Raw genomic sequence first — 144,179 nt, 5'->3', positions numbered from 1 at the left:
AAGTGTTTTGTTTTTTCATTCATACATACAAGATAAAAATCTGTTATATGATGGGAACATATAAGCATGAATTGTTTTATGCTTTTTTTTTAAATTATTTTGCCTTTGAGACATTAAATAGGGTTTATCTTTGAACCATCAGCTTACAACATGGAAGAAGGGAAAAGACAATTAGGCCTTCTGCAGTCTGTCTGGCATCTGCGTGGCATTTAAAAGACACCAGACACATGTCTGTTTTAGACAAAGATAATGGCGATCAGACCACCATGGCTGATGCACTCTGAGTGCTGATATGGTTGATGTCAGTCAGTCAGTCAGGATCTGTCCAGTTGTAAAACAGTCCCTCCCCATCACATTCAGACAGACTGAGCTTGTGGGACCTTATATCTAATGAAAGGTTCATGGCAATGGAATCCGGGTTAAATTCTCATCAACTTGAAGACAAATTAGTTCAAACATTTTGTGAAATACACTTGGAATTTTCATTTTGAATATTTAGGGAGAGTTATTGTAGCCCATTTTTCTACCGCTGTATAAGCCTACTATTTCACTTGAGACAACCTATCACATTTATGATGACTTTGGCTCTAATTAATCCTGCAGCCACCAAGTGTGGTAGTATTAGTGGTTGAAATATGACCTATTTTTTGCCTCCGAGTCCAGCCTCTAACTAAGACATTCTTTAGATAAATAGCTTTTCAAAGAGAGTCCCCCTTTTTGCGGTAGATGTAGCAGCTCCTTTTTCCCCTCCTCTCTGCGACAACTTTGATGGTCAATTATATTTAATAAACAGTTAGGGCACAGAAATAAATCAATTTCAGGAGGACCTAATCCTCCTTCTAAAGAAGACTGTGAAGCCACAAGTCCTGAAGAAATGTTTGAAAATGAACTGTAATGAAAGACATATGTTAGAGGTCCATGGGAGTCCCATACTGCTCACTGCCTACTCCTTCAGCAAACAGCTCACACGTGTGACATGCAAAACAAAACGCTTTTCTGCATTTGTTTGGTATTTTTTTCTAGAAGATTTGTGCACTATATTTTGAACCAATGTCATGTGTTCATCAGGGCCCTTTGAATTCACCCAGGGGCTTAGCACATGATAGGGCCTACTTCAGCAGCCGATGCCCAGCTCCACACATGTGGTTGGGATAGTTTACAAACTCTTGGGCCGGAGGTTTGGTGCTTTTACCAGTCTGGTTAACCCTGGGCACTGTACATCTGAGAGACACTGCACAAACTGCTGCTGAAGCTCAACCCAGTAGTCAGAAAAAAACAAAAAACATTGGTATTGTACGTTTTTGCAAACCCCAGAAACGTTGAATCCCAATGTTTCATAAGTTTCTGAACAACTGTAACCCATTCCTATTCCCTATTTGTCACATACCAACACTTCAAGATGTAGATAACTTGAACTCTGATAACAAAGAACAATTACATAGGTTTAGGCATCAGATGAATAAACCATTGTTAGATTTAAAAAGACATTATAGTTTGGGTTAAAATAAGTACTGTATGTCTGTTACGAAATTAAGTTCCACTTTCACTTTCAGTTCCAAAACCACAATGAGTTTCAGGCTTGTTATACTGTGTCAACTGGCTTGCTAGAGGGTGACTAAAACATTACATATCAATGTTTTTGTGAGTTGCGGATACTTTCAATGCCAACATCTTTTTTTTCTGGCTACCAGGCTGTGAAGCTACACATACACAAACAAGTAATTACTAAAAATACAAACACATTCACATACCTTAACACCATATAGGTAATTTGCCAATGACTCCTACATAAACGGTTTCACTTAATGTTATTAAACTGCCACACAGGGATTGTTAGGAAGGTTTTATTTAACATTGTGAAACCATTTTTAAACATGTGGTTAAGGTTGTGAAACATACCTACTTACTTTTTGGTTAAGGCAACAAAAATACTAAGATCATGGATTGGCTTAAAATGAGTTACAGACGCAACTACATCACATGCTTACATCCGTAACAAAGTTGGTTAACTTATAAAGAAGGCTTGTGGTCCCACACAGGACACAAACACCAGTCATCTGGGTGAAAGTTCTGTGTTTGCTCGACCCATCCACCACCAAGACTTTCCTCCCTATGTGGACTTTTGGTGCTATTATACTACATCATCTTACTTCCTCCTGGATAATTACTACGGTCAGTAGAGGTAACCACCTAAAATGGAAACGTAAATATGGGTCGTAATGAGCTGTTTGCACTATTAACCTAAACAGCCGCTTTTTAATGAGGATGGTCTAAATAGTCTATTGGCAAAATCACTGTTTAGAATCGGAATAGCCTCACACACTGCTCTTGCACTCAAAGTTACACTTTTATTCTTTCATTAGCTCTTTAACCAGCCCCTTCAAAACCCTTTCTTCTCCATCTCAGATGTAGGACCAACTATTGATTTGTGCGTCTATTTTGTCCATCACTAAGCAACAGTGGACAGTTGAGGTGGCGTACAGTTGCTATTGGTGCCATTCTCGAAGGTTAACGATGAGGCTTTGACCGCGGGGACTCAACGTATTTCCTCCACATCCTCTGCGGTTCAATGCTGAAGTGGTTTCACTGTGAACAAGCAGATTAAAGAAAGAACTGGGGGAAAAAGACATTGAATCATGCAGCTGCCAAATCTTAAACACTAATTGCAGGGCAGCATCTATGTTGAAAAAAAGTACACTTTTTCTCTTCTCCTCACTGCTCGCTTCAAGAATTGATGCATGACTGAAGAACTGTACAGTTAATTGACTGATTTTGTGGGTTTTATTGACATATTGACATGTCTTTGACATTGGCCTCGATATTTAAAATGATTGGGATAATTGAAAGTAACTGATTTGAGTGAAGCAGCCAGTTTTCTTATAATAAGCTGTGTTTTGGTTTAATAAAGTATGATTTTTTTTTCTAATTTGCATCTTTTTTTGTGTTCCACAAAACACAATAATTGACTATTAATAAAACCTTACATGTCCCTGTATATGTGTAATTATTCTTAATGACCTAATTAGGATTCCACAAAATCCTCTGTGTTGTGAGAAAACACTGATTTGCATCCAGCAGGTAAATTAGACCTGCTGCATATACCTAGAGATAGATGTCTTTAAGTCAAGCTTACATGAACTAATATCATATAATGAAACCCGTAAATAGAGTTTGTGAATGCTATATTTTTTTGTTAGTGACCTGAGCCAAGCTGAACTCTCCCTGCAGTGAATCACTAGAAAATTATAATCTGTTTGTTCTGGCATCAATAAGTCAAACATGAATGAATTAATACTTTTTTTGCTCACACATCTGCTCTATCATATGCAGATGTGTCTTCTCTAGATTGTTGATCAGCTCAGTGGGTTAATATAAAGAAAACATTCTTACTTAAAACAATTGAATGGTGTGTTTTTTAGCATCAAAGAGGCCAATATGTTTATCTGAATAACATCAACAGTTGAGAAAGTGTGGTGGAATAGTCATACCCGCAGTATGTAATGGGTAATATTAGATTTGCATTGAAGGGTTTATAATTTTCTGCGTGTGCTTGATTTAGTCAGATCAACTTCTGTGTAACATGAGGTTTTTAACTTTTTAACCTCAAAAGGTAGTAGGCATTTTCAAAAACACATGCTGCTAACTTGTATTAGGCTATGTATTTATCATTTGTACAATATTAACTTTATATCCAAGGTAATAGCTAAGGTGTGTCTTTGTTGTGACCGGTGTCTCTTAAAAACACTGTATCCACATGTAAACATGTGCAGAACACCTTTTCAAAAGTAATAATTTAATTAGAATTTACTGAAACAAAGATTTGCTATAATTAGAAAAAATGATTATCATGGTGTTTCCCACACATGTTAGAAAAACTGTAAAGTTCAATTGAACACACACACCTGTGAGAAAGCTTTCAGAAACTGTCTTTATTTCAGAAAACTTTCATGGCAGTATCTCTATATCGACAGCAAAGCTAATGCTAACTCCTGGTTGCTTTTTAGTTGGGCTAGCAAGCTAGTAATGTGTAGTTTGTCTACATTTAAAGTTATAATCTGTAAGAGTTCCATCTAATTGACCCACTAAGGAAAGCACTTCTACTTGCCAGTCTATGTTTTCCACTGCCTTATACTCTAAACCTATTTTAGACCTGGTGCAAAAAAACATGCTAGTCTGTATGTTTAGGTCATATCTCAATGACAACACTGAAGGGTTAAAGTTTATGAATAATTAGGGACGCAGCCTCTTGAGTGACAGCTAGCCACTGACCCTCACTTCTCCTCGGAGGTATACATCAGCCAGAAAGACGTATGTCCCCAACGTCACATCAATGCCCTTTTTTGGTAAGAGGAAATAAGGCAGAGTCAAAGTCTGACAAGATGGCGACTCCGGTAGGCGAGTTTGATTGCATCAAGTTGAGAGAACGGACCCTGGCGGGTATGCCGGTAGTCTATGCTTGTCCCCCTTAGAAAAGCCATTGGATTTAGCTCTGTGCATGTGTTGCCACACTGCCAGTTTGTAACTGTCTTCTATATATTTGTAGTCTTCAAACTAAGACTATCGTAGACATATCTAGGACAGCATTGGGGTAATCCAGCAACATTATAAAACTGTCTTGACAGGGTAAGTAATACATCCGATGCTCAGTAAACTGATTATGCTGTGTAAAATCAGTGGAATCCTTAGCTTTAATCTTATGTTAACTATATAATTTTGCATTACCAACTTACATGAATTCATGTAGGCCTTGTTACCCCATTTTACATGTTACTATCAACCAATACCCTTCCCAATCATGGTGACTTAATAGTAAGAATTTGCTTCATATTATGTAGGCCACAAATGTTAAATTAACTACAGATGTTATGATTTTCGACCATGGCAAGTGGTTTTCTGCTACAATATTCAAAGAACAAAGTCAATAAATTGAAGCAGATTTGCAGGAAGGAATTTGGGGCTGTTCCACTATGTAAAAACTTGTTTTATGTCAAAGCCATACCTTTCTTGTGGTTTCTCTGTGTTCTCATGAGCAAAGATAGTGATATAGCTTTATGCAACAAAAGTGCTTGTCTGGCCACAAAACTGAGAGCCATGACATCATGGGCTAATCTTAAAGCTATGCTGGAGAGCGTCCAGATAAAAGTGGCAGGATATGCAAGCCATTTAAGTCCCATCTGGAGTGAGGACTGTGTATGCAGAATCTGAGCTTTATTATATATGGCATGAAAGGATTACAACACAACAGTTTATTTAGTCTTCCTTGAAGATCGCTGATTTGGACCTGCTGCAGAGTCAACATTTGACCTTGAGAGCATCAGGGCAGCCAGATGGACAGCTCAAACACTGCAGTAAACACTACTGGATGGTTTTGTATGAGACTGAGAATTCTATTCAACAACAATCAGAATCTCTGAGATACAGAGCATCAAAGACTTGCTGCATCATTTCATAGTATAGATTAAAAGCATCACAAGATCATGAATATGAATGTGTTAATGACAAAACTTAGATGACATCAATAAGAAGTCATTTGGAACTTTAATTTCAAGCGCACAAAATGCCAAATAAAAGAAGTACTGAGATTCCTTAAGAGTAGATTGCTTCATGATCGATCATTATCAAGCTCATTACATGCTCATAATTTTCTGTTGGAAAACAAATCACTGAAGTGTGTCCAAAAGGTGTCATATATATATAATAAAGTGTGATGAATAGCGTGTTATTTATTCAGTGCTGCACACATCAGTAAAAAAAAAACAAAGGATCCCAGTACTCCAGCTGCCATTCTCAGAGTAACTAATGATGTCCTGATAAACTCGTCATTCTGAGAGCAGTGATAGTTCTGCTTAAACTGAGCGTTTAACCTGATTTTGAAAGGATAGCATCGACCCCCTTCAACTTATTCTTTCCCATCAAACACAAACTTGTATTAACGGTAAGAACAGTAATTTTTTCTCTGTTCTTTGTTTGCTCTTAAAGGGTTGGTTCACCCAAATTACAAAAGAAATATCTAGAAAATGATAGGTTACAACATTGATATATTCCTTTTTTTTAAATTCAAAAACATCTCTTTTCAGAAACAGTGTCACCGCAGGAAAGTCATGTTTGAGCTTTTAAAATGCAGTAGAAAAGTTCTACTTACCCCCATTGTGTTGATGGAAAAGTTGGATATTTAACTGAACCAATAAAAGTAGAACTAAATGTTAGGAGTAAGATGCAAACAACGAACTACGATTTCTATTTTTTTTTTGCAGTGCAGTGAATTGACCCATAACTGTGTACACAAAGATGCTTGAAAACACTTAAAGGCTAGGTCTGTGTCATGTTAAAGAGTAACTTCAACATGTATACTTGTGTGCCAATAATGTAGGAGAACTACGATGGTTGACGCAAAAAAAGGCAAATAGCCCTATCTAGAGCCAGTTTGTCCGTTCATGGCTACTATCGAGACATGGCAGTACAACTTTCCGTGGAAGAGGACTCGCTCAAGATGTAGAAATAATTGGCTAATTTTAAGGTCATGCAAACTTAACAACTACCATTGTAAGTTTTATACACTAAAGAAAACATATTATATACATACAACTTAAATTTCATTTCTGCCAATAGATCACTCTAAATACAGACAACAACACAGTTGACCACATGAGCAGTGTTTTGATTCCCTCTGTGGTTGAAAAGCCCATGTCCTAAAGTACAGATGTACTTCGCTTCACTTTAGAAAAGTAAAATCAATGAGGTCAGCAAAAACACGATTTTAAGATGATGTTAAGTTACACTTTAAACTGAACTTTCAGTGTGCTGCTCCAAAATGACATATATATGCAGTATGTTCATGTTAAAGTGCAAGCACCCTCTAGCGATTGTGGTAAAAAACTAAGACTACGTTACTATAAAGTATTATATATATTAAAAATATATATTGTAACCACAATGACAAAGGGAGCCTAATGTCAATCTTGGAACCCATCGATTATCTGTCTGATGACTCTTTGGTCTCTGGGGGCAACGGATAATATTCCTGTCTTTCCAGTGTGGCCAGTGGATGTCTGGGCCAAGACTTCTTCTTCCAGGTGGTAATTTTAGCTAAGTACCTATCTAACCCAAACTATGATCCTCCCCTACACCTAAGCAAGTCATTTTTGTGCCTACACCTGACCAAACCTCAAAGAAGGTTCAATCACATCCTAAAAAACAATCAGATCAGAGCTTCTCTGTCGTTCTCAAGAGCATAGACAAATTACATATTGTATTGTTTAATTTGGAGGACTTGTTCGTTCAAAGTATTTAATGTGTTGATGTACTTGCCTAACCTTCGAAGACTTGAAGGGCCATACTACACATTTTTAACACATGGTATGCAATTTTATATTTTCAGGTCTATTTTTCCACAGTGAACCTCAAGTCTACATTTATTTATATCTTTATTGGTAAATATTAGAAACACATCCATCATTTGCAAGCCATGCTCGCATTTGTTGAGCCAGAGAGGCTGTAGGTCACTTTACATTACTATCTTGCTAGTTTAATGTAAGTTACTTTATTTTATTAGCTTGAGAGTTTGATTTATTTTGTGTAAGTGAATGCTAATGTGAATGAATGAAGCTAATGCTAACATTTTAACATGTGCATGGCCGATAGCACACTCTTTTTAGTTTGCAGTGTTTGGTAAATGCCAACAATTTGTGCCTATGGCTTGGCTTTTCATTACCAATACAAAATATATCACCTTATGTTTGCTTACAGTTATGAGCAGTGAAACAATGGAAAACTTGTAGAGACAAGTTTTGACATCAATATTGAGTTAATTAATGTTTTACATTTAAATAGTCTTTAACATATTTCCACAAATAGTGGCCTGGGAACTAATTTATCTCACTTGCAGAAGTGGATCCTTTTTTAAGCAAGCATGTATTAAAAGCAGCTTTTTTAAATTCTAATTAGTGCATTTTTAATATGAAGCTTCATTTTGATCTTCTACCAGTTGTCTTGGTTTTCAAGGTAATACTAGTTGGATATAATCTTTTGCATTTGGCTACTTTTGATGACTTAAACATTTCCCTAGCTACTATTTAAAGGTATAGACCACCCAAAAATCAAACATTGTAAACTATCTTACGTGAAAGAAGTCTAATCCTTATACTATAGGATCTTTTTCATTTATGTTTCACTTGTGGATAAATAATTTAAAAAAAAAGATAAGAGTCCCTCTAAGGCTTTTGAATGTATAACCTGGGTTTATCCATCCATTTTAGTATTGGGTCCATTGTATGTAGAATCTACAGTATAGCATTTTGATCTGTTTTTCATCAGACTATACTCAACAGACCTAGATACAAGATGTTGGTAATGCATCTGTCTTTCCATTTTGCATGTTGATAGTTGTTGCGTGTTACATGCTTTGTGAGCTGGTGTAATGGATTTTGGTTCAAGTCAAAACTGCATAAATTATATAAACCATCCTCATTTTCTTACATTTAATCAGTCCCAGTTTTATCTTTCCTTAACTTTGCTTTCCCATCCAGGTGTAGACTTTTTTATTTTTCTTGCTTTTATTGATCATTTCATTGTTTTTAAAGTACTTTGCTTATCACACATTTACTCTACATTATGTCATTACAGCAGCCAAAGGCGTCACACAATGTGTTCAGGGACACAAACCAGGACAGCCTCAAGGCTAATAATTTAATATTCTTTTACAAAAGTTATTCAAGGCTTGCTCATTTGTGTGTAACAAGTAGGTCAGAAACTGGAATGCCAAATAGGATACTCATGTTTTGTACAAAGAATTAACATATCATTGTACCCAATGTTTTTTAAACCAAAGCTACTGCATGTTATTTTGGGTCCGGCCCACACACTGTTCCCTTTGTGAGATTTATCTCACACCGTGATCCACAGCAGAACAACCAGCATCTAAAATAGCAAAATAAAAGAGAGTGGGTTTTTTTTTTTGTCCTTTTGGGTATAGTGTTTACAGGAAGGTTGTCTTCAGCTATGGAGTGGATGTGTGTTTGTTTTCACACTGCTCCAAAGAATATAAGCACAAACGCTATCTCCATTCCCATCTGATCTGGCCAGATAGAGCAGCACCAGCCCTGGCAAGCAAAGACTCCTTTGGACCAAGTTGAGTCGAGGTATTTGCCTCCCAGGCATCTGAAGTAGGACAGTGAGAGTAGAATAATCAGACCTGCAATGGTGGTTCCTGTGAAGTCTTTTCTTTGCTAATACAACAGATTCAATTAAAATATTCCAAAATATTTACATATACTGCAGCTGTCTGGTAAATCTTTGCAAATAAGCAACATGCTTTGTCAATAAGAAGGAAAATAATAACTGTGTAGACTATCAATATCAACAGTGAAAATCAGCATGACTAACAGACAGCTACAAAATTAAAGTGACTTCAAACTTGTTTTCCGATTTTAAGTGCACCATTATGCTAATTTAAGGTTCATACTTGTATTTTAAAATTCTACTAGAACATGGTAACATGCTTTCATTTTTTAAAAACACTTTTTTTCCTCATGTTGCCCATGACTGCTGCAGCTGTATTCACCCTTTGTCTAAAATGCTCTGAGACTCTGCAAATGCTCTGAGACTCTGCACTCGAGATTACAGGTTTCTCTGACATCAGCATGTAACTACGTGAAGCAATGGAATGACTGTAACAGAGTAATGTTCAACGTTTATATGTTGCCTGTGTCGCACCCAAAAAATTGGACTATAAGATACTGCTCTAACATACTCTAACATCCGTTCTGCACCTGTGTGAGAGGGAATAACTCATCATTAAAAAAGGGACACCGGGCTTCTGGTTTGGCTGAGATGAAGTAGATGAATGTTGAGTCTTGCTCCCGCAACTTTTGATGATTTCACGTTTCAGGATCCCGAAACACAGCAAATAGTAATATGTGTCTCATTTGACATATACACACCCGAAATATGCCGACGTATGCAACCAGACAGACTGTAAAAGACCAGGGTGCAAAGGTTAGCACCGCACACGAGGCAGGCGGCGGCAATAGTTAGCCTTCTGGAAGAGCACCACAAATACCTCCCCACTGATTTCAAAGTCTGATCCTACGACATTTGTCATTAGTTTTTCACAGGATACAATTCAACGTTTACCATGGAGGATCCGCTCACACTTACTGTTGGTGTTATGCTCCTGTCTAGGGGAATTTTAAGGACATAACATTTGTAGGATGAAAAAACTGTCCGACTCCCAAAAAGACTTAGTGTATAAATATAAATGACATACATATGTATTTATACCAAAAACAACAAGAGAAACATAAATACTGCAGGGTGAGATATCAAAACAACAAACCAAAAAAAACCATTTTTCAAACAAAAGACGCTGACTACTATATGCCAGGAACACCTAACAAATTAAAATATAAATACTTCCAGCTGGCCGTCCACGACCCGTTTGAGAGAGTTGGGCTTTTGTAAAGCGTGTTTGCACATGTAGGAGCACGAGCGTGCACACGTGTACGAGCACGAGCACGAGGTCTACGCCGACTCTGACGTCATTTTATGTGCGCCTGTTCGGACATAGAAAAAAAAAAGAGGGACCATGCGCGGACATTTAAAACAATGGCGGCAAAAGGTTCACGTTGGTGTGATGCAGAGGTGGAGTGTTTACTGCAGATTTGGTCAGATGAAAATATTTAAAAACAGTCGGATAAGACGCACAAAAACTCAGAGGTCTATGGAAAGATGTGTAAACAAAGCGACGCATCGCGTGTGACGTGTTACGGCGTGATGACGTATGGACAGGCAAGAAGCATTTGCGCGAGGCCCAGGCAGTGTGAATACAAACGGGCTGGCCAGCGGGGGGAGAAGGGGGGGGCAAGTACCCTAAGGGCCTGCTCACACTGTCCTCCCGGACCGAGACCCGGACTTTAGGGTACTTGTCCCCCCTCCCTTTCCCCCCCGCGCCCCAGCCCCGTTTGTACTCACACTACCTGGGCCTCGGCCAATGCTTCTTGCTGTCCATACGCCATCACGCCGTAACACGTCACACGCATTGATCGCGTGTGTGTGGCTTTGTTTACAAATCTTTCCATAGACCTCGGAGTTTTTGTGCGTCTTGTCGACTGTTTTTGAATATTTTCATCCGACCAAATGTGCAGTAAACACTCCACCTCCGCATCACACCAACGTGAACCTTTCACCACCATTGTTGTTGTTGTTAAATGTCCGCGCATGGTCCGTCCTTCTATTTACATGTCCGAACAGGCGGACATAACGCTACTGCCGTAGGGCTCGTGCTCGTGCTCGCACACGTGCGCACGCTCGTGCTCGTACATGTGCAAACGGCTCCGCTAAAGCCCACCTCTTTCAAGCGGGCCGTGGACGGTCCGCTGGCCGCAGTTGAGCACGGAGCGGGTGCACTCACATGGCTTAAAGGTACTAGGCTTTAGCTGAAAAAACGGTTTGGGCCGCGGCCAAAAGGACAGTGTGATCACGACCTAAAGCCTGGGGCACGGTACGGGCGGACAGTGTGAGTGCGCCCTTAATGACAAGCGTAGTAGAGAGATATCTGTGACAATCACAACAAAGCTTTTTTAAGCAGGGAGATAAGGCAGGGAGACTTGGCATAGCAGGCCCGCGCAGCTAGTGCCTGCTATAGCTAAAATTCAACTACCGTATGGAAGCCACACTTCTGATCCAGTGATTATCTTTCTGATTTCTATTATGTACTATATACTTCTGAATGCAACCCAATTACTGCAGCAACCCCTAATCCTTTAGACTGTTTAACATATCCTCAGATTGATATAAATATTGCCAGGGAACTTGGTAGACCCATCTCTCTGTTGGAGGTGCACGAAGTGATCAAGTCTATGCAAAACGGGAAATCTCTTGGTCCCAATGGTTTAACAATCGAGTTCTTTAAGGCATACTTGATGCCCCATCCTTGTGAGAATACCCCATCCTTGTGAGAATGTTCAATGACTCCTTTACTGAAGGCAGACTGCTAGCAACCTTGTATGAGGTATCTATTTCATTGCTCCTAAAGAAAGACAGGGATCCTAACTCATGTGGCATCTAAAGACCGGTCTCACTTTGAAACATAGATTGTGAGATCCTGGAGAATGTCCTCACCCTCCGCCTCTAAAGTGTGATGTCTCACCTGGATCAGACACTCCTGAGGTCATAGTGGCGCTAGATGCAGAGAAAGCCTTTGATCAGGTGGAGTGGGGCTTTCTGTTTTTTATTTTTGAGAAATTTGGCTTTGACTCTAATTTTATTTCTTGGGTTAAGCTTCTGTATGTAACTCCCTCTGCCCTTGTGAACACTAACGGTGTGCATTCAGCAAAATTCGCTCTTAAACGTGGGACCCGGCAGGGCTGTCCCCTATCGCCCTTTTTGTTCAACCTAGCCATCGAGCCATTTGCCATCTGGCTTAGAAACCAGAATGAGTTTGATGGCATCACTTGTTTTGGTCTAGTCCACAAACTCTCTTTATATGCGGACGACCTCCTCTTATTCATTTCCTCTCTTTAAAACAACTGACAAGTGGTTCAAATTATTGGGGGTGTTTATCACCAGCCCCTTCAGGGACCTTTTTCAAAAGAACTTTCAGCCGCTATAAGTAAATGCAAGTCAGACTTGTCTATATGGGCAGCCCTCCCTCTGTCCCTTGCAGGCCAGGTTAATCTTATTAAGATGGTCATTCTACTAAAGTTTCTGTATCTTTTTCAACACCTCACAATCTGTCTTAATAAATCGTTTTTTTTTGCTAATCTAGACCAACAACTGAAGGGGGACTACCAATCCCAAATTTCTGCCACTACTTCTGCCGAGCCGAGCTGTTTAGAAATATAAAAGAATCATGTGTCCCCACCTGGCCACCACGTTTAAAAGCGATTGCTTGGCATCACAAATCACCTGTACATTTATCGAGTGGTAGTTTTTACGATTGATGAATGCGTAATCATTCATGGATGGTGCTTTCAGACGCACATGAGTACAATCAATTGCTCCAACCACAATTTAAATTTTTTTTATTCGTTTTAAGAATCCGTTTTGATCTGTTCTTAATATGTGACTGCTTATGCTTAATGACAGCTGAGGTTTGTTAATCATTTTCAGTCAGATTTTGCTGTGCTGCACCGCAAATCCACAGGCTCAAATGTTCGTACACAATCTCAGACCTGACGTGAAATCTGATCGTAGCTCCCACTCACGTCCAAAGTGATAAATGCCGAAGTTTGTGTGGAAATAGTCGTACGCACGTTTTTCTGCCGTACGTTCGTTTGATAAATGAGGGCCAATGTGGGTTTGATAAGGAATGCTAAACCTGTTGCAATCATCACTAAATCCTCCTACAGGCCTTGTCAATGGCAGTACCCGCTGAGGAAGGAGGCCATGGAGGGCAGGAGGCCTCAAAGCAGGCATCACCGTCCCCTGCGAGAACTCGCCCGTCCGCACGCCTATATGCCCGATGGGCCGGCAACATTAAATAATTTTTATATTGGCTCTGCGGTGAAGTTGCAGATGTCTGCCCACCCTGGGCTCATACTGAGATAACATCTGCTCCCTGCACTCTATGATTTTCTCACAGCTCTCCATAACTGCCCTATGGTCTCACCTAATCCTGTCGTCACCAATACCCTTAAAATCTGGATCCAGTTCAGGAAGCAGCGTGGCTTGCACAGGGCTTCGACCCTTTCCTCAGTTTTGTATAATTATGCGTTTCTCCCTTCCTGCAACGATCCTATGTCTCGCATATGGTCAGATAGGGGCCTCAAAACGCTTAATGACCTGTATGATGAAGGAAGGTGTTTTTGCGTCCTTCTCATCTTTGTCAAACAAGTACAGCCTGCCTAATAGCCACTTTTTTGAGACACTTTATCCAAAAACAATTCCCACATTTTCCCAATGGAAACATGTTTCTCTACCGACTCACAACAATACAATGTCTATGGTTATAGAAGTTAAGGTTTTCACAGAAGGGATTTTTGAAAGCATTCCACAAAACTTGCTTTTATTAGTAATAGTCTTACTGTGACTCTTGATGATGCTGAGGACGCTTCCCAATAATTGGAAGGAGAGACCCCCCTTCCCTTTTTTAATCTTTCTATAATTACTTTATTCACTTTTACTATTATTTAAATTTACTCTATTTTGTCTCATTGTACCTTAATTAATTACCTTATGCTATATGTTAGGTGATTACCTAATTATTTACTATGACTACGTCTGACATGGGTTGATGGGAGGGATAGTGGGATTCATGTAGGGTTTTTTTGTTTTTCTCTTTCACTCTAAAGCAGACGCTCCGACTCAGTATGCAACTGCTGTACTTTTATTTGCCTGTCTGCAAAAAATCAATTAAGAAATTTGGAGGGAAAAAAAGGGACACCGGAAGACGGAAGGACAGATTCAAGATGCTAGATAGCAGGAAACTGGAAACATAAGCAAACAACCATTGTAACAGGAATTTTGGACACTTGTAATTCATAAATCACAACCTTTCTTAGGCCAACCATGAATCCTTCATTCTTTGTGGGAAACTGTTTAAGCACAGCCTGCTGACTGTTACCTCATCCCACATCCCTGAAATGATCATCCTGTTTGCACATTGCTGAGTAGGACTGCGATAATAAGTCTGACTACAGCATGACATGAGATAACTCCAATAGAGACAGAGGCATTGTGTGGCCCATGCATCCTGTTCTGTATAGATAGGAGATGACAAATCATTATTGCTTGCATGTGTGTTGGTGGAGAATGATGAGTCTGAAAAGTTCCCTGTTCCTCTCTGAAAACATCATCCAGCTGAGCCTTGTGTTTTTCACCTTATCTGTGTTTCGTCTCCTCCTTAAAAGAAGTATCACTAAAAGGGTTTTGGGCCCCTGATTCGGATTCTTAGCCTTGTGCATGAAGCGGCTGGCGTGAACATTTTTCTGCAGGGAAATACTTTGACAATAAACCATGGAGAAAAGCTGATCCTGTTTGTTTAATCTTTATTGACCATATTCCTCCACAACAATTGGGCACCCCAGATGGGACTCGAGGAGTGAGAGCGCATCTTTTCAATATACTCTGCTGAGTTTGTCTCTTTTATGGTAGCCTGCAAGGAAGATAGGGGTTCCCATCTTCCTTTGCAAGTGGTTCGAGTCCACTTGTTTTTTGACATATAGCGAGGGTCTGTGCAAGGGCCGGCCAGCAGATTTGAGCCACTGCTCTCTCAGTTTTAATCTGTAGAGTAGTAATTTTGTGAAACGCCCAGAGAATGCAACGACAGAGAATGCAGCAACAACTGTTATATCTGTAGGAGGCCTGGACACTGACAAAACAAATGCCCAGAACGCGGACAATGGCATGGCGGCCGCCAGGGACGGCGAAACAGGGGTGATTAACTAGCAGGAGAGCCGAGGAGAGTGACGGGCAAATCTGGATTGGACACGGACCCCAACCCCTATTGATGGGGCACGTGAGCACACCAGCACTCAAACACACCACCCACATAACAACCTCAACTCCATACTACAAGCCATTGATCACCTAGAACCGACACAAACATCAGAGGGTAGCAAACTTGAAGGGATGTACACCTCACTAAATTATGTAGCATACAAAAACTTGCCCACACTAACACTCACTGTCACAGACCCTTCACCTTTTTGGTAGATTCAGGAGCAACAGAGTCTGTTATACGACATACAGAGCTAAAAACAACAGCTAAAATCAGCAGTAGATGTGTAAAAACTATCGGGGCCTCAGGCACCGCTGTGACAGAACAATACCCTGTTCCACTGAGATGTGTGAACGAGTTAAAGGACAGTTTTAAACACTTTTTTTCTTCTGTCAAAACTGTGCCCGATAAACCTCTTGGATCGAGATCTTATGTGTGTTTTAGGCATGAACATAAATTCAGGGCCATAGGGCCTGACCATTCTCAGAAAAAACCTCACTGCTATAAAAACACACTCGCATACCTAGCTGCGCTCTCACACTCTGACATAATACACCACACAGATCTGTATTGCCCTGTACATCTCTCTTTGGGGAAAGAAAAACACTATGAACAGACAGAACAGCTTATGTGATAAACTACAACTGCATTATCTGGATTGGGACAACACACGATGTGTGATCTCTGTGTTCCTGTCTGACATTTCATTCCAAGGGTCGCAGTTCCCGCATGTTTCCTTGATCAAAGGGGGAAAAACATAAACCTTGAAAGCTTGGTTGAAAGAGTGCATTGCTGCAACTGATTGGAGACAAACGGACAACCCTAGTGCTGAGTATCACGAAGGTTTAAAGGTGCACTGAGTAAAAATTCAAACAAAAATCACTGCTCTAAGAACCGTTAAACTTAAACCTCAAAACCCAAAGGTATCTCACACACCACACCACACTCGACCACATGAAAAAATAATGGTTTGTGATGTCAATGAAATCCCAGAGCTAAAACTGATCGCACCACAGGTGTGGGCACAACACAAACACAATGGCCCTCATTTATCGATCTGAGCGCAGAATTGGTAGTAGGACAGGACACACATGTATTTTATGAAACATTCGTATCTGACCAATCTCAGCGTACGAATGAGCGGGCCTTGATAGATGCTGCAGCTGAATTCGATCATCATTAACATGTTACGCCCTTAAATATTCCTGGTTCGGAGGCCTCGCCCACTGAGGTCAAACATGGAGAGACAAAACACTGGTAAGAAAAGAAACTTTTCCGACACAGAGATCAGCATACTGACATCCGAGCTGGAGCAAATTAAAGAAGTGCTATTTGGCAGTCTTAAGAGTGGAATATAAGGGGCCCATAAAAACGCTGTATGGAAAAGAATAACGAGGGCAGTCAACCCGAAGCAGTGCTCCACTGTGACCCGTGTGCGTGTGTGCGCACTGTTGAACCTGCGCTCCTGCTCTGTAGCGGGGTTTGCCAGCGGGGTTATTAGGTATTCTGTTAGAGGATAACCTTTGTCACCTAGAAGAACCATACCAAAATGTTAATCATCTGATACCTTGTTTGATTTAATGCAATTTATCGAGGGTAGCCACTTACCGAGGAGATGACTTTGGCTCTGCAGTGCGCCTTCCTGCAGCCGCGCGCCAGCACATTCATTCATTCATTCATCTTCAACCGCTTGTCCCTGTCAGGGTCGCGGGGGGCTGGAGCCGAGCTGTTTAGAAATATAAAAGAATCTTAATCTTATTAAGATGGTCATTCTACTAAAGTTTCTGTATCTTTTTCAACACCTCACAATCTGTCTTAATAAATCGTTTTTTTTTGCTAATCTAGACCAACAACTGAAGGGGGACTACCAATCCCAAATTTCTGCCACTACTTCTGCCGAGCCGAGCTGTTTAGAAATATAAAAGAATCATGTGTCCCCACCTGGCCACCACGTTTAAAAGCGATTGCTTGGCATCACAAATCACCTGTACATTTATCGAGTGGTAGTTTTTACGATTGATGAATGCGTAATCATTCATGGATGGTGCCTTCAGACGCACATGAGTACAATCAATTGCTCCAACCACAATTTAAATTTTTTTTATTCGTTTTAAGAATCCGTTTTGATCTGTTCTTAATATGTGACTGCTTATGCTTAATGACAGCTGAGGTTTGTTAATCATTTTCAGTCAGATTTTGCTGTGCTGCACCGCAAATCCACAGGCTCAAATGTGCGTACACAATCTCAGACCTGACGTGAAATCTGATCGTAGCTCCCACTCACGTCCAAAGTGATAAATGCCGAAGTTTGTGTGGAAATAGTCGTACGCACGTTTTTCTGCCGTACGTTCGTTTGATAAATGAGGGCCAATGTGGGTTTGATAAGGAATGCTAAACCTGTTGCAATCATCACTAAATCCTCCTACAGGCCTTGTCAACGGCAGTACCCGCTGAGGAAGGAGGCCATGGAGGGCAGGAGGCCTCAAAGCAGGCATCACCGTCCCCTGCGAGAACTCGCCCGTCCGCACGCCTATATGCCCGATGAAAAAGATTCAGCCTTCAGGGATGCCGGATGAATGGAGGTTTGTCCAGGATCTACAGGCGGTAAATGCAGCAATCCAAGCGTGCGTTGCTACGGTAACAAACCCCCACACAAACCTCTCACAGGTCCCACCCAAAAGTAAGTGGTTTTCACTTGTTGATTTGGCTAATGCTTTCTTCAGCATCCCCATACACCCAGAACGCCAGTACTGGTTTGCCTTCACATTTGAAGGTTCATTAACAAGACCACACCATTGTACGATATTGGATAAGTTTACTGGAATAGCTGGGGAATGCAAGAAGGTGGGGTGAGGGTGCGTTTAGGTGGGATGAAGAGAGGGGTCGAGGGAATGATGAGAGTGTCGATCGCCAGGGATGAAGACTGTGGTTCGATCATCGGGGATGAAGGACGTGGGTCGATCGTTGGGATGAATGGTGCGAAGCAGCTTGAGGTGTGTATGGATGTCACACCTGCCTGGGGAGCGTGGCTCAGAGTGGAGTTACGCCTTGATGTGTGCTGCTTCATCAACCCCCAAAAACTTAATTGGATGAGACGAGAATGGATTGTTCAGATATTGCTTGGATGGCTGTGCATGGCTTAGGTAGTTTGGGATGACCAGAGGGTATTTGGGAAATAGATAGAGTGTTGTTGAGGCTTGCATGTAGCGATGGGATGTAGGTGGTAAATGCTGGAAATTCTCCCATAAGCGGCAACCTAGTGCACACGGTGGCAACAAAAACCTTCCACTATACGGGCAGGAACGTCGAACAAACCCGGCTCTATGGAGGACAGCCATCTGTCTTGACCGGTTGGGGAGGAAGAAAAGGAGAAAGAAAGAGAGAAGAGACAGACAGTTGGACAGAGAGACAAAGACAGACATCCATGGAGGTAGAGACAACTAGAAACGTTACGATTCGGAATAACCAAGGTATTCGGGAAGGATGGGGTGAGGGATGATAGGAGTTGAAGGGGAGGGATGAGGGATGGAAAATAGTAGAAGGGGAGGGATGAGGGATGGAAAGGAGTAGAAGGGGAGGGGTCGGTCATTGCGGGATGAGGAGTTCGAAGGGGAGGGACGAAGGATGAAAAGGGGGGGTCAAAGGGGAGGGATCGTTTTTGCGGGATGAGAGATGAAAGGGGGTCAAAGGGGAGGGATGAAGGATGGAAAAGGGGGGTCAAAAGGGGAGGGATTGGTTGTTGCGGGATGAGGGATGAAAAAGGGGAGGAGGGGAGGGATGGAAAGGAGCGGAAGGGGGGACTAGTCGTTGCGGTAGGAGGGATGAACGGGGGATAAAGGAGGGATGAGGAGAGAGGTCGGTTGTTGCGGGAAAAACGGGGATCAAAGGGGAGGGATGAGGGGAGAGGTCAGTTGATGAGGGATGAACGGGGTCAAAGGGGAGGGATGAGGGGAGGGGTCGGTCGTTCCGGGACGAGGGATGAACGGGGGTTGAAGGGGAGGGATCAGTCATTGTGCAACGAGGAACGGTAAAAGGGAAGGGATGAGGTGAGGTCGGCCGTCAGGAGATGAATGGATGAACTGGGTTGAAGGGGAGGGATGAGGTCGGTCGATGAGGGATGAACGGGGTCGAAAGGGAGGGGGACGGTCGTAGCGGGATGAAAGGGGGGCATAGGGGAGGGAGAGGGTCATGCGGGATGAAAGGGGGGCAAAGGGGAGGGAGAGGGATCGGTCGTTGCGGGACAAACAGTGGTCAAAGGGGACGGATGTGGGGAGGGGTCGGTCATTCCGGGACGAGGATTGAAAAGTAGTTGAAGGGGACGACGGATCAGTCGTTGCGCAACGAGGGGCGGAAAAGGGGTAAAAGGGAAGGGATGAGGTGAGTGGTCAGCCGTCGCGAGATGAATGGATGAACTGGGGTGAAGGGGAGGGATGAGGTCGGTCGATGAGGGGTGAACGGGGTCGAAAGGGAGGGGTTGGTCGTAGCGGAATGAAAGGTGGGCAAAGGGGAGGGCTCGGTTGTGCGGGATGAAAGGGGGGCAAAGGAGAGGGAGAGGGAGAGGGATCGGTCGTTGAGGGACTAACTGCGGTCGAAGGGGAGGGATGAGGAGAGGGGCCGGCCGTTCTGGGAAGAGGGGTGGATAGGAGTTGAAGGGGAGGGATCGGTCGTTGAGGGCCGAAAAGGGGTCAAAGGGGCGGGACGAGGAGAGGGGTTGGTCGCTGCGGGATGAACAAGGGTCAAAGGGGAGGAATGAAAGGAGCAGTCGGCTGTTGCGGGATGAATGGATGAACTACGTTGTAGTTTGTATGAGTGTTGGGAACCATCAATGTATGGGGTGAGAATTAACTGGTTGGATGTCGCTTAGATGGCTGTGGCTGTAACTTTGGAAGGCTCGGGATGACCATGTCATGATCTGTGTCTGTCAATGCTCTCCTCTCTTCCGTTCTGTGTGAGTTTGTCTCCCTCTGTCTGTGTTTCCCTGCATGTGTCTCTCTCTTGTCTGTGTGTAGGTCCGGGAGGCTTTTCCCTCAAGCTGCAGCCTGTTATGCTGATTACTCCACCACCATAAATACCTGAAGCTGACAGTCATCAACCCTGTATTGGTAAAACTATTCCCCCCCGGACTGGCATCCCCTTTCTCGTTGTGGTTTTCACGCTCCCTGAAGTAAGTTGATTAATCGTGTTTGTTTTCTGTTTTTCTCCGTAGTTTCCCGTGTTCCCGGTTCCCGTCCGTCTCCCTGATCTTCCGTCGTCTTCCTGTTCCTGTTATTCCCGTGTTCGTTTAGTTAGTCTTTGTATTTATATTCTCTGTAGTGTTTTGCGTTTGTCCGTCTATTATATTAAACGTTTCTTTTGTAACTTTACCTTTTGTCCGTGTCTGCATTGGGTCCACCTTTTGTGCTATCCCCCTACCGTTCCTGACAGAACGGTCCGGCCATACGAGGACCCCGCAGACACGGAAACCGAACCCCCGGGTTTTTCCGTGCGTCACGCGGTCACTTCGCAAGGAGTACTCCTCGGTAAGCACTCACAGACGCTGGAAGGAATTCTGACAAGTCTCAGTCAGTTGACTGCCTGCGTTGTTTGTCTGGAATCAAGACAGGTGGGACCTCTCCTTGCCGCTCCTGTGAATGTTGAGTCACCCGCTGTTACCGTGAGTACACTCCTTCCTCGTGAGCCCTATGTTCCGGCACCAGAGCATTATTGTGGAACGCTGGGTGAATGCCAGATTTTTCTTTTCCAGTGCTCTCTGGTGTTCGGTCAACAGCCCCTCACAAACGTTAACGACAGCACCAAGATAGCCTATGTGCTGGGCTTGTTGTCAGGTAGGGCTCGAGTCTGGGGAGCTGCGTTTTGGAACAATCCCCTGACTCGGCAGGCAACGTTCCAACAGTTCACCAGTGAGATCTTGTCTGTGCTCGATCATCCCGTCGCTAATAGCGTTTCGGGATTTACGCCAGGGTTCCGCTTGTGCAGCGGATTATTCTGTGGAGTTTCGCACGTTAGTGGCAGAATTAGGATGGGATGATCGGGCTCTTCAGAGCATTTTCTGTAAGGGGCTTAATGAGGAGGTTAAGGACAGTCTAGTGGGCAGATCTGAGACTGCTATCCTCCAGGAGCTCATTAACCTAGTGATCAAGATTGACAACCGTCTGCGTGAGAGACGCCGTGAGAGACGCCGCAAGAGACGGTCAGTGTTCTGGTGAGTCGTTCAGTGGTCCCAAATAATCCCCGTCAGCGCATAAATGTGGAGGTTATTCTGACTTGTGAGGGCCGGGAATATTCCCTTCAGGCACTGATTGACTCAGGTGCCGACACTAATATAATCGACTGTGATTTTGTTGCCGCTAACGCTATTCCCGTGAACCAGCTGGAGACTCCCTTAAGTGTTGACAGTCTGAGTGGAAGCAAACTCGCTCAGATCTCCGCTGAGACCTTGACCTTAAATATGTCTCTGGCTGGTAATCACTCTGAGTCTATAGCTTTTCATGTTATGCCTTCCACTAATACCCCAGTAGTTCTTGGACTTCCTTGGCTCATCACTCACAACCCGGTCATTGACTGGATAACGGGTCGGATTGTGGGTTGCAGTAGCCATTGTCACTCTTCCTGTCTCCGTTCAGCTCCTCCTAGCTGTCCCTGATCCGCCTGATTTGTCTTCCGTACCGCCCGTGTATCATGATCTCGCAGAGGTTTTCAGCAAGACTAAGGCTTTATCTTTGCCTCCTCACCGTCCTTACGACTGCCTCATTGAGCTTTTGCCCGGATCAACTTACCCCACTAGTCGTCTTTACAATCTGTCAGGTCCCGAATGAGAGTCGATGGAGACCTACATTAACGACTCCCTTAAGTCAGGCATTATTCGCCCTTCGTCGTCCCCACTGGGAGCGGGGTTTTTCTTCGTAGCCAAGAAGGATAAATCCCTGCGTCCCTGCATTGATTACCGGGGACTTAATAACATCACCATCAAAAATAAGTACCCGTTCCGCATTCGAGCCGGCGCAACCGTCTTCTCGAAACTCAACCTCCGCAACTCGATCACCTCGTGAGGGTGAGGGGGGGGGGGGGGGGGGGGGCGAGTGGAAGACAGCCTTTAATACGCCACTCGGGCACTTCGAGTACCTGGTCATGCCTTTCGGGTTAACCAATGCTCCGGCTGTGTTTCAGGCTCTACTTAATGACGTGCTTCGGGATCTGCTCAACCGTTCCGTATTTGTGTACCTAGAGGACATCCTGGTATTCTCTAAGGACTTGAACGAACACGTGGTGCGCGTTCGTCAGGTTCTTCAGCCTCTCCAGGAGAATCGTTATTTGTGAAAGCCGAGAAATGCAAGTTTCATGTATCGTCGGTAGCCTTCTTGGGTTATATTGTTGAGAGCGGACAGGTGAGGGCTGACCCTGCGAAAGTCACGGCTGTGACTGAGTGGCCCACACCTACATCTCGCAAACAACTTCAGAGGTTTTTGGGTTTCGCCAATTTCTACCGACGATTTATCCGTAACTACAGTCAGGTAGTTTCTCCAATAACCAGGTTGACCTCTCCCGCTACTCCATTCGACTGGTCCCTTGCCGCCAACAGCGCCTTTTTGACTTTGAAGAAGCATTTTTCATCCGCTGCTGTGCTAGTGCAGCCTGACTCTGGTCTTCAGTTCATCGTTGAGGTGGACGCTTCGGATCTGGGAGTGGGGGCGGTTTTGTCCCAGCGAGCCAAGTCCGACAATATGGCGTGTACATGGTCAGTTCGATCTTTGACGTGCAACGTCGTGGCCGGGGGTTCCAGTACCTGGTGGATTGGGAGGGTTACTGTCCCGAGGAGAGGAGTTGGGTTTCCTGAGCCCTTATCCTAGATCCGTCCGAGGAGTTGTTTTCTGTTTTTCTCTGTAGTTTCCCGTGTTCCCGTTTCCCGTCCGTCTCCCTGATCTTCCGTCGTCTTTCTGTTCCTGTTATTCCCGTGTTCGTTTAGCTAGTCTTTGTATTTATATTCTCTGTAGTGTTTTGCGTTTGTCCGTCTATTATATTAAACGTTTCTTTTGTAACTTTACCTTTTGTCCGTGTCTGCATTGGGTCCACCTTTTGTGCTATCCCCTTACCGTTCCTGACAGACCAGCTGACAGATGTGCTCAGAGTACCATTCACACAGGAGAAAATGAAGGGCCGGCAGGTAGAGCTCCATAGCTGGCAGGGGCTGCGGGTACCCAAACAGCTGCCCAGTGGCTCGAGGTAACAGAAGGCGGGGGCGGAGCTCCCGGGGCGGAGCTCCCGGGGCGGAGCTCCGGATGCGAGCTGACTAAAAGATGCCAGGCAGACTCTAGCAGAAAGCAGGGGAGAAGAAAGGATGCCGGGATGGAGGGGTGCATGTGCGGGGGTTGGAAGTGTAGCCTGCGGACACAGGGATGAAAAAAAGAAGATAAAACATGGGACCAATCAGATACAGGGGGAGCAGGCCCAGCAGGACATACAACCTGGCTAGGGAAGAAATATTGCCTTGTCATGGTTGTCATGTTTTCAAAATATGTTCAGGCCTTTCCTCCTTCCAAACAGGATGTTAGACAAAAGCCCTCCCGATGGTATTGATGTACATAAGGGGGAGGATCAGATCCAGGAATAACCTCGGCCCATTTGAGATCCTGTTAGGCCGACTATTACAGACCAGGATAGGGCCCGGCACAAGACAGCTCCCTGAGGATGAAATGTTGAGATATTGTGCGCATTTGACCTCTGTTCTCTCTGATATTCAGAAACAGGTGAATCCGCACTGCAGACACCCACCACACAAAAGCTCTTGGTCCGAGATCTGAAAAGGAAATCTTGGCGAAGGTGGAACGGGATAGATTAAGTGCTCCTCACCACAGAAACCGCAGTAAAGATCGCAGAGAGAGGCACCTGGGTCCACGCCAGCCACTGCAATAGGGTCCCAGAGCCAACAGCCGACACCCCTGCAGAGGCTGACCCGAGGGAACCAGATGGCATCAGATCTCAGCAACCTGACTCTTCAGAGCAGGAGGAGGCGTCATCTACTCCTGCCGACCACGCATCTCCTCCCACTTGTCCTGCTGCTGATTGAGCCCTCCCTCTGCCTCACTCACCGAACCGGACGAGAAAAAGTGAACCCTTGGCAGACTGAGGACAACCCTGTGATGACCATGCCCTCTAGCAATGGGTTTGGTGCACTTAGACAAAATGTGTGGGTTTGTGGAAAACATGTCAGTCGTTGAGACTGGGTTGGTGCGGATCCTGCTATCTTAACAGACATTTACCCTCTGTTGTAATTGTGCCAAGCCTGGAGTATTTCCACACTCACTACTACAAACCTCCCAGATCCAGACACACGACTACACGCGTCTAAGAGCTGGAAAAGGGCTTCTCAGGAGCCTTCCCTTGGTGGAGGACAGTCAACAATGCCCATAAGATTGATGAGATATCCTTGGAGCTTGAAAAACTCACAGCACTCTCAATGGTTGGGAAATTAAATGTGGCCCTGCAGAACAGGGTTGCTCTCGACTTGACCCTAGCCTCACAATGAGGGGTCTGCCACATCATAGGGACAAGCTGCTGTACCGTGGTACCCAGCAATAAAAGACAACACTCACGTCATCGCCCACCTGAACGAACTATTGCACAGAGTAAAAAGAAAGGATTGTGAGACTCTTGGTGGTTGTCCTGGCTCAATGGGGGGGGGGGGGACTGCTGTCAGATTCCTACTACCTGTATTGATCACTGTGTTTGTAATGCTCCTGGTCATTTGTTGTGTACTGCCCTGCCCTGCTGTCGAGCTCTTGTTGTCTCTACCATAAGCTCTGTCACGGGACAGTACCCAAGAATCACCATGGTTTCAACCAAAGACCTGTGGGTGCTGCCCTTTTCTGACTCAGACATCGAATCAATCTGACATGCAAACTCACACAAAGATGTTAGACAAATATATATTTGATGACAACGATAGTAACCCTCATTTTCTTTGTGATCCTTGAAACGCAACTGTGTGCAAATTGTCCCACTCAGGGAACGCCTGTCTACCTGCCCTTCCTTTACCTTCTTTAGCCTTGCCTGTCCGCTACAAAGGGGGAGGACCATTACAAGCTCTTCGTCTCAACCCGGTGAAGAATGGCAAATTACTTGTGTCAATGCAGATCTTAGAAAGCAGCCGAACGATGCCGGTAGGTCACGGGGCCTTGAATAGGAAATTTCTCAAAATACATGTGTGTTATATCCTCATTTCACCTCCAATTTGCAATTTTCAATTTGCAATTTTTTTTTGATTTATCCTTCTATTTTTATTTTTACCTTATTGTACACTTGCCATTATCTCAATTTGTTGTACAACTCCGCTTTTTCAAAAACACAAAAACGCTTTTCCTCCATACTCGTACATGCTTCTTTGAGCTATAGAAAAAAAAAGTATTATAAATTACCTTTTGAGGGGACTGTCACAGGAATTTTGGATACTTTTACTTTATAAATCATAACCTTTGTTAGGCCAACCATGAATCCTGCATTCTCTATGTGAAACTGTTTAAACACAACCTGCAGACTGTTACCTCATCCCACAAACTGAAATGAACGTCCTGTTTGCACATCGCTGAGTAGGCCTGTGATAATGAGTCTGACTACAGCATGACATGAGCTAACTCCAGAAGACACAAAGGGCATGGTTTGGCCCATGCATCCTGTTCTGTATAGATAGGAGATGACAAACCATTATTGCTTGCATGTGTGTTGGTGGAGAATGATTAGTCTGAAAAGTGCTCTGTTCCTGTCTGAAAACATCATCTAGCTGAGCCTTGTGTTTTTCACCGTATCTGTGTTCTGTCTCCTCCTTAAAAGGAGTATCACTGTAAGGGTTCGGGGTCCCTCCTTCTGATTCATAGCCTTGTGAGAGCCTCATCACATTTTGCCACCTGATTGGTGCATGAAAGTACGTGACATTACCTTTTCCCTACTGAGCCTGATGTTGGCAGAAGATTGTACATTCATGTAGGACTAAAGTTGAAATTTAAAGTTTATTATTTATTGTCACATACATGTGTGAACAATGGAGTGAGAATCAGACTCGGAATTTTTTCATAGTATGATGCTGATTGAGAGAATGGGTTTTCAGTGCCTTTAAACATCATCATCAAACTCCAATTTCATCAAAATGAATTGAAGCACAACTAAATCAAAATACAATGGTTAACATCAAATCCCTCTTTAATTTGCATCCATTCACATGAAAATTAATACAATCAGAGAAAGCAATCACTTGATTACAAGGGTGCCTGTTCAGATGAAGGCTGCATTTGAAACTCAGACTCTAAATATACTGAATTTCTGCAACCATTCAAATAGAGTCAAACCCAGACCAGCGTTCCGCATAAGGGAAAGCAATAACTATGACCTCAGTCTGTTATTTTGGTAATGGGTAATTAGAAGGGGCTTGTTTCCGATTAGCTCCTAATGTTACTTACACAGGCCATTGGCTTGTTTCTGTGTATATTGAGTTATCCCTCAGTGAACCCCTCTCGCCATGGTGTGCTGCTGGAATAACTGGTTTGACTGTTCCAATCAAGCTGTTTGTTTTTGTCCTTGATCACATACACAATAATGACACAATCTCCATTATTCTTGCTTTTTAAACACAGTATTCATCACCTAATGCATGTTCCTGATTTGAGCCATCACTCCACTGAAACCTCCTGGGAAACTCCCAAGAGACAGTACTGATATTTCGTAGGAATGGGTTTAATTATTCTGTGAGGAAGTGACTGTGGTCATGCTTGCTTATTTATAGATAGTGTAACCCCTCTGCTTTCTTCTGTACACTTGATAATTGATTATATAAGGAACAATATACTAATATTGAAATATAAGGTCCTTAAAAAGCCCCCACAATTAACAAAAACATGTAATTTGTCTTGCCTTTCAAAATAACATACAGTATGAGCGTTTTATGATTTTGTACCATGATGGTTGCCAGTATAACATTGATACAAATTATTGATTTGAAAACAATAAATGAATAGATTAAAATATTCATAAGGGTGTCTGCTGATGATATGGTTAAGTTCTGGTTGAGTTTTAGCAATTAAATACACTCAGGGAACAACTGTCATATAGTCATACGCTATGTCCACTTAAACATCTATCCGACTCTTCCTCCTAAATCACGGCAAAGCCAATCTTCACTTCATTTAGTTTGTATAAATTTGACCAATTAAGTGCTTTTCCTGAACATATTTATTCCCAGCCTATTCTCATTCCCAGGGTGTCCCACGGTCTTTTGTGTTTGATACCATTGTTTGATACAAGGTATGCTTTAGCATCTGTATGAAACAACTGTAAACCTGCCAATGTGAGACGCTCAGAGCAAGTGCTCCAAAAGTAAAAACAAAAAAGTAATTGTCCTTAGAAGGGTAGGGTGGTAAATGGATCAAACAAACACAGGACTTTCACCCAGGAGACTGCAGTTTGTGTCCCATGTGTCACATGTGTCTTATTACAAACACATCTAATTTAACCCCATCCTCAGTTAACCACGTGTTCCCTGTGTTTAAAACAGTGACTATAGTGGAGCATTACAGTTTAATGCGTAGGGTAACCCAACGGCTCGACTCACTTTTGGAGTCAGATAGTACCCCCTCAGTGTAGCTGGGATTCTCAGCTGGTCAGGAGAGCGTGTGAAAATCTCTGTGAAAACTTCTGTGACATCATCTTCAGTGTGACACTCACTGAATCCTTTCAGTTAATTAAAAAATGGGGATCACTATTAATGGCCCGACCCAACATTAACCCAAACATTTCTGTCCAAGCCAAACCCGAGCCCAAACAACAGCAGCAGTTTTGGAACCAGGCCGGACTGAAAACTCAAATTTTGTTTTTATGTGTAATTAAGGGAGGAGTCAACCAGACCATGGAGCCGACCAGTGTTCTTGACTGTCAAATCTCTTAAACTAAATCTGTTTGAGATGATCACAATCAGATAAACTTGTTTTCTAACAACTTGGACCGCATCAGTGCGATGTTACAGTTGACAAGACAACCTGTGAGAGAAGAAAATAATACACTCGATCATTTAAAAAACTTCACAGTTGTTGCTGTTGTGATGCTCAGGAACTATTTTGTTTTCTTTTCCAAATTTTCCATCCTTTGCAGAATTAAATAAAAACTTCTGAAAGAGAATAAAGAATGTTCAGTTCAGCAACAATAGGGACAATATGAACTGTGTACATTATATTGACACACAATCGTCTCACTTTTTCTGAACAGAACAGGTTATATTTAGAGAGAAAGTATGCTGTATTTTTGATAAAGCCCCCCCAAAAAAGAATGAATTCCACCTACTGCCACTGGAAATAACACCAGACCTAGGCTGAGCTAAGCGTTGAGTCAGGCCTAATCGGCAGAGAATCAAAGCTCTATTGATAGCGTGGCTATTTAAAAATAGCAGTTTTTTTGAAGGATGTGACGATTCTAGTGATGAGTCTCTGACCAATCGGTGGTCTGCAGTGTTTTAACTCCATTTATTTGTGACTTTGACTCAGCTTTCTTGGAAGCTCAACTGAAGCGGTATTGAAAAAAGTAGAAGATTCCAGGTAACATCCACAAGTTTTGCTAATGAAAAACCCAAGAAAAATGCTTTCAAGCCAGTCAAGTTGATTTGGGCTGTGCCGTACCATGCAGTCCAAACTAACTCACCCCTGCAAAAAAGATGCTGCAATAACTCAGTTAGCAAGCAAACTAAATCATTCATTTAAAACAAAAATTTCACCCTTTGTCACTGTATCCTCATAAGAAAAAACAATCCTTGAAACCCATGGTAAAATACCAGCAAGCTTGAAATATCATTGTTATTGTTGTTATTTTTTCTTTTTAGCTCAGTGAAAAAAACACTCCACATTAGATTAATGAGTTCCAAATAATAATCTTAAACTGACCTACTTTGAACATTATTGCATTGTACACCTGAGAGATAGGAATAATATGAAGTGAAAATATTTTTGCAGCTGATATATCATATTTAAGATATCACAGCAGCATGCAGTCAGTGTTTATATTCAGCATCAGTTTTATTATATTAGCCTACGTGTTACCATTCAAACATATTTTAAATATAAGTGATTTAATGAACTGCCTGCAGACTTGTATAATAAAAGTAAAGAATTGCTGACAGTGTTGGTAACAATATTCAGAATTACAATGTTTGTTTAGGATGCACTCAAATGCCATGCCAGAGCTAAAACATAAAAGCATCTGCATGTCTTATGCCATCAATTGCTATACAGACGGGATCTGCTGTCATGTTCATCGGTGCTTGGCTACATACGATGTGACACAAATGGTGGCAGAGAGACCACTGCACAGCTAGCTGGGCGTCTGTGGTGAGCGAGTGGCACAGAAATAGGATTTCCTCTTGCACCAGATCTTTTGTTTCGGTTGAGTTGAAATCTGGCTTTACTTTTTGCAGGGGGTCATGAAACCCTTACTGGGTCCGATGGGTCCTTAGTGCCCACTCTTCACTCTCAGTTTGAGCCCACTTGTGTGACCCTTTGTTTTTAGACTTTTGAAAAAGTTTGTGATCAATAACCCAAAGTTAACTGTCACCTTAATTGGTTTAAACATTTCTATAGTTTAACTGTCAAATTTTGGGGGTTGGCGTTAAAGTTTAAAAACAGTGGTTCAATCCTCAAAAGTAGAAGGAACCAGGCTCATGCTCAACAACCATGCATGAGAAAGTGTGAACTATGCTGGCTGGATGACCTGTCAACACTATAGTCACAGCTTTCTGGCTCATGAACGCTGTTCTCATTATCAACAAGCTTTCAGCATAGCAGCTTTTATCTGCAGCTTCAGTCATGCTTTCACCCTGCTTCAGGTGTTAGAACAGCTTATCCAAAACCTTAGATTGTTCACTGAACAGTGAATGCAATACAGCATCAGAGAATACATGCATTTATTCATTTATTTAGACATCTAAGTGGATTGGGTTGATAATTCTCTGTAGGTTCATCCCTACAAGCAACCTGTTTCCCATTGTCTTATTGATTTCACATTGTCATTGATACATTTTTGATGTTGAAAAATATTAGTTATAGACACTTCAATGAATATTGCATTTAATGGTATATATTTATTTATTTGAGAAGTTTACTTGATTTAAAGGAGCTGAATTTAAAATACTGAATATCTGAATATCCGGGAAAAGGGAGTTTGGGGTCTTTGGTGCCCCCGCGACCCGATCCCGGATAAGCGGTTGAAGAGGAGTGATGAGCAAATATCAAGTACAGCCCCTTAAACCCTGTTGATCTGTCATTAAAATTAAGTCAGCATTCACAAAACGGAGCTAGAAATGTAATTTTTGTTCTAAAGGTAGATGTATACGTGGCCAACAGAAAGTGAACATGCACGCTGCTCTGATCATAATACACTGTCATGGATATCTCCAAGATGGCGCCCATTCATTGCAAAGAAAATTTCCTGCCCAGCACAAACACATTTTCTCCACTTCCTGGATTGTTTCTGCATTGTGTGGCCCACTGCACAGGTGCATTAACGGCTGACGTTTTTTATAGGAATTCTGTGGGTCAGAGTATTTTGGGCAGTGTGTGGACTTAATCTGGGTTTAAGACAAAAGGCCACAGAGCATATATGTACTCAGTAGTTGTATCCTACCATTAGATTATAAAAAATATATCTTCTGAGCAGCATGAATGTACTCTACATCCTAACAATTAGAATATGACATTTCATTTCACTCAAATAAAGTTCAGGGGGTCACCACAAACAGTAGGCCACAGTTAATACTCACAGTATTCACATTACTCAGTTTTTGTTTTTGAGATGGGAATGTTGAAATGTTAACCTGATGGTGGTGCTAAAGGGAAGATAAGGACCAAAATTGTTAAACAGGCATTGCGCTCCTTAGGCCCTGAATAGTTCAGATAAATAGTAATAAAAAAGTCTAAATGGTAAAATCTGTTGAACGTTAAATGTGCTTTATATGGATATTAAATCATATCCATTAAACTGCTGTTTATGTCTTAACTTCTTTCTTTACATTTTCTTTCTTCAATAAGCTAAGATAAGATACACCAAGTACACTTTGAATGTTATTTATGGACCCAGTGGGAACAGAAATTCCAGAAAATCAGCAGTGCTTCACAGGCTTCAGAAAGGAACTTTTCTTTGGTAGATTCTCAAATGCCTCCCCCCGCAGAGGGACTCATCTGTTCCTGATGTTACACACTTGTGCTTTGGAAACCTCTGTAACTAATGCATTACGCTAGTCTATCTGAAAAAATGCTGAGGGCTTCATACAATATCTATAGTAGATCACACTCTGCTGATAGTTTCAAGTAGATATTTACCAAGAAAACACATGATAACACATGATTATTATTACTGGAGAATATAATATGTTCTGCTGTACAGTATATCAAGGTTAGCACTGAGGTTCAACCATGTCTCATTGTTTTCAGCATTATTCATTGGTGTGCAAATATGTTACATGCAAGGTGTAAATCATGCTTATATATTTTGATTTGCTTTTTTATTTGATTGCTCACCTGTTTCTTTTTCACATTAGTAAGTTTGGACTAACCCTCAAATCCGGAGGTTGCCGCTTGAATAGTTATTCGTTATCCATACAGCAACAGTGACCAGCTTTGTTTATGGTTTGGTGCACATGCCTCTCTTCATGTAGGGGCAGGATTAGCTGATGTTGCAAGGTCATATTTATTGGGATTGACATGATCCTTATATCAACATTGTAATCTACAGTAGATTTATGAAATGTGAAATGTCTGATATATTACGAAATTAAAACCACAACAGGTGTCCAAATCGTTGTGTTTCAGGACGGATCACTGCAGCATATCCAAAATACTACTACTGTATATACTAAATACATATATCCAACTTTAAGAAATGTGCAGAGTGGTAAAAAGCTGTTGCACTTGAAAAATGGTTTTCTTGAACAGCTCTCTTTGCCTCTGTCTGTTAATGTAGTTTTATTCATATACAGTGGGCATCAATACTTAAATAAATAAAGATACCAATACCAAACATATATACACATCATAAAGAAAGCAAGTTGTTCCTGGGGAGTTATGTTCTGGTTCTCAGTTACATCACTTTGCAAATACAAATTGTAAGTATTGAACAGTCATAATTTAGTCTCAGGCAGACATGCAAATCAACCATATCAAACCATAAGTATTAGCTCAATAGCAATAAAGGACTTACATGTTCATTCATGCACAGACCAAGAAGGAAAGGTGTATAGGGCGGACTTTCCCACAATCATTATTTTAATAATAGCAGAAGTAGTGGTGACAGCACCAATATACTTTTTTTTTTATTTGTCTTTAGTCCAGAAGGGCAGTTCAGCCAAAGAGGCCAAATGCACAGTGTCTGTATCTGTCTGCATATCTTTGCCATGAAGATTTAATTAGCTACTGTGTGTGACTACAGATTTAGGTCAGATTTTTTTCTGAGACTTTGACTTAGTTCAAATAAAATGGGGATTTTCTCCACTTGTGCAGTTTTGCTGTTGGGTAAATCTGGGTTCCATAGACCCACATCCTGTTTCTAGCCTCCCTGTGAGAATTTAGAGCTGTGAGAAACAAAACAAAAAATGTATTGTCTTTTCTGCATATACACATGGCAGTTTATGATAAAGATCTCTTTAGCAACAGCAAATATTTTTGCACATCACTATCTCTACTGTGGATCTACTTTTGTTTATCTGCATTTGATTAAAAAATTGCACTTACTGAAATGTTGTGTGTGTGGCACATGTTAACAATCTGTTAGGAGTGTCATACTTGTTGGAGTGTATCTCACAACACTGCTGGTGATGTGTTGTGCAATCAATTACTATCGCATTTTCAAGTTTATGCCTTTGAGAATGTTGTGACGGTTGAGCTGCTGTTCTCTGTCATAACAGATAGGGCCAGAGTGGTTATTTGGTTCCCACCAACTGTCAAAGGCATGCTAGCAAAGGCCAGTGTTGCCTTGTTTCCCATCCACAAGCCCAATCTGTTCATAAGGTCACCCTGAGATCTTTTCAAACAGCCTTTAAAGTTACTCATTCACTCAAGCCGCTGAAGCCACAAAACTCATATTCCCCTTGTGAAAGGCACAATAAGTCACTGATGTTTGCAAGAAAAACAAACCATACTATTGCCGTATAAATCATTTGGGGGCTAGACTCCGTTTTGACACTATTACCGACTCCCAAAGGAGTTGAAGGTGCACGGGAAACCACAGTGAGATGGATAGTGTATTCCTTTTGTAAGCACATCATGTTTCAGTGCAACATGAAAAGACATCCCAAAGAGCAATAACTCATCTTAACAGTTTCCCACATGGCCCGTATGTCTTTGACATATCTAAAGAAGAGTGGTGATGATTACTAAATGGCCCAACTCCAAAGCCATATACAAAACACCCTCATCACACATGATAAAAACTCGATCTCTCTGTTGCCTTACAACAAAGGCTCCAAGTAAGAGGGTCCAACAACGAAACCTAGAACAACTCACTCCATGTCACTCAAAGCATGCATTGCTGTGCACACGTTTTCTGCATCTGTTATGACATAGATCATTAGTTTGAAAAGGAAACAAAGTTTTTGCGGATATTCAGTTAAATAAATAGTTAGATAAAAATGGGAAATAGGCGTAATTGCTGATTTTTTAATAGATGAAAAGATTAATGCCACTTTCATGTTATTCTTTGCCTAACCTACACAATCTTACTCCTTATTTCTAAACCTTACCAACCCAACCAACAAAGGCAACGAGTACTAGCCAATCAGAGGCAGAGAGAGGGTCATGCCATCATCAATGTAGGAAGGTCCAATAATGCTATTCTGTACAATAATTAGCCATGTGCTTCTGTTTGGGAGAATGTGTAGCTGTTTTCACCCATTCAGGCCAACCGGGTCATCGGACAGCAATGGGCAGTCCCCAAAATGGCCTGGTTCTGTCTGTAGGTAACAAAATACCAGCTCCTCTACATCTCACTCATTAACACATTAGATCTTATTTGTTAATCTGTACAAAGAAATAGACCAGCCCATAACATTTCACAAAAATGCGAATAAGCATTTTTCCAAAATCATCAACTCTTATCTTCACTGGGACACTGCCTGTCTTTTGGGCTGGACCTAACACGGACTTGTCTAAGCCCCCTCTGTTGCCACTTCACCTAGCCTCATGGAAAACATTCCTAAAAAGACCAGACCACTAGATAGCATATCAGATAATTTAACATAATGTACCATGAAAATCCAGAAGCTTCACTCTCCTATAGCTTTGTGTTGTTTTTTTTATTCTCACTCCATTTTGAGAACACCCATTTCTCAGACTGAGGCGCTCTCAGGGTAAACAGCTATACACAGACCGGCAGGTTGTTTGTTTCTAGACTGATATAATAAATCACATATGGCCGGTTGGCCTGGTTGGCCTGGTGGGCTGCTAGTTTAATTCTGGGAGCTGAACACAGTATTCCAGGATAACACTTCCAAGGTATCCTCGACAAAAGTGTTAGATTTTGTATCAAGCTTAAGTTCTGAACTGTGAAATAATATATAGCTATGTACAGCTGATGTGCATCAGCATGACATAACTCCAATTGCTTTGTAAAAAATGGGGAAAAAATCAAGTAAAAGGATGTAATCACCCAGTGAGAATGAAAAAGACTAAATATACACAGTACAAGGACCTTTGACGTGACTGCACAGGGAGTTTTTCTTCGACTCCATCTAAGACATCCCATAACATCAGTGTAGGATTACCTGGAAGCTCAGACTCTCTCTGTCACACTTTGTCCACAAAGTCTTTGATAAGCCCTTGTTTTTAGTTCTGGATAATGCACATATGGAAAGGTTTTATTGAGCATGGCATTGCATAAAACTGGATTTCCGAAAGAGGAGCCAACCAGTAGGAATGGGTATCTAATCAGGCAGGGTCAGAACCAACAGAGGCTGACTGAGGCTATTCTTTTCCATCACTGAGCACATCCAGTGTGCCCTCCGCAGTTTCATTTACAATTCAAATACATTCAGAACCATATGGTCTCCTGCTGGGATTGAAAATGCTCTCAATTGTCAAAGTGATAAAACTGTGTAATGCCTTGCTTTCCTAACATAAGGAGTGTAATGAGGGTTGTGTTCAAACAAGAATCCCACGGTGGTGTCTCAAATATTCATACCACACATTGTGATCCAGATTAATTTCCCAAACTTTCACTTGAACTCCTGCTCACACAGTGTGTTGTAACTTGAAAGTCTCACCTGTGGTTGTACTTGTAGAGTCCTTCCAAAGTTGCTTGTTTTCACAAGTGTTGTGCATGCCTCAATGCTCACCCACCTACCATGTAAATATGTAACTGTCATGCCACTTTGTCTATCATTTATGTGGTAGAATTTGGCATTTTATCACTTAGAAATATTCAAGTGACTATAGATAAAGGACTCCATGTTAGACTCATCTGCATTGTCAACCTATATTGTTATCACTATGTATGAAAACAGATAAGTGCCTTCTACAGTACAGTACCTCTCCAAATAGAAAGTTTTAATCTGCCCATACTGAATTAAAAAATTACATCATGGTGTGTTAAGTGTTACAAATAGATGGATAAAATAAGCTACCTCTATTCTTTGTGAAACTATTACAGTTTGACAGCAAAAATGTTTTTATGCCAAAGTCTCAACCTCATATGCGCAGTTAATAGAGTAGTTACAATAGAGAATAAGTTTGCCCCCTTGAAATGCTGCCTTCACTGACTGTCCGAACCATTGCATTTGCTGACTTAGATCAAGTGAAGAGCACGATGAGATATTTTAAATGTGATATTGTTATGATAAAGACCATGTCTCTGATGTCATAAATAGGAAATACATCTTTGGCATATCGCATAATAGACTCATAGTGCAGCTTTATATTTATACTTAAAAGGTCTAACTTTTAGGTCATAGGTTTTTGCGACAATCAACTAATGCTCTCGTTTTCATTTTGCAGTTCCGCAGCAATGTTGTTTCTCCTTGAAAAGTAAACTAAAGCATTTATATTAGGGTTATATTTTGTATATTATTACTTACAAACATTTCTAAACTTTAAAGTATGCCATTACGAGGCGAACCTGAAGGCACCAAAAGTCTCGGTCAATTAGTGGAGTTTAGACAGTGAGGAGAACTTGTGGTCGGTCTATGAGCACTCAACCAATGACCAGCTAAAAACGCCCCACTGCTCCGACTCAGATCTGCGGGGGTGGGGAGTCAAGAAGTTTGGATTTGGACTTTGAAAACCATGGGATTCGAGCTGGACCGCTTCAAGGGGACCGTGGACCCGGATTTCAAATGCAACTTGTGCAATAAAGTCCTAGAAGACCCGCTTACGACTCCGTGCGGTCACGTTTTCTGCTCCGGCTGCGTGCTGCCCTGGGTCGTTCAACAGAGCAGCTGCCCCGTCAAATGTCAGCGGATCTCCACCAAAGAGCTGAACCACGTACTGCCTCTGAAAAACCTCATCCTGAAGCTGGAGATCAAATGTGACAACCACGCGAGGGGCTGCGATGCGGTGGTGAAGCTGCAGCATCTGGCCGAGCACGCCGAGATGTGCGACTACTCCCAGGCGAAGTGCAGGAATAAAGGATGCAACGAGGTGCTCAACCTTGGGGACATGGATGCTCATATGCGGGAGACGTGCGACTACAGACCCGTGGGGATATGCGAGAGCGGCTGCGGATTGATGGTCTCTCATAAAGACCAGAAATTAAACAGCCACTGCTGCGTGCGAGCCCTGAAGGCGCACAACAGCGCGCTGCACTGCAAAATAATCAGCCTGGATAGAGAGTTCAAGAAGCAGACCATTAAAGCCAACAAGAGGGAGAAGTCACTCCTGGCACAACTTTCCGCCGTGCACAGCGAGCTGCAGATGACAGCTTTGAAATATCAGAAGAAATTCACCGAGTACAGCGAGAGGATCGACTCCCTCACCAAGACCGTGGTTTTCTCCTTCAAGGTAAGCACTGTTTCAAGCAACTCTCCCCCCTCTCATCCACACAGTTACTTCCCCATGTCACTGAGGGGAAATCTGCATTCTAGTCGTATAAAATGCATCGAAATATGTTTCTGGATTATTCATAAAAGCCCAATCCTTAAATGTAATGCAACATTTATATTTGACCCATCCTAACTGACATCCTGCTGTACAACTGTTTCAGGGCCAACTTCATATCCCTCTCAACATGTTTGCTTGCTCAGTTTGCTGCACCTCCAGGGTGTTGTTTGGCTATTTTTTTAAAACTACACCCTTGGAGAAAATTCAACTTTTTTTTAGTTTTAGTTTTAGTTCACAGGAGTCCTACAGTAAAGCTAAGAAGTTTGTTTTTTCACTGTCTGTTTTGAGACATGGATGTCAGCTGTGCCTCTGGCCAGCTGGCAGTCAATGGGGGAGGGCCAAATATTTACTGCAGTTCTGTACACATCAAGAGCCAGGTTGCACTTATATTGCCTCCTCTCAGCATGCTTGTTTGAGGCATTCTGTCATCGGGTGTTCGCCCTTTACCCGAGTAAATCATAACAAATTGGATGTAGTAGAGTTTACTGGCACCAGAGTTGCATGAGTTTGGTTGCAGACTTTTGAGGGTCTAGAAGTCCAAGTAAAAGATATAGAACTGTCTGATCACTGGTTAATATTGTATCTAATTAACAGGCTCCTATTGAGCAGAACGTTCAAGAACCCTGGTGTAGCTAAGGGTGCTTTATGGTTGAAATTTAAAAAACCTAATGCTTCCTGTAAAGACCATTTATGAACATCATAAAGGATGCTGGGGTTCACAAGTCAGTTAATGAATTGAATTAGTGTATGGTGGTTGCACTGCTGCTGTGATCAGCAGAGGGGAGTGGTCCCACTGTAATCAGGCTTAAGGCCTTAGTTATAAAATTTGAAGGAGGAGCTTTTGATTGGGCACATACTGCTGACAGGGTTACATAAAGTGATGTGGATGAATAGGAACCTTAATGGATGTTGTCCTTTAATTTTACACCTCTTAACTCCTTATTTTTTTCTCACATATGACCGCACATTTTGTTTAAGTGACATCTGTCAAAGACTTATTTTTTGGTCTTTTTTGCTGGGTAGTTTCATTTCTTTATTATGGGCTCAGTTCCTGGCAGAATGTTTTCCGGTAGACTGGTAAATTGTGCATCAAAAGCAATGATGCAGAGAAATGGTGAAATCGCTCATGCTGGTATACAGAAGCTAGTTTGGCCTGTAGCACAGCTGGTTATAATAGTTCATTTGACGGTGAAATTTCAGTCTTAGCACTATGATATATGTTCAGTGTATTAGCTCTACCAATGTTAACAGAAAAAAGACATGGGTTTTGTTCTGGAAAGAGAAGAAAAAACATTTTGTGGCTAATGTGTTTTTTAATTATATTTTTTTAAAGGCTCATTCATTGGGTCCAGTCAAGCAAAGAGGCAGGTTTGTTTAGTGGGAGAACTTCAATACACACATGGCAATATGAAACAGAGCATCACAAGTGGGATTAGCTGTCGGAGACGGGCGACTTTCAGACGGCCACTGAAACCCTCTCAGAGCCTTACTTTCTATTTGTGATTTCATTGATCAGTTGTTATCGGTTCTGGTGACATTCATTGCCTATTAAGCTCTCATAAGTGATATTTTTACTTTTCAAAGTAGGAAAAGTGACTTTCATGATGGCTCTGTTCCTTTGAAGCCATGCTCTGAGGCAGCTTTCACAATGCCATGAACTCAGGACAACTAAATGGAGTGCATCCGTTACTAGCCATGTTTCACAAATTCATACTTCTATGGTGAGAAGTGTCTGATGCAGATTTGTTGTGACATATTTCTTCCCCGAATCACTGTCAAAGAAGCAATATAGGCCCATGATTATGGGTAACCTACTTAAGTTTGTTTTTGTGTCTCCGTCGCTCCCTTGGCTTAGTCTTTCAGAGCCAGATGGATGAATTTAATGTCTTCTTTTAATACCCAGACAGAGACTGTGAGGGAGATCAGGATGACCTGGCTATGTGGAATAACTGACTTGAGTTTCCAATAATAGTCCTTAATACTTCAAACTTTCTTCCGTGAGCCAGCCAGAGCAATAAAACAAAGTAAAAACAAAAAGCTCAGATCTTTTGCTGGTTTACTTCAGTCCTGCTAGAATTGCTGTCACACTTTCCATTCAGCCCCAAATGTCTATTTTGAACCAAGCTCCTCTTCCGCTTCTGTGAATGAAAGTGTCTGTGCTACTTGATGCGATAAAGAGTGTGTATCAAAATCACAAGACATCAAATAGATTGATCCTCCATTGAATTAGATTTAGGTAATCATGGGCTCAATAGGATGAGGCTAATTGTGGTCTAACTTTAAAGCATGAATCAGTGAGATAATTTTACAGAATAATGTAGCCCATTAGTTATCTCAAAGACATGGGTGCCAATTGAATATGACAGAGATCACATTAATAAAAAGCTATCCAGAAGTTATTGAAAGCATGAGTTTGGGCTATTCTATTTTGAAGTAACCCTTCAAAGAAAGACATTGATTAAGCTGCTGCTCCCTTTGTATTCCTACATTAGTTTTACTGATAATCATCTAATTAATTTGAAATCTACCATTTAACAACCTACACAATCCGAAATTCCCATAACAAGGTGACACAAGGTCCCTTCTTAAAAGGGATAGTTTTTAGTTTTTAGTTGCTAAGGATGGGCACGCCCCCTGTTTGGAGAAGCACAGAGGATGCTAAAAATTGCAATACTGCTGTAGTATTTTAGGCACCTTAAAAGGCCCACTTAAAAATATCTATATCTGATTAAGTGTACGCTCTATGTAGAATATTTTCACCATTTTATTTTGCCGTCAGACAGCCCAGTTTAAGTTTATGCAGAGGGAGGAAAGCCTTTATCAATGCTCTCGAAATAGGCACCAGACTACACTGACAAAAACAGTCACTGTTAAAGGTTGTGTTTTGTAGCAAAGCTTTTGCTTCAGATGCCTTCTCTGTCCACAGCAGCTTCCTTTTCGGGACTCCTGTCTGCTTCTCCAAACTGGGGGCATCTAATTTAGATTACACTGTCTATGAATAAGTACCTCATACAACCCCACTTCCAAAAATCAGAACTATCCCTTTAATGACAGGCCAATAGTTCATGAATCAATATTTTTCTTTTTAATTCTGCAGTACAGTGCCTACACTATAATTAGATATACTATTCAAGAGGCACACAGACGAAGCAGTTTGATGCAGGACAGACTTGGAAAGTGTGACTAGTGCTGAGGTGAAGGCTTGCTGTAAGTGTGCCAAGTTACCACCAGTTTCACTGCCAGTTTGCTCTCTTTCCTCTGTAACAAACTGCCCCATTCTTCTTTCCCCCATTAACGTCAATGTTAAACGTTTGTTTACTTGACATAGCTTCCATGTGTTTCCCCTTAAGTGATGTCAGTGTGATCACGTTTTGCATTTAAGGATGTTAATAATGAAGGTTATCATTTATCACCTAGGCATACCTTTTTGTTTTAGTAAATGCACAACTTCCTGAAGAGAGTCACTTAATTCTTTGGGATTAGAGCTTTCTGTTGTAGAGTGTTCACAGATGTGGAAGAAACACTCCTTAATTACTCTCAGTTCATTTTAATGGCTCTTGCAGACAAAATGTAAAAACACCTTTAAAATACATCCAATTTGTATTGAGGCTGTGGCAGATTCAGTATAACTTTAGTGGGTGACATAGCCGGTTATTTTTTTCTTTTTTTGGTCAACTCAGTTTTCACTCAATGCCCAACTGTCTTCTTGTTGACAGTAACGGCTGTAGTCACTTTAATGTGAAAGCATGTGTCGCTAATGCTGCCGTGACACACTGCAGGAGCGCACATTCCTGAATGGCCTGACATGCACATGATGGTCTTCTTAGAATATATGGCGGTCAGGACACTGTACATGCCAAGCTTTATATTTAGTCTCTCTATGTCACAGCATACTGGAGTGGCAGCTGAAATTATGTTACCTCATAACTCCCTTCTAAGTCCTCCTTGAAAAAAACAGATTAAGCGCTGACTCCGCAAATTTCCCAGAGGTTTTCATGTCATGTTGCCACTAAGTAAGAGGTCCTTTGGTGTATTAATTTACATAGGACAACAGTTTGTGAGAGGAAAGGGCTGTTGGATCTGTAGACTGGTCACTGCTGGGTTTTGGGCTGGCTAATCCTCGGAGAATGGTGAAGGTTAGGGCTGAACAATTTGAGGAAAATATTCAATTGTAGATTTTCTTTTTTACCCATTCAATTTTAGACCTACAGTTTAAAAAAAAAAAAAAGATCATTTGAACCAAGCGTAATCAGAAACCTGCGTATCTTTTTTCTAGATTAATTGGACCAGATGAAATAACACAGTATCCTATTGTTGAGGTCCTGTGAGAGATCTTTCTTTCATTCTTCCGCAGACAACCCTATGTTCCCAGGGGTCCTTGTTGTAAGAGATTGGTAAGGACTAACTTGCCACTGTGGAGATAAAGTATCAGTGACAAAATCAATCAAAGGCAAGAAAACGGTCTTGCCAGGCAATTTGAGAGTTTAGGTTTCAAGGATTCAGTCAGCTATAAACTGTAGGTAAGGGATTTCAACATAGTGACCCAGGGAAACGTGCATTGAACATTTGATCTATGGAAAAAAAAGATTGATGAAACATAAAATGCTTTGAAAGATCTCTTTAAAATTTCATATTAAGAGTATATTGAGTGGGGGAACATACCGTAGGATCCTTGGAACATAGATAAGCTCCCCTTAAAGTTAGAGAAAAGTCAAATTTTAAATTTTGCTAGTTTTATACAGAAAAACTGAACAATTTAGCCCATTCGTTAAGATATTACATGGTAAACATGACATCACTCATTAACATTCAGATATTTTTATTAATAGCAGTGGCGTTCCATTTATTAACTACAATATCCGAATAACAACGCCTGATGATACTTGACAGCTCAGTACTGTAGCTGCTTAAGCTAGCGTTAGCTTCACACAGAACCCGAGCCCCGCAGGCTAAGATTCAGAGCTTTTTGAGTGATTCACTTTAAATATTTATATATATAATAGATTAACCATGAGATTCCAACAGCTCTGTCCACTAGCTCTCTGTAATTTACACTCAATAACTACAGAGCTAATGTTATCTGTTGGCTACCTGTCTGTCTGAGTTAGCTGGCTAGCTAGAATGTTTCACTCTTTTGGTCTTTTTGTGTGCCGAGTGATGCTATCTTTCGCCAAAATAGTCTTTGGCTTAATGTTAATAATGCAGACATAGACACACAGAGAGCTTACTAACTAGAGAACAGTTACATAAGTTCAGTCTCTTTTTGTGTGACTTACTCACAGAAGTAACAACAATTAGCTAAACGTGTGTAGAAAATGCCAGCTGTGTGTTTAAAATTTAATTTTCCTACTCCTTGCAAGAAACTGTAAACTAATATAATTTAGCTCTTGCGATTTGGAAGTCACAGTGTTTCAAACTGTGATTGTGATATGAAACCAATTAACTATTTAGCCCTAGGAAGGATATGAATAGAGAGATTCTATCGAGACAGAGGTTTATCTGTTAGACTGATAGTGTGAAGGATGGTATTAACTTTCTTTTAGCCATACACCTTGTTCTGTTTGAAATTATATGTAGCCTATTTGAATAGGCTCTTTAAGTACCCAGTTGAATAATTGTGTCACTAACCTGGAGTTAATATTGGATTATTATGTTATAACCTACTGCCATCTCTTTGTACACGTGTCTCCTCTTTGTCTGTCTTTCTGTAGGAAGGTGAGACTAAAAGCATGACGGTTGTCCTTCTTCGTGAGGGCGGATCTCTGGGTTTTAACATCATAGGAGGAAGGCCATGCGCGGTAGGTTGAAAGTCGAGTGTCTCGGAGGTTTCATCTCCCCTGGTGAACAGCCAAGTGTCATATGGCAACCCAGGAATGAATAGCACATACTTGAAGCACCACAGGCTTTCTCTGTACTGACTGACACAGCTTAGACAATCATACATGTGTTTTCTAGTCTGCGGATAGATGAACCGCATCTATCAAGTTTTATTGTGTTTATATATTGGTCTGGTTTAGCAGATTTGGCCTTACAGATTAAAAAAACTATAATTACTTTTATGAGAGTTAAATCTGGGATTATGGCTTAGGCCGCAGTTGTTTTGTCTCTAATTGAGGGGATTTTGGTGGTGAGGTAAACACAGAGGAGAGAAAAGGGTCTTTCATCCAGGCTTGAACCTTTCACAGCCACTATGTTTTCTGCCTCTGGGCTCTAAAGTGAAAGTCATTAATGATGCCACACGCTCCACTGAGTGAAGGGTTGAAAATATCTCAACACTGGTTACAACTCTATCTTCCCTACAAGGAGCTTCTTTCTGCAGTGGAGGTGCTATTGAAATGACATTCCCTGTGTCTGTTTCATCAGGACTGTAGTCGACTGTTACAGGGCTGTTTTTCCACTGCCACAGTGACGCATTTTTCTGCAGCGACATAGATTATCATAGTAAAACTTTTATAGTGGGAAACTATTAAAAAGATCTACACATAAAAAGCAGTATTTCTTACTGGAGTTTACAGTCTCAGTAGATTTGCAGCCTTTCTCGCTGCTGTGACAGAACCATGTATCAAACCCAACCATAAGAGAGCAGAGATAATACTTGGCTTTCGCTTTCCCTCAAATCAGCAGTCTGTGTAAGAAGCTATTCATTAAAATAGAAATAGCTAATATCCCTTTAGCCTTCGACACATGTGCTTCATGTGGCGGTTATTCTGGCTTGACTTGGTAAGAGCAATCAGCTGCCAGAATTTGTGGTCTCTAGAAGGGCTAGTTTGTCTACAGCTCTGGGGTAAGGCAGTGAGCTTGTCAAAAAATTAGTAACAAAGCATTGCTGTGTTATCACTGCACACGATGCCCCTGGTATAGGAAGCAGACCAGAAATAATTAATTAGAGTTAATGCTTTGATGTCTGAGGTTTCGTCACGTTTCCCATTAAATTGTAGTTGTGTTGCTGAGCAGAGCCGAGTGTAGAACACATTTTGTGTGATTTTAAAGAGAGTACTAAGAGAGATGCTAGCACTCTTAGCTCTAACTCTGGGATCATGGCCACTGTGTTAGACGTAGTCTACCTCATGTCCAACCAACACCACATTTAGAATCTTTTGCGGCCAGAATTGTCCCTTTGAGCTGGGGGAGCATCTGAAGTTAAAGCTAACCCTTAAGTCCACACACAGAGTTAAAGAGTTGGTAAACCCAAATTACTGCCAATGAAATGTCTTGCTTCCTATATGAAAACTGCCGGTGAAATCTTTGGATGAGTAATTGGTTCAGTTATTTGAGCAGCACAAACCAAATTAATTTCATCTCCATTTTATCAGGGTGGCAGCAGAAGTCTATACAGCTCAGATGATAAATTCTGTTTTTCTTATTTGGGTGAACTGACCCTCTAACTTTGGAGCCTCGCAAAACATATTTGGTTGGTGTGGACAGAGTTCACAGTGTTTCCATGGTCAAAGCAGTGTACTACATTTTATTGAGAGATTTATTGAACACTTACTTTGTTTAGATGTCGGAACTAAATGTTGTTGTGAATTTTATCAGAAATGAGTTTGCCACAATTTTCCTTAACAATGCACTGATTGTTTTTTTATTGTCCAGGCATTAACTGCAATCTATTCTATAGGACGACAATGACAGCACTTCGAATGAAGGGATCTTTGTGTCTAAGATCATCGAGGAAGGTCCTGCGGACAAGGAAGAAGGCCTTCAAATCCACGACAGAATAATAGAGGTATGTGGCCTACACTGTAGTGGAGATGGGGAAGTTGGATTATGTGACAGCTGTTGTCTGCCCTATAAAGATGACGACAGCAAGGAAGCATGAACCCACTCAATATTTATGTTTCTGTGACCTATGAAAATGAAACTAAAAGCTTTTATTTTGGGCTTTTTTTTTCAGCTCAAGAAAGTAAATCTTGCAGACAGTAAATGTTTCAACATATACTTATACAGATCAACACTCAGTCAAGGGTTTGTTAAGTGGGGTATTGCTGTAGATATAGCGATTAAACCTGAGGCAAGGCTGTCCGTCTTTGGTTTTACTTAGTGAAAAAGAGTCCTGTGTTGTCTTCCCAGCTGACAAATGTCTTATGACAGAGCTTCCGCATAGCATCCTCCTCTCTCTCCTTTAAACAGAATCTTGTGTGGAAAGGCCAGCTAACCCGGAGGTCAGCTTGAGGGATGCGTTGAAAAACTCCGCATCACAAAGGTTGCTTTTACAACACACTTGTCAGGCAGAATCTTACACAATGGCTGCATTGAACGAAGATGTTTGTATGATTTACAAGTGTATGTTACAGCGCGCCGCAAAATGACAAATATGGTTTGTCACAGGCTTTATTGTCAAACCTCAGTGAAATTGCCCAGAGCATTTTGACTGGCACATTGCTCACAAAGATGTTTGTGGAAAGTGTTTACAAGAAAAGACGACATCTGGACTGCGTTGATCGCTCTATCCTGTCATTCATGCAGTCGATATAAAAATGCCACAAGTCCTCCGGCACAAGCTTCATGAGCTACGGTTTTGAATATGTGGTTGTAAGTACGGTAACAATATAACTAATATGTGACATGTTAGTTTTCAGTTATAATCTCTCCCAGTAACACAATTAAGTGTATCAAAGCTCTCTGCAACTTGACAACAAAGGGCAGGTTGTATCAGCGATCCAGAGACTCCAAGTGGGCCACAAGCTGATGAGCAAAGAGAGATTAGCTCATATGTCACATGAAATGTCCGACTGGAACTAAAATTTGTATCTTTTCATGTATCTGCAGTGTCTGTTTTTATGGTCTTGCGTGCATCTGTTTGCCTGGGCGTCTCTGAAGGTTGAGGAATCATGTTAGTGGGCCACATGCTGCTGTTTTTGATTACTTGAGGAGATACCTTGTGTAGGAGTTAGTGTGAAGATTCATTCTTTATTGGCTTCAAGAAGAAGAGATTTTGTTTTAGGATGATGCTGAACCACTTGTATACATCTTGTTTTTGAGCTATTGTGTCTGAAGTCACAAAATCTCTCCAATAAGGAGAACACATGAGCAGAGAGCATGTGAAGAGCCCAAGGAGGTAGCAAAGCACCCTATTAAGTGACCTTTTCTTTTCAAAAAGGTAGGGATTAGTAGACAAAAAAGCAACAAATGAATCATTCAGCCATTGAAATAGGAATGTAAAGACAGTTCAGGGTTGTTGTTCCACATTGGTGCTTTTCATCACATGGGAAACCTGATAGGGAAGAAGGTTCATATTTCCAAGAGTCCCTCTTTGTTAGCTGGTAAAAGCAAAAAGTTCCATGTCATGGTTTTTTAGACCACAATAAGAAATGCAACGTCATCACGACATCTGTGCAATTGTTTGGGATGCATCTTTGACCTTGGGTGATTGGGTCTGTGAATGCTGGTTTACAGTACAGCAGTGAATCAAAGGAATATAATCCCAGGCGCCCAAAGGCAGTTTCATGTTCATGTTTTGAATTTGTGGGTTGAAACCAACAGCTCGTAACTCCGACCTATTTAGCATCCTGTGTGGGACGTTAGAAAAGCTGAAGCCTTTAAATCCGGTTTCTCATCACACCTCTCAGGATGTTTTTTTTGTTTCTTCAGGCAAATACTGTATGAGATCATTGGCTTTCTAACATCTGTACAAATAGTTTTAGAACAGGGTACGTCATCATCATCATCATCATCATCATCATTATATATAAGTATATCAAATGTGATAGAGAAACCATAAGTGCTTATACAGTGGCAAAAAAATTAAACAGGATTGTTTTTTGTTGTTTGACCGTTGTAACTAAAAATTACTTTTATCATCAGTCATCCAGTTTTCAGATTCATCTTTTAATCTTCCACTCTGCCAGAAGGTTCCCACAACCCAAGGTGATGTCTTCGTATTGGCTTTTTGTCAGAAAAACAATCCAGAACTCAATTGACAGTATACAATGATGAGATGCTGGAACAACAATCGTATGTGATGTTTGCTTTATAGCTGGCTTAAATGGTAAATTGATTACCAAAACCTTTTTGAAGCAATTAATCAAGTAATCTTTTCAGCAGTTGTGATAGTAAAAGTCAGAAAGCTTGATGTGCATAGTAAAACGTTTAGCTTAAATCTGCCTTTGTCAGTTGAAGCTGAAATGTGTCAGAGGGTTTTTGCTCCTTCATTCCTTAAAATTCTATCAACTACCTTATTCTCAGCCATATTGTTTTCTTTATCTTAAAGCAGTCGTATAGACATTTGTTTTGAACACTAGGGTTTCAGGCCATGTGAATTCAAGTTAGGTATTAACTTTCCTTTTAGCTCTCTTTTGGTTGCTTAGCTTGCTAGATGTGCCACTATATTTACTAATTGGTAGTTTTGTGTGTTGATTGGTGCTGGGCAGAAAGTGTGCAGTGGGTTTATCAGACTTTTTTTTTTGCTGAAACAAGGTTGATTATAACAGAGATGTGGCCAGAAAACCAAAACAATGAGCTAAAAGAGGCCAAAATGCTCAGTAGAGCTAAGGTTGATTACTCTCAGGGGTTTCATCACTACCAGTGACTTAATTAACATTAGTCACACAGTCATTGGATCCATATTTTAATGTAAAAATATTGATTTGTGCAGCTTTCAAGATGAAATTCAGAAACTGCTCATGAGGGTTGCTGGTTCGAATCCGGGCTGTGGCCCTTCTGTGTGGATTTTTCATGTTCTCCCCTTGTCTGTGTGGGTTTTCTCCAGGTTCTCCGGCTTCCTCCCACAGTCCAAAGACATGCATGTGTTAGCTTAATTGATTACTCTAAATTGCCCGTAGGTGTGAATGTGAGTGTGAAGTGAATGGTTGTCTGTCTCTGTTTGTCTCTGTGTGCCCTGTGATAGACTGACATCCTGTCCAGGGTGTACCCTGCCTCACGCCCAATGTCAGCTGGGATCAGCTCCAGCCCCCCCACGACCCTGATAGGGACAAGCGGTTGAAGTTGGATGGATGGATGGATGGACCACCCTTATTTTGTGTTACAGTTGAAATTAAATGTTTTTCTCTAACACATGGAATCTTGCTTAAAGAGTCTACTGAAGCAATAATGTATACCTCCATTCACAAGGCTGTGGGTATCAACTGCTCTGTCAAAGAACAGTCATATTACATCGAGCAGTGAAAAGGCTGTTCACCTGTAGAGGCAGGAAAAAAACAGCAGCGGAGCTGTTTTCTCTTTATGTAGTAGAGGTCTTAGATCCAGTAAGTCTATATGGATATGACATGTACATGAAGATCCATGGCTCGTCCTTCTATAACAGGCTCTTAGCGGGGGAGTGTGATAGCAGATGGCTGTCCTCTACATGAGCTACAGGCTGGTATGAATCAGCAAATGAATGCCTCCTTGTTCAGCTGGACATTTTTCTCATAAAAACTTGGAGCTGTGTTTGCTTTCTCTAGCCCCTCCACAAGCTGAAAATATCTTAGCACTCTGGTCAGGATCTGTTAGTGATGCCACCGGGATTTCATGAATAAGTTCTGATTCAGAGTAACGTGGGGATTGGACTGGGATGAGGGGCTCCAGATAGCTGATTGAGTGTGTACTTACATGTAATGAAGAAAATGTCAACATGTTTACCATATAAATGTAATCCCAGCATTTTTTTCCCCTTCAATACTACTTCACATTGAGCAGTGCTGCATCTCTGGTAATGGTTTGTTACTGTGTTTTTGTCTTACAAAAAATGACCCTCCACTTTCTTCAAGCCTCTTTGCTTGTGCAATACGAGTTGTCTAAGCCAATGTCCCAATCCCAGCCTGAGCTCTCAGAGTGGATGGAATGTTTTCTGATTTGGGCTTCCTGAGTGTGAAAATAGGAAGAGAATAGAGACGCCCGGGCTGCTGTTGTAAATATCGCCTTGTAAATCCTTAGCAAACATTCTTAGGTCGCAGAGGGCGAACAGCAACAACTACTTTAAAATAAACTGACATTGGGAGAAGTCAGTTAGAATATGGAGGACAAGGCTGCATGTGTTTTTGGATGGAGGGTGGGCAGGAATGCTGCAAACAATGTTTATATACATATATACACTAGATGCCATTTGAATTGAAAAGTGGAGATTACAAGGCTTAAAACTCAACAGCATAACCTTTTCATTCAGTGTCAACTTCTAGATACAACAAGGTGTCGTAAAACATGGAACAAAAATAGCAGGCATGTGTTTGACAGCACAGTTTTGTAACAGATGATGCAAGTATGATTAGCTGGCAATCCCTCATTAACCTGTTTAAGATGCATACTGCATTTTTGCATGATTAGCTCAAGGAAAGTCAGGAGGAATTTTGTGGAGAAATGCCAGGAGTCACAATTAAGGGTGTCTGTAATGCAAAATAGGCCGCTCTAAATACAGCATTGTATTTCTGGCAAAGGATATAACATCGAACCTTCATCCTGAGACTTCGTAACTCACTACATTCCGATCAGCTTTACTGAGTTTGACACAACCTGTTCCCATGACCATATTGAAACAGCTTACACTAATTATCAAAGAACCAATGGGCTTTTGGACTTGTTGCTAAAGTAAACTCCATTGTCAGTGCTTAAAACTTGAGGGAAGAATGAGTTCATCTCATTAGTACTGGAAAGTTATGTCTTTCTCTTAAACTGCCAAATAAATTTCTTGTCACTCCTTTAAGAGGAACTACACCTTATTTTAAGTAAGTGCTAAAACTCAAATTTGTGATTTCATCAAGTATAAAGTGTGGCGCTGCTTGATAAACAATTAATTAAGGGACTTCGGGTTTGGCTGAGATGGAGTAGACACGGGTCGAGCATTGCTCCCTTAACTTTTGATCATTTCACATTTCAGAACTCCGAAAGTCACTACAAATAGTAATATTTGTTTCGTTTGACTGATACACCCCCAAAATATGTCGACGTATGCGACCAGATGGACTGTAAAAGACCAGGCGAAGCTTAGCCCCCCAGACGAGGCAGGTGGAGAGATACCATTGCGGTTATTGCTAACCTCTGGTTGATTGAATTTAATTTACATGGCTGTCACTGTCTGTTTTGAATCATCATTGTTATTCTTTTTTCTTTTACTATTATTATTATTGTTTTTCTCATGTGACTTAAGGAGCCAATCAGAAATACTGTTTGTCATGGGAGGAGACCCCGGAAGCTCAGTTTAATTGTAAGTTGTGAGCTGGAGAGCTCAGATGGGTTTTTTTTCAATGGGAAAAAGCCCTCAGCTTGGTCACAATGTTATTGTTTTGTTTCCTTTATGTTGTTTTGTTATGTTTTATGTGTTTGGCTTTTTTTTGTTCTGTTTTACCCTTCCTTCCACTCTCTTCGTCCACTATTACAGAATATTTTGGGTCATGCAGTACCATTCTATTATTATTATAAATTATATTATATATTATTATTGTTCCTATGGCTTATGCTGTAAAGACAGGTACTGGTGGGAATGAACAAAGCGATCAAAATCAGTAAGGTCCTGACACAGTTACAGCACCTAAAGGGTGCGTATTAAGAGTGCGAGGATGAGCCTCTTATTTCACACAGAATTTACAGATAGAGTTAGAGGGGCAGCTATCATCATTAATAAAAGGGTCCTGTTTGAGCCGACGAATGTAATCCTAGATACTGACATTGGCACACTTCAGAACGAGCCAGCGGTCTTAGTTTCGGTTTATGTGCCCACCTGGGATGATGAACAGTTTTTTACAAGGCTATTTGCTAAAATCACAAACGCTGACACCGCGCATTCTCTAAAATTGATTTCTTTCAACTCAATAACAATCTCCTTGACTGTGTGAATGCATGTGAATACCACCCAATAGTCACTTCTGACCATGCTTCTACCACAGTTGACATCAGTTTTCCACGGGATGCAACTCCACGTTCACCATGGAGGATCAGTTCACACTTACTGTCAGATAGTAAGTTTAAAGATTTTGTTGTGACCCAAATCCGCGCTGACATAGAGTAATATCCTATATTTCTCAAATGAATAGGGCTGAACGGGCTAGGCTGGTGGAAATTGTGGAGGAATTGTTAACCCCCCCCCCCCCCCCCCCCCCGCCCCATATAAGAAACGGCTACTACTGCATATAGAACAAGGCCTCTTAATGACAGGCGTAGTGGAGAGACAGCTGTGACAATCCAAACAAAGCTTTTTTTAGCAGGGAGATAAGGCAGGACTCCTGGCGCAGCAGGCTCGTGCAGCTAGTGCTTCCTCACTGATCTCTAAAATACAACTACTGGGAGTTAGCCACACTTCTGATCCAGTGATTAGCAGAAATATACTTCTGAATGCAGCCCAATTACTGCAGCGACCCCTAATCCCTTAGACCGTTTGATGTACCCTCAAATTGATATGAATATTGCTCGGGAACTCTGTAGTCCCATCTCTGTGTTGGAGGTAAATGAAGCAATCAAGTCTATGCAAAACAGGAAATCTGCTGGTCCTGATGGTTTTACAGTTGATTTCTTTAAGGCATACTTGATGCTATTAGCCCCCATCCTTATGAGAATGTTTAATGACTTCTTTACTGAAGGCAGACTGCCAGTAACCTTGTATGAGGCATCTATTTCAATGCTCCTGAAGAAAGACAGGGATCCTACCTCATGTGGCAGCTATAGACAGGTCTCACTTTTAAATGTAGATTGCAAGATACTTGTTAAGGTCCTCAACCTCTGCCTCCAAAGTGTGATGTCATCGATAATTTCACTTGACCAGACAGGCTTCACATTAGGGAGACACCCATTCTTCAATACCAGAAGGCTGCTCAACATCCTATTTTCACCTGGGTCGTAGTGGCGCTAGATGCAGAGAAAGCCTTCGACCGGATAGTGTCACTATCTATATTTCATTTTGGAGAAATTTGGCTTTAAGTCTAATTTTATTTCTTGGGTTAAGCTTCTATATGTAACCTCCTCTGCATCTGTAAACAGTAACGCTGGTCCGTTCAGCACATTTCCCTCTCATACATGGGACCCGGCAGGGCTGTCTGCTCTCAGCCTCTTTTTTTAACATAGCCATCGAGCCATTAGCCATCTGGCTTAGGAACCAAAATGAGTTTGAGTTTTCGGTCCACAAACTTTCCTTATATGCCAATGACCTTCTCTTATTTATTTTAAACCCTGGAAACTGGATCAGTTTGGGCACACATCACATCAGTGTATAAGTTGAATATTCAGAAAAGTGTGCTATTTTTTTCAACAACTTGATCACTCCCACAATCCATATTCCCCTTTAAAACAGGGTATCAAGTATTTGGGGGTGTTTATCACCAGCTCTTTCAGGAACCTTTTTTAAAAGAACTTCCAGTCGCTATTGAATAAATGTAAGTCAGACTACAAGGGCGGGCCTCCCCCTGTCCCTTGTAGGCCGGGTCAATCTTATTAAGATGGTTATTCTACCAAAGTTTCTGTATCTTTTTCAACATATCCGAATTTGTCTTAACAAATCGCTTTTTACTAATCTAGACCAACAACTGAACGCCGTAATTTGGCAGAATAAACCAGCCGTATCAAAAAACATATTCTTCAACTCCCTAAACCTTAAGGGGGGTTAGCACTCCCTAATTTCCGCCACTACATAAACATTTATAATGACTCTGTGGCGGAGTTGCAGAAGTCTGCTCACCCTGGGCTCATACTGAGATAACATCTTCCTCCTGTTTCTTTGCATTCTAAGATTTGCTCACAGCTCCCCATAACTGCCCACAAGGTCTCACCTAATCATGTTGTTGTCAATACCATTAAGATTCAGATTCAGTTCTGGAAGCAGTACAGCTTGCAAAGGGCTTCGATCCTTCCCCCGGTTTTGAATAACTATGCATTTCTCCCTTCCTGCACCGACCCTGCATACCGCATATGGTCAGATAAGGGCCTCAAAACTCTTGATGACCTGTATGACGAAGGGGTCTTTGCATGTTTTGCATTTATATCGGACAAATACAGCCTGTCTAATAGCCAGTCACAGGGTTCCTACACATTTTCCATTTCTAAATTACAGCCTTTTTCAGACTCAAATTTCCAGATTTCTCTGTGGTTTTTTTCGGTCAATATTAAACATCAGAATACCAATTGTTAGATGTTTATTATGTAAATAAACAGTTTTAAAATCCAACTTTTAACGGCGTATGTTAAATTCTGACTATGTATGCCATTATGTTGCCAAGTAATTACAAGACATTTATACCTACGTATTGTAGCTCATATTAGTTAATGAACTCCGAACAGAGACATGTTCAATGCAGAGCAATTTATTCAAACTAAATGCTTGCTTCTTTTTTTTTTAGAAAGTGGAAACAGTACAAACTTTTTTTCCAAACTCTTTTCCCATTTTCCATTCTTATCCAGACCTGTATATTACTCAAATTAAATTCAATACTTTTTCATACTGCGTAGGAACCTGACAGACGGACAAAGAAAGAAAAATATAGCTGCCTATAATGCGTTTAAATTAATCTTCAAGGGCCGCTTAGTCTGCCCGGGCAACACTGGTGGAGAACGGTACCATGCCGCTCCGGGTATTGCCGAGCGAGATAGGCATCTCGGGCCACGATGTGACGGTGGGATGTGTTTTTGCGTGTTGTCTTTCAACCTGCTCATTTTAAGCGGTGCTGTCTGACCATAGGAGCAATACATAACTTGCTTACTCCTGCTGCTCCCACTCGGTGTTTTAGCTGTACGTTTTAGCTTTCACTTTTGTCGTTGGCGCGTTTTGGGACAGTGTTGTTGGGTCCTTGTTAACTTCATTTACATTATTGTCTGTGTCTGCGGTGCCTGGGCTCTCTTTAGTTCATTTTGTGTACTTAACACGGACAGGTTGGAAAAATCTCAAGTTGACTCGTGGGAGTAACGTTAGCAACTGTATGCCAACCCTGCCTTACGGGACAGAGCGTGAGTAAAAGCTGCGACTGTGAGGAATTGTGGTATTTGGCATTCAATATACAAGACATAACATTAATCATTGACCACAGTTGATTACAAATACCAGGAAGGATAGTCATATTCCAAACAAGATTTGTTTTGTGGCAAAATCTGCCCATAGCACCCAATGCTACATGGCAGATTAATTCACAGGCTGTTTTGATGTAGCGTGCGCGACATATTGTATATGTCGCATTGTACAGCCCTGTAGAGCCCATTTCACCAATGCTAAATTGGCTAAGATATACCCTAGGCACAATGATGCTTGTAACCATTATAAGCAGTCCCCAGTCAACCACACACACATGTTCTAGATGTGAAGCTTGCTGATTTTTGGTCTGATGTTTCTCCACCAACGCATAATAGTTGAATGCGTGAAATTTTACAATGTCTAAGGTTAGAGAAGGTTGTCACAGAGGGGATCTTTGACAGCATTCCACAAAACTTGGGACCCACTGCTGGTTCTTATTAGTCCTGATGATGCTGAGGACACTTCCTAGTGCCTGGAGAGAACTAGTTAGTTATTTACTTTTGTTGTTTTTCTCTTTCTTGAATTACCTTATTTTTGCTATTGGTTAAAGTTTTTTGTTTGGGTGTCCAGCTCCTCCCCCACTACATCACCGGCTCTCCTGATCAGTTTGACCAGTCTGTTGGTGTCTGCGACCTTCAGCCCACTGCCCCAGCATGTGACAGTGAAGAAGATCCCTCTGGCCACAACAGACTCATAAAACATCCTCAGCATCGTCCGGCAGATGTTAAAGGACCTCAGCCTCCTCAGGAAGAAGAGTTGACTTTGGCCCTCAGCCTCAGCGTTTCTAGACCAGTTCGTAAATCATAAATAAGTCATAGAGTGTGGTCTATACAGTACCTACTCTGTAAAGAGTCCTGAGATAATTTTTGTTATGATTTGGCACTATAACTAAAATTGATTCGAATAGAATTGAATTATATATTATGAGACATGCTTCTCTGGTTTTTGGCTTTGAGAGAGAATAGCTTATGTTCACAAATATTGATTACAGTGTTTCCCACAGACCAGGTAGCAATGTGTGGTGTACGCAGTGAGGTGCGCATCTCACTCTCTCTTTCTCTCTCTCTCTCTCGTGTTTTAAAACAAACCCGTAATCAACCTGTGGCGCTTGGTGTTGATTTTGTGGCGCAACGCCACACATTGGTCTATGTATGGGAAACACTGTATTGAACTGTTTTAGGCTGTTGAAATAAATTATTGGAATTCTAACTTTACATGGTGTTCCCCTTTAAGGCAACACATCTGTAGTTTCTTACTTGTCACCAGCTGTGTGAGTTGCAAGGTTACCCATAGTGAGCCACTAAACACCTCAAATCTTCCCGTAGTTACTTAAGTGTCAAGTGACCAGGCGCATGGTCCGTTTTTTTTTTTTCTATGTCCGAACAGGCGCACATAAAATGACGTCAAAGCTGCCATAGGACTCGTGCTCGTACACGTGCGCACGCTCGTGCTCGTACATGTGCAAACGTGCTTTACAAAAGCCCACCTCTCCCAAACGGTCCGTGGCCAGCAAGGGGGCCGCAGCTAGGCGCGGTATGGTTGCACTCACACTGGTCAAACGAACTAGACTTTACCCGGCCGCAGCTAGGCGCGGTATGGTTGCACTCACACTGGTCAAACGAACTAGACTTTACCCGTAAAACCTGTTTGGGCACGGTAGGGATGGACAGTGTGAGTGGGCCCTTAGTAAGCATTGACTCACAGACATAAAGTAAGCTGTGTTGGAGTTGGGTCTTTCAGGGCGTGATCACACTGTCCTCCCGGACCACGACCCGGACTTTAGGGTACTTGTCCCCCCTCCCTCTCCCCCCCGCGCCCCAGCCCCGTTTGTACTCACACTGCCTGGGCCTCGGCCAATGCTTCCAGCTGTCCATACGCCATCACGCCGTAACACGTCACACGCATTGATCGCGTGTGTGTGGCTTTGTTTACAAATCTTTCCGTAGACCTCAGAGTTTTTGTGCGTCTTGTCGACTGTTTTTGAATATTTTCATCCGACCAAATCTGCAGTAAACACTCCACCTCCGCACCACACCAACGTGAACCTTTCACCACCATTGTTGTTGTTGTTAAATGTCCGCGCATGGTCTGTCCTTCTATTTACATGTCCGAACAGGCGGACATAACGATACTGCCGTAGGGCTCGTGTTCGTACACGTGCGCACGCTCGTGCTCGTACATGTGCAAACGGCTCCGCTAAAGCCCACCTCTTTCAAGCGGGCGGTGGACGGTCCGCTGGCCGCAGTTGAGCGCAGAGCGGGTGCACTCACATGGCTTAAAGGTACTAGGCTTTAGCTGAAAAACCGGTTTTGGCCGCGGCCAAAAGGACAGTGTGATCACGCCCTCAATGAGCAATGAGCCTTTATTCCTTTTTGGTGTCAAGGCCTTCATGCAGAAATGCTGCCTTTTGCTGCAAATTAGCTGCTCTATCACTTTTTCCTTTAGACATTCCAGATATTATTGTGGTCCCTGGAAAGCCGTGATGACAAAAAGCTTAGTTTTATTATAGCTGTAATGTTCTCTATGTATTTTATGACCTGGTGTAAAACTCTGATCTCAACGGCAATTTTACACTTTCAGTGTGTGATTTCTGAATGACTAAAAATTGTAGGCTTTACTTTTTGATGAGTCCACTGATTGTTTTTGATTATTGCTCTTGAGCAAATGTAATGCTTTTTTTGATGTCTGAAGGTCTATTTAACATGCCACCAGTCCTCCTGGAGAAAAATGGTCAGATAACTTGAATTGTGGGATTAGCTCGACCCCACGGTCACTTGTAAGTTGTCACAGCACATGGCATCCTCACAGGACATGTGCTAAAAGTCCCTCAGGCGTTATTTCTGACCCGGAGGGCTATGAGGAACAGACATAGAAGTTATTTCCCTAAGGGAGATCACATGTTGTTTGGCATTCTTAGGCAAGAAGCAGGCCTTTGTCAGGCCCTTTATTGGATTTTGGCCCCTGTTCAGGCACCGCGTTTTTTTCCCAGATGGGCAAGCTGAATGTGGCACTGCTCTGTTTCTCCTGTCTGGCCCTTAGACAGGATGAATCCACCCCAGGCTAAGCAGGCCAATCCTAGCAGTGAACCACATTCCTGTGCCCCGTGGTCCAGCTAAGGCAGGAGCAGGACATTAAATCAAATCTAACTTTAAAGAGTTCATAATCAGCTTCTGGTGGTAGCAGCTGCCCTATGCAGAGCTGGTTTTAAGAAGCGAGGACAAGTACACCGTTGTTTTCCACTGCTCTATATGGGGGGGGGGGGGGGGGGGGGGTTAAGATGTGGTGTCGTCTCAGTATAGAGATGGTGTGTGAGGTGAGCTTATGCCTCACTGCAGCCAGAAGGCTACTTTTGTCTCTGCCTCTCAACACACACAGAATATTGTACTTTCCACTCAGTTTAAACAGCTTGTGTCCTCAAAGGCAGACCGGCACTTGATGATTTTTGTGGAGACATAGAGTCTGGGTCTACTGTAAATTTGTTTGCTCTGCTCCAACACAGTTTGCCTGGCTCCTTGTTCATTGGAGCTAGAATTTATGACTCCTAAAAGGTTTAAAGGGGGCGGAAATAGACAGGTGTAATTAAGGCTAATTTTCCTGCCAATCAATCACTGGTCTTGTGTAAATGGATCAGTAACAATCGTCTCAGGTTGCTCTGCCAGCTGCTTCTCGTGTCAACCTGGCCCCCAAGCACAGACTGCCCACCGACTCCTAATTAACTACCCTCAATTAAACCCTAATAGGCAGATTAACAGACCTTTAGTTGTTCTGTAATGGCCCGTCGTTTCCTCCAAGTGCCCCTCTGAAATGCATCCCCACTGCAGCATGGTAATCACTGCCCACTCTCTCTCTCTCTCTCTCTTCCTACCAATGTCTCTGTCTCTCTCTCTGGCAGGGCAGAGACTGGCTTAGCACACTTGACACAAGTGTGTTTCCATCTGATTGAATTCTTGAGAGAAAAATTTTGAAGCAATTTATAGTAGATTAATAGATTGACAGACAGATAATCACAGTAAAGTCTTCGTTTCCTCATGTATGATACAGTAAATCTAAGAGTTACATATCATTTCCTCACAAAATCATGATATGGGTCTTGGGATTTGAATGAAACTAGTAAGGCGAACAGTGAAATTGCTTTGTCAGTAGTTGTAAAGTCAAAATCACTACAATTACAAATAACCAGTAACCCAGTAAGGCCACAGATTATTGTTGCTACTGTCAGTAGCGAGCACAATTTTATCATTCACTCAATCCAGATTTTTTGTAAATGCCAGTGTCAGTGTAGCTTTCTCAATATTTGAAATGATCACATTAGGAATTTAAAAAGGGAACAATACAGAAATAGAAAACAGTGGCACGGTTCTAAAACCACCAACCTAATGAAAGTGTTGACACTTTTCACCAGATGTAACCTCCCCAGTTTAAAACTATGTGCCCTTGCATTTAAGAAGTTGTAAATCTTTCTACTGGGTGCCTGCTGCAGAGGAAGCCAGGAATCTTGAAGGCCTCTCTTACTCATCTCGTCTGAGCTTTAGGGACAGTCAGCAGTAACAACTGTAGAAAGTAAAATACGGCACCATGGTGGTTTTGTCAAATAACCTAAGCGTGCTTAACATTGGGACTCTATAGAGGTAGTTTATTTCACTTAGAGCTGATAGATAAGAACAATATAGCAAACATAAAAACTAAATGGGGAACTGGTGACTGAGGGAATGCTCCATGCAGGGAAATCAATTAAGGGAAGAAACAGGCTGCCAAGCCTCAGCAGTAGATTTGAGAATAAATCACAAGATGTTGACATGCATGCAGCTTTGTTTGTACATTTTTTTAAATTGTAACATTTCATAGGAAACTATTTTTTTTAATAGAAAGCCAGTTAAACAATGCCTACAGTCATGTCTTTTTGACACAACAACAGGATTCTCGTGAGTCTGTTTTATGACCGGTGCCACATTATGATGATACATGGAGGGGCTTTCCTGTTTTATTACACAGATTCCATCTCTCACTAGTTGGCGGCAGACACGTGTATTTGTTTCTTTGGAAATGGCTATAGGCTGGCAGCGATTTAAACATGGGTTTGTGAGGTATTGTGTGATCCAACATTGGTCCCTCAGCAGATTATAGGCTGTATATTTCCCTCATCAATCAAAATGCCAGAGTATGCTTGTCTTCATCTCATATAAAAAAACGTTGCAGAAGTTGCTCCAGTGAGATGATGAAGTGGACTTCATTTATTTTCCCACAGCTCTGTGTGACTTTAGTCTGAACTTGCTGTTAATCATGTACAGTAGGTTTGGCTCTTTTTTTGCATAGTGACATCAGCGGTGCAACAATAAAAAAGGTATTTTTATGCTTCCTTAACTCCCTTAAGGTCTCAGTATATACCACTTTGAAACCCTTTGTCTGACCTGAACTCCTAAAATCATGAGGCTTAATTGTTCCTCAGAGCCTAAGGAGGTGCAAGACTGACTATCAACAGGCCAACAGTGTAATAATGATCTTCATCAAGACAATGATCTTAGCATTAATGTATATACTAGTATTATGGTACTTTACATAATTGGTGAAGCTACACTTCAGGTTGCTGCCTTCACTGGAGACCAGGAGAGGATAGCCACCTACCACATGATGAGTGTAGCATGGTGAGCTATCCATTCAGCAGTCTAGTACACTCAATCCTAACCTAATGCAAATTAATGTGACCATCTCAGTGAGTTTGGGTTACAAGTGGAGCTGGACAATATAGCCTTCTATCCTGATATAGGTCATTTCATATCTCAATAGCAATATACACCATGATATAGCATGTTTTCTGGTAATTCAATAACAAAACTTAAATCTTTACTTTCTATGTGCCACAAATCTCTCGTCAGTGTTTAATCTGCATTTGTTTAGTTTATATGAAATAATCACATGGTAAAGCCTATTTTTATTTATTCAAATTTTTATCAAGAAGACAACAAGCGATGTCCAAACGATGTAAATATCAGCGAAGTGCAGCTTGGCCTCTGGCTTTTCAATATTGCGATCAAAGATACATAGATTTTTTTTTTTTCAAGAGTTTTGACGTCAATTTGACCATACAGTATACATCATCATATCAGCAAGCCCTGCTCACGGGTCAACATTTCAGATGAAATTTAGGTGGACTCTGTTGGTGGGATTGTGTAGCCTGTGATGTTTTTGCTATAAGAACCATCAAATTTAGTCAGATCCTATCCTCCATTGGCAGCATTGTATGCGTAATGTTATGTTCAATATGTTTCCTGATCTAATGCTAATTCTCATTTGTAGTTTTAAAAAAAGTTATCAGTCATCAATCAATGGATCAATCCTTCACATCTGAAGTGCCAATTTGACCTTCAGTATAAGTCTGTAACTGTTCTGAAGCAAGCCTTATCAGCCTGTATACACTTTAGTACTGCAGCCATGGCTAATTCTGCTGCTAACAGATGTTAGGTTTTATTCTATAAGCCTCCATTAGGACTTAACAGATGCAAAACACACAGGACATAATTGTCCCTCCTGTACATGACAGATGTTCAGAAATATTTGAGCTAATTGAAATACATAGACACACATTTCCTTGAGAGAACAGTTGCACATGTGCCTTAACTTCACATTTTATGTACAGTAGTCCTGTAGTGCAAAATTGATACGCACACCTGCTCCTATTCAACTTATGAATGTTGTTGAAAGCTTGTATTGTTTGGTACCGCGGCCCATATGGTTCGACTGTCAGTGATGGACCACAGCTAAGAAGCAGACCCCGTTGTCCCTCATCAAAATGTTTTATTCACACTACCGACATCCCACTTTAGATGTGCTTCCAATTCTTCCCAGCCTCTTTGGAGGAGGTTTTAGAGCTCCCCTCCATTCATTAGCCAACTAGTGGAACTGTTGGTCGTTGCTCTGCCTTTTCGCATGAAATAAAATGCAAAGTGCAAATAGAAAACATTGCTCATCAGTGTTGTTCGCCCTCTCTGTTACGCCTCTTTGCCCTGGCCTTTCTCTTGTTCCCCTGAGAGAGATGTTCTCTTTCAAGTGTTACCTCTCTTTCTCATTCAAGACTTCCGCTTTGCTTTTGACAAACAGCCTAGAGGAATGGCCAATGCTGGCTCATTGAGCAAGCTATTCAGCTATCAGACATAGGGAGAAAAAGAGAGCAAGATGTTCTGCAGGCGCCTCTCTCAGACACCCCCGCTAATGTCTTATTTTTTCCCCTACCTTCAGAGGATGAGTTATTCTATAGTGGTAAGTAATACTCCCTTTCCTTTAAGTATATACAGGTGCACTCCCTTCAAGTCCATCTGCATAAAGATGATGATATATGCAACATGTCCTGTATTATAACAGAAAAAAATCATAGCTTATAGCATTACTGAATACTGGTGGACATAGCTTTAAAGAACCTTCTTTAATTTTGAATCACATGGTTCAAAGCCCACCTGTGAATAGCTGATTTTCTGTATTTCAGCATGAGCCTGCAGTTATATTAAAACTGTTTTGTCACAAGCATATGTTTAATAAATTTTCTCTTGCGCATTTTGTCCTCTCCTCAAAAATGGTACACCTTGTACCTGGGGATTAATAGGTTGTGTCTACGAATTTGTGTAGATAATGACATACGATAGTGCTTTGGCAGAGAAAATAACTGGCAGGCTCAGGAGAAGCCCAGGACCACCGGCTGAGAGCACAGAGCCCTGTGCCAAGGTCAACGCCAAGGTGTCAATAAAGATAGATTTACTCCCTGCTAACAGAGAGGTGCTTTGATAAGAACCTCAGCAAGGGTATATAGTATTTAATCAGAGAGGTATGTCAGTGGACATACAGTGGCAGCCATTTTGCCTGCATTTTGGAGTGAAATTCAAAAAGATTTCCCCCTTCTTCCCTCCGTATTTCAGTGGAATGCTTGGCTAAATGTGTGATTGATATGTGCAGGTGGTAAAGGATATCCCCCAGAGTAAGAGTTCTCAGCTAACTTGAAAGAGAATATTTTCCCCTCCTTGCCACCTTATGAAAACAGTAGTCTCAAAGCAGAAAGTCACAGCATGCCAGGGGAAAAAAAGTGTAATTTAAAGTCTTATGTCTTTAGCGTCATGCCTATCATGGCTGGACAATAGGCCTTTGTAAGTCCATTGTAGGCTCTTTTTAACACCATAAGCCCAGCTGCCTTGGGCTTACTTTTAACACAAGGAAATTTAGCTTTTTGTCACTACAGTTTCCGCACTCCCCTCTCCTGTGACAGTTAACCCTGACAATAAATGGAAGGAGGCTGCGAGGGCCAAGAGGGAAGATGGAAAATTATTGCAGGGTAAAGCAGGGTGCCTTTTCTCCTGCAGAGTGCTGACATATTTCAGTTTATGCTTGCTCCGGTGAATGTCAGGCTGAAAAGAGTTTTGTCAGATTCAGCTGGGATGCAATCATGTACCTAGAACAAATATGAGGGTTTAAGCTGTGGTTGTGGTCCAAAAGGAGGCTGGATTTGGTTATGTCCATTTGCTCAGTCATTTCTTATGCAGAGGACTTCTTTTTCTCTTTGAATGTTAGCGTCAGGGTTAGAGTTAACCCACCTGACCCTCATTCTCCTCCTTCTAGCTTTGCCAATCATAAGATCACCACCATCTCTCAGATACGACATAGATTCACACCAGATATCTTTCTCTTTTGTTTTCATATCGTATGGCATCATCTAGCCTTATTCTGCCAGGACATGCACTCTTGGCGGTAGCAGAACAAGAACACAACACGGAAACTACGAGAGCTCAGGAATCCAGCTACCTGAAGCAGAATTGATAAAGCAGAATTTGGCCTCAAATAAGATAAAGCTGCTTTGTTCTGTTTGGCTTTGACATCCCAGAATTTCCATCGTCTTTTGAGAGAGAGAGAGAGAGAGAGAGAGAGAGAGAGAGAATGAACAAACAAGGATGGTTATAACACTGTGGCCTCTCATGCTCCAAGTCATGCTATATCAGGCCAGCAGCTGCTGTCTCTCAGCAAAGGCATGCTGACTGCCAGGGCTTGGCTTCCACATACAGCAGATATTACACAAGGCCCTTTATTTTTGGGCTTATGACTTAGAAAAAAAACCCAGCTTTCAGCTCTAAACTGTGTTTATTAGTAGAATAAATAAGAAACATTTATTCAGTTCTGACAGGAAATCTGCAGTGTCTGCATAAGATCTAGTGTTTGCTGTATAGCTCCTTTCTTACCCTGGAGTTGAAGATTCAAACAAGGTATCTCAGGTAAAGTGTGTGCGTTGTACTCTACAACTCAAATTCCTTGAATCGGAGCCAAAGAAATGTAAGCCCACTCCCAGCTGTCCCTTGGCACATCAAGACAAGACCCCTTATCTGATTTTTGGAGAGTTTTAGTTGGTGCTGTTTGAACAGTACTGCTGCAGCTCTGTCTGTTCAGACATAAACAACATGGGGCCAATGTTGCTGGGACCGCCACCCACGACAAACTCCTCCACATGTGTTGGAACAAATTTTGATTTGTGTGTGTGTGTGTGTGTATGGCACAACTTTTAAAAGCTACTAGATTTGGAGGTTGCAATGATATTTTTGAAAATTATCATGCGTGTTAAACTTGAAAGTGAAAATTAGAACCCCATATCTGGCCTTTTTCTGTACATAAAGGTGTAGGTTAGGGAAAATGAAAGCTTCTCTGTCTCATCTGGACCTCCTCCCAGTCCCTTACCTCCAAGTAGCCAACTCGCTCCTGCAGACAAACCACAGCCGCAACACATAATACTGACATACTCTCCTACCTAGAGAAAAGCATTTTTGCCTCCTGCAAGAAACATTTACACTTCCAGAAGTCACATAATTCAAACAATAATAAGGAAATGTTCATGGCACTGACTAGCCCCTAAGTTCACGTTTCAGGTAGGGGTTAGAAAGAGAAGTGGTTCCAGACTGTTAATGTCTGTCACAGCAGAGTCAGAGGCCTGTGATTATCTTGGTGCAAAGGTCCAAATAAACCCTGTGTGGGTCATGACCTTACTGAACTAAACCAAATGTGCTGCGCTTTACAACCTTTGTTGAAAGACTCACCGCACGGAGTGGCTAAATGTGAGCGACAATAGATGTTTTTTTTCCCACTAAAGCTGTCCACCTTAGCTCTTCTCTGCCATAACATTCCAACAGTGCACACAGGGCTGCTCACAGGCTCTACTTTATCCACTCAGTTTGTGTACATAACATCATTTGTCAGGGAGTCATCATGCAGGTTTTTAGACAAATACACAAATCCTTACTTGAGCCAACCTTTTGAAGGCTCCTTCCAAATGTGTCTAGACAAATGCCTTTCTCATCCATCACTTTCCATTTGCAAGTGTTAAATGAGCGGACTCATGTCGCCTGCAGCTGCATTACACTTTAAACATCAGTATGTATGTTACACATCCATTCAAGTGAGAAAACACAGTTCATTATCATAGGATTTCTTTGAAGTGTGAGTGATTCATCAAGTGGCAAAAGTCAACACTTTCAAACACGTTCAAAGCCTGAAGGACTCCTTCAAGCACACTGTAGCTATCTCCCTGGTTTTCTACCACTGAACAATTTACATCACCCTCCTATTCCAGTCAATATTTATGTAAGCGTGTACATTAGGGGCAGGCCAGATGAAACGTTTCTTTCATCTATGACCTTCCTCTGATAGGACTCACAGAAGCCTCTTACCAGGCTTGGGGTAATCAGATGTCAGGTTGGGTGTTCGCCAGGGACTTGAGCACAGCTTTATACATGTGGGCCAAGACTTTTGCCAATTTATGTAACTATAACATATCTAAGAATAGCTTAAGCATGGCTCTGCAGGATTAAAAAAACAAATCTTTAACTTTTTTTGTGTTGAGAACAGCACGCCGACACTATGAGGTCAAGGGCTATAAAACGGCCACCACTGGTGGCAAGAGCTAACTATACCATTTTATAGAATGCTTATATTCGAGCGCTTCATCTTTACAGGCAAGAGAAGGGATTACTTTTCCCGTTAGAATCACTGGGAATGTTTTCTCATATGTTTTTGCGCTTATTTATCTTGCAGTAAAAACACAAAATCACCGTCATTTATAAATGGCTGCTTTGGTTAAGTGTCTTTGTCCTGTGTGAGCCTCGCTTGGCTGTGTTTTGAGGCCCACGAATTAAATTACATGATGCAGAAACTCTAGGGGGCCAGACTGGAGACTCCACTCACTCAGGAGTGAGGGGTGGTGAAATAACTCTCCTTGCTTTGACTTTTCCAAAAGGATTCTGTGTCATCGCTCCGCTCCTGAGTAGCCACTCCTGAGTTTGAAAGCGTCACACTCACTCTCTCTCTCAGCCTCTCAGTGTCTCTCTGTTTTCTCAGATGGTTCTCTCCTCATCGTGCGCACACATTTTTTCTCTCTTCCCCCAACATCTGATTAATCAAGTATGACTCTGTGAGGAAAAAATGCAACTTGGTGGTTTTGATGCTTTGCTTCTTGTTGATGTGTCCAGATGCTGAAGGTTTGGAGCTAAATATTAGATCTGGACATCAGGTAAAACTGAGTATCATCCTGTGTCCATCATGAATATTTTCATTGTAATCTTTCATCCCACTTTAAAGGATTACAAATTAAAACCAAAGTAAAAAAAAAAATAGAAATAGAATGAGTAGAAGCATTAGAAACATTTAAGTGTTTTCTGTTGTCATTTCTGTAACCAGTGCTGCGTTGGGAAAAGAAAAGCAGCAAGCTGGCTGGCTGGCTAGTTGCTAACTTCGCAATACCCCTGCGCCGCACCAGTAGCAGAAAACGTGGCAAAAGTTGTCAACTCATGGGGCGGCCGGTGGCACAGGGGTTAGAGCATTCGCCCCATGTAAAGAGGCTGAAAGTCCACGAGGCAGCCTATTATAAAGGCCTGAAAAAACTGCCAAAAAAAAATCTTTAAAAAAGGTTGTCAACTCATCTGGCAATTGCAATGTACTTTCCTATTCTGGGACAAGAGTGTGTGGCTGCATTTGTCTAATTTAGAGTCTGGCTTGATCATAACTTTGGTAGTCCACTTCTCAGTCAGAGATCACCTCCCTGACTTGCGGCAAGACGGTAATAGAAGTTTACACGTCGTTTCTACTCGTTCTGTCTATATGGTAAAATCCAAACCAAGACCGTGAAGTATAACTTGCATTAAAGACATATGCAAGTTTAAAAGTAAACCTTGGTTATAAAGTGCAGTGTAGTGTGATTTTCCTAGCATGTGTCTGTGGACTAGCACTCTCAATAAACTTCCTTTAGAAAGGTTCAGGTGCTGAAGAGAAAGTTAATTTGGGGAGAAACACGGTTCAGCTGCATATAATTTACATTGCTTCAATAGAGATTACAATAATCTTCAACTTGCATCACCGGGTTGTTATGTCACCGTGCTCCCCTTGTTGTTGTGTCTCCTGTGGAAACCGTTACATGGGCTTTCACAGCTGACTGAGCTGTTTGTCCACCTCCTACACAGAGAGGAAAAGTCAACTCAGAGAGGAAAACTGCACTCCACTCATCACAAGAACAAGAATCATCCAGCTGGAACCAGAGGAGGAATGCTCGCCCACAAACACATGATTCATTTTAGTCAATTAGTCTGTTCGTTCAACAAAGCTTTTTATACCTCCTCAGAAATATCTTGCCTTTGTGCTGTTCATTCCAGATCTTAATCTGTAAATTGTAAACAAGCATGTCTTAAAGGAGAAGCCCAGGGCCCTGGCAGAAGAATGAGGGAGGGGACATGTCAGGAGAAAGTGATCAACCAAAGCTCAAGAGGACTGAACTCGCAGCTAAGAGCCAAAAAATGATAAGAACACAAACCTTTCTCTTTCTCTTGAAGGCATACCATTTCTAACCTGAACCATTTACCCATAAATCAAATGTGATAAAATCAAGTTTTTACTTTGGTGCCAAGTCTTGGTGCCAAAATCTTGGCATGTAAAGCTTAGCCTTAGCCAGGCATGCTCAAGGAATGCATCCTTTTGATATTTCGGTTTTTGAAACTATAAAGAAGCCAGTATGCTTGGATCAGGTTTGTAGGATTTGTTAGTATAGAGCAAGAACAGCATGCTCAGTATGGGAGATTTGACACCGTTTTAGTGAAATTAGTCTTTGATCAAATGGCACTTCAGACCCTCTCATGTTACTGGCTCACTTTTGTCCACTTAGAATATCTTTACTTTTGGCATATATTTTTAATGATGTGAAAAATGCTCTCTGCTAACATGTTTAAATAATCCTGATGTTTTTGAAGTGTGGGGGGCTGGCTCAAGACCTTGGCTGTTTTTTAGGAAGAACAGGAACAGATTTTCTGAGGTGCAACATTTCCACCGTGAACTATTGTACTAAATGGCCAAGTTGTAAACTGATTAGCAAGTATGACATCACTAGTCTATAAAAAGATTGTGTCGATGTACTGAAAGGAGCTTTGTATGTTGTAAAACAAGAAGGGACAAAAGAGGGAATGGGGTATGTCTGGTCAGTGTAGAGAAGGCTTGAGAAAACATTCCTGTGTAGCTTCCCTTCTGGAGAACAGTAAAAAGGATACAAAAACGAATTCGCAAAAGGAAATATGAAGGACACAGAGAGGGGTGCGGAATTAAAACAGGATCTCCCTACTCCCGCTGGTTAATTCAAAAGCTTTGGTGCCTCGGGGCTGCCTGCTGACTCTCTGTCTGCTGTATTGCCCTAAGGGCCAGATCCCTCCAGTTCTGCTTATCTAAGCACATCCAGTCTGGTCCAGTTTTTGACCCACTGCTCACTTTCCCAATGTGTTTACCTTTGAGCTGGATGTGTGGTCCATTGTGGGTGTGGTAAAAAGTTGGACGCACAGGGACCACCGAGGCCCATTGGCCTCTATCAATAGCGGAGATCAGTCAGGCTTGCATCAGAATGCACCATCCAAATATCAAGATGTTAAAATCCATCCATCCATCCATCTATCATCCACTTTGAAAATTGGATTCTCATTAGTATCAGTTATTTCTTTAATATCTAAAGGTACCAAGTGGAGTTTTCTTGCAGTCTTTTTCTTCCCTGTTATATGTTGTCTGGGATCAGACTACATAATATTTTTGCTTGTCAGGATGGTCACTGTGTCAGATCGGGTGATTGTACGGTCATAAATTATTGTCTGAGACATGGCAGATGACATGTTGGATCCGACATGGGGGGAGGGGGGGTCAGCTGGAGGCTTGCATGTCACAAACACATAATTAATGTGTGTGTGTGACTGTGTGAGTGTGTGTGTGTGTTTGTGTGTGTGTGTGTGTGTGTGTGTGTGTGTGTGTGTGTGTGTGTGCGTGTGTGCGTGCGTGCGTGCGTGCGTGCGTGCGTGTGCCAATAGAGATCTCAGTTACCATTAAGACCATATCCTTGATGTGTATAGCGTTGGATCTCTTTATCATTTTGATTAACCAGCCTAATGGATGTTGTCGGGGAAAAATCCTGTTCTGTTGCCTATTCAAACACCAGTTTTCAAACTAGATAAGTGCTCATATTTCATCAGTTGGATGTCAGTATTCTCAAAATGCCTTGGCATGAAGTGAAAGGAATTACATTTTTACAAGATCCTTTAAAGAGATCTGTTTTCAGAACTGCGACCCATTTTTCACTCTAATCTTATTTATTAGTTTGCCTCTCGCTGTTTTTCGGAGAATTTTAGCACCATAGCAACTGCTTTGGTTACATAAACAACTGCACACCAGACAAAGCTTTGGAATTATTTCTGTTTTGGATTTATGGTTTGCCAGTGTGGTAATTTCATCTCAAATTTAGTCTCATCTCACCTAATTTTTTAGAATTGTTCACATAATAAAAGACAGAAATCAAAGAAAATTGGGGTTGTTACTAGCTGCTGACTGTGCGTGTCACCCTCCAAGCTCTGCCAAATCAAGTCATCAGTCCGCGGCGGAATGACGGCAGCGATGACAAAGGCCCATATGACACCATACCAGCCCCTGATATGCTTTTTATCCACAGAACAAGCGAGTGTTATTCCACACATTCCTGAGCAGAGCCTCTGTTCTCTCAGGATGACCTTCAACTTATCTCTCCATCAAAGCATGTCTGGGAGGGAAAGAAGTGGTGGGACAAGAGAGTGTGGTAGGGGTGAGGGGTACACTCACACACACACACACACACACACACACACACACACACACACACACACACACACACACACACACACACACAGACACTCAATGAAAGAACTGGTCTAGCTTGTCGGCGAGTCAAGAAAACCCACAGGACTGGCTCTGTATTATTCTCTGTTTGTGTTCGAGTCTTTAACTTCAAGGAATTAAATCTTCTGTGTGTGTTCTTGGGTTTTCATCTTTATGAGAGCTAGTTTGAGCTTTAGACCTTTGGAGTTTGAAAGTTTTGTGAAGGGAAGTCATATTGGCTGGTTCTGCAAGGCTCTATTTTCAGACTCAGCCTTGGGTTTAGGGCTTTATTTAGGTTTAGCATGGAATAGGGCATTGATTTGACCATCAACCCAGGAAAATAATCTCTCACATTATGATCTGATATATAGGTTTTATATTGGTTGAGATGGCTCGTGTGGATGACTATCTCAACTTTCACTTCCTTGAGCTCTCTCGTTGCTCCAGGCTTCTAACACGGGAAGCTGACTTGGGAACTTGGTAGTGGTTGGGAAAGTTGCTCCCCTCCAGTAAAAGAGGGTCCTGACAGTTACTGCGTGAACTGCTGTAGATCAGGGCGTGGTGGTTTCAGTGACTTTGCACACTTGCAGAGTCCAACTGGATAGGAAACAGTCCTAGCATCGCTGCCCCAACCTCTTGACTTCAGGCTTCCACTTTTGTACTCAAAATGTCAGCTTCACTTTATTAAGTAATTTCAGCCCTATACAATCCAAGAACACCACTAAATCTGTCACACGATGCTATGCGGGCCAAGAAAGCATTGAGCTCTTTTGCTAGAATATTACCTCTTGTCACGGTAATGGAGCCATTCTGAGGGATGAATAAAGGTAGGGAGAGCTTTGTGGGGTTTGACTCTCCCATCTGTTCAGTTGTCTGTTTTTCTGCTAGCTACTACTGCTATCACATACACTGGAAATCAAAATTTGAGAACAAAGTATTAATTCTTGATTTATTCTGAAAAAAAAATGTATTGTCAAGAATTTGATAAAATATGAGCTGTGGCTATACCACTGCTGCGCTAGGATGTTGTTGTTGTTTAAATAACCAAGGCACTTCAACAAAAACCTTTATTTTGTGAAAAATACAGTGAGCAAAATTAAAGAACACCTTCAGATACCTCGAAATTATTGGTGTTAATCTGACACCTGGTGACAATTTACTTAATTGTTGGACATACCCTATTTATTTGGCAGCTCTCTTGGTTACTTTGCAAGAAGTCAAGCAGCTCTAAGGGGACTGAAGCCCTGCGATAGCAGGTTTTCCAGATGAAGGCCAAAGGGATGACCCTTTTAGCCATCATAGAGAGGTTGGGCTTTCAAAGTCTGTCATTTCAAGAAAATTGAAACTTAACAAGGACACAGATCAATGCACAAGAGGACAGGATTATGCAAACAGTTCAGTTCTGAACGGGGCAAGAATCTGTCTAGGCACACAGTGTCTCGTCATTTACTAAACTGAAACTCTGCAGTGACCAAACCTCTCACAAGCAGAAGGAATAAAAAGGCTAGACCTGCCTTTGGTGAGGAGCATGTTTTGTGGACAGAGGAGAACTGGTCCAGAGTGCACTTTTAAAGTACATTCAATTTATTTGTGTCTGATGGGAAACATTATGTTTGGCGTTGGACTGGCAAAATACTGAACCCAAAGTGTTTAAAAAAGTCAGTTCAATTTGAAGGAGGAAGTGTCATGGTTTGGGGGAGGTTTTTTGCAGCAGGAGTTGGGCCTCTTGTACAGCTACATGGCTGGGTGAATGCAAATGTTTATGTGAACCTCCTCCGGCAACATGCAATACCTCCACTGCAATTGTCTTCCAATGATTGTGCGGTAGTAGCTCAGTCGGTTCGAGTCCCTGTGTGGACCAGTTCATCTCCTGGGCACTGCCGAGGTACTGTTGAGCAAGGCACCAAACCCCCAACTGCTCGGGTTGCCGGTCACTGGCAGCCTCCTTGCTCTAACATCTCTCCATTAATTGCACGTATATAGGTCCTGTTTGTGCATGTGTGTGTATTTCGGGCCTGAGTGTGTGTATCATGATTAATAATATAGTGAAAAAATCGAATTTCCCGTTGCGGGATTGATAAAGCAATTCTTCTTCTAAAGCCCACAATTTTGACAGACAAGATAAGACAATGCCCGCTGCCACAATGCAAGTTCCCCTATAGCCCTAAGAAAACATTGTTTAAATCTTTTCTTCTGACACAATTGTTACTGTTCAATACAGCAGTGGTATAGCCACATCTGATATTCTATCAAATTCTGAATAATAACAATAACAATATTTCAGAATAAATCAAGTATTAATCAATTGTTCTCTAAATTGGATCTTCAGTGTATGCTTTCTGCTATATGCTTGACCAGATATCACAACAAGATTTACTAGTTTACTATTATCTCTACTTAACCAGAACAAAAGAGCCAAATATTTTGTGAAACGTGAATGTGTATCAGAAAAACATTCTTTTACCATTGCGTAAATGTCCAATATTTAAAAAAAGTGAGATCTCCTTGTCTTTTTTATCATAAAGCAGGTTAAGGTGCTATATAAATACTGTGAAAGTATAAAAACACTCTAGTCCACAGGGAAATGAACACAGCCTGTATTCAGAAACTGCGCCTTTAAACGAGCCGTCAGGACTTCTGTACGATTGTGATGTCACAACTATACTATATATAGGTAGAACGTGCCATTACAGTCATTCCCTGGCTGCAATAACAGTGCAGAGACACAAAGAGCACAGAAACACTGACCAATCAGAGCAGACAGGGCTTTTTCGGGAGGGAGAGACGGAAGCTAAAACTGAGCGTTTCAAGCAGAGGGTGAATATAGGTATATTCCGACAGACAGCACTAGAAATATAACATTAAAGCATGTAAACATGTTCTAGTAGAAACCCAAAACGCAAATATGAACCTGAAAATTTGCACATCAGATTTTAAAATTGCAAGCACACTAGCCACGTGGCTGTAATATGGAAGACATATATATCCTTGATAAACTTATACTACAGAAGTTGTTACATTTTAATTGTGCTTACATCTCGTTTAGGGCCACTAGGATAGTGAAGTAGAGAAGCAGTGGTATCAGGTGGGGCTTAGACCTATGTTCTTGTTGTTTCACACAACTCCACCTGACACATTGAATTATTTCACATTCCCCGCAAAAGTTTGCCTGCAAAAACAATGTTAACCAAAAACAGTTTTGCTGTTATGACTTCATATTTAGTTTATATAGGGGATAACGGCAGTTCAGTGGGGAGTTGTGAAACTTGTAATGAACAAAAGAGCACATTATGTTGTACACATCATTAAGCTGTCTAGATGTGGAGTTCATAATGAAGTTAAACTAGAGCAGCTGCTCAGATGCATTCCTTGTCAAAATAAATAACTTAATATATGAATGCTTCCATGCATGACTTTTGTGTGTGCAACTATGTCTGCTTATGTAGATGTGTGTGTGCCACTGTGTGTGGGGGTCTAACTTAAGCCCTGTAGACCTTTTACATAAGTCCCTCTTATGGCCCTGTAAAGCCTGATAGCCAAACGCCACAGGGCTAATTGGAGAATGTGTGTCTATGTACTTGGCTACAGCTGAGGTCGCAGGGTGTCATAACCCAGCTAATCAACATCAACTGCTTGCAAATTACCAACATATGCTGCCTAGTTAGGGTAGGATGTGGGCCTTAGTCTGGTGCAAGAGGTGGGGACAGACTGGTAAGGGTGCAGGAGTGCGTGAGATGCAATCAATATATTTTAGTTTGATTGTGTAGCTTTCTTTTTTGCAATGCTGTTGTTAAAAAAACATACTGAAGAGTAAATGATTGACAGATGTGTTCCCTCAGAAAATTGGTAGATGTAAAAGACTCTTTTTTTTTCAATTCTGCAGGATGTGCTGCAGTGCAGATGAAAACAGTCTTCTACTTTTCTCAGTGAAAAACATGGCTGAGAGAAGGCCCATTGCCTTTTAATATTATGCAGGGATGAGTCCCTGAGCACATTACACATTTGTCCAAACCATGAACAGCTAGTAGCTCTGAGCCCTCTGGGTCTGCCTACTGAAAGCTGCCCAGATAGCTACTTTACAACCACCAGAAAATCAGAATTGGAGGTGACTCAGCACTCAAGTTCCAAACAGAACCCAGCATGGATTTTAGCACTTTAAACTGCCGCTCGCTGCCATGAAAGGTAAAGAGAGACTTTTTATTTGTAGCAAAATGCTCATTGGTGGTGGACCTACTGAAAACCACACTGTCCCCATACTGCTGCTCTCCTAATTAGCTCCTCGTGGTTTGAGCCATGATTTAGGTCTGGACCCCCCCGCCCCCTCGTTCCCCCACCAGACACCATAAATCTGTTTAAAGCTGACCCAGTCAGAACGTAGGCAACTGGCCGAGCTCCGTGTACTGTAGCGGTTTTCACATCCAAACAGATTCTAATTCCATTAACAGAATAAGTATACAGGCTCTTTCTCCCCCTCCACAAATGTGCCTAGAAACAACATGCAAGTGAAATATTGCATCTTCTCAGGAGTGTTGCTGATTTAGAGCAGTTCTGGTTTAGGTACTGTAGCAGGCAGCCATGTTAAACTTGGCAGTGCAGTCTGTGCTGAGCTTTTCTGGGCCGGGGGAGTGGCTGCCTGACTTAAAGCTTGCCTCAGCATCCAGCTGGAGCTGAGCTCATCTCCCTCGTCTGACTCAGGCCTGAGTGAAGAAGCAGATGATGTGTGTTTGTGTGTGGGATTGGACAAGGGAGCGATGCATTTACAGACATCATTAATATATTTCGGCTCTATGTGGTCACATTGTTGGAGTTAGACATCATCAGTCAGATCAGAGAGAGCAAGGTTTAGTTCCTCTAGTAATGGCCTTAATCTCTTTTTGGGCGCACTCACACTGTCCATCCGTACAGTGCCCCGTGCTTTAGGGTACTTGTCTCCCCTCCCTCTCCCCCCGAAGGCCAGGCCCGTTTGTACTCACACTGGCCGGGCCTCGGCGTGAATGCGTCTTGCCTGCTTATACGTCATCACGCCGTAACACGCATTGATTGACGTCATCGCAATGCGTGGCTTTGTTAACAAATCTTTCCATAGACCTCAGAGTTTTTGTGCGTCTTGTCGACTGTTTTTGAATATTTTCATTGACCAAATCTGCAGTAAACCATCCACCTCCGCATCACACCAACGTGAACCTTTTGCCGCCATTGTTTTAAATGTCCGCGCATGGTCCGTCCTTCTTTTTCAGAACCACCGAAGGCCACGTGCTCATGCTTGTACACATGCGCACGCTCTTGTGCATGTGCAAACGTGCTTTACAAAAGCCCACCTCTCCAAAACGGGCCGTGGCCGGCAAGCATACAGTTGCACTCACACTGGTTTATGCTCAATTTTTAAGGGGTGCAGACCAGACCACCTGGATAGACCTACAACCAATCAGAGCAACAAAACATGAGAGACACATGCAAGTTGAAATTGCTGTTTCTCATATTTCCTGCCGGAGAACAGATGAAGCAGGGAAAAAATGTCTGCCAGGTCACAAATTTTTGAAATTAAAGCTGGAAAGTACACTAAAATGAGAAATATGAGAAACAGGCAATACACTTACAGAATCTTGATTCATATTTGACCAGCCACTGTTTGACATTTTGATGATTCTGAGTTTCATTCGCCTGGACGGACCTACAGGACAATGACGATCCTCTGTCAAGTCATCGTCTCAAATCCAGCCCATAAACAGTTGTGATTGGTCAGCACAGGGCCCGGTCGAAATCTATCTGAACGGGAGGGGGGCCAGACATATCTGCCAGAACAAACGAAACATGAGCTTACAGATTTGTTTGGTTCCCAGGCTACATTTGACTTATTGTTAACATAAAAACATAAATTAGGGATGTCTGCTCCAGTTGGTCCTAAAGTGTCCTACAAATCAAAGACTGGATTTACTGAATCTTTTAAAGAGAGCCTTTGTAACCCCTGCTGAGCAAAGGCCCCAAAATGACAATTGCAGTAACACAGTGTAAAACAAGCACACTAGAGAAGAGTTAGTAAACTGACTTAGAAATGACAATCAGCAACATCTACCCAAATGTTTGAAATCTTGGCTAACATCAGCCACTGTGGCTACTGGTCATACCAGACCAAATAGGGCTGTAGCAACAAAACTCTTGAGTATATTAAACTGCACCAGGGTGAGTTTTATTACTAATGATGTCAACATTTTATTCGTAATTGGAAGTTGCCTGTTCTGTTTCTAAGGTTTCTCTTCTTGTAAAAGTTACATAACACTGTCTTTTTTTAAAACCTGACACTAACATTTACGCATCTCATTTACGTGACGTTTTTGTACTTTTCTGTTTTTGGTCCAGGCCATGGCGAAACAACTCACAGCTTTTGCCCAACCACTAACAGGTTTCACTCTGTCACTATTATCAGTATACACTGCTCCTTCATGATCAGTCTTGCATCTTACATCAAAGCACTCGATCAGTCCCTGGGTGTGTTTTTGTCATTTTCAGACGTCAGTTATCTTTGTCGGATCCTGAAAGTCTGCAGCTGATTCACACGCTCTTAGCCTGGCATTGATACCTCGCCTTGAAAGAGGAGCTGTATATCAGCCTTTAATTTGGCATGAGCGAAACCAATCTGTTTTATCGCCACACTTGGACGGCATGAGGTGTCAAAGCAATCAACATTGGTGGAAACTAATAGCATTGATGAGCACATTGCCATGTAATTTCATCTCCAGCCTGCACATGCCTTCATGTGAATGTACACTGATAACCACCTGCATAAACTAGTGCTGAGTGCATAAAAAACACACATATATCCAAGAGGCAGTGCAACGGCTCATAAACAGTCTTTATTAATAGCTGGTCCTTGCAGATGTCGGTATTCCATTTGCATGGAGGTATTCTGGGTAGTTTGCCTCCTAAAACACTGGCATGCTGTTCACTCCATAGCACAGCGATATAAACCTTCTCCTCTACTGCCCAGCTATATGTTGAAACTGGATTAGGTCATTTGTATCCCTACACCTTGGAGGCCTGCTTTTAGTAGGTTGAAAGTGAGAGAGAGCCCTGTCTAAACGTTTGAAGTATTTTCTGAGTGGCATGCTGCTCACATCCAAACATCTTGCATGTGACATGGGGTTTTGATTATGAAAAGTCGTAGCTGCCTTTTTTATGTGTACACTGTTTTCCAACTGTGCCTCTCTGCCTACCTTCATGCTGCTGCTGTGTGTGTGTTTGTGTGTGTGTATGTGTGTGTGTGTGTGTGTGTGTGTGTGTGTGTGTGTGTGTGTGTGTGTGTGTGTGTGTGTGTGTGTGTGTGTGTGTGTGTGTGTGTGTGTGTGTGTGGTTTACTCTTAAAGGTCCACATTCATACAGTGAGGCCCAGTGGTGGCCAGGAGCTCGCCAAGCGTACAACAGAGCGCCTGTTGTGTGATTGGTCTGAAGCTGCGTCAGCTCCTTTGGGAGAGAAGTTAAAAAAACAAAAAACCTTGGACAAGAATTAAATTTCTGTATGCAACATTTAGTCCACCCTAAGCTTGGATTCTGTTGGTACTGAGTGAGGCATGAGCAATTTGAATGATGTTTGCGTCAACAGGACAAAAGGTTTGAAGAAAACAGTGGTGCATAATGATATGCTTAGTCATAAAGGAGCTTTAATTGTTTTAAAAACCAGTTTTACCACTCACACCTGCCACCAGTCCTCAGGAAAAGAAGAAGCACATTATCTTAACTGATTAAATCTGCATGACCACAGGGCTATCATTACTGTGATTAGTTTAGCTGGCATCTTGTTTAAAATATTTGCATGATTTGAAGTAGCTACAAAATCCTGCCGTTCATATTTCAAAATGCCCTCTCCAAAAAATGTAATTTCATCTATGCTTTTAATAATTATAACAAGTTATTACAGCAGAGATGGTGGTTTTCACCACTTATATAATCTGAATAAACACTGATAATGACCATACTTAGATTAAAGCACAGACATGACAATCACTGTAATTGCCTTGAAGATGCAGTACATAATTACTCTCTATTTTTTGGAAACTGGAACCAATGTTTGCACCGTTCAGTCTGTAATACATGTTATATGGCTGGAAAGTAAGTCATTTTAACCTGCACCATTCAACTTCCTTTTTTTAAGAGGGTTGGGGGACAGGGGATGTGTGTCATAAATCTGTAATAAACATTGTGTGGTGTTGTTATACGCCTATTTAAATGTTGAAGTAGAGTGTATAAGGGCTTAGTACCAGGGCTTTGAATTAACTTTTTCCATCCAATATGACTAGTAGATTTTCAAAGTTACAAGCCTATCAGATTTTTCAGTAGCCAAAATTTTTCGCCCGGAAATCAAACTAGATTATGAGTGCTGCTGAACATATTTAAATGTCCATGTTTCTTAAAATTGATTTTAGTTTTGTTGTTGGCAGATAGACATTAAAATGATCATGTTATAATAATACCAAAACCTAATGCTAACTGCATTAAATTCAATTCAATTGTATTTATAGTGCCAAATCATAACAGGAGTTATCTCAAGACACTTTACATATAGAGTAGGTCAAAACCACACTCTGACTGATTCATTATTTATCAAGAACTTCGGACATTTGTAGATTTCTGTAAGTATTGTATTCTTCTGCAAATTGGAAGGGTGAGCACGTATGTTGTGTAAACTGCTCAGAAACCCTTATTGTTAGTATACCTAATAAAGCTATCCATCCTCTGATGCCCAAGGTCTCTAGTTTGTGGTTGTAAAGTTTCATGAGGCTGTTATTATCCTAGAGGTCACAACAGCTCATTTTATATAGTGAGATCCAAGTACACTGGCGACTAACATCTTCACAGATGAATACAGTTGGGCTCATTGAATCCACAAGAGGATCAGCTTTCCAGTTATGCAATTCAAGAGTGTGTAAGGACCCCAGTATGCAGAAATATTCAAATACACCATTTTGGAATAGGTGTAAATTACACATTTGTTATGCATGAGAAAAACTATCTTCGATTGTTATGACATGGGCATTTTGTAAAGGGTAGACTTGTGGCTAGCCATAGTACCCATTTTTATTCAGATATTTTGAGGCCAGACGTCATGGGGCCCCTTTGAAAATGGCCATGACAGTGTTTCCCTCACCAAAATTTAGCCTCACTTTAGAGCATTATTTAGTCCCCTTACCAACAAGCTAGCACAACATGACATGGTTTGTACCAGTGGATTCCTTAGGTCTAGTGCCTAGTTTCCAAGCAACATCTTCTCTTTTTTATTCTCTTTAAAACTGAGCCCACTAAAGTCTCTGAAAGACAACACGTCGGCTGGGCCAGTGGAACTTTAAGAGGTCAAAGTTGAGAGAGAGTCAGTCAACAGTATCAAGTAGATTAAATTTTGGACATAACATGGCTGCCACAAATAAAGTAATTTAGGACATCATGATTTATTTCTGTTTTGAGTTTTACTCAGGAAACATCACATCACTTTATATAAAATGGTTAGCAACATGCTGCTGTATCTTGATTTGGTTAGATTGTTCATGAAATGGCTGAACTCCGAGGCGGGGATAGGGGAAGCCGTCAGGGAGACTGATGGACAAAGGCAAGAGGAAAATAAACAAAGGAGGAAAAGTAAGCAAGCCTGTGCTACTTTCCATTTTTAAGGGCAGAGGAAGATGTGCACACACTGGGAAGAAAAAAATCTGACATCACTTTGGCTTGTACTGAGTTGCTAAATCCTATTTCTTTCATAAAACAAGTGAGGAAATCTGCCTGGAGAAGTCTCCCCAATGCAAACTTATTTTAAGAACGTCTTTGAGTTGAGTGACATTTTGTTAATATGAAGTTATCTGGCTTCTTCTGCCTTGTGTCAAGCTCCCTTGGTGCTAGAAAATCCCTGAATTATGTGGCACTGCTTTGGGCATAAGAGAATAAAATGACCCCTTGCACAGAATTTTTCAAAGTAAAATTCTGTGAAAAGGCAATGAATATAAAAATCATAATTCTGTAAGATAGTGTCGCAGTGCAGCATTTTTTCCACGACTGTATGCATTATTCAGAGAAAAGTTGCTTCAAACATTAATCACATTAAGATCAAATGATCCGAATGCATGCAACACGATTGCCTCCAAAATTGTGGCTCCTCCAGTTTTCCGTCATTGTTGCTGTTTTTACAATAGCAGTTTTTCTCATTCTTCTTCCCCCAGGTCCCTCGAGGTTAGATCCGTATTATATCTACCAAATCCGCAGCTCACTGCGATGGCATAACTCTTCATGATGGCTGGATTTGGGCTAAAGCTGCTGTCAGAACAGGATATCTTGCTAATGTGTTGAGCAGGCCCTATCCCGGCACAAGAGAGGAGAAACTGAGAGAGTGGATGGAAGAGAAAAGAGTGAATTAGAAATAGAGAATTTAGAAATACAGCGACAAAGTCTTTATTGGGTTTAAAATGATGTATCTGTCGGAGAAGTCTCTGATTTGATCTAAATAGATTATTTAAGGACAGTATGGATCTTTCTTATCCCCTCCCTATCTCTTTTTTCTGCCGCTACACCCCCTCATCCCACCCCAGAGCGAGCGAGTGAGCGAGCTGCCTGACAACCATGCACAGCTGCACACACAGCTGTGCGTCGCCCCACAGCAGACCCTGCTCTTTATCAGCTTGATTGGTCACATGTGGTGTCATTACTTCCACCTCAGCGTTGTCCAGTGTGGAGGAGTGATGATGTTGGAGGAGGGGCAGGGTATAGGTTGGGTTAAGAGTGGGTTCCCGGGGGCAGTGGTACCTGATGTAAGACATTAGCTAAAAGCAACATGACTGTGTTTGTGTTTACTGGCTGGACCCCCGGTGTTTGTTTTTAGCTTTTTGTGCCCTTGAGGTCTTCCAGCACACTGGGCCTAAAAATTGTATTCAGTTCAACACTGTTTCTTACCTCAGAGGTTTCTTTTCTTATGGTCTGATCTTGTTAATTGATCAGGATGCTGACACTAATATTATCGCTGTGTTTGGTACATATCCAGTGCTCCATGCTAACAAGTTGTGTATCAAACCCCCATACATACTGAATGAACCATGCCCATAGCTCAGTATCAAATACTGTCTTGTACCAAACATGAATGGCATGATTGCTTGGATTAGATTTAGGAAATTGTCAGAAGGGTTTCTGGTTTAGTTTTGCAATGAGAACACCAAAACTAGAATTGTGTTTGCCTCCAGTGATCATTGCTAACTTGTTGAGATGAATGATTTATAGTTGCCTGTGTTTGACAGCATTTAACGTTTGAGAAGCGTCGCTTCTTTTGTGAAGTGAAAAATAGATTTCAGAAAACATGATAAGCCCTAGTTAGTGCTTAGAACACATCTTTGGTAGACAGTTGGCTTCATTTCTCCATGCTAACACTTGACTTGTTTATTTTTTAAATAGGATTGGTAGATAGATTTCTCAGACTGGGAACCAGCTGAGCTCATTTTTTATCTGGTCAGGCAAATAAGTGTGGCCCCCATCACTTTCAGACAGATTTCAAGCTGACCAGAACCTTGATGGGCTGTCACAGTGAATATGTAATGATTTAGCTGATTTTAGACTGTGGGTTTATATTCTGACTCATCTGGATTTTGAAGGCTTCATTGACTTAGCTTTAATGTATTTTCTCAGGTCCAAATATTCAGCTGCTTGTGTTGAGACAACATTTAGCATTTGAGAAGTTTGGCTTTTTGTGTTAAAAGGCCAAAAGGAAATTGCTCATATTTTTCAAGGTAAGGTATTAAGAAAGAATTGTTTTTGTGTCGACCATTTGACATTTGTAAGCATACACTTTCTAAATGTGTCCCAGTTCATTTCCTATTGCAGTATATGTGAATGACACCAGCTGAAGAAGTCAGAGTTCTGGCTGTTGCCTAGCAAGGGAATTTCACTGAAAAGGTCCATAGGTAATGAAACTAAGGTATGTCATTGGAACTAGCATCAAAACATTTCTAACAATTCCCATAATTACGAAGCAACTCTCTAAACTCTGGTGAAATTTAGATCATATGGTTCAAGAACAACAAAAGCAAGATACTTCATGCTTAGTTTATGTGAGACATGTCTCTGTCACAGGCATCTCTCATCCTCCCTCACACAAAGTCTCTTCATTTTCTTTACCCTGCACCCTTTGAGACACAAAACCTTTATATTCCGTCATCTCCACTTCCGTTTTTTCTCCTTCTTGTACCACTTGTAGTTGAACTCGCCCCCCTGTAGCTTGCTGCTACCACAGAGCACGCTGGAAGTCTTTGCAAAGCTGCCTAGAAGCAGTTAAAACAAAACCAGTGACAAATAAGCTCAAGACCATTGTACACATGCAGAGTAGTGTGTTACATGGAGGCTGAGTAACAAAGGGTTTTAAAGCCTCCGAACGCTGCGTAGCCCGTGCTAATTCTCTGCACATGTGCTGAGTGGTACCCCTCCGGCTCTCCAGCAGTGGAGTTGTGTTCCAGATGCAGATACAAGGCTCTGAACTGAGCTGACCTCTCGGGGGCACAAGGATCTGCATCGACTCGTGCCCGACTCTGTGATCACTGTGAAAGTTTATCTGGCAGGAGCGGCGGTGGTGACGCGCTGTTGTTAGAATCCACCACCGACACAAATTGTGACTGTACTGTACATTAGCCATCATAGGTAGATGGGTGGTGAGTGAAGAGGACTGCTGTTCTGTCTTTAAATGTCTCTCTTTTCTCCAGGAGGACATGAAGTGTAGCAACTCCTTGATGCACACCCCCACCCCCCCCCCCCACCACCCTGAGGAACCAGTTTCCTGCCATGCCTCCATGCTGAAATCAGATCCCAGCGTCTCTCAGACCTTGTTTTTCTTGGCAAGGGCCGCACACAGACACTCACACAGAACTGAGGCTCCCAACCTTTTCCACCCACCGTCGCTACCTCTCTTTACCCCCCCCCCCCCCCCCCCCCCCGGTTCCTTCTCCCCACCTCTTCTCTCGTCTTTCACATTTTACATTAACAAGAAAACAAGGCATTTATCTGCTTTCCCCACAAAACCAGTTTTCACACTAGTGGAGTATTAATGAAAAAGCTGAATGCGATGACTCGCGGTGGGAGGGCGTTCAGTGTTGAAAAAGTTGTAATGAGGATAGATGCTAGTCTTGCATGTTTCTCCAGACGTTTTGGAGCTGTAATTCGAGCCCGACCCGTTCAGCCTGCACATATTTTAATGACATTTAAACATCTCCAGATGTAATTTGAAAAAGGTCCAAACAAATGCCTCATGAGGCATTTAAGATGATATTTTTTCTCCCTGTAGCAGACCGATGCATCTTGTTTTTGAGATAAGTTTAACAGTAAAGTTGCTGTATTTTCTGAAGAAAAAAAACAGAACTCCTCAAAGACTTGTCTTTGTCAAGCAAGGCGGCATTCCATTGAGTTCAAGCACAGGTTTTTATTCTATTTTTATTTTTTTCTACTTCCTCCAGCTCCCTATCCCCTCAGCTTGGCCGGACTGTGCCTAACTTGACAGAATGAGAGTGATGCAAAGTAAGTGCATTGTTTTCCAGCACAGCTCTGCGGCTTGTGGGAACAGGGTTGTAAAGAGGGCTTGAATGACAGAAGCGTGCACTTTGGTCAGTCTGTTCATTGTCGTCTGGTGTTTACATGCCTTTGGCCCTCACACCACTGCCATGGCCTGAGGCAGTTTAACTGCAAACCCGTGAGTTAGTGTTGTCTGTTGAAAAGGTGCTCTGTCTCAGGGCCCAGCGGTGTGGAAGAGCTCTGAGTATGTGTGCTTTTCATGGATGGGTACACAAGGCTCACATTCCCCCGCCTGTCTGCTTGTGTTTGCGTGGTTATGTGTGTGTATGCACATACGCAGGGAGGGGCGGAGAGGGGAGTTCTACAACAACAAACAGGGCTCATCAGTGACATTAAACATTCCCATATTTTAGGAAGAACAGCAAACAGAGTTGGTTGTTGCTCTGCATTTGCACTCATTACAAATGCATGCAAGGAAGCATTAACTCCAGAATTTAAGTTACTGATGGAAGTTTAGTTATCTCAGGCTATTTAGTTTGTCCTTCTTCTCCCTTCTTACCAACAGCAGAGCACAAATAAAACCCTTATGTCAAACGCACAGGTGTCGCCAGTTACTGAATTAAAAAAAATGAACCTTCTATTTGTCATCTGATGTTTCCCAAAGAGGTGCTCCTGTGCTGCAGAGAGACGGGTGGGGGAGGTAGAAAAGAGGGGTCCTTGGTTGTTCCACGTCACTACCCACCCCTTGGAGGTTTCTCACAATTACAGCTGTTGTAATGTAGCTGACATACACTGACCACAGCCTCCCCACTCCCCCCCAGCCCGCCTCACTGGAGCCATCACGTGTCCGTACCTCTGCTCATTACGCAAGGATACAGCTGAGCCTCCTTTTTTTCCCCACTTCTCTGCAATTTTTTTTTTTGTCTGTGCTCCCTAATTTAATTCCGGGCTCAGCGGATGTTACAGCTTGATCTTTGCACATCACAATGCTGTTGTTGTCGGGTGTTAAAAATGCGTGTAAAATGTTGTTGTTTTCCCAGCTTTCCCATGGCTAGAAATTAGAGGCGTGTGATGTGTGGGCTGAGAAAGGGGGGAGAGAGGTGAGGTGGGATGTGATAGTGGGGATGAGGCAGGGGCTGGCTTCCCCTTAACCCCCTCTGCACCACAAACCTCGCCCATCCCCCTACCCAACCCCACCTCACCCGCTCCAGCCAAGGCCAAATTAAAAGCCTTTGCAACTTCACATTCAATTAAAAGCTCCCCTCTGCGGCCACGCAAAAACAGCTGCAGAGACTCCACGCTGTCTGTTCTCCTCAGTTGCTGTTGAGAAGGTTGCGGCTCTTCTTCCGTCGGAGGTTTGCCCCCCCACATACACACAGACACACATACACTAACACATAACAGCTAAGACAGTGAGAACTGAAATCACATCCAAATGTTTACACGAGAGGCGGTGTCCCTGTTTCATCGTTCCCTTATCGCGCCGGCATAATAAGGCACAATTACAGGAAAGATAGCATAATGTGGACAACAGGCCAGCTAGAAGGGGGAAGTGAGTAATAGCTTGTAAACAGATACTCTCCGGCCCGTATTCTTTGATGGAAAAAAATGCGTGCCTCAAAGACCTGAATGAGCCTGTCCGTAATTATGCGTTATTTGCTCATTTGAATGCTGGTCAGACTTTCCACATCAGAAGCTGTGATAAGACACATTTCCTCTGATTGAACTATATTTTTGTCTCACCGCAGAATCAGATGGACAGTTGTTCATTGTCAGCTTTATGATTCTCCTTTTTCTGCATTGTCAGAGTGAACACAAAGAAAAACTGGCAATGAAACCACCCTCAGTCTGTTTATATACTCAGTGGAAATTTAGTTGGTGGGCTAGGATTTAAGGGTATAATGTATACAGTATGTTAGGATTTTGATTTGTAGGTGGGAAGAATGCATGCAATTTTAAACCACAATTACTCAAAATGAGACACGAGAGTTAAACATTGTAAATGTCCTAAAACACATATTTATCAGCCTTATACAGTCAGTCTTGTGCATAAGACTGGTGAAAGTAATGTTAATCATGAGAGAAATTGCTTTTGCTTGAATTCACCACTGTGCTAATTATGAATAGGATCCTTAAATCCCGAGACTTTTGAATACATCAACCCAGGCTTAATGTTGGGTGGCCGTGTCGTCTTCGCTGAGGGGTGAGGGGAAATGATAATGTGGTCAGCGATGGCTTCCACAAGTGACTAGCCGGCTGGCTGCAAGGGCGAGGGCCGTCTGATCCAGCCTAAATTTAAACCTGTGGACAGACAAGTCTAGCCAGCGGCCAGCCTCATTCCAGCCGCTGATCATCCACGGCAGAGAGAGAGAGAGAGAGAGACAGCCTCTGGCGATTTAAGTATGTATGCCCTCTTACCCCTCTCACTCCCTCCTCTGCTCTACTCTCCCTCACTTCCCTCATTTGTTCTCTCCCTGCTTTGAAATTATACTTTATAACTTAAGCTATGTTCTCCAGCCTCCAGACTCTCCAGAAGTGGGCGAAAAACTGTATATATTAGAGTACTTTAGAGCATTGCTGAGGTGAAATTTAGTGTGCCAGTGGGATTCACTTACTCCTTTCCTTTCAGGACTGTCTTCTGGCTCTGTAAAGTTGTCAGTTTCTAAGTCATCATTTACAATGTTTTCCAATCTGGCTTCTTTGTTCTGCTTGATCTAAAACAACAGTGATTCAATTTGTACAAAATCTGTTTTCATTTGCTTTTATGCACACCTGGGAAGATGTTTCCCAGAAGAAAAAAAAATGTCAGGCACACTGGAAGTGATGCATTTTATAGTTCCAGCTGCATCACAAATATTTGTTGTTTTCAATAGCAGTAAATAAATGACATAACAGTGATTGTCAACAGGCATGATGCGAAAAAATCACCAACTACTTATGTGAAGATTTTACAGTAAGTCCTGTCATTAACACATGATTGGCAGCTTGTTTTTGGAATTTTGAGTAAATTAATACTCTGACCTCAACCCAGACGGACACATTGTACTGGACATACTTGTTCAGGGTTATAATAATAGTAGACTGTTCTGGAAAATGTTGGCTCACTCTCCCTGATGTATTCAGACAGCCTCTCCTTATCTCTCCTATGAATGCTTTGCTCCTCAGATCATGTAATAGATGGGAGAGTTAGGCCTCAATGGAAGACTGGAAAACATACACAGATGTTCACAAAACAGTGCTGCTATTATGCTACATTTGTCTACTTGGTTTTATTGGCTCACTGAGAATCAATCTGCCGTTTATATGACAATGGAAAAAAATCTTTGAGTGCGTATGTTCGCCTGTGCCTGTCACTCTCAAATGCAGCACAGTCCCACATGGCTTGTGCCTCCCAAAACTGAGCTAAGTCAGCGAAGAAGCTTCAGCTTGGGGGCTAAGCGGACCTCACAAGGCACATAGCTCAAAGACACCTAAGATATGTTTCCTTTCTATGTCTTCTGGCATAAGTAACAATGTGTTTCCACAGGCAATAAAGTTAGAAAATGAAATTATTACAGACAAAACTAACATGCTGACTGCTCTAAATCAGCATTTTATCGACTCTGGGTTGTTGTTTGAAAAGGAAATGCCACTAAAAACAACTCTAAACTCTTCAACCAATGAACTACAGATGAATCTTGACTTTAATTTTACTCCTTTTGAAATAAACATATCGCTGCTCAGATTATAGCAGAGCCATTGACACAAATTTTTAACCTGACCATAGTAAGTGGTAAAATACTTAAAGTCTGGTAGCGTGGCAGAGCGGTCTAAGTCGCTTGCTTGAATCCCACAGTTGCCATAACTTTGGGGCTGCAGGGTGCCAGTTCATCTCCTGGGCACTGCCGAGGTGCTGTTAAGCAAGGCACCAAACCCCCACTGACAGCCCCCTCGCTCAAACACCTCTCAATTAATTGCATTTATATAGGTCCTGTTTGTGCATGTGTGTATTTCGGGCCTGTAAAATGAAAAATAATAATAGAGTGAAAATGTAATTTCCCCATTGTGGGACAAATAAAGGAATTCTTCTTCTTCTAAGTGGTATAATACTTTAAGTCTGGAAGTTTGCACATGTTGTCCCACTTCTGAAAGGTGGTGATCAAACATCTAACAGTTACAGACCTATATCTAAACTCTAAGTGTTTGCTAAGGTTTTGGAAGGACTTCTTAGTAATCAATTAAAGGAGATTTTATTGAGTGATCGAATTCTAAATGACTTACAATCCGGTTTTAGAAAAAAACACAGTACTGTCACTGCTTCAATGAAGGTTTTAAATGATATTATAAATGCAATTGATGAGAAAGAGCATTGTGCTGCATTATTTTTAGACTTGTCCAAAGCTTTTGACACAGTCGACCACTGTTCTGTTACAGAAGCTTGTTAACTTAGGAATGGCCTCTAAAACAGTTGAATGGTTTGAAAATTACTTGAGCGATAGGACACGTGTCCAAGCTGACGGTTTATTTTCTGATTTTATGACTATATAAAATGGTGTCCACCAAGGGTCCATTTATTATCTATATTAATAATGTGTGTAGTAATGTCACAAATACAAAATTTCATTTTTATGCAGATGACACCAATTTATAGCTCTGCCTCATCTTTAGAAAGTGCAATAAAGGACCTTCAATCTGCCGTTAATGTAGTTCAGAAAAATCTTTGTGCATTGAGACTTAAATAGTGTAATAATAATAATATAATAATAGACTAAAATGATCTGCTTCTCAAGACTTAAGACAGTTGTATGTCAGACAAATGTAAAGAACTTACAGATTGTTACTCTCAATAATAAGGTGATTGAGAAAGTCTCAACCTATAAATATCTGGGCTTTTTCCTTGAGCAAAATCTGTCTTTTAAATACCATATTGATCGCCTTACTAAAAAAACTCAGGGTGAAGTTGGGTTTCTTGTATAGAAAAAGTTTTTTGTATCTCTCTCTCTCTCTCTCTCTCTCTCTCTCTCTCTCTCTCTCTCTCTCTCTCTCTCTCTCTCTCTCCCTCGCTTCATTCTTCTCCTCCCTGTAATCAGGGCCCTTTGAAGTGGGCCGAGGAGGGGGATTAGAGTGGGACCTGCAGGGTCTTTGACCTGGGGTGAGCTGGGGACGAGTAATTAGACAGGGAATTAAGAGGAAGCCCAGCCCCTCTCTCTATCTCTCTAATGAATTGTATGCCTGCCAAAGTAGAACCAGGCTGTTACTATTTGTTTCCAGCAGTACATTTGTCATTGTTTCTATAAGCAGTGTTACATCTTAAAGTAATTATTTTTAAGTTTTTCATTTATATTTATGTCTGTTAAGTTACTGTGTTTTTGCCAAATGAGGTAATATGATATTGAATGGCCCTATTGCTATACTACAGGTACCGCCATAGAGAATGAAACGAAAATGTGAGAGATTCCTTACAAACAAACAATGCATAACAGTCATCGAAGCAACAAAAATGTACTTTTCAAAATGACTGAAATGGCTATAAAAAGAAATGAAAACAAACTAAAACAACTACATAACCATGAAATGTGATCAAAAGTTATTGTATGTAACATTTTGAAATTCAATTTCCATGCGTGTTATCTACTTAAAAAAAGCATCATATTCTTTTAAAAAGGATTGTAATGAAAGTTAGAAACGTCTTAAAGCAGAATCCTAACTTTCTAAAAAAAAAAAAATATTAAAAAGCTGGTATAGCGAACATGTTAGCAAATAGTTGTTTGTTTACACATCCAACAGACACAGCAATGTTCATTTGATGGCATGATTCTGGTCCTCTGGTTAAACAAATCCACTATTCTCTCTCCTTTTAGTACTTTGTTTTATCTCTTAAGTTCTTGGGGAAAACGTCTGTCTCTTTAGCTGCTAAATGCGCCACTACCGTAGGCTCACCAGCTAGCCGCTAACTATGTCTGTTTGACGTTTAGCACAGGGCTTGGAGTGTGCAGTAGGCTTATCAGAGCTTTTCTGCCGCTGGTTGCTGCTGCTTGAAACAAGATTGAGAGCATTGAGAGTGAAAAACAAAATAGTTATTTAATACATCTTTAAAATAAACATGCAGCATTAACTAACTTTAAACCGTATGCTGTATCCTGTATAACTAAATACTCCTCTAAAACGTCTTCATAATTAAAGAAAATATACTGCTGACTCTTTATTTTTCACAAAATACACAGTATCAGTAAAATCTGTGTCAGTCTGTCAACCACATGTGCACATGGACACAAATTTTGTGAAGAAACCTTAATGTCTTTTTAAACTATTTAAATTTTGATATTGCATGATTGAAATGGAATAAGCCGTGCTCTGGTTGTTTAAGGGAGAGGAGAGGGTTGCGGTTAACCTGACTATCGGCAGATGAATTTCGTTCCGCCTCACTTACGCGTTGACTCCGCCTTGACTCAGCCTTGACTCAGCCTAGCTCTACTTAACCATCAGGGAATCTTCCATGGAAAAGTGATTTCAGGTGGTCGAGCCAATCAGGACCGACCGGCGAGAAGCGACTGTTGTGATTCAGACAACAATGGCGGCTAGCATCGAGGAAGCAAGCGCCAACATTGATGCTGCTATTTCATCCGTGTGTCCAATCTACCGAATATTTCTTCTTTAAAAGAACACCAGAGAACGTCTCTGAAGGCTTTTGTTGGTGGAAACGATGTTTTCACCCTTCTCCTGGCCGGGTTTGGCTTTTCCCTGCGTCGCTCTCATCAGCGTCGCAGGTTGGTTACGATGTGACTGGTTGAAGTAGCACATCAATAAAGATGACAGACAAGTGGTTTATCCAATCATATGCAAGTATTTTTGATAAGGCCCAGCCTCCTGAAATCACTTTCCTATGGAGTGTTCCAAGGTGTATGAGTGATGCAAGGCGGAACGAAATTCATCTTGTGAGAGTCAGGTTAGGTTGTGGTCACTGTGGTTGGTGAACCCCTAACGGCCTGGGGCCTAAAGCAATTGTCTGCCTTGCCTGTTTACAAGCTGCACCTCTGAGGACAGCTGTAAACGCCCACTGAGGATGTTTCAGGACTGTTTGCTATTTTCATTTCGAACTAACAAAAGCCAAACGTCATCACACACTCTAACCAATGGTGTAACTTAAATAATAATGGTAATAGCAGTAGTTGTACCACTTTACTTCTGTGAATCCCATACATTGGTCCGTGGTGTCAGTGTATACGGGCTGGTTGAAGATAAGAGTTAACTGTGGAGAGAGAGGAAATGCCCATCAGCCCAACCAGCTGAGACCAGGCACTGTTATTAAACAGAGACTGTCTCGAGGAGCGCCCCTGTGGCCAAATATGGACATCCAGTCGCCCTCTCCTTTTGCCTGAGGGAGACAATAATGAACCCAGAACAACTGGTCGACGAATGACATAAACACTCTGCGCTAAAGAAATACACTTAACATTGTCTATCTCTGTCTTTTTTCTCTCTGCAGGTAAGAAAGATTTCCTCTGCTAAAACAAGCCTTTGTGATCTGCCATGTAAGTAAAGTGTCACAGTTTTAGGCTCTCTATCCTGTCCTCCTCACATCTTTTCCCTGTGTGTGTGTGTGTGTGTGTGTGTGTGTGTGTGTGTGTGTGTGTGTGTGTGTGTGTGTGTGTGTGTGTGTGTGTGTGTGTGTGTGTGTGTGTGTGTGTGTGTGTGTGTGTAAAAGAGAGAGAGAGAGGGAGAGAGAGAGGGAGCGAGAGAGACCCTAGGGTACCTGTTGTTGTGACAGGCTCTTGACTTGAGCGCCGTTAGAAGATAGCGTGTAAATTGTAATCTAGGAGCTTCCCTTCCTTAACCTGTGTCATGCTAATAATGCAGCGTGTCAGTCAAACCTAGCCGTTGATTACAGGCACAAGCCGATGCTATCTCTCCTCCATTTTCTATTGTGCAGACTACTCAAAAGGGGACATTTACCAGTGGCAATTTAGCGCCAGAAGGTAAGTATCAGTTGTGCGATAATAGAGATTTAACCTGTATTGACTTACTCCTTTGCATAATCCTTAAGCTAGTGCTAAATAGTAACTTCCAGTCAGGAGCGTGTTATTATTACAAGTTATTAGTGCAGAGGTAAACAGATGAGTGACACTGGCTGTGAACCACACCAAGGGGCGTGAGCTCAGTCTTCACATTGCCCATCAAAAATAGAAGTGCATTTAGACTTCCTTATATCTTTTCTGTAGCTCTTGTTTTCCTCTTCCCCAAGCTACTTTTTGCTATCTAGTAAAGAAGTATTTTTATGGCACTCTGAATAAAAGTTTAAGCTAAATGTCTAAAATATAAAAGGAATGCTCTCCGTATGTGTCTAGAGACCACTAAGAATCTCAGACTGAAACACACCTCCATCAGCACACATACATACATACACACACACACACACACACACACACACACACACACACACACACACACACACACACACACACACACACACACACACACACACACACACACACACTTCCCTGTAAACCCATAACTCTTGCTTATATAACCCACCTGCCTTTCCCCGACCTCAGCCACATCCTGGGAGCAACAGGGAGGAGGGGTGGATGACAAGGGGCTGTTAAAGATAAGCATGTTTACTCTAACATTGTGGGGAAATTGTAGACATCCTTATCATTAACAATGAACAAAGTCAACAATGGAAAGAGTTTGAATTTGTGGTGTTGGCAACAGTTTCTAGAGTCGGATAACAATCATTGCAAAGGAGAAATCAATGTTTAGGAAAATGGAAAGCAAATAAAGAAGTTGGAGAAGTTTTCCCTCACTTCTGTTTATTGCAGCATGATATCACCACAGGACAGAAGTCAAACCGGAGCCTGGCAAATAAAGTCTTTGCACAGCACAGTAGCACGGTTGGTCAAGATGCAATGGCGTAGTGGTGTATCCCAGCCATAACTGTAAATCCTGATGGTGCCGTCTGTGCACAACATCAAGAGCAGAAGCGGAAATTACTGCTGTACCAGAACACGTCTTTCCACTCTGAATAAGGTGCCAAGCACAAGAGAAAGAGCACAGCACTTGCGCTATAAATAACCCTTGTTAATATTCTACATTTTGACCTATGGTCTACCAAATTTCAAACCCAGAGACATTTCTCTATGACCAAATTCTACCCTTGTATTGCCTGTGATGGCTGACATCATCACTGTTTTGCCCATTAGGTTTGCCTTTCTTGAGGAGAAACAGCTGCGTCACCCAGAGACCACGTCGAGGGTGTATTTCGGTTCCTTGGTTAAATAGAACATTTGAACTTGGTCCTCTGGAGAGCCAGCCAACCCGGCCGTTGGGATTGAGAAATGAAGCATGTTGTGCAGTCTCACATTCAAACTCATTTCCCTTCCAAACCTTCATCCACTTTGGCCAGACCACACATCCTTAACCGTTGATAGTTCTGCTGGGTTGCTTATATTCTCCTTTACACACAACCGCGCAGTCACGACCTCAGATAGGGATCACATTCAGCCTCGCTTCGCTGCTAAGTACCCTCAATTGCATTTAGGGTTTACAACCGAGGAGAGCTTGAGGTACCCCTCAGTATTTATAAACAGTTATGATCGCATTTGCGCAATGAAATAATCTGAAATTAGTATTTTTCTGGAAGGTCAAGAGAAACATGGCTGTCAAGAAGAGAAGAATTTGCACTGCACTTTCTAAACTCATGCTGTTTGTGTGGTTTAGTGTCTGCCGGGCTGCCAGTAAAAATGCACAGTGGATGGGTTGAGCAGGAGGTTACAAAGGGCTGCAGCTGTGATAAAAACATCATGTGGGCAGGTTTTAAGTGCACAGACTGGCCCTTCTAGGACTGATGTATCCAGGTCTGTTTTGGGGTGTTAGGAGCACAGAATAGGGGCGGCTAAGATGATCATGGTGAAATTAGAGATCCTGTCATACAAGTTTTGAGCTTTAGTACAGTACTTGTACTGTTTGAGGAGGACTGCAGTGCAGTTGCTAGCACTATATAGAGATGAGTAAATTCATTCTTCGTAAGAGAAGAGAGACAAAAAATATATCACATATCTACAATGAATTCTGAAAGTGGTGAATGAGATTGAAAGAACTTTCTTAGTGATGTATTTGATTTCAAAGAAAGTGATTTATCTCCTTTGTAATTTGGGCAAAAGTATTAGTGATACAGAGCAGGTCGAGGCTTTGTGCTGCTCACCGTAGAAGTTGAGAGGCCATCATAAAGGACTGAGAGGTATGGCCTTCCATGCCACCACCCCCCAGCCCCCTGCCTCCAACACTTGCACACTATCAGTGCCATCTGCCGCTCTGATTGTGCTTCGTCTGCAATACCAATGACTAACTGGTTGGCAGCCCTTCGTCTCTTCTTTGAGTTGTCTCTGTGAATAAACATGTGTTCTTCATCAACCTCCCTCTTTCTACCCATTGTATTCTTTCTCAGTTTTTTCTTCAATTATTCTCTCTGTCTCTCCAAATTCCCTCAATAAGCCCAGAGTCAAGTGAAGATGCCAAGAGGGGGCACTGGCGGATCAGCTAATGACTTTCACAAAGGGTCAGAAGAATAGGGATTACATCTCGGCTCATGATGAGCTATGATAGCTCCGGCTCATCAAGGCCAAATGATGGCAGCGCCTCTGCATCTGTAGATTGAGGGGGGGGTGGGGGGGGGGGGTGAACATGAAATGACAGCAAGCCGTAACTAGCTGGCAGCAAACTGACATATCTGGCTCAAATGCCAGTTTACCCTTCAAAACTGCCAAATCCAGCTTCAAAGTCAGTGAAGCATTGCTAGTTAAAGCCTTTTGGAAATAAATCTGGGGTCACTGACATTTATCTTGGAGAAGATCACTTGAAAACGATCCAGGCTTTTGTAACTAAGAGATCCTGGGTTAGACCATAGTGCCAACACTGTGTAGCTTGCCTTTAATTTAACCACGTTGGACAGCAGCACAGCTGGAGGGAGCCCTGTTCGCTGGATACAAATCCTCTGCTAGTACATTATTTAACACCCCCCACCCCCCACCCCCACCCCCTCATGGGTGCATTCCTTTCACCCGGGGCAGGGATTGGTCAGAGGATCCTTCACCCGATTTAAAATCCTTCACGTAGCAACTGAACTAAGCTTAGGGTCAGGTGGGAGTTGCACAGAGAGAAAAAATGTGTTTGTGTGTATGACTGCTGTTGACTGTCTTTATGAGGACCATGAGTTGTTGAACGAACTTGACAAGACTGGAAACCTTTCTGTCCTTTCTGGGTTAAGGCTCTGTGGCATGTTGGAGTTGGTATGTTTAAAGATGTACTTTGATTGAAATAGTTAAAACTTAGAGATAAGTCTTGGTTTTTATTTTAAAGAAACATTCAAGCTATTTAATATTTTACTTTCATTAGGTTTTTGGAGATGAGAGAGAGATCTTCAAGAAAGAATGGTCAAAAGGCAAAGAGGTCAATGTTTCCCTACTTAAAGTCCCTATTGGTGAAGTTCCAAACCCCTGGATCCCACATTTCCCATAAGACAACAATATAGCATATTTCCTTAGACTCTTGGTGCCTGGTCAACACTCCAAGTTTGAAATGCGGCTTTCTGTTTATAAAAACAGATCACCAAGTCCAAACCAAGACAACCTTTATGACATCACTGGGGTTATTTATTTGGAAATTAGGTGACGTAGTATACGAGTACTAAGCCAAACCACAAAATGGTTTAATCGTAACATAGTTGTTTGGATTCCTCACTGTAACTTTCACCTTTTATTGCCTACACTTAATCCTCATGATGCACCCCATGGCCGTTTCATGACGTTTTATTGGATGTTCTATTTAATAAGGTATTAAACAAATCAGTTTCCCATCATATTTTGTAAGATATATGTACTCATTCCATAGCGTTAAATATAAATTCCTATTTCATAAGATATCATATAGCTTGTTGATGAGAATACATTGCTTGGGGTTACTGGGGGTAATGGCAGTCGCGGTGGTAGAGTGTCTATTTCACAAAAATTATGTCTAAAAAATTGTGATTTAATATAATGTAAATCTTGAGGATGTGTGCCATACTGTGTGTTTTCACATGTGTATGTGGTTAAGTGTCTACATGTGTACTGTGCAATAACTGCTTGTTAGTTCAATGTCAGCCATGTCCATCAGTAACATCCCTTGCTGCTTCGTAGGCTAGCCCGGGCATTTATAGAGTCTTAATGCTGTTTTTGTTATTTAAATCCTTATTTAGTGTGTGTAAGCATGCGGTGGGAAAGTATTTCCTGACCTTTTCCCCTGGACTGTTTGCTGAAAGAAAGAAAAATGCAGATCATCATTGTATCACACATTCACATCACACTCTTTTTTTTTTTGTTTCAGTAGCGACACTAAATCCCAGCACTGCGACTTCCGTAAGTGGCAAACTCAATCAACAGTGAGAAAAGTTAAGAACAAGACTTTCCCTCGTCACCTTTGGCTGTTGGCGAGGCTTTTGCTCCAATATGAGAAAACTCACTTCAATTAGCGGGTGCAAGAAGACTGTAAAGGGCTGAATGGCAAGCGAAAGTGAAAGACAGAGAGAACTCGAGGGACCGGGTGGGTCTAATCCCAGCTCTCCTTATCAGTCCCGACCTCTGGGAGGCTATGTGTGGCTCCTGATCCGGGGTCTCCTTTTTTTTTTTGGGAGGGGCGGGGGGGTGCTTTATAGTCCGTCGTCTCTTTCATTTCCAAGAGCTTTACGCTAATCTGCGAGGGCGCACCTGGTGCCCCTCCCCTCTCTGACTCCCACAGACGCACAACCTCCCCACCTTTCTTTTCACCAAGGGGGCTAAGTGCTGTGTAATCTGGGTATAAAAGACCCTTAATCCTCAACCAGCCGGTTCTCCGCTACCTGAGGCCTGGATAAATTCCTGAGCTCATTAATTTGTTAATCAGAGCTGAGTTCGAGGAAAGGCCTTGCAGGGTTCAGAAGACGAGTCAAAGCAGTTGTTAGTCAGAGGGGGAATTACAACCTCTGACCTATGCATGAGGGCGTGTATGACATATAGAGATGGATATAGTGGTGGACTATTGAGACAGAAATACATTACATATGGTAAAAATAGCCTAACCTCGAACTATGGAAAATAGTGATACATTGTTTACTATTTTCTGACATTTACATGGAATAAACAAGTGATGGATTAGGAAGGTAATCATTAGTTGCTACCCCACAACACCATAATAATAAAACCAGCTTGTGCTTGGGGTTTTTTTTCAACTGGTGGCCCACAGTGGACAGTCTTTAAAACACTCAGGGTTTTAGAGAAATGTTTGACAAAAGGGCTCTTTTATCATTCACACAAAAGTTGTAACTTGTCATTCAGAGTTAAAGAGTAACCCATAACCAGTTGCTGCAGAAGCTCCTTCAAAGAATAACAGCCCCCCTGAGTGGTTTTCACTTGTTTTTTTACTTCAGATCAAGGTTTGCATGTTTCAAAAACCGCCGGCACTAATTGGCTGACATTGTGAGGTTTGATAAGGTGCCTTTGTTATATGAAGACAAGGACGAGCAGAAAAACAGCAACAGCCACAAAAGTGCAAAAGTCAGTGTAAGTTTTTAGTCTTGCTCCTACATTTGAAGGAACATTTTCTTTTCCGGATTTTAGCTTGGGGAATACTCAAGCATATATCAACTATAAGCTGACATGGAGCTTTCTTTAAGGCACATCAGGTCACTGGCATACAACCAGAGCACGAAACAAAACCTTGAATATATTTTCCATTTTCCATTTTTTTAAATATTAGTCCATTGTAACAGGAAAATGAATTTCCACTAACTTCGTTTTCAGCACTCTGGCTCTCTGTATGCATTAGAATTGATCTGCCAGGGGCCTCTGGACAGGGGAACTAACAAGAAGTGTTTGGCTTCACAGAGCAGTGCTGGTGTGAACTGCACTCTCTGCCCCGGGCCAAGTTCTCCATATAATTCTTTCCCTGGGAATTTGTGATAGATAAAGATCGATGTGAGGGCTGGACCATGCCCCCCACCCCGACCTCCTGCTCCACCACTCACGCCTCTGTTTTCATCCTCTACTTCTTTTCCTCCCTTTTTCTAAATCTCTATTCATCTCCTCATGACCAGCAGTAATTACAGCAGCTCCTCAGCCTCACCGCCAGAATGAGCTGTTTACATTGGGCCACTTGCCTCTGGCTGCTGTGGCCAGCCTCTCGTCTCCAGTTGAGCCCAGCAGGAGCAGCCACAGTCACCAAAACACAACCCAGCGCGACCCAGTGCCCGCCGGCCCCAGCTCACTTAGGCTCCCACCCAGCCACTTGTGCTCCGCCCCAAAACCCCACAGAGTTCCATCACTCATGTTCTTTATACAACTCTTTCTTTCCTCCTTTTCCTAGTAGCAGCTCTCTACAGTCTGGATATCAAGCCCAGCTGAGGGAAACCCATTTAATTCATTAAAGGTTTTAGTGTAAAGAGGCAGGTCTCAGAGCCAACGGTTCTACCGCACGTTTTCTTCCTTGATGTTTTCTGTGCCTGAGGGTTGAAGCAGAATGAAGGAACGCACTCCCCTGTGCTGCTGCTGCTCCGTACAGAGGAGGTATGTTTGTTTTACACACAGGCAGCCAGGGTGTGCTGTTTAGAGGTACGGAGCCAGCACAGGATCCTTCCAATCGAGCTGATGATACGTTGCGTTGGGTGGGGCTGGGCCCCCCCTGCCATTCTCCGGCCCTTGGACCCAGGTGCTTCCTGTCTGCCTGCTGGAAAAGTATGAATGCACCAAGCCAACCATGAGCTTTGCACTGTTGCTTCTCCTGCAATGCCCTGTGGGACCAGCAAAAGGGCTTTAAACATCCAACTGTGATTTCTCTCTCTCTCTCTCTCTCTCTCTCTCTCTCTCTCTCTCTCTCTCTCTGTCTCTCTCTCTCCCTCTCTCTCTCTCTCTATATATATATTTTTCTACTTCTCCACCTCCCACACTCTCTGCTGTTCTCTTGGACTCTTGTAATAAAAGATAAATTTGTCACCAACATCTGCAGAAAGAGTTAAATGTTAAGCTGGGAGAGTTGTATTCCTCGTCTATTCTCAGGTGTGACTTGTCACAAAAGGAATTATAATGTAGCTTGACAGTGTTTTGTTCTGTGTTTGCTTTATTTTCCCCTTATTGTTCTCCAAAGGAGCCCTACAGTTGTACTTCAGTTATAATCTTAAGACAAAGGAATATTTTGGCAGATGTATTTACAAATGAGAAGGGATTTACAAGTTTTAGTGCCAGCTGTGGCTGTTCTATAAAATATTTTTATGCACCCTAAAATATGTATTTTATGTGTAACTGGAGCTGCTGTCTGTTAAAAGAGTGCAGGTCAACCTGCTGGAGCTGCGTGCTCCTTGCAGGCTGGGTTTTTGTATCTGGATAGAGGCTGAGGTCTGTGAAGATCACTGTTGACTCCTGTCAGGCTGGCCATGCCCTGATCTGTAAAACATAACACTGGAGGGATGGAGCGACCCCTGGTGGCTACAGTGTGCATATACAGCTTAAGAGCCATTTCAGTCTTTTATGTAGCTTGTCAAAAATAATAAGTCCTAGCGAAAGGCATCGGTGGTTGTTGTGAATTTTTAGTTTGATGGCTCCCTACTGCAGTAACATTCATTCCCTTCAGTTTACTAGATGACTCACTTTTCCCCACCAATCATGATTATGTTTTATGTGTGACACAAAAGCATTTAACCAACAAGCTCTGAGTTATGACTCCTCCGGTGTAATTTGAGGTTTCTGGTGGAAGCTCAGAAGAAAACTGGGTGTCTCTTTGCTGTCAAGTCATGCAGAGACCAGGCGGGGCTGTGATCATTTACATCCTCTCCCACTCTGACTCCCAAAGCTTCAGGCTGCTTTTTATACCTGTGGTGAAGTTAGGAGGTGACAGAATACATGAACAGCACCTCTTCCTCTCCTCCTCCTCCTCCTCCTCCTCCTCCGCCTGCTCCACAGCATGAGTCATCCGATGAGTCTCGCTGAGAGAACTGAGTGAACGGCGGTAATAACGGACAGCCCCGACACAGGCATGGGAGTACATTAGTCGCTCATAAAAAGAGCTGATGGCACTCGCTGGCAGGCTGCTCCCCTATTGTCGGGTATTTCATTGGCCTCCCTCCTGAGGGTATCTCCATGGTGATGGGTCCAGTTAAGGTGGTGTTTATTTCTAGGTACCTCTGTCTGCCCCGTCCGACGCCAGGAGTCTGTGTCTCCTGATAAGGCAGAGACAGGCTGGGAAGAGACAGGGACTCAATGTTAATACCCACAGTCTGGGAGAGATTTGCTTTGCTTCAGGGTAAAGTTGTGCAAGAGAAACTTTATTTCCATTTGTCCAATAGAACAGCAAAGTAAATGACTGTATTCCCCTACAGCCTTGTGAACAAGTTTATAGCAGGGGCGGGAGCACTTAATAAATCATGAAAGAAATCGTTCATGATATAAAAAGCATATATTTTCACCATTTTTCTTATAAAATGTACATTTATTAGTACTGCATAGTGTGCCTATTGTTAGCTGTCCAAAAACAGCACAGTACTTTAAGGTCAGAGGGGTCATACCCCGCTTGACCCTAAGAATCATCTCACGCCTCGGTGTGAGCAGTGACCCGAGCAGTGGCTGGCCAAGGTCAGTCACAGTTTATGTTTGTCCCTGTCCTCTTCACTGTCACCCATCCGTGGCACTGTTTAGGACTTCGACCTCTGCTACAACACCGGTTCACTTAAACTCCACTGGGGTCTTTCTGTGTGAGAGAGGGCTGGTGAATAATTACTGTGACCCACTTTTAAGTTGTCTTACATACCATAACTTTTATAGACATATATATATATATATATATATATATATATATATATATATATATATATATATATATATATATATATATGTGTGTGATGTTCTTCAGAAAATGCTGACATTGAAGGCTTTAATTTTCCACCTGAATGAGTTGAGGGATTTTTATTTAGATCTAGATGTGCAGATAGGCAAGGAAAGACAGTCCTAGAGCCAGCTGTGGAAACAGAAGATAGTGAGTGAGCCAGCGAGGAAGTGAAAGGGATTTAGTGCGCAGGATCTACACAGCTCTGCAGAGATGGAAGTTTTCATTTCCTCAGGATAGCTTTGGCTGTTTGAACAGGTGGGCCACCCCCCACCCCCACCCCCCTGGGGCTGTAAACGCACCAGCCCCTCTCATGTTGTCCAGTTTGTGCTTTCTCCTGGGCGTTGCATTCTTTAGTCCACAGCCCGACAGAGCCTCTGAGGAGGGAAGCAGTTCTTTCTTTACGTCTCTTTTCTGAGGAAAGCCCAAACAGTCTCTGCACTAATGCTTTTCCAGTCGCCCTCCTGTCATTGCTGTTATTACTGCTCCAAGCAGCTGGGCTGAGAGACATGGGCATGCTTGTTAAAGGGGGGAAAGTGAGCATCTGACACACTGATTACAGAGGGTGAGTAGGGGAGAGAGCAGTGTGTTTTGGTACATGTTTTGTGTGTTTTCCCCAGGGGCATGGATGCACCCAGACTGAGTCATGCTAGACTGGAGCCATTGCTCCAGCTCCCTAAGCTCCTTTCCTTCTTTTGCTTTCTACCTCTCCTCCCACTGCCGACATAACCAGCTGGGCTACTGAAACATCCAAACACGCACACACAAACACACACACACACACACACACACACACACACACATACATTGGAGAGGTACTTGATGGGAGGACAGAAGGGGTGATGACATGCCAGAAGAAGTAGGAGCGGGTGGAGTAAGGCCCACATTGAGATTGATGGGCTGCTGTAGAATCTAGCAGGTAAACACCAAATGTAGCCCCACCTCCCCCACAGGACAGCGCTCTGGGATTAGGCCACTTGTTGAAACTGTTTCCACAACTTCTCAGTTTGCTAAAAGCCACACGCCCCCTCTTACTCTCACTTTGTGTCTGTCTACATATTTATGTGTTTCTCTTCCACTTCCTTTCCCTACCTCTCCATCCCCTTTTTCTTTTCCTTACTGAACATCTGTGAAAGTCATTACAGTGTCTCTGTTTAACATGTACGCAACATGAAAGCAAAGCGGCAAGCTTTGAACATTTTGAGGCTCCCTTGCTGTTCAGCATCAATGGGTTCACTCTCAGACCTTTAAATATGACCAGTAGGTGGCGATATGACTCTTCAGAAGCTCCCTCAGAGCTCCCTTTAATAAATCACCTCTATTCCTTGCCCTTATTTGATCCCACTTCCCTTCAGCAAAACACTGTCTCGTTACTGCTTTGTGTGATTTTAAAGGAAAAAAATGTGGATCTCCCAGGATGTTTTCCAACTGCTTGGTTTCTCTTTTTTCTTTTTCAGGGGCTTCTTATCTGCTTGTAATGATAGAGATGAATATGTATGGAGCACATACAATTAACTACCGTGCTTTAGAAATCATGGGGGTATATGAGAATAAAATATATGCTTTGATGTTCATTAGAAAGCCACAATAGCAACAACCAGCTGTGTTGAGTTATTAACAGCATGTTCGCACACTATATAGTACATTTTAACAGTATATGTTAGGGTAGACTGCACCACCTGTTCTGCAGTCTGAGGATTATTAAGTCATCAGGTCAACTGTTTCTACAGATGCCACTCTGAAGAAGCTCTTTGCCACTTTGGAGAATCCAAGTGATCCACAAAAAAAGAAATAAAGCATTCCTTTATTGGTCCCAGAGGTGAATTTACACCTCCCCAGCTACCAGTCCATGCTCCAAAGTTGTCACGCTCTTGGACGTGAAATAGCAACCCTTCAGTTCCCAAGCCACATCCCGATGGATATGGCAACCTTTTACTTAAGTCCCTTTACCACTGGACGAAAAAACCCACGAACAACCACTAACATCTGGCTTTTGTCTTCAGAGGCATTCATTCATTCATTCCCGGGACAAATAGAAATAGTCCCGGGTATTGGCTCTACCTCCAATCAGCAGTGATGGAAATATGACACCCAGGTGAACAGGCTCATTTTTTTGCCTCTGTTCCAGTGCGATGCTATGAAGTTTGACGTCTGACCTTGTGGACCTAACCCTGAGGTTTACAACTCCTTCTATCTCTCTCAAATGACATGACCTCTCTGTCGCATGAGAGTAGATCAAGTGATTGCTGCTCTCCAAGGATTGTTTAGTCTGGGCGGCAGCTGAACTCTCACTGGCCTCGCCTCACCCACTGTTAGGGTTTCACTTATAATGTGTGTTTTGCATGGGCAAGCTGTTTGTTGTTTCCCCATCGGTGCTGGAATGCGAATGAAAGTGCATGCCAGAGAGCGTGTGTGTTTGTGTGTGTCACCAGGGGTGGATTCAAAAATCCAAATCTCAGGGCTGCATGTATTGGCAGAGGACAGAGGCTTGGGGCAGATTTGTGATGTAATCGGGAGTTAATCTCTGCCCTGTTGCTTGCTAAACGGCCCCTCAGGGCAGTCAACCCAAGCACACACACTCACACACACACGCACACACACACACACACACACACACCATATATCTGCTGCTCTGCCATCCTTCAGCCCTTTCAACTCCCATCTGAACCAATAATCTCATTACCAAAGCGAGCGCATGAGAGAGAACAAAAGCTCCAGTTCACCTGAACCCTCGTACTCATTACACATCAAGAGCAGCATTAGAGCCCGCCGGACGGAGAAAATCAAATTCTCGGCCCGGTTCAGGTTGCATAACACGACTTTGCGTGTAGCTGAGCTGGTTGAACAGCCGGAGCTCAGAACGATGTAGACAGGGTTGGACTGACTGCTCAACGAACAGCAGTTTTCCCTCTCAATTTAAGAGGAAAGAAAAAACATTGTAATTAGCATTTCTTGGCACATTTTGTGATATTTCAGCATCTGAATTCTTTTCTTGTTGATTGAAAAGGATTTTCTCAGATTGTTATACAATTGAAAGGATGGTGTGACCTCAGAGGGTTAGTTGAGTTTGCACTAATTGTTTAACCATTTTGATTTTATGGTTTCGTAGATTTTTTCATTTGCACTCTTGTGAGGACAGGTAACGTCAAGAGAGAAATCTTTAACAATGGGACATCGCCCCTTGAAGAAGAGCCCTTCATACTTTTGGGATGCAGGTTGCCGTGGCGACGGTCAGAAGCAGGTTGTGTTTCCTTGGCGACTGGGGTCTTGCCCGGCATGTGCATTAGCTTCATTGTTACTTTTCTATCAGGTACTGCCTGCCTGACAGTCTTTTCATCCTATCCCCACACACAAGGTGTTCTTTCATCAAGGTCATTACGGCTACATTTAATACGCACATTTGCATTTAACATAACATTTCCAGCCTGTATTAATCTGATTCCTTCTTATCCTATATAATTTCTTCCTTTCTATAAAAAAAAGTGTCTGTCTTTCTTGACCTTCATATGTTTTTTCAGACCCTGTCTTTTTGAGCAGTGCTGAAGTTGGCTAATTTTCTCCTCACCTGCTTCTCCCATTAGGAGCCTCTGTGTGGTGAGGCAAAGTTAAACAACAGCATCAAAGCAGAGGGGTTAGTGAGACACCATGTCAACCTGTGGCTCTCAATTAGGAGCAGGGGGACATATAAACCTGGGACGGCTAATGGTAGTCCACTGGGACCTGGGAGGGGGTGGAGGAAATCGACCTGCAGGCTATTAAATCCAATCATCTTTTTTTCCTGGCTTGTTTAGGTTTGATTTGGGTTTCGATTTTTGTTATAGCTTATATACTTGCTTGGCATACAGTCAATCTCAGTCTGCACAATCTGTAAGGAATTCTTATTTAATTTGTAACTTTACTCATTTGAGTTTTCATGACATTTTTTTATTTTTCTTAATATAAAGTCAGTAATTTACCTAAGGGTTTCCTCTGCCACTGAATAAATAGACACTCTGCCTTAAAGTGCTTACACTTAAAGTGAGTTTCAGTGCAAAGCTTTTATGGTCGTGAATAGGGAATTTTGAATGTGTAGTAAACTACTATATTATACTATATACTATATGAATATCTGAAAAACAAGTTCTTATCCAACTCTCCCCCCAAATTTAAAGTCTACGCTTTACCACACTATTGAACTCAACAGGATCATCTTTATGTGAGGCAACATAAAGCCAGGGTCTGCTGCGGCATCCCAGCCTACCATCCCCCAAACAGAGGAACTATATTTAATATGGACCAGCTGTTACTTGATCTGCTTAATCAGGTCAATATTAGTCCCATTATAGATTCTGCAAATTTTTAGAAACCTTAAAGCCTTTTTGGAATGAAAATTGACATTTAAAGTTGGAGAATATTAGCACAGAGACCCAAAATACTAGCACACATTTAAGTCTTCCAAAACACATTGTTGTCATTTGCCTGCAGGTTTCCATTGAGATCTTGATTTTCAATACAATTAAATCAACAGTAACTGGTGTTATCGCTCCTCATGCCTGTATATTGTGACTGAATAATCACAGTCTTGCTTTCTGGACTCTCCAACAGTCACTGTTTTCTTCTTAATTTGTTGCGTTTGTATTCAGCATTGATCTTCAGGGCTGTTAGTGTTATTCACAGGCCTCTCCCTGTGTGATCTGCTGTCTGCAGGCATTCCCTCTAGCTGGCACCACAGCCAGGTGCGACTGGCACATGAATCGTCCGTACGTCTACCACTCAGTGGCAAAAATCAATCCTTTTTTCTTTTTTTTCCCTTGGCTGAGGGACTTGCTCGGAAGCAGTCTCGATTAATGGCGTATTAGCTGAGAGCCGTAGATAAGCAAGTAGTCAGGGGTGGACTGAAGAAGGAGCACTTGGTAGTGTGGAGTGTTGACAGAGATAGATGGGGCTGAAATAGCTCGGATTGTGAGCCTCAGTGGAAAGGAAATCTCAGGTTGAGTGAAGCATTTGGGAACCGCAAATAGAGATGGTTTTAGCAGAACTGTATTGAACGGCAGCAGAGAAATATTAAGTTTGTTGTTTTTACTTAAGAGTCGTGTTTTGGGTATATTTTAGTTGGACTGTGCTACGTTGTAATTACCAATGAACTATTCACTATATTGGACCATTACATCCCTATATGATTGTAACATCTCATTTCAAAACCCGGGGCATACATATTGTAATTCTTTTGAGGTTTTAGTGGAATGTCTTGAGAACTATCGTATGGGTTACCATGAAATTTGGTACAGATATCCGTGGCTAGACAATAATATACTTGGTGAGCCCCTGACTTTTCATCTAGCTCAACCAGCATGTCAAATGTTTATTTTATTCAGTGAAGTATCTCCGCATCTACTTGGTGAATTAGCATAGAGTTTTGTACAGACATAGACTCATCTTCTCCTCTTGTCAAAATACCAACATCAGTATCGGACTCAAAAATCCACCATCCGTCTGTCTGCTTCTTTACCACTCGTAGATTTTAGAATTTAAATCAGCCAATTATGGCTTGAGAAGTGTGTTGCCAAATCTTCATAACACCTTTGAAAGTTTCAGAGACAGAAAATGTGATAAATAAATGAACCATTCTTTTGTTGCTGTTGTTGAAATTATTCTATTGTAGCGTCACCGAATGATCCGTAGTGCATATTGGTCCCTAGCCAGCTGCTCTGCCTTCAGAGTTACCTGCTGGTGGGGGGGCCCGCCTGATGGCGGACCTCTTACCTCGCTCCCCTCTCGAGGCATCCCCCAAATCCCTTGGCAGGCTGTCCGTGTCACAGCTTGACTGACAGGTACAAAGTAACCACTGCGTGCTCTGAGGTCCTAAACTCAGCCCTGTCATTCAGCTGTCCGAGGACAATGCCTGCCTGTCCCACCCTCACGACCGGCCTTTTTGTGTCCCTATTGAATTACAGCACAAGTTGGTTCTGTGCCCTCCCAGAGTAATTGAAAACATGTGATTAAAAAAAGGCAGGGATGTGCACCACTGAACGTGACTCCAACCAACAAGAGGAGCGGTCAAATGGAGCCTGTGAAAGATGATATCGGCATGTGGCATCCTCATTATGAGGATTTAAACGTCCCTTTTGTAGGTGTTAAGACCGAGGGCAGGATTTTTGAAGGGACTGTGCCGACTTCAAAATGAAGTCATGTTCCACCAGTCTGCTGCAGACAGAGCGTAGCCTTTTAAGGTGCCTCCTCACTCTTGGCCTTGTCAGGGTGTCTGCTGGGATACAGAAAGGCTGTTATTCCTCTTCTTGCTACTGTGCAAGGATTTGAAAAATGTCGACAAAGTCCAATTATTCTCTCTTTGTACTATTGTTGTTTATGTTGGATTTGGCATACCTTACTTCTTTATATTGTCCTGTTAACTTCAAATCCTAAATCCAAACTAAACCAAACTACAGATACTGGTCCAATTGTAAGTACCAAAACAATGTTTTCAGGATTTCTTAAAGTTGAGCTGGTTCATTCCTGTCCACATAGCTCATCACACGATTTCTGCATGAATGTTCCACAATAACTAAGCTTTTTCTCTGTGCCCTTTTCAACCAAACTGTTGGGTCACATTCAGCATTACAAGCTTGTGATTGGTCAGGAGAAATAAAGACACATAATGCATGTTGAATTCAATTATTATTAATCATAAAAACAGCATTTTACCCTTATGTAATAACAGTGAAGTATATTTTAACATCAGTCTACCCTGCTTTGGATGGAAGGGATAACCTTTGATTGTATGGACATTATTTTAGAGTGCCAATAATTTTCAACAGAAAACTAATCACCAACTGTTTTTTAAAGGCTCATCATTTAAGTCTCATAAAAGTACTAAACTTTACCTTGTCTTGCGTCATCGTAACTTATATATCTTTGACTTTTGGACAGATCTTCATACAAAAAAAAAATTTGATGACTTATTGTGTTCAAGGAAATTGTGATGGGTATTTTTTTTTACTGATTGACCTATTAATCAAGAAAATCATTAGTTGCTGCCCTAATGGATTCATCAGCATATGGCAATGGCTGTTCATTCTTTTGTTTGGTCATAAAATGGTGAATAACACTCTAAAAGTTCACTACCTCCAAGTTGGTTCCAGCTTTACTTTTCAGGAGCTAGAATTAGCAAATGTTTGCCATTTTGTGCTAATTGAATGACAGAAATGAGTAATCACTTATAAAAATATTTGCTGATTGAGCTTCTGTTGAGTGTCATCTGTACCAGCTTAAAGAGACGTGTCCTTGGAAAATAGAACAAAAACTAGGTATGCCATTAATGGGGGAATGTCTTACATCTAGAACTGTCTACAGTGGCCCCTTTCTGTCATGAAGTAAAGCACCACAGGCAAAGATGACGTCTAGGTACATACACTTAGGAGAAAGTGAGTAGGGTGCATAATTGTTGCTTTCGGGGAGTGTCTGGGCTCATGAATGTGTGCTCTGGTCTCATTACAACCCTTGATTACCTTAATCCTTTGTACTGGCCTGTGACACACACCAAGGGATCTAAGAGGTCAAAGATCAAACCATCTCCCCCCGCTCACTCCTAAAATCACTGTCTCCTCATTAAACTACAACCCTCTCTCTTTCTTCCCCTTCTCTCTCTCCTTTTCTCTGCATTATCAGGTCCAGTCCCCGCTCCCTGCATCCACCTTTCCCCTCCATCTGTTGCTCCTTTGTGTCCCCTTGCTCCCTGCTCTTCACGAAAGAGTAGATAGTGCTCTCTCTCCCTCTCTTAATAAACTAGGACCTCTTAGCATCTCCACAGCTTTGTACTCTGTAAAGGCTGCATTTGCAGGGCACTTCAGTGCAAATGATGTTGTACGAGGTAGAAATTACTGGCTTGAGTTCCTTAAAAGCACGCTTCTATTTTTCTCTGGATCCATTTGGAAAGGAATGGGATGTAAAGGGGTTGAGAGGCTGAATCGACAGTTCTTGTTATGTTCAATCAAACATGATCCTTTTGAAGTTGTGCTGGTGGAAACAGTTCTCAAGAAATTATATTTGGGTGAATGATGCTTGGAGCAAAGGAGAAACCTGCACTTCTGGGCCATTTAGGGGCCATTTTCCAATTCCGTGTTTGATGTTAAGTACACTGAGCCCACTAATCAGAAATTAAATGTTTTCAACCAGCACCTCATTTTGACATTAGTATGTTCTTGTTTTCCTTGCAGCTAAGTGTCACCATAATATAAGCATAATGTCTTTCATTCTTAAAGATGTACATGCTAAATAGTAGCATTAGGACTTTCTGAATATCACATTGGCAAGTTCTTCTATTTGCACTATAACTCCAGTACATCTATAAACATGTGTCACAAATTAATATTCCACCCGGGCTAATGGCATTAGTATTTGCTTCGTTAAAAGCCCCACTATTTGAGGTCATCATTGGATCGGTAGTAGAGAATGGGGACATTTTACACACTTGGATTTCCTGTGAGTTGATAATTAAATTTACTTTGGGTAAATCAGGTTTGTATTGTCATGAGCAGATGTTTCATGGGATGCATTTGAGAGGAGAAAATGGGTGAAATTTGATTTATTACAGAGTACTCATGACTGTTTGCATGATCAGAAATGTTAAAGCCTTCCACGTTCAAACTGCTACTTGCTTCTATGGCAATTATGCATATTTACAGGTTACAAATTTGCAGTAAAACATTAATTTTGACAATGATGCTCTGCACCCTGCAACAATCACAGAATATTATTAAACACACTGCTGGTAATTAAATGTATAACCCAAATGCATTTTAAGATATTCATCAGGTTCCCTTGATTTTATACCAGTCGCAGTTTGACCTTCATAACCGGATTTTCCTTCAATCAGAGCAATGCAATCTTACAATAATCTTTTAAACTCCAATCCTGAGGCTATGTGGGAAGGAGAAAGCATTCAGAGGAAGGACACAGATAAGATGAAGTCAACACATCAGTTCTAGATGTGTAGCTCAAAGACATATTAACTTTCAAAGTGGCATTGGTGGAGAAAATTAATTATGTGGTTTGTCTTATCCAAAAGGTCAGCCGTCATCATCAGACCAGATCGTCTCAGGTACACTGTGGGCTTTCTTGGTTGATAATAATATCCGGTGTAAAACTTCCTGGAATTTTCATAGGGACAGTGTTCATCTAAGCCACAATCACACCAGTGATTACATTATTGTTGGAGGCATCCAATATTTGGATTTGAAAAAGCCCTGAATGAGCATTTTCTTCTGTGCTTGCGGAACATGAAGAACCAGGGAGATAGCTAAAAGCTCTTACATCTGGTGTATTTCCTCAGTATGTCGAGGAGAGGAGCAGACATTTCACTTTCAATTACCGACTGGCTCGACAAGAACAACAGGGGGGTTGTGATTCGGTCCTCACTGCCCATAAGGCCTCTGAGGTCACTGCCTTGGCCTGACTAATGGTCGGGGGGGGGTCGCATAGTAAAAAGATTTACTGACTGGTCAAGACACGCAGTTAGCATCGCTAGCAATTTCATCAAAGTGCTAAAGATGCAAATGGGTGTAAAAATAGCATTTTCCCCTCCAGGGTAGTGGGCTCATTTATCAGAGCTGACTTTGGGCAGTTAAACCTTCTGGGTACATTTGAGTGGTGTCAACCAGCATGTCAGTCAGTTACCTCTCAGTGACCTCAGCTCTCATTCAGAGCTTTTCATTTGAAAGAGCACTGTAATGTAATGAGATTGAGGGCTGAACATGGAGCTTTGGTTATAACTCAGTATCGGAAACTTTCACTCAAACATTTTCCCACTCTCCACTGGAGGAACTAAGCAAAATGTATCGTAACATGTAGGCATTATCAAGGGGTCTGCAAATATTTAAATTTCCAGCTATTTACATGCTTTAGGCAGAACCTCTAAATGTCAACCCTGTTCAGGAAGTGATAAGTGGCAGATTCCTTCTGCAGTGCAACCAGTGCTGTCAGTTTGTGCCTCATGAATGTGTTTAGTGTGTCCCTAGGTTTAAGGGTAACAGGTTTGAGTCAGCTGTACCCACAGAACTGATCTCTGTTATCCACGTCCTATTGATGTAGATGTCGAGGTTGATAGTAGTCTCTTCTGACTTCGTCCAGCTCGCCCTTCTGTTGTATTAAATACTTCATAAGTTTGAAGGGTAATTCATCATATTTTATTTAATTCATTTTGTTTTCAGTAGGGCTGTGGAAGTGCACTAATGATACAATATATTTCATCTTTCATTTAATTTATTTAGATGTATTATTTTTATACACACACTCATAGGGAGCAACTGGGGTTTAGTGACTTGCTCAAAACGTCTTTGGCAGGAGGGAAAAGGGATCGCAATTTCCAACCATGTGATAAATAGATGACCCACTCCACCGGCCGAACCACAGATGCTAAAATCTTTAAAAACGTAAAGGTCCCATATTATGCTCAGTTTTAGCTCAGTTTTAGGTCCATACTATTTTGGGTTTCTACTAGAACATGTTTACATGCTTTAATGTTCACAAAACACATTATTTTTCTCAGACTTGTCTTTGCCTGAAACACTCGTTTTAGCACCTGTCTCTTTAGGCCCCCCTCCTGAAAAGCCCATTCTGCTTTGATTGGTCACTATTTCAGGGTCTTTCGCATCTGCACTATTGCCATTTTGTACCATTATTGTAGCCGGGTAATGATTGTAACAGCACTGTATCTGCACTTTCTACTTGTATATCAAACTTGTGACATCACAACCATACAGAAGTCCTGATGGCTCATTTAAAAGCACATTTTCTGAATACAAGCTTTGTGCATTTCGCTGTGGATTGAGCGTTTTGGTACCTTCACAGTATTTTTATAGCACCTCAACCTACTTTATAATCAAAAGACATGGAAATCTCACTTTTAATATACAGTATGTGGGACCTTTAAACACTGTCAACTCCATAGTGGTACCTTTTGTCCAAGTTATCTGATACAGTCTCAGTCCAGAGCCTTTTTATTTTGCGTGCCCACCTCTGCTTACTATCAGTAGTGTGTGCATCCACACTTCCTCACTCTGCAACCAGTGTATCTGGAGGCTTTTGTTTGTGACTTTGGCTGCTAACATGCTGGAGCGGCCAGGAGTGATAAAGGTTTGGGGAATTAGCTGGTGACAGGAACTCTGTGTGCCCTACAGGGAGCCTCTGGGAGTGGAGTCACATCATCGAGCCCTGCTCTCAGTACAGGAGAAGGGATGACATATGAACTCCTTTTAATACCCCACCTAATAACTGTGTTGACAAGTGCCATGAGTTACCTTCTACGGGAATGTCGTGGCATTTGGATAATTAGCTGTAAATAGTATTTCATTAAACCTCGCCACCGCACAGTAGTTGAGACATTTTAATAGCAGCAATGGTTAGGTGGAAATTTTATAAGCCTTTATATTGGAGCTAAATACAGGGATTTCTTTGGTGGTCATGCCGGGTTAGGGGGCCAAGCCAATAGAATAACTTCAAGAGTTAATCTGTCTGTACTAGGACTAATTAATTTACACTTCAACTCATCATGCCGGCCATCCTCATGTTGCATCCACTTGGCACCAGGGCTGGATGTTTGTTTTTATTTGAAGAACCTGACAGAATTTTATTTTCTAAAAAGTGGATAATATTCCCACAAGTTCGCAGAGAAACAGAGGTCCCAGTCTGATGAACACACACAAAAACTGATATTTTCTGTTGCGTCGTACTGTTTGTGTAAATTGCCTCAGTGGCTGCACCACAACAAATGCCTGAAGCAGTTTTTCCCCCAAAAACATATGATTTTATACAGCACAGAGCAAAATCAAACAAAAATATAAATCCCCAAAATATCCAGCATCCTATATTTAGGGGATTTGTGTATAAAATTAGCATCATCACAGCAATTTAACATATCAGTCTTGTTAACATCCCCTCATAATTCAGTAATTAATCTGAAGTGATAGTGATAGCATTATTAGTTGTTTGAATCTCCAATTAAACTGTTTTGGTGGCTGTCACTCCTGCTGGCTGGGCTCCCTGTTGGCACAGGATCTGGCTCGCAGAGTAAATAGGAGTACAAAGCTGACAGCTGTCTGATAAATTATGCACAGCCCAGTGTTTCAGAGGTGGATACACACACACAAATACAGTGATCCTCACACCACTCAGGCCCCAGAGGTACAGTTGAGAGGTACTGGAGACTCATTAAACTCCTCCACACATTTAGTTTGTTTCAGCCCTGTTCCCTCCTCTGAGGCTTCAGTGTGTCTCTCCGTCTCATGTGTCCATCTTCTTGACATCGTCTTTTAACATCCCTCGTGTTAGCTCTTGCTCCCTCTTGCCGCCATTGTTCGCTCATCTGGTATCTACATTAACACGGGGCATTGTAGCCTTCTCCTCTCATATCCTTTACAGATTAAAGGGCTGATGTGAGGGCTCAAACCAAACCATATGAAGGCGGACTAAAAAATGGCGAAATCAACTCAGTGGAGTCCTTCTTATCCCTAGTCTATGGTGGACTGTTGACTATTGGCAGAGAAAATCCATGCTTTAGAAAGAAGAATGTCTCTTACTTAGAAGTTCAGTATAATAACATCTTAATGGCAAATGTTGCTTGGTACCACTTTCTAATAAGGCAGTCTTTTGTTGAAGTTTTAACTGATGGCTTTAGTTTTGCACTTCCATAAAGTGTAGGGACTTGTGAAAGACATTAAAAGATGAAGGGTTGAAAGTGAATCAGCAGACGCCTCCCCGGACCGTCACATGATGACACAATGACAGGCAGACCGTAGGGAAATCTTGCAGACGCAGAAAGCATAATTTTGGCCTAACACTGAATGTGAATAGAGACTTTGTTTACAAGAAACCTATACAGGCCACCATTTTATAGTTACATGACTTATGACAATGCTGTTACTTTGCTTGTTAGAAAGTGAGAAATCCATGACATGGCTTTCTTTTGTTGTTTATAACTGCTGACTCGATGGCTTATTGACAAGTAAAAACAGCATCACACAACTTATACAGCTTTTATAAAGCGGTCCTTATTAGAAAGTGGTACACTTTGCTTTAAGTGGCGTCCCATTTCAGACAGAATTTGCTGTCCAGTTATGTCGGAAAAATCCATATTTAAGCATCTGCCTGTTTATGTTACTCAGCATTTGTGGTTTCACCTAACTGTTGGTGATGATGGAAAGTCTTGTTTTCTTCCTACCATGACGTGAAGGGACGTTAATCCAGTCTCCACTGATGCACAGACCAAAGATAATACACTACTACCAGACGAGTCACACTAGGACATTCTCCTCTCTGTCTCTCTCTATCCCCCCATCCTGCTGTCTGGACAGTGCATTAGAGTCGTGTGAGAGGACTTGGGACATTATGGTTTTTCCTTGTGTTATCACTATCAGCCATCGGTGTCCTATTTCTACACGTTGTCACCTTCAGCAGGCTTTTTCTCCACACCCTGTTAAAACTTTTTTTTTTCTCCATTCTGGTCACTGAGATCTCACTTCCCACGATGTAGAGATAAATGGCTTGGCATTTTGAAATGGGCTGGTATGTTGAGGTGAGGTTACGTACATTTCAGTGGGTCTGCGGTGATGCCATCATGTGGACTAAAGACAATGAGGGTCATGTATATGAAATTACTCCTCAGCCAAATACTGTAAAATGTGCCTATTCTATTTCTTTGATAATGAGTTTGATAATGATCTGTACAGGGATTACAGCCCAGACAATTTCTTAGCTGGTGTTGTGAGAAGATTAGTCAATAAGGGTCAATGAAGAAGATGAGGAGACAATTAGATCGGCCTTCTCCATTTGAGTTTATTCCAAATAATGTCCTTGCAAGGAAAGCCATCTTCCAGATGCCGTCACAAACAGCTCCCGTCTGGAAGAGTTCCCTGAAGGTCAGGTTCGGTAGAGTTTAAATACAGATAGCGCAAACAGCCCAGCTGGCATGACGTTTACAGCAACATATCAAGGCACAAGGGCGACTTGTCCTGTGTTTTGGGTTACACAGAGTCATAATTATAGTCAGAATTATAAATTTCAGTCCCACTTGTATCAAAGGATAAAGGAGGTATTTTCACAAGATATACAGGGCTGTACATTGCATGCAAAGATAAAGAAAACTTTATCTTTTTATTTTGTGTTCATGCTTCAGTTTTTGTACAGATTTACATGACATATAACACGTTAACTAGTGAGCTTTAGAAGTGCTGGTAGCCGGATTGTGTCCGTCTGTAAACAGAGCTAGCTGTTTCTCCCTGTTTACAGTCTTTGTGCTAAGCTCAGCTATGGTAACCAGCTACTAGCTCCAGCTTCATATTAATGGTACAGACATGAAACTAGTATCGATCTTCTCATCTAACTCTCAGCAAGAAATTGTCAAAGCAAATTTTCCAAAATGCTGAACTCATACAAATTAAATTGAATAGAAAGTCATTGAGATGTTTGACCCTGGACATTTGACTAGTCAAAAACAAAATGGTGATTGTTGTTAGTTGTCGTGGTGACAACACATATCAGTGGGGCCATAAAGTGTGTCACAGCTCACTGGGAGGACAGCGAACCGATGCAGCTCAAGAGATGTATGAGAGGGGAGACCGTTAGACCCAGACGGCTGGCAAACGCCACCATACCCATGGGTTGTGGTGTACGCTGCAGCATACACCACAACCCAATCCTACAGTGGCTCTAGTTAAAACCATGACTCTTAAACTGGGCCCAGTGGGAAGTCGAGACAACACCAGGCAGCCTCTATGAATATGAATGATCCAACCAAGCATAGATCAAATGCACAGGTTCCAAGCATCACATTGCTAATTGGGAGGGGGTGTGGTAACTTCTAGACCTTCTGTGTTCAGAAAAAAATGTTGATGTTCATTATAACAAACGTCAAGACATTATTATCGTTTGGTTTCCCTCCCAGCTGAGATAAGAACCTCTGACACTGTGTCACCGTCTAGACCAGTAATGAATAAAAGCTCAAGGGCGTGTGTCTCTGCTGAGCGCACAGATCAAACCACACCACAGGGACGGAGAAAAAAGGTTTTGTCACCAGTGATGGTGAAGAAATTTAATCAGAAGCAACCAAATTAAATCTCTGAAAACGATGACGGCTAGTGTGTAGACACTCTGTGGTTGAACAGGTTCTCAGTTAACTTTCATATTTTACTGCTGATTATTCATTAATACACTTTTTTTTCTGCAACAGCTGCCTTAACCTTTGGTGCAGTTGTTCATATCAGAGCGCTGTCTCCGTTTTGACTTTGTGAATAGGATAATCTCAGTGTGAGAGAAAGATTAGCGGGGCAAGAGCACCGACTAAAACTCTCCACTGATCCGAGCCCCAGGCACAACAGTACAGCTAATGTGAGCGTAGAATTAGTTTTTCATGCTACTCTGGATAAAAGTTTGAGCCTTTAGCGCTCAGACAAGCAAAGCCTGCAGTAATTATGAATGCTTGTTCAGTTCACACAGATACCTTTCAGCTTGCCCGAGGCAACTTTTTGTCAAAATTGCTTCTTCTGCCTGAAAGATCTTATTTTTAACAAGACTCTGTCTTTTTTAGATTGTCCAGTATTCTGTGTGGTGATCGTTGTTGGAAAAAGATGATAGTTTATTTAAAGACAGCCTTTGGTTATTAGCTGTTGGACAGACAAATAGATTAAATGAAACAGTTATATAAATCATAAACTGTGGAAGAAATGAAAAAAAATGGTGAAATGGTGAATTATGCTAAAAAAAATAAATAAAAAAGAGGTAGGTGTGTTTTTTGCCAATCCATAAATTTTGCTATAACAACCTGTGATTCTGCATTTAACAAAATAATGTAGTACAATACAACTTGTGGTGGACTAGTGTAGTCCTTTTTTTTTTTTTTCATCCTTGAGCAGTAATTAAATATGGCTCACATCAAAGAGCAGATTTCATTTTTCTTTGTGTTTCTCATGTATTTGTTTTTTCTGTGGCATTTGAACATATTTCCATAAAATTTGCTTGACATTTGACTGCAATCCTTCGAGCTTCGCTAAAAATGCAATTGTGTTGGGGAAGCTCAGGAAGTGAAGAAGTGCTGATAGATAGGGATCAGTGGACACATCTGGCAGGAGGAAATACCACTATCACCAGCAGTCGGGGTTTCTCCCACATGACCATCCCCCTCCTGCCATGAAGTCTATCCAGGTATGTGGCTTAGCAACATGTAGTTAATTGAACCAATCCTGTGTATTTTTGTGAACAAAGACACCTGCACTCTGGTTGACACTGTATCACATCTTTCGCCTGTAAAAATGTAAATTTTTCCATCTCTGACCGTTACAAACCAACAGATAATAGCCAGCAGCAGCCTTTCTTGCCCCTAATGGACATTTACCTTATATTGGCTGTGTGGCACCAGCCCAAACAGTAGCAGAGTCATGCAGCGTATGGCGTATGGAGCCATACACATTGTCTACATACAGGACAGCAAGAAGGACCCAGACAACTGTACTACATGACACTGCGACTAAGATACTCCGCTGGGTAAGGGCTGTCTAACTGCCCTGGGGAAAACCAGCTTAAATATGTATCTGGTTTATTTGTTTTCCCTGGCTTTGCGCCTGAGTGTTTGGAGAGAAATTCATAGGAAAGAATGCTCAGTGTCTCTTTCTGCTGGATTAGTATACCAGAGGTCACCAAGTGCTTATTTAACTGGGGCACAGAAAGGGTAGGCTGTAACAAAGCTGAAAAACATTGCTTTGGATGCGTAATTCAGTAAAATTTAACACTTAATCTGTCATACATGAATGTCTTCTTGTGACACTTTGAATTTCAAATGAAGCCTGGAACTGTTAAATTATATTTAGGGGTCTCTTGAGAGAAACATATTAGTACTGTCATGAAGTGAAACGCCTTCCTATCACTGCACAATAGATGTAATGATGCTTATTATATTAAGAAGACTTTGTCCCATATGATGACCTCTCTGGTAAACCCCATTCATAAAATAGCCCCCCTCATGAATAATCAATGAGCGGCCACTTAATAAACATGAGCTCAGCAGAAGGCTGGAGAGCGTCAGAGAGGGAGGGAGCATGTGAGTCGGGGGGGGGGGGGGGGGGGGGGCTGAGTGTGTGAGAGGGACGAGGCTGCTGAGCAGAGAGAGATACAGCCACAAGCTGGGGGGAAGTCAGTCCTGTCAGCCAAAGAGCGGACAGAGGGAGTCAATTCAGAAAGGAGGAGAAGAAACTGAAGATATCTGCAACCACTTTCTTCCCTGTCTGAGTGGCTGGAGGGAGAGCCTGAATGGTGTGATCTCCTCCACCATGGGATGCAGCCTCTGTACCCTACAGAAGCCTGAGGAGCAGTATAAACTACTCTATGAAGTCTGCCAGGTACTGTGACCAAGCCTCTTCAAACCTTAGGGAGAGTTTTTGTTGACTCTTTGGAGGTTGTTTTATTGTACTATTTGCTGTTTTGGCACAGTCAGTTTTTGTATTTTGTTCGGACTTTGCTCAGCTCATGTCTGTAGGGTCACTGGCTGAGTGAGAGCAGATTAGAGCGGAGCAGAGTGGAGTGGATTGAAGTTGTTGCTGGCCGGAGCTCCTGCAGCTGAGCAGCCTGAACTCTGGCCGCAGGGGTCAGCGAGAGGTGCCGCGCTGTGCTTAAAGGAGGGGGTGATGAAGAGGTGACAGCTCTCTCAATGTGTCTGCTAGTGTGTGCCGAACACTACCCACCTCCTCATTGTCAACTGAATGCTGACTCTGAGATTTCCGACTTTAACCCCTGTTTGACTTTCACTAAAGTTTATATTTAACAGTCCAGTGCTTGTTTTGCACTTTTTTTTAACCACAAAGAAAAAAGAGCAGACTTCTTATAGATGCACCATTAACACATGGGGAGAATGTTCTCACAAGAGCAATAGCAGAGCACGATCTTTTAAACAATACTTGCGTACAACCCTGAATAGTGCTGTTGCTGCTGATTAGTGTCATTCATTGATTGGTTTATTAATTGCCATTGGTCAAGCAAAAATGGCAATCTGCTTTGAGCTTCTCAAACATCAAGATGTACCACTTGTCTTTGTTTTATATCACTGTTAATTGAATATCTTTGATTTCGGATTGTTTGTCAGACAAAACAATCTGAAGACATCGGCATGGTCTTTAAGAGATTGTGATTCACAATTTGATAATATTGGACAGATAAATGGATGATGGAAATAATAATCAGTTGCCCCAATTAGGGCAATATGACAATATTTGACAATATGACAATATTTATCATCTAAACTATAATATAGTTATCTATATTGTTTCTATGGCAATGTGGAAAAACCAGCAACTGTACTGCATTACGGGCACAATCTACAACTATTTCCATTCTGATCATTGCACGTTATGTTAATTTTTCACTTTAGTTCTTAATAAAATGAGAAAATACTTGTTTCTTTTCATTTGTCCAGTATTTAATTCACACAGGAGTATACAAAACGAGGCTTTAGCGTGTGGTCATTTCACATAGACTATTGAATTACCAGAAAACATTTTTATTGAGCTATGAAATTAACCATATGAGGTTAGAAGATTTGTATTTGCATGTTAGATTCATTTTGAAAAGATGTTTAAAATCGCGTTTAAAATGATCAAATATAATTTTAGCTTGAGCCAATTTTCTCAGACGTTCAGGATTTCAAAGCAATAAAGCATCTTCTTCCTTTCTACCAGAATCTTTTCTGCTGCCAGGTGAACTCAGAATATACCCACCTTTGTTCTCAAAATCATATATTATAGACTGTAGCATAAAATGGAAGATGTTTTGTATTGAAGGCATAATGAAATTTACCTGAATTATTACATATTTCTTCAGTGGAAAAAGTGTGGGTAGATAATTTATTGTGGGACTTGAGTGTGGTGCCCCAGGACAAAACCTACAGCATGTTGCCATTCTCTGTGCTTTGCTGCGTCATCAACTTTAATTGAGACTGCTCACTCAGAGTGCTGGTTTAGTCATCTAAGAGGGTTTGTGGCAGTCCAGTCTAATGAAAGAAAACATTGAACAGCAGACAGTGTTCCACTCTGACAGGCCGTGTTGCACATCTTTGAAGACTGTTTTTTGTACCACGCTCAAACTTTTGAGTTTATTGTTCCTCGTCCTTTTCATCTATAATGGACCCTGGCCATGTGTTATCCTCCAATCAACCCGAATTACATCTCCATTTACTGCACAGGGTGCCTGGTGGCACGTAGCTGGTTTAAATGAACGTAATGATCAAGCTCTCTGTGGATTGCACTCATTATTCTCCCTCCTGTCAGGGGAAGATAATATTGTGCCTGCAAATAATTCAGCTTTGATCAGGTCTGTCCATGAAACAAAAAAACTAAACAGTATTTGCTTGGTCTCAAAGGAAAGATGGGTGCTGTGCAGTGGCATAATAAATGGATTACGGGTGCTGATATTGGGGTCAGAAAGCCCTCTACCCCTCCACCCCCCAACAGACCACTAATAATAGCAAAAAAACACGGTTTATGGAAGAGGGATTTCACTTCTTTTGTTCTGCTGTCTCTTTGGTCACATTATCATTGTCCCTTCTCCTGGATTAGCAGACCTCTTCTGTCTATCTCACAGCAGTCTTTATTTTTGTCAGTTACTCCGTCTGCCACTGAGGCTCTGTCAAGAAAGTCAGCATGCTGGGTTTAACATGACAAGTTATTTGTTATGTTGCTGCCTTTAGACAAGGCAAGCACCTTGCCCCATATGACATTAGAGGTAACGCAGATACTTTTCCATGCACTGTGAATGTATATTCTGTTTTAAAAGGTCAATGGTAATGATGCTCGAGGAATTGTTGGGTGTTATGTTAATCATAAATAAGTAAGAGAGTGTGGTCTAGATCTTTATGTGAAGTGAATTGAGATAACTTTTGTTATGATTTAGCATTACAAATAAAATTGAATTGAATTAAAGTCGTGGATGAGACACTTTTCATACTTGCTTGGTTGTTTTTCAACAGTGACATTCTTGTAAAAGCTTTTCTTTAGTGCTGCAACTAAAGCTTATATTCATCATCCAGTCATTTGCCAATTGTATTCATTAGTAATTGATTAAATGTTTAGTCTATGAGCAGATATAATGTAAAAAATCATAATTTCCAGAGCCCAGGGTTATGTCTTCACATGTCCTGTTTTGACTTACAAACAGTCAATTCAGTCTCGTAACATGGTGCGGAGAAAATTTGGGGAAGTTAGCCAAGCGACCAAACCAGAGTCAAAGCATTGGTTTTGAGGTGGATTTAAGTGTGACTAAACGAGAAGCTTCCACGGATGAGATGAGCGCAGCTTTCGCGAACACTTTTTTCTCTTTGATCCTTCTGTTTGAATATGGACCAGGCACCTGAAATTGTGCCTTTTATCCATTAATTCGCCAACATGTTGTTTACTTTCTGAGCTTTGCCCCGATGCTGTTAGTACGTCACACGCTTCGTTGATCTGATTGGTTGATTTGGCCCGTATGTTGGTGATAGACAGATGGTTTTTCCAATCAGCAACCAATATTTTCGCCCCTTCCTAACAATCTCTAAACGAGAGTTCCCAGACGGATATGTTTGAGCAGATGCAAAACAATCCATCTGGCTGAGACAGGTTAGAGAATCACAGCTCTAGTTTTGACATTTATACTCTCAGGGTTTACTGCAGACTTGATGCCATGAGATTTGACCCACTGGAAGATGTTTTTACACCTGCCTTGTTTAGTTCAGTTGAATCAAACCCAATCTGCGATGCAGTAGAGCATGCAAACTGTAGCAGCTTGCGTAGTAGTAGTAGTAGTAGTAGTAGTAGTAGTAGTAGTAGTAGTAGTAGTAGTAGTAGTAGAAGTAGCAGCTAGCCAGAGAATTGCATAGTAATGTTTCTGTCACAGAAATATACACTGGCACAGAACACAGAGCCTTCTTTCTGTATTTCCTTTACTGCTTCTTAACCAGACACATCTCAATGAACATTCTCACATGGTTTTTGGTGATGCACTTTGGCTTTTGCTCCAAGTTTGGAAATCCATTAACCAATCCAGACCAGAACGAATGAATAATATGTGTGAAAACACCCTTATTTTAAAATTTGAGTTCTGAGGCCATATCTTATGCGTAATTATTTCCCTTTCCCAAAAAGTGACTGAATTACATTAATAACGCAACTAGGAGCTTAATACCCAGAACTGACCTATTATACCTCAATGATCAGTCTAGGACAGAACACATTACAGAGCAGAGAAAAACAGACACAACCTGTCTGGCCCTCTGACACACAATGTTCATGTAATCATTACATACGTCCTACTAGAAGGTGCATTCATTACAAGCATTGGTTAATGATGTCGGAAGGGCCATGACTGCAATCCCTGTGCATGTTATTGTAAAGCTTTTTTAAAAGCACATGTGATGTGATTGTACAGCACAACCTTGATATTTTTTGTAGTTTTTACGAATTGTGTTGACGCAATTGGTCTAAGCTCCGCATGCAAAATATTTTGAAAAGAAAAATGTTCAAAGACAACTCGTCTGCTGCTATATTGTAGTAATGGTAGTAGTAATGTAGTAATGATTCTTGATGCATTTGCAGGCTTTCTCTGGTCGTGGCCACAGGACTCACACATAAACCTTTTCTTTGCATTAACTGTATTAGCCTAAGCATTTTTGTGCGTTTTCATGGTACCGATGGTGCTGAATGAAATCTGTGTGGGCACATCTTTAGCTTGAACCTCTTGAGGATCCTGGGAGGTCTTATTTCTCCTCACTGATAATACAGGCAGATCCTCTTTTTCAGTGGGCCTGGCACACTGCCCAGTCTGTTCTACCCTCCATCTCTCTCTGTGGACTTAATAATCCATGAACACTTGAAATCTTTCCAGTTCATTAAACACCTTTGCTCCAACTCCCATGTTGAACACTCCCAATATGCTTTTACTCTGTTTTATGAAAGTCAACAGACTGTGCATCTTTTTTTTTTTTATCTGAAGGCATTTTATCAAATCTAGCAGGATTAAAAATACTTGCTTGACTTGGTAATATAAGCAGTATGTTTGGAAATAATTAATTAAGACGTGTATGTTATTTTCTCAAAGGAATCGCACTGATGCAATTTTTTGTTGGCAGCACTGAGTGTCAATAGAGCCATACTGGTGATCAAACATTGTTAATGTCTATTAAATGCAGCCAACCTGGCGTTTTCCCTTTTTGTTATGATCATTAAAGGCCTGAGCGGCGGCAAGCTCGGTGCTGCCTTTTAAACTTGACCCCTCTGACAGCAGCGAACCCCTCAGTCCTCTCTTCAAAGCTGAAGGTAAGTGCCATGTGGAGATGTAAGCTCAGCTGCTTTTGTCAGGGACTTTAAGGTATAGGCCTTGGAAACTCTGTTTGACAGTCCTAGGGCTCTTAATCTCTCAAGAAGCACCCTGTAATGGCTGTGGCGCCGTGCTGCGGCACTTGCAAGACCCAGAGCTTAATTAGAGCTTCAGCAAAAGCTGGCTGCTGGGGCTCTGATCCATGCAGAACTGATCTGGACTATTGTTTGTCTGCTAAGTCCTTTGCTTTCTAAGGTCTCTCTGTGTCTGTCCTTCTCTCCCTCTGTTGATTTTTCTCTGTCTGTTCCCTGCAGAGAAACAGCATCTTAAAACAAAAAACGATTGATCTGCTGAGCAACAGAAGTTTACAAATGAGCTCGCTAGCTTTCCTATCCAAAGCTTTCCAAGTGCCATTGCCTAATTAGCCATATTTCTGATTGAAGGCTGCAAAGATGTCATGCTCACCTTAAGAAGCCAAGTTGTGACAGTGCCAGATGGTCTCAGTATGACATCTTCTAGACCAGACAGACAGATAGACAGCTAAATTAGGTGGAAATATTTCTACATGACATCCCATCATCCCTTCAGTCTGTCAGAAAAATCTGTCATCAAAGCAGTTACCAGAAAAAAAGGAACTTGCAAAGATGCAGCTCGGCCCATTCAGCCCTAGCCCCTGTAATGAGGCTTGACACAGACGGCGGACAGAGACAAAGCAGGGGTCGCCAGCTCCAAGCATGGCTGCCGAAGCCTGACACTGTGTTTTTAATAGCAGCTAAGATCTGCCCTGGTGTGCCGTCACATCTGTTAAACGCTGGAGCAGGTGGTCGGCTGCCACAGGGGAGCACTCGCAGGATGTCAGTCCAAAGCAAATGACAAAGAAGGATCACAGCCACAACTGAGATATAAGAAGGTCCTGACAATACAGCAGGACAAGACTGAGAAAGATAGCAGTGATCTGGAACTATAAGTGATCTTTAAGTGCATACAGAAACATTGATGTAGCATATAAGAACGTTAGGAGTTTATCCATATCACCCAGCCCCACCACATATAGATGTCACTCAATATACATGTAGATGTCATGGACAAATGATGACAAATGGCTCAATTCCTCTGTACTCGTGGATGTCAATAATAATTATAAAATCCCATGAGGGCTATATTGCAAACCAAAGCTCGTTATGAATGCCTGGACGACAAGACTCTGAGGTCCTTCACCAACAAACAGAAAGCACCACTAAGGTCAGTCACAGATTATTACATTTGCTATGTAAACTGCAACTCACTGGCTAAATAAAAAGTCAGCACAACTCTAATTCTTTAGTAGAAGTTTTTCTTTTTACGACGAGGCTTGAGGTGGGGTGATTTTAACTTCAGCAGATGCATCAAGAGATCGGGGGTGACTCAACCAGCCCCCCAGAAAGTGCGGCGAACTTTGAAGCCAATTTGACATTGGTGGAATAGCAACTTCCGTGTCAGTCATGTGACGGCATTGGTCCCAGAAATACTTTTTTCCCATTGACTTACATGGTAAAAGAGACATCTGTAAATCTGTGGATGAATAAATTAAAAATAATTTAATCCCCATTCAAGTTAGTTGGAGTGCTAAACTGGAAATATCTGGTGTGGCCGGGGACAGTGCGGATATATGGCAGAAGTTGAACCCAGCCTCGGACGCTGTATTGAGTCCTCTTAATACATCCATGGACTCAATAGTCTGTTAGATTTTTTTCCCAAATAAGAGGTTTGTTTTCTGTTGTACAGTGATCCTAATTTGCATCAATTGGCTTTTGTTTTGCAGGGCATTAACCTGATTGTCACTGTAGGAACATGATTAAGAGTTTGCTGTTTAGCATTAACATTAACATTAACATGCAGCTTGTTAGTGCCTTATTCGTGTGTTGCATACAACACATAATGAATAAAACATGTGTGGCCCATGTGGCCCTAGAACACTCACATTTGTCTGATTAAGGATGATTAGGACGCCCCGTTATCAGGCTGTAAGAGCGCACTCACACTGTCCCCCCCTCCCTATCCCCCCGCGGCCCACGCCCGTTTGTTCTCACACTGCCTGGGCCTCGCGCTAATGCTTCTTGCCTGCCTATATGTCATCACACCGTAACACATCATACGCATTGATTGACGTCATCGCGATGCGTCGCTTTGTTTACAAAAGCGTGCAGTCTTTTGGCCACATAATGGAAAGCAGTGCAGAAAACATGGTAACCTGAGCCTCCCCCAGCAGTGTGTTGACCAGGAACTCTGCTTGTGATTCAGAGTCTGGCATTATGTGTCAGACACAGTGTGATTTAGACTCCTGCCACCTGCACGATAGGAGCTGTGATCCTTCTGTGGAGATTGGACATCTAGAAGACTTATTTTGTTGTTTTGTTTGTGTGTGATTGATGCGTAACACATGTTGCTCACTCTCCTCCCCGTCCTCCAGTGGAGTTTATCTCTGCACAGTTCTGTTTGATCACTGTTGGAGCAAACTTGACTTTGCTGACCTGAACAAACACACTTGGTCCTGGCAAAGAGCTCAATTCTTCACAGTGTGTGTGTGTGTGTGTGTGTGTGTGTGTGTGTGTGTGTGTGTGTGTGTGTGTGTGTGTGTGTGTGTGTGTGTCTGTGTGTGTGTCTGTGTGTGTGTGTGTGTGTCTGTGTGTGTGCGTAGCTGCTGAGGCTGAGGAGAGAGGAAGTCTGGGGTAGTGCAGTGAGATAACGGTGCTAATGAAGCATGATACAACCCTGGGTTTCTGCCTGTTTGCTGATTCCCCCGTGAACTCCACCCTTTATTAAACTTTACAGCCCTATTCTCATATCTGTAGGGAACAGAAAATGATGTACTCTAGGCAAACTCTGGTCAGGCAATCTCCTCCTGCCCATTTCAGGCAGTATAGAGATCATAGACTGTATAAAAAAATGGACATAGCCTCTCCATCAAGGTCCATTCTCTCAGCTTGATCCAATCTTACTTGCCTAAGGGAGTCGCCATCTTGTCAGACTTTGATTCAGCCTCATTTCCTCTTACCAAAAAAGGGCATTGATGTGACGTTGGGGGGAGGGAGATACGTCAATCTGGCTGACGAGTGAAAAACTGCCTATTTACCTTTGGAGTCAATGAGAAATTGCTTGCCCTAGTGGCTACTCAGCGAACTGCAATTTTTGGCACTTCCTTAACTGACCAACCAGGAAGTTGCTGTGGTTGGGGCTTGATAGAGATGCTACAAGTTATCAGCAAGTGGACACCTCCAGTCCTGAAAAATAGCTCCAAAACAGTCAGTCACTATAAACCCCCATGTTTACAGCCTGGTACAAAATGGTTTGGTCGCAATAGCTACTTTCCCCATTCATGACTACTGTACAAACCCGGAATTTTTGTACAACTCGCCCATTTAATTTATATCAAGCTTTAAAGTTCTGCATAATTAAGATCTGGCAGCTTTGAGTGACAGGTGGTGAGCATAGACTGTAGGCTTCATTCACCCCACCTCAGCTCAATCTACCTTTTTGCCCATTTTTGAATTAGCAGGAAGTTAGGCAGCATGAGGTACTGCCAAGATTTTGAAGTAGTGTCTGCTTTCAAATCAAGGTTTTGCAGAATGGCGTCTGAGCAGTGGTGACCTCAGCTATGTTTCACCCTCCCAGGGGCCCGACTGACACACAAGAATGGAATAATTCCTCATTTTTTAGGGCCGCCCAGCCCTATCTGTCTTTTTACCAGCTTTCTCTGTGTGCCTGTCATTTATGAGAGAGCATGCTGTGTACCTGTCCCGGTGCTAGGCTCGCTGACCAATAACAACACTAGCACCATCACAAGTGTTAAAATGTTAATGATTTGTTTTACTATCAGAATTCGGTCTGAAAATTTAAAAGGAGAGTCTGAGTCTGAGTCACTGGTGCTACTCCGTTTTACCAATAAATCCATCTGAGAAAGAAAATATGTTTTTTTCTGAGCCTTTTCAAAAACATAATGGATGGAACAGAATTGTTAAGCGGTTTAAAACTCAACTATCCAAGTCAAGAAAAGTTCAGCAGCTTCCTGAGACTCACTTCACACCTTCAACTAGTATCATTGGATGAGAGAGAGAAAGCAGAAAGCACACTGGAAGTGATTTGGGTTCTTAGGGCACACTCACACTGTCCATCCGTACCGTGCCAAAGCACGTTTGACGGCTAAAGTCTAGTTCGTTTGACCAGTGCAAGTGCAACCTTCCCTAGGCACGGCACGGTTGCCGGCCAAGGCCCCGGCTCGTACACGAGCGTGCGCAAGTGTACGAGCGTGAGCATGAGGCCTAGGGCGGTTCTGACGTCATTTTCATGTGCGCCTGTTCGGAAAGAAGGACATTTAAAACAATGGCGGCAAATAAAGGCTGCTGTGTTTTCAAGCCTCACACCTTAGAAAGTTTTTTGTCGTGTCAGTTAAAAGAACATGTCAAGACACACTTGGAATTGTGCGCATCCACACACACACGCACACACACACACACACACACACACACTAATCATTGGCTGTTCCTTGAAATTTTCTTTCTTTGTTATGAAAATGGTTAAAAGGGAAATAAAAGAAGGATTAGCTGTGTTTTTAAAGTAGATTGACCCACATTCAGACTGCCACTCAAATATTATATAGGCCCCCAAAAAATAAGCCTTCAAGTCTTCATGCTCTCTCTATCACGTCAGCACTCCTCTCTGTACCAAAATACAGAATTCTTCTAAGAAGTGTATCCGAGCAGAAAGAGGAGGCGAGCGCCCCGGCTCTCAAAGCTCTTTAAAATGCTCGTCTATAGAGTGAAGTTACCAGGGTTCCCTCTGCCCGGCTCTGAAAAGCATTGTTCGCTTGGCAGAGTTTCTTTTCACCTCACTGCATTTCCCCAAGGAACAGAAACACTGGCTCTTTAATGATGTTCTTCTCCTCTTTATTAAAGGATTAGCTTGTGATTGAATGGCTGCATCAAAGATTAATGTTACATAACACAGTCAATGAATTGACATAATATCCTGCAAAGGGTTTTCTATAATGATTAGAAGGGGGGTAGAAGTAGATGTCTACTGTTTATTTTTGCAGTGTCACATTTTTGCAATCAGGTATCCAAATATCTTTTAATATTGATGTCCCTGTATTTCGTTGATTGTTATAATTGTCTATATGATTAACCCATGAATGAGTTGCTCTCCCAAACAGCAACTCATTCATTCATTCATCTTCAACCGCTTATCCCGGGGTCGGGGTCGCGGGGTCGGGGTCGCGGGGGGTGCTGGAGCCGATCCCAGCTGACATTCGGCGTGAGCCGGGGTATACCCTGGACAGGACGCCAGTCTATTGCAGGGCACATAGAGACAGACATAGACAGACAATCATTCACACCTACAGGCAATTTTAGAGTCATCAATTAACCTAACACATGCATGTCTTTGGATTGCGGGAGAAAACCGGAGTACCCGGAGAAAACCCACACAGACACGGGGAGAACATGCAAACTCCACACAGAAAGGCCCAGGCCGGGATGCGAACCTGGAACCTTCTTGCTGTGAGGCGACAGTGCTAACCACTACACCACCGTGTAGCCCAAACAGCAACTGTCCAATCCAATTTGTCTTAGTTGCAAACGGAGGTACTGCAACAGAAAAAATGACATTGAATGTTAGCATGCCTGGCTAACTAGCTCACTGCCTAGTGTTCCTCCCAAGGCCACGAGCATTTCATACTACATTCTTTTCTGTGTTTACAGGTTACATTAAAAAAGCAAACCCATAGTATATACTGTACGTGATGGCCAAATGAGACTCCATTTAGCATTATGAATCCTTTTCTTTCCATTCAACAAAGCGTTGAAAGCACACTGAATTGCCATTCCTTGAGCCATTTTCTTTAAACCAACATACCCCATGGGATCAACAAATACAAAGTGGTTCATGAAGCTTCAATTGGCCATCACTACTGCGTAGTATTTCCCCAAGGAAACTGGTCCTGCATGCTTTATCAGTGTAGGGTAATATTCAGGTTCTGTCTTGCATTTTTGGAGTGGGGAAGGTTAATGCCCCAGCAGCCCTGGTGTTTCATTAGGTTCTCATCACTAAAGGCTTTTCACATGTAATATTAAAAGTGAAACATGCTTTTTAAAAATACGAACCATGACAGGTAAATCTAAATCCAAAGTAAATAAGCTAAGCCAAAGTGAAGTTGTGGTTTTATCATACTCATAATATAAAGGCTGACTGGCTCCACGCTGCAAAAACAAGAACTAGGCCATCTATGTATTTCCATAGCTTTTACACAGATCATCATCTGGTTATTATGCTGACTTTTGGCGTAATAGATGTTAGACATTAGCCTCAGTCTTTTATTCCATTATAATATCATATATAAAAAAGTAATTTGAAAGTATTAAAAAGTCATCTGCAGATCAAATTTTTAAACTACTCATGGAACCTAACCTTAGCTCAGTTAACCCGTGAAATATTAACTGTTAAGTAGTAGGCCTAACCTGTTTTCGTCTATCTCTGTCTGAAATCAAGGATCCTTTGTTTCAAAAAATGTACTATCGGGGCGAGTGGTACGAGCAGTCGCCCCATGTAAAAAGGCTGAGGGTCTTCGATTCCGACCTGCGGCCCTTTGCTGCATGTCTCCTCCTCTCTCTCATCCCATTTCCTGTCTGTCCTATCTAATAAAGGCTTGAAAAAAAAAGTACTATGATTTTTAAATCGGCTTTCGTTCTTAACGACACATGTAAGAGAAGAAAGCTTGACAGCCATAGCAACAGTAACTAAGGAGGGCAAAGATTGGCGAATGGGCAACTCAGCTATGTTTTAACTTAGACTGATTATTGTATTTGTTACTTTTTTGATATCCAGGTTCTCATGAATAAGAAGCTCCATGTCAATGAGACAGGCAGCCTTACCCCATCCACCATAGCACAAAGATAATGAAAAAGACGGCGCTCGCTGCCAAGCATCTTTGGCAGCAGGTTAGCAATCACTGATTACACACACTCACACGCGCACACACACATAGATTCCCTCATCAGCATCTCAATCCAGCTTGATTTGTGTAGCCCTAGATTACAGTTAAGGAGGTATTCGGAGTCTGTTTTTTTTCGGCTCAGCACTGCATCAGCGTGAGTTTTTGGTTCTTCACAAGCAGCTGAGCAGCTCCTGTGTTAATGCACGGGGTTAACATGGCATAGTTTGAGAGCTCAGTGGTGGTGAAGCATTGTGTTTTGTGTCAGGGGAGTGTTGTGTGTTTTTTCCCAGTGTGCTGCAAAGGGCCGCTCTGTGTCAGAGGTGAGCGTAGTGAATGGAGGTCGTGGGACCCCCTCCACAGCTGGGAGGAGACTCCCCCCATTGAGAGCACTGAGGCAGAATGCTTCTGGCCCAACAAGAAGGGGGTGAGGGCTTTGTCTGTGGTTCACTGCCTTTAAGTAGCCTCAGGATTCCTGGCAACCAGGTTTGACTGTTGGTGCCTGCATGCAGAGAGAAGAAAGCACAAAGGCGCTTGTATTCCTTAGCTGATGTACAACATCATGGCGTGCTGTGGGAAACAAATATGGTTGAGGATGTGAGGTCCAGTGTCATTTTAGGAAGGCTTATTACTGATACCAGCAGCAGCAAAAGATAGGAATTAGGATGTCTTATTGTGTGTTTTGATATTTTGGTTGATTGACTCACAGTCAAGGCCAGGTTTTCCTTTGCAGGGGAGGGCAGTGGTCTTAAATCTCAAGGTTGTTGGGGGTTTGTTGTTTCAGGGGGATTTCATACACTAGTATTCCATGATATGATAACTCACTTTACTCAATGTCAAATTATTCAGAGCAAACTGCAACTCAATGAGCTATTAATTTTTGATGTCCACTGAGATGATCCAATTATCCTGCAGACGCAGGATTAGCATTAATCTACTCTGGTTATTAGTGGGCACATAGCCTATTCTGACTTACTGCATTGAGTTCCTTCCTTTTCCTGCCTTTCTGTCCTTCCTCTAAGCACACAGTCCCACACACACAAACACACTCACATAAGCCCAGCGACTTTAGTTTCTCTATGTACTCCTTTATAGAAATATGTACTCAGCTTTTACATTGTCTGGGTCAAAGTCAGGTTATGTATATAAACAGCATTCATTCCCTTTAGGAGATTTACTTGCAGCACCACAGTTAAGTCTGCAAAGTGTGCCATGAATTGGAATGAGACAACCATAGCCGGAAGGTGCAGGCGCACCAACCAGCCACATGTTTATCAGAAAATGAATCCTCAAACATTGACTTTGCGTGTGATAGATGTCAGGAAGAGCTAGAAGGGCCACTAAAGATTTATGACACGTGTAATGACCTGCAACTTCACTTATGAGAAAGTAAGTTTACTCTAAGAAAGCCATGAGCATGTGTGTCTGCATTGGAGAGGCAGGAGGAGAGAGCGTTGAATCTGTGAAATGAGAGGAGCCCCAGGCTGAGATCCTATCAAAGCCTTCGACACATCCAGGAATCACAAACTTTCAAATTCCGTATGATACGGCAATTGAAAGTAGAACAGCAGCTCTGTGGAAACCCTGATAAAATCATAGGGCCAGTGTGATGAACTAGAATGCAATATGGCTGTAGGGGATTTCATCTCTAAAGTTCAACGGGTTAATGCTTGTTTTAGGGTTTCATGTTTCCCAAAGTAGATACTTTGATGAATATACAGTTGCATTAGTGCCAAAGGGATATTAAAATTGAATCTGTGCGCTCGACCTGATATTTTGGACAGTATAGATCTTTGTGAAGACTTAAGTCTTCTTTATTTAATGTTAAGTCTCATTGGATCTGGAGACACATTTAGAGCACGGACTTTAGAGCTTCTGCGCTCATCATTCATCAGCACACAGAGGCCTTAAGTGGCTCAACCAAACTTAATTAGCCTCTTCTCGGCGACACACCACAGCCTTTTGCTCCAATTAAACTCAGGTTAACACAGGGCACCCACTCCACTGTCTCTAACGGGAGGTCAGATTTATCCTCTGCTGAGAAATTACTTAGCTAAATGAGGGCTCATCCATGCAGCTTCAGCTAATGACCTTGATTAATTAAAGAATGACTCGTCCTAATTAAGGTCTTATTCTCTTTGGTCCGGGTCTGACCCTGTAAAACAAGCCGAGGCAGTAATGAGCCATTTCTCCAGCAGAATTATCACTGCTGAGAGTGTGTGGGCACAGTGCTTCATGTGAGACCTTAATCATCAGAGATAATGATTACATCAGTGTGGAATAAAGTATCCTCTTCAGTCTACGATCACAGCAGCAAATGGAAATGCATCCGTTGCAAATGCAATCCTATGATTTCCCTCCTGTTTCTTCTCCATCAACAAACAACACGGAATCTTTAAAAACGTTGCTGATTTGTTTCTTTTTCCTGTCTTCTTCTAGGTCAATGGCAAGGACCTCTCCAAGGCCACCCATGACCAGGCGGTGGAAGCCTTCCGCACCGCCAAGGAGCCCATCATGGTCCAGGTTCTACGCCGAGCCCCGCATCCCAAAGTGGTCAGCCCAGCTGGGGACAGCCAGGTCTCAGACATCAGCACCCAGACTGACATCACCCTGCAGCACATCATGGCCCTTACAAACCGGTCTCCCTCTTCACCCCCCATGACGGAGCTGGAAGAGTATCTGCTTCCAGAGGAGTGAGTACCAACTCAGTTCATGAAGGACTATAGAAAGTATAAAAAGTGTAGATGGTTTAGAAATTGATCCAAGGTTGTCCTGATTGTCCACATAATACGTACAATAAACACTACATGCCCCTACATATATCCACACATATGCATAGATTTACATACACACATTATACACAAATCAACAGGTAATTGTATTGAGTGCTACCGTGGAAGAATTGACAATACTCCTGCCAAAGTGAAATTATATACAGAACACAGAAATATTCTTTCATCACTATAGACATATTATTATAGAAATGTATGATTGCCCAAAATACAGTATATTGCCTCAGTGGGGGCCTAAATTGGAAACTCCTGGGTTGCTGGACCTTAGTCGAACTGGGGATGAATCACCGCAGTGCATAACAGTGATACATGAAATAAATGGTGCTGAAGAGAGCAAAGCAGTTGACCCTGGCTCAACTTTTGCCAAAATGCATTGCAGCTGTTTTTGTCTTTGTTACATGAATTCGGTATTACTACTATTTACATTGCAAATGTTGCAATGAGATTATTATATTAATGAGTATTATACCCCCTTGTGCAATTTTTTTTTTTGATTTCTCATAAGCCTTCACATTGATCTTTTAGCCCCTCTTGATTGCATTTTATCATTCAATCATCTAACCTAGGGCTGTAGAAATCGACCAAAATAATCCAGTACCATAGTATTGAAACGTCTCCATTCAGACGATACTTCAATCAATCGTTTTTGTACCCAGATCTTGCCCACATCAAATCACCACAGGTGTTCTTCAATTTAATGCAACGCGTGATTGGCCAGCTACTGCGGCAGATTGCATAAAATTCCACCACAGCACAGATTATACAATCTGTATAGTCCATATACTGTATATATGGGCTATACAATTTGTGCTGTGGTGAAATTTTACGCAACTAAATGTTTCCATTCACATGATGGGTATAGAACATAGACAGTATAAAAAATGGATGTAGCATCTACGTCGAGTTCAATTCTCTGAACTTGATCCATTTGCCATCTTGTCAGACTTTGACCCCGCCTCATTTCCTCTTAACCAAAATAGCATTGATGTGACGTTGGGGGGGAGGGAGATACGTCCATCTGGCTGACGAGTACCTCCGAGGAGAAGTGAAGGCCAGCGGCTAGCTGTCACTCAAGAGGCTGTGCCCCTAATTATTCATAAACTTTAACCTCCAATAAAATAAAAACTAGCCTCGTTCATAGAAATTCACCCCTCAGTGTTATCGTGGAGATATGACCTAAACATACAGACTGGACTGTTATTTTGTACCAGGCCTTAAACAGGTCTAATTATGCTGTAAATATGGCCTGTTTAATACGGGTGTCAATAAAAAAAATGCTCTATTATGAAGCCTGCCCCTAGTGGCCACTGGGTGAACTGTAACTGTTTTTGGCACTTTTGTGTTGGATCAACCAGGAAGCTGTGGTGGGGACTTGGTATAGAATGAAGTAGAGAAAATTAGGTATTGGTATCACTTAAAAGATACTGGTCCTGGTACTGTTAATGTCATTTTCTCAATGATACTCAGCCCTATTGGCACCTGAAGCAACACATCCCACCAGAGCAGCCCCTTGCATTTATTCAGTCTCTCCTCCAATCTACATCCACAAATATAAACCTAATTAGGCCTAATTTGGTCTTCAGGTGGCAGGACACAGTTTACTCTTTTTTTTTTAAATTGTGGTAAAAAGAAAAGATCATTAAACATGTTTCCAGAAAGTCCACTTTAAATGAGCAGATATAGGAAATCAGAGCTCAGCAATGTTAAAAAGGTCAGTTCCCTCTCAGAGACAGTCAGACCTTTCACCTTAATAGTTCATTAAGAGAGCAACACCTTATCTTCTTCTCCAGACCGCACGGCTGTGACAGCGCTGGATGTGTCTGAAGTTTGAAGGGAAAATGTCTCTGTCACTTATTGGAGATGACAGCTCCTCCGGGGCAGACAGCCGCATTAAGATGATGGTTTAGTTCAGGCTTATTTGCATATTCCCAAATTGCAGCCATTGTTTGTGTGTGTGTGTGTGTGCTTGTGCGTGTGTGCTTGTGCGTGTGTGTGTGTGTGTGTGTGTGTGTGTGTGTGTGTGTGTGTGTGTGTGTGTGTGTGTGTGTGTGTGTGTGTGTGTGTGTGTGTGTGTGTGTGTGTGTGTGTGTGTGTGTGTGTGTGTGTGTGTGGCCCTGGTGCTCAGAGAGTCTGGCTACAGCTTCCAGCCTGTGGCAACAGCAGTTGCCCTTTAATGAATGATTGTGATTCCTATGATTGATTGCAGAGTCAAATTAATAGCTCAGCATGTTAATTTGTGATTAGCCTCCGGGTGTAGCATCAATGTATCTGATTCAAGAGTCATTTTTGCATTGAATTCTTTTTACTTCCTCTTCTCATCGCATTTAATTTTCAAACTCTGGGGCAAAATTAAATCCAGATTGACTAATGTGTTTGTGAAGGATTTCTTTTTTTAATGTGTCTACGTTAAATTAAACTCTTCTACACTCTTTTTCTTTTCTCAGGCATCCCCCACATGCATATTTTGACCCCAATGACTTCCTGGAGGTCATTCAGCAGGACATAGAGCGTGAGGAGCTGGAATATGAGGTAAACATCAACTCCCTTCTCTGCTCTCCTCTCAATAAAGATGTGCATTCAGACAGCAGTGCATCATTGCTACATAAGCAAGCCTCGCCTCTGTGTCTCCAGTCCAATGGCCTTGCTGGCGACCATAAATCCTGATGAATCACAGTTATTGATGGGGGGCTCTCTCTACATTCAGACACTGAGATGTAGGCCAGACAGGTTTCGAGTTGGTGGTTTGTTCCAGCAGATGCACAATGGTGACATCATTACTTATTAGTGACAAGGCCTAATAAGTCTTCCTCTGCTGGTGGATAATTAGATGGTACAGAGAATAGATCTGCAGTGATGAATCGGATGATGCACCCTCACAATGCCTGGATGAGGCCATCATCAAGCCGCTGCTGTGCTCCTTCAATGACCTATGATGACCCTGACATCCCCTCCCATTAAAAACAGCCTCCTACTGCTTGATATTAATAATATACATGGAGGAGCTATGAGGCTTAGACCAAGAAGGTGGAGTTCTGCTTGGCTAATGGCAGATGCACAGCAGACAAATACTGAGTTACCCCAGTGTCCTGGCAGGATGACTCTCCATCTTAGAAAAAATGCCTGCCATGGCTAACACTGATTAGCTCGGGGCAGCAAGTTGAACGCATTAAAACAGCTTTTTTTAACCACTAATACTGCTCCAAATAAGAGGGTTGGTGTTATTTGGAGCAGTATTAGTGGTTAAAAAAGGTGTTTTAATATATTCAACTCACCATCCCCAGCTCATCAGTGTTCGACGCGGCAGGCTGTTAATCTATGTTAATAGTTCATACACATACATTTTTTCTCAATGGCTTATTCGATGACCAAATTGGCCTAAAAAGACCCTAGAATGATTTTACACTGGTATTTCACTTTAATGTTAAAAGAACACATTATTTTTCTTCGACTGTCTGTCTGAACATACCTGTATTCACCCTCAGTCTGCTCTGATTGTTCTGCGCTCTCTGCATCTTTGCACCATCATTGCAGTCTGGGAGTGACTGAAACAGCACTGTAGCAGCACTTTCTACCTATTTATAGTGTAGTTGTGACATCACAACTGTGAAGAAGTCCTAACAGCTTGTTTAAAGACACAGTTTCTGAATACAGGCTGTGTGTATTTCTCTGTGGATTGAGTATTTTCACACTTTCATAATATTTATATAGCACCTCAACCTGTTTTATAATCAAAGATCAATGTTACTACATTCTTCATCTGACTCTCAGCAAAAAAGGAGTAATTTCCCAAAATATGAAACTGTTTCAAAGATAGTCTTCAGTATTCAATCACAGCTCAGTTTTGGGAGGTTTAACCCCACATAGCCCGTCCTCTGCCCTCGAAGAACAGCCCTGCTCGTATCTTTATCTGTATCTGTGAGATTACAGGTGTTGACAAGTGAAAAACGACACTCTGCCCGTCCGCAGTCCATTGCATCATCTCTCATTCTGTCAGTGGGCCTCTAAGAAAGCCAGTGGCTTCTCTGCGTCCAGCTGAAAGATTCATTACAGTGATTGATGGACCACTGTTACTCCATGATCCAATTTTGTAGTCCGTATATTAAGTCCTGTCCAGAAAAACAAATATACAACCATTTTCTACTCAATCTTGAAAAAAAGAAAACAATTTCAGATGTATGGGATATTTATTTGAGCATATGTCCTACCAGGAAGTGGATTTGTACCGAGCCAATATCCAAGAAAAGCTTGGCCTGACGATCTGTTACAGGACTGATGATGAAGATGAGGCTGGGATCTACATAAGTGAGGTATGTGGTGCAGGGTAACTCTCAAATCTATTTTAACAGTTAAAAAATCAGAAATGGAAGCAATACCTCCAGAAATGTAAAGGTAAAATGCAGAAAGAGTGATCTCAGATTGGACAGAATAAATTAGTGGTAATCTTAATCTTACTTTTTTATTTTATTTCATGTAGATTGATCCAAACAGCATTGCTGCCAAAGACGGCAGAATTAGAGAAGGGGACAAAATCATTCAGGTAAGGTCCATGAAATCTAAGCAGTTTTACTTTTCTCTTCAATATTCAGTTTATGTATATTTCTAGGACGCAATTGGTTGCTTATAATTGAATCACCAATATTGAAAAACAATGTTACCTTTGTTTAAAATTATGAAGTGGTGCTGGTGGAGTTAAATGTAGCATAAATGTGTTTTATTTTGAAAAGATCACGTTTTGAAATATCTCCTTCTGTCCCCCCAAGATAAATGGTGTTGAGATCCAGAACCGGGAGGATGCTGTAGCACTGCTGACCAGTGAGGGGAACCGGAATATCTCTCTGCTGGTGGCCAGACCAGAGATCCAGGTAATTAGGATGCCATTATTAGTGTGAACTCAGTAAGATTAATGGCAGCAAGGCATTTCATGTTAAAACCTCATATGGTCACTTTTGGAACCAAATATGGTGTGTCTTCGAATGCCAAACAACCACAAACAAAAGTTGGGCTTTTAATAGAAGACGTTCAACTTTTTGAGTAAAACTTTTTAGTGAAATATTTGCATCTAATGATGCATCTCTTCTCCCTGCTGTGTCTCAGCTGGACGAGGGTTGGATGGATGATGACAGGAACGACTTCCTGGATGACCTCCACATGGACATGCTGGAGCAGCAGCACCATCAGGCTATGCAGTTCACTGCCAGCATGCTGCAGCAGGTACACACACACACACACACACACACACACACACATGCGCACACACACATGCACAGCGTGTAGAGGCAAACTAGCACAATCAATCTGCACAAACACATATGTTCATCTATAGATTATTTTGACCGAGCCAATTCTGCCGACGGTAACAGCTGTTGTTGTCAATTGTTTCTGGCAAAGATTGTTTTATGGAAAAAAAAAACTATTTGAAGCCTTTGTTATAGAAATGTTTCAAATTAAATGCTTTACTGAGTTGTATCAGTTGTAATAGTAGATAAAGTATGTTTGTGAGTTTATTTGCTCATTAATATTAACTACTAAAATAAAGACTGAACCCAAATTCTAATAATTTTATATTTTTATATTTTTTTCATTTAGGTTTTGGTTTACAACATTATTTTAAAGCGGGTTGATTCAAGTCAATAATTGTACTTTACAAAATTAAATGACGCAGCACTATTTCTAAATTGTTCCGTCCGATTTTTACAGAAGAAGCATGAGGAGGATGGAGGCACAACAGACACAGCCACCCTGCTGTCCAACCACCATGAGAAGGACAGTGGCGTTGGTCGCACAGATGAGAGTACGAGAAGCTCGGAGCAGGAGAACCTCGGTGACGACCAGACCACAGCTTCTAACACGCTCGGCAGCTGCAGAAAGCTCACCTACAGCCAGGACACTCTTGGCAGCACTGACCTGCCCTTCAGCAGTGAGTCCTTCATCTCTGCAGACTATGCTGACACTGATTTTCTGGGCATCCCAGCTGATGAGTGCGAGCGCTTCAGAGAACTTCTGGAGCTGAAATGCCAGATGAGGAACAGTGGAGCCCAGGGACTTTACTACCAGGGTTGTGGGGCAGAAGGTCAGGACCAAGAGGGTGTGGACAAAGAGCTGGAGATGCTCAACGAGGAGCTACGCACCATCGAGCTAGAGTGCTTGAATATCGTCCGTGCTCACAAGATGCAGCAGCTGAGGGAGCAGTGCCGTGAGTCCTGGATGCTCCACAACAGTGGATTCCGCAACTACAATACCAGCATCGATGCACGTCGCCATGAGCTCTCAGACATCACTGAGCTGCCGGAGAAATCCGACAAAGACAGCTCCAGTGCCTACAACACTGGCGAGAGCTGCAGGAGCACCCCTCTCACATTGGAGCTATCCCCAGACAACTCCCTCCGTCGAGGAGCAGAGAATCAGGGTCCAGCTGGGGCGTCCGGCTCCACCAACTCTAACGGTAGGATTCTCAAACCTCTCCTGTCCCCCGTCCAGGAAGCATGTGGCCCAAGTCGGAGCAGAGGCTCCTCTAAAGATCCAGATGGAGCCCTGCAGGCAGAGAGAGAGGAGAGGAAGCTGGGAGAGTCTAGTAAGTCAGGGCGGAGCTTTTCCCAGCCACGTTCACCATACAAGCATGCCCACATCCCAGCTCACGCCCAGCACTACCAGAGCTACATGCAGTTGATCCAGCAGAAATCAGCCGTGGAGTACGCCCAGAGCCAGATGAGTCTGGTCAGCATGTGCAGGGACCCCATCAGCCCCAGTGACCTAGAGCCTAAGATGGAGTGGAAGGTGAAGATCCGCAGCGACGGCACGCGCTACATCACCAAGCGGCCTGTCCGAGACAAGCTGCTGAGGGAGCGCGCCCTGCGCATTCACGAGGAGCGCAGCGGCATGACCACGGATGATGACGCCATAAGCGAGCTGAAGATGGGCCGCTACTGGAGCAAGGAGGAAAGGAAGCAGCACGCAGTTCGTGCCAAAGAGCAGAGGCAGCGCCGAGAGTTCATGAAGCAGAGCCGAGCAGATTGTCTGAAGGATCAGTCTGGCCCAGAGGACAAAAAGGAGCCAAACATCATCGAACTCAGCCACAAAAAGATGATGAAAAAGAGAAATAAGAAAATATTTGACAACTGGATGACCATCCAGGAACTGCTGACCCACGGTACCAAGTCACCAGATGGAACAAGGGTTTACAACTCACTCCTGTCTGTGACCACAGTCTAAATCCTGCTCTGAGTTCAGGTGACGGCCCAGCCAGAGAAGGACGGACTGGAGGGGAATGGACTGTACATAGGACACTACCAGTTGGGGTAGAGATTCCTGCCTCGTTCAATGTGGCAACATTTTGTAAATAGGAAATAAGGAAAGCCTTTCCTGGACGAACACTTTCCACCACTGCGGTGAAGAGAAGGTCTTTATAATGATGGTTGGACTCGACATGAATGGGACATGGCTATGAAGATGATTTTGGAAACTTTTTTCAAATTCTTTAAATAACCTTTTCTACCTTTGTGCTTGCTCTTTTTTAATAATTTTGGAAACAAAAACACTATGTGACTTTTTTGGAAGGTTTTGAAAGTCTGTAAAGACGTGTGCCATACATAAACAGCCAGCATTTACACTATTTTACATTATTTTATTCGTACTATATATCTCTTATCAGTATTTTACTGTTATGCATACTTAATGCTTTTATGGAAACAGTGCTATTTTCCTGCAAGGTAGAACACAATCCTTTTCAAAAGGACTTTTGTAAATTAAAAAATAAAATTTTTGTAACAAATCCACTTTTTTAGTTTTAATTTCTCTCTAATGGTGCTGATTTCCCAAAGTTAATACCACCAGCGATGTACCATCTGTCACATAAAATAGAAGACATCATAACGAGATATCATTGTTTATGTACGTATCTTAAGACAAAGATGTTTCTTAAATTGAAATTAAAATGCCTGTGTTTGTTAAAGCACACATTGTAGAAGCTTTTGCTCTCTTAGGGTTTCATGTATTGGACAGAATAACAGCTTAACAAATCTTTAGTTAGCCACACAATTTGATGTCTTGTAAAATGAGAGAAATAATAAATTATTGTTTTATATATGATGAGCTTTCAAATGTTGTTGGAATTTTTTCATTTGTAAGAGTGTATAAAAGAAGTGGACATAGCCACTGTGAAGTCACCCATTCGTGGACTACAGTTTGCAAACCATGAGTTTGGTATTTTTCTTGTTGTTTTGCAGCCAGATGTGACCATATTTGGACAAGAGCGTGGAGTCAAGTTATCAACTAACACTAGCAGTAGCTTTCGTGATTCATGTTAACTGTGATATTAATTGGGATGCTAATTTTGGCTAGCCAAAAAAACAGCTTAAAAATGTACTTGTGGGAAAAAATGACAGCTGACTCAGTGTGTCTTTGAGTACAACAGAATGCTGAACAAGACATTCATAGTTTTCAGTTCAGGAAAGTTAACTGTATGTTTCGGTTGCCACTGTGAATTAGTCAAAGTTCTAAGAGGAAAACACGGACAAAACCCCAAAACAAGTTTGTGGTTATTTAAATGTACATAGTGCTGTGGATACACATAGCTTAGCCTCTAAGCAGTGGTAGCAACAAGTCAATTACAAGGTAGCCACATCCTAAAATATACCCTGCTTTATTGTCTATTTTATTCTAAATGGAGCTGTTATTTGCTAAAAGGAACATCATGCTCTATTTGACTTGAAACTAGTGATTAAGACCATAAACTCAGGAAACATTTTTCTACCTTTTCCTGAGTTTATTACCTGACAAAACTCAGGAATATGTAGAAAATGTTTATTGAGGTAATAAATCAAGTGAAAAGTAGGGCTATTTTCTCATTGACTTATATACAATTTTTTGCAACCACTAGGGTCGACCGCTGCTGGACATTAGAAAGAATGTAGGTTTAACGCACTTGGAAGTTGGTTTCACTTTTCATACCTGGAAGTTACTAGGCCTGCAACTAACGATAATATTCATTAATGGATAATCTGTAGATTATTTTCTTGGTTAATCAATTAGTTCTTTGGTCTAAAATGTCAGAAAATGGTGAAAAATGTCTATCAGTGTTTCCAAAAGCCCAAGACGCACCATAAAATTACTTGTTTTGCTTACAATGCAAAGATATTCAGTTCAATAGAAAATAAGAAGCTGGAATCAGAGAATTTGCCCATTTGTTCTTAAAAAAAGTTGAATATTAAATTTATTGGCAATTAAACTTAGCAGTTGACAGATAATTGATTCATTGACTAATCGGTTTATATAGAGATAAGACTTGGTTCTGTGGGAGTCTGAAATGTTTTTGTCCAAGAGAAACACAGTCTGCAGATGTTTCACTTATTTTGGCTTCTGGGATTACAAGCGATCACAAAACACCATGAGCCAATAAGAATAATAAAGGTAAAAAGCTTCCCTCTCAAACAATAAGGTGTGACAAAAGAGATGTCAGTCAGTCTGTACAAACCCACAGACACACAGGCCACAGAAGAGATCTAATCAGGCAAATAAGTAGACAAACCTGTGTGTGGAGGGTCTTTAAAATTAAATCAGCCTTTAATCATTTTAACTTCTATCTGCAAATGTGTGCTTAAAGACTACATCTACTCTCCATATCACATCCTCGACATCTATTAACTCCAATGCGACAAACACTCCAGTGAGGCTGTTTTTAAATGGGTTGAATAGTTCACACAGTTAGTAATAGTTACAATAGTTGTAATAATCCATCAGAGGGTGTTCTATGTGACAGAATACCCACAAGGATATCTCTAAGGTTTGAAAATAAATGTTTACAAAGGACCCAATCAAACTTTAAATCTGTTTCCTTCTGGTGCTTGTTCAGCATTAATGTTGTAGACTGTATAATAAAAAAATTCCCATGCACTCTTTCTAATACATTTTTAAATATAGAATATGCATTCTTAATGAAATCATCATGTAACTTTGCCAAGTTGTGGTAGTGATAGCAGACATCCTGAGGCAAAGAGAAGTCTATGGGCTTTGTCTGTGTTTCATGTCAGAGCCCAAGTAGGGCAACAACAAGTCAGACTGGCATTAACATAAAACAATCCAATCAGCAGAAATCCCTGCAGTCGAGATCTGATGGTTGAAGACTATCAACAAAAAAAATGTCCGTTTTGTTTTCCCTTGTCCCATGGATTTTTAAAGTACTTTCCGCCATCAGCTTTTATTGCTTTTGCAACGTGGCTCAATTCATAATGAATACGTTGTTTTATGTTGGAACTAAGCGGTCTGTGACGCTGGCATTCGGCTCCCTCACATGGCGATATCTCCTTGCTTGGCTAATGGCTTATTTATCTGACTCAAGACTCCCACCATCTGTTAGAGGGACCTCATACCCTCAGTCCCATATGATCCTTCAATTAGCAGCTCAGTGCCTCATTACCGAGAACAAAGGCAGCTCAGACTCTGCTGAAACACTACTTTTCTCATCTCACCTCCATCAATGTATATTGATTTAGTGTGTTTATTCATACTGTATCTTTTTCTAATCACACACTAATTAAAATACAATGCTTTATTTGAGGTTGAGTTTAGTTGAGCTTAAATCTGCACTAATCGATATTTGTATATTACCAATGGGTCAAATGACTGTGTACAATGTGACAAACCTGCATAAATACTGCACCTAACTTTTTTTTCAGTTCTGCAGAGTGCTTTAGTGTCTTTCGGCTCATTATTTTTGGATTTAAAGCCCTTTACTTTTGGTTCTCATCATTGTTATCAAACAGGCCATTCTTATTCCCAGGGTGTCAAATACCACAGTTTGGTCACGGACTTGCGGCCCTCAGCATTTAAAACAAACGCACCCTTGAAACAAACAGGACCATGGTTCATGTCACCGATCCATTTATGTCCTGTGGGTTACTTAAATTGCATTTCAAACATATATTTTATTATTTTAACCCAGTCCACAATCGTTTCCTAAACCTAAAAAAGTAGTTTTGTTTGAACAAAAGTACCAAAATAGTACCAAGATTCTGAGTATGCTACTTAAAGCTGCACTTCTGCAATTTAGTATTTTACTTTGATAAAACTGGAGGAATTGTGTGTGACATATTTACAGAAGAGTTGTTTACTGATGCAGTAGAGGTTGAGATATTCCCAATGCGATCTCCAAAATTGTAGATTTCTTCACTTCTCATGACAGCGTCTTTCATGAGCCCCTTTGTTGCGTGGTACAGTAAACACCAACATCTGTCAAACTCCGTGACCCGATTTGTAATGCTGACTTTGAATGAAAAAATTGAGGTCACTTTTCTCAGACTAAAGGATTTTATTAGTTCTCTTGCCGGTCGGGGCGTTCACGCATTCATCTCTTGTCTCCATTTTTGGCTCTGCATCAATTACGGGGGATGATTATGAAAAGTGCAGCCCAGGGTGCTACCTCAGCCTCATCCTCTATGTCTGGTAGAGTATAATTGATTACTCCTCCTTAAGCCTGAACAAACCCCAAGGCCTGTGATTAATGTCACGGTACCGGTCTCTGAACACGCTCTTTTAATGGAAGATAACAATATGGCATGCAAGGCAAACAAAAAGTTCTAGTCATCGATTCTGGGAAGCCCCCTGCTCACAACAACCGCACCACAGAATACTCACAGATTAGTCAATCACATACTTGGCTTTACTACCCTCATGTATTTTTATAATCTTTGGGATAAAAGTGTTCTTCTCCACACCTGTTTAAGTGTCCTGTGTTTAGGCTGGAGAGCGAGACTCATCCGTTTAAATGTCAGTGTGGAGAACAGGCCGACATTCCAGTGTACCCATCCATTAAGTGATAAGGATGCGGCTCTTCTGCTGATTCTGATGCTGCTTCACTATGTTGACTGAGAAGCGCTGAAGGGCGCGCACCTGCTCAACAAGCTTAGACATTATCCCTCACCTTGGCATATTTACAAGTACACTGTCATCACAAAATATTAATTTAGATAGATGACTGCAGAACTCAAGTCAGGGGACTATTTGTCGCACATCTTGGGAAAAATGACTTGTTTTTTGCATCCGAATTAAAATAACCACAGTTTTTTCTTTTCTTTTTTTTGGTGCGATAAATCTTGGAGGCAGCACATAGCTGCAGCAAGTTCAG

The 144,179-nt window shown here is 41.9% G+C and overlaps 1 protein-coding gene across 1 annotated transcript; it reads left to right on the top strand.

The window, feature by feature from the left end:
* The first annotated feature begins 36,671 nt into the window (after positions 1–36,671).
* On the top strand, positions 36,672–140,085 carry pdzrn3b (PDZ domain containing RING finger 3b). Its single transcript, XM_083938387.1, has 10 exons — positions 36,672–37,443; positions 43,254–43,340; positions 45,161–45,268; positions 131,709–131,962; positions 134,506–134,590; positions 136,270–136,368; positions 136,536–136,598; positions 136,822–136,923; positions 137,156–137,272; positions 137,759–140,085. Exons 1-10 carry the CDS (start codon positions 36,730–36,732, stop codon positions 139,268–139,270), a joined length of 3,141 nt encoding a protein of 1,046 aa, XP_083794513.1. The 5' UTR covers positions 36,672–36,729; the 3' UTR covers positions 139,271–140,085.
* The last annotated feature ends 4,094 nt before the right edge of the window (positions 140,086–144,179 follow it).

The sequence above is a fragment of the Echiichthys vipera genome (assembly GCF_963691815.1).
Source record: "Echiichthys vipera genome assembly, chromosome: X".
NCBI classification, from domain to species: domain Eukaryota; kingdom Metazoa; phylum Chordata; class Actinopteri; order Perciformes; family Trachinidae; genus Echiichthys; species Echiichthys vipera.
The sequence above is the reverse complement of the archived record's forward strand: the minus strand, read 5'-3'. Positions and strand labels throughout refer to the sequence as shown.

Excerpts from the sequence above, each read along its gene's own strand:
- pdzrn3b (XM_083938387.1), top strand. The coding sequence starts at position 36,730 with ATGGGATTCGAGCTGGACCGCTTCAAGGGGACCGTGGACCCGGATTTC. Across the intron at positions 45,269-131,708 it reads TCCACGACAGAATAATAGAG|GTCAATGGCAAGGACCTCTC; the intron begins GTATGTGGCCTA and ends GTCTTCTTCTAG. Across the intron at positions 136,599-136,821 it reads AAGGGGACAAAATCATTCAG|ATAAATGGTGTTGAGATCCA; the intron begins GTAAGGTCCATG and ends TGTCCCCCCAAG.